The sequence below is a fragment of the Mercenaria mercenaria genome, chromosome 3 (genome assembly GCF_021730395.1).
Source record: "Mercenaria mercenaria strain notata chromosome 3, MADL_Memer_1, whole genome shotgun sequence".
Classification (NCBI taxonomy): Eukaryota; Metazoa; Mollusca; class Bivalvia; order Venerida; family Veneridae; genus Mercenaria; species Mercenaria mercenaria.
This window is the reverse complement of record NC_069363.1, coordinates 96,975,410-97,112,807: the sequence shown is the minus strand read 5'-3', so window position 1 is coordinate 97,112,807 and position 137,398 is coordinate 96,975,410. Positions and strand designations below refer to the sequence as shown.

Here is a 137,398-nt window from a genome sequence, read left to right as displayed (position 1 = left end):
AAACAGACGTTAAGCAATGGCATGCAACCGATATTTATTTGCAGAAAATTACTCATTTGACCCCTTACCCTTAACGTAAACTGACCACTGTTGACATATTAAAAAACCCACAGGTTTTAACAAAGTTCAGTGAACACCTCGGTTTAACCAATCCGGCGAAAAAGCGCTATTTCCCTAACTACTCTCATTTTGACCCCAAGCCCTAGGCCTAAACTGACCTCTGCTGACAAATTTTATTTTTCGATCAATGATAACAAATCAACACCCATTACAATATTTACAAATTTATTTACAGAAAATGATTATTTACAATGAATAAATAAAAAGTGAAAAAAAATCTTATTATAAAGAAGAAAGGAAAAAAATCTGAGCTCAGTATCTCAGTAGTAGATAGAACTTTTGGGTCGTGACATCATCACCAGGTAAAAGTCGTCTGGTGGAAGAAGCTAAACTATATAACATGTGGTAAGCACCATAGCAAGCAAATAAGTAAGGGCATAAAACTGCTCCTTTGGGTACACCATACCTCTGTAGGCTCCCATAAATAATACGTGCTATTTATACAAAATATGAGTGCTACTAAGTTCAAACGTCACTTGATTAAAATACGTCACTTATTACTTCCATTATTTCTAAAATTAATTACTTACAGGTTTCAGGTTAAAGTATGAAAAAGATATGAAAAGTTTATGATGAAAAGTTATAAGATACGGAAATAATAAACTGCAGCTATTATTTATAACTACAAATTAACACAGTGCAATGCGAAATAAACGATATAAAAGCTAGCATGAATATAATACCAATTTCCATTCAACAAAACGGACACTGTTTAGATATGCTATAGACTGGCACACAATGATTTCAAATTACAATAACATATTACATACACGGTACTATACTTGCCACATAGATTTATACATTACAATGCAATGCAGTAATGGCGTTCCATAATTAACAACGAAATGTTTGACATATGTTTATGACAAAGAATACTTTACAATTATTATGTTAAACTAATACCAGTACGAATCTTACAGTTTATATAAACGAAACATTTTAGATTCCTCTTTCGAAATAATTTACAAAAGCCTGAAAAATTTAATAAATAATCCTGACATACCGAAACTGGCCAAAATCACATGCCCAAAAGTAAATGTTGCAAAATCCTGTAGAATAAACAAAAATTCACTAAATATAATTCGTAATTCAAAAATTGTACCAAAATCTAACAAATAAACTTCTTACCTCGATCGAGCATAAATTTCTACCAAGAAAAATCAATTTGACGTAAATTCGTTTAATGTCGAAAGTGGTGTGCACTAGGCATATATAATCCAGTCTATTTGTAGGGTAATGTCCCGCCAAATACCTAATTTCATGGGACTCACGACATATTCGTGTACTCTGACTATTTACATTTCCACGGGAACCACGATATAGCCAGGAAATCTTACTACTCTGGCGCGGATTTGAATTTGACAATTTAAGGCCCGTTTTAGTGGTTTGGGGATAAAAACATAAAATACTGAAGTTTATAAAATATCAGCTTTCTTATTACTGAACCGAATTTAATAAAATTTACATGGAAATTAAATATTAAAATTATGAAATACAGAAAAACATGAGAGGTATTTTATGCATAAAATCTGACATTTACCTCAATAACTCTGTAAATTTACAAAAAGATGATGCAAAACCTGTATTTAAACTACAGATACAATGAGGCCCGTATGTAGTTTGTGACAGTAACGTTTACAGTGTAAACGCTTATTTTTATAAATTCCGTGTACTATGTTTATGTTTATTTTAGCAACGTTTACAGTGTAAACGCGTATGTTTAGATCAGCAGTAATTGGTTTTAAATGATTAAAACGTATATATTATTTCGATGTGAAATAGGAAATTGTTTTTTCATTTTAAATTTTTTATTTTACATTGTAAATTTTTAAAAAAGTTTATACAATAAATCATAAATTGCTCTACCGTCTTGTAACATTTTAATGAAAAATAAACAATAGAAACCACATAATACACTTGTTTCGTCTTGATATTGTATGTTATTGTATTTTATATCCGGAATATAATTGATTACTTCTTTTGATAGTGGTAAACTGAATTGGTCAAAATATATTTCATTTCCATAACAAACCCAGTGTGTTCCGGGTCCAACAGAGTCATCCAATTTATAATTCCACACTCGTTTTTTATTGATGTTTTCGGTAGATTATTTCTACTAAACACACCCCTAAAATTTTTGATTTTCCATTGTATAACCCATTGTTTAATTTCAAAGTTAGAAATAGGTTTGTTCATAACTTTTACTTTTGTATAATAGGAATTCGTCTAGAAAGTCTTTGTTGAGAATTAATCTGTATACCCTTACCATTTTACAATGATTTAATCAAAGGTATTCCGGGACTAGCAGCCAGCATACTTAAGAACACGACGTCTTGTTGTTTGGTTTTGAGTTACTTTTATTACACCAGTTCCCTTAATTATTTTCTTTGATTGGGTGTAAGACATGGTGTTATCATGTTTCTCTGATGATTATTAGCCATCGAAATCATACCCTTTCCAAATAATTTATGACACCAGTACCGGCAAGCCTGGACAAAGCTCCGAAATCTAATGGCGCTAATACTTTTGGAGCTATCTTTTCAGCTACCGGAAGTAATTTGGCCTAGCAAACCAGCCAGAGCTCCCAAAAATCCTCCATTTTGACCTTGACTGGCCATTTTTTTTTTTGAAATTCTAATTTCTAATCCCTTCTTATTGCTAATAGACTTTTCAATTTCATTAATCGGTGTTTTTGTATAAAGTAAGCAATTGTTCATATTTCATTATAAAATTATATGGGGTTTTATTATTGTAAGATTTTGCTTAGTTTTTCTTTTGTCAATCTGTTAAGGTAGTTCTGCACGTTTGATAAACCGAAGTGATGGCGTAACGTCATTTATCCGGAAAACGTGGAATAAAGGCTTGATTCGGCGTACGGAAATGAAAATCATTTTATAGATTAATAGCAACATATGATAAAATTTATTACAATGGCACTGTTACTGTCTTTCTAAAGTTAAAATATGATATTAAAACATCTGAAACATTAAAACTTCAAAATAATGTCATAAAATTAGCATGAAAAGTGCGGTTTACTTTAATCATGGTCAAATATCTCAAAATTAAGCACACGGACCTATACATTTTATTTCACCACATTATAGGCCATATGCTTATTTAAAACTGTGGGAAGTTTCATTAAATTCTACATTGTAGAAAAATTTCTATTTGCGAAAATGTTATGAAAATTATGATTTTCCCATAGACTTCCATTATGAAAAATTGTGTGAGGTCTAATTTTTTCAAATCAGTCTAGCAAAAAATCAAGCACACGACCCTATCTTTTTTATTTGCTGAATTTTCTAGGTATATTCTAAAGTTTTTAAAAATTAGAGTTTAATCAAATTCTACATTGTAGAAAATAATTCAAACCAAATGTGCAGAACTACCTTAAATTGACTTTTTATTCAATATAATTTTTGTCATTATATATTTTATATATATATTATTTAAACAATAACAAGCACCTTTCCAATAGTATTTATTTCAACTGTTTCTTCATACATTACAATTGCGTAAACACGGATGTCAGCTGCTGGCGGAATATTTAATTTAGCTGTTAATGTAATATCTTTATGATCTTCTGCAATTCCTTCCTTTTTTAAATTCTAAGTTAAAATGAACAAATCTAAACAAACTTATAAAATTTGATAAATTTAAAAGACTTCCAGTAGTTTTATTAATTTGTTTATGAAAATAATTAAGAACATCATCATAAATTCTTGATATACTTGTATATTCCAATTCAGGATATAAACGCGCTAACCAACTTCAAGGCGACAAGATTACAACCTGCATTTATTATTTTGCTGCATTAACTTTAAATGTATCTAATAAATGTGGGTTATGTTCTTGAAAATTATTTTTATAAGGGCGTTGTAAATAAACAAACTCATGTTCATGTTTTGGTACACCGGATGTTATTCTAAAAGTTATATTACTCTGTTGGGTATCTGCTGACTGTGTTATCATTTCTCGGAGGTATTTCCACCTTGCTTTCGTATATCTTTCAGAAATTAAATCAATTCCATAATCATTAAAAATTAAACGCGAAACCCACAAAATTAATTTTGTTACAGTTACCCTACCTGCATCGGCAGCATTAACTCTGTAAATTAATCCATCATCATTAGTTAATTGGAGTGTTAACTGAATTTGCCTTGGAGGTAACATAATCTGTTCCAAACCCTTAATAATTATTTAAGCATTATCTCATAACCACCTTGGATTAATCCCTTCCTAATAGCAAAAGCTTTGATATATCCAGCTTGGTCATCCCTGCTTTTACTATCTAAATAAATAAATTCATTTGTTCCAGTTGGTTCTGCATAATCCTTAGATAATTCAACTAATGTTTTACATTTATTACCTTATATAAATTACTACAACCATAAACAGTTTTTCCATTTTGTTTAGCTATTAGCTGATCAATTATTGAAGCTGCATTATTAATTAAAGCAATTTGGTCTCCATCAGCATAATTATTACCATGAGCAAATTTGTTAACTTTAAAACTTACTTCAAAATTAGCATTAAACCAATCAAAATATGAACTTCTATCATTAATTGTAAAGTGATACCCACTATTTTGTTGTTTAACATTATTTCCCAGGACGGAAATTAAAGCTGTGTAATAGGAGGAATAGGAGTTAGTTCGTACCTTTCACAATACTGTTTTGATCTAAACATATATATTATATTCCTTTTTTTAACCTATTTATACGTTTACGCGTTCCAGAACCTGACACTAATTTATCTATTCTTATATCAATATCTTCACTAGTTGAATCTTCATTTTATTTTTTCTTTTTGTGTGTTTTTGTTTTTTTTTTTGTTTTGTTTTTTGTAATTCCTTAGCAATTAAACTAAAACAGCTTTTCCTTTTGATACAACAGTTTTTTTGGCGGAAGGTTTTTAAATACATTAATTATTTCATCAGCAGCTAAATTCCAAATTTCCGTTCCAATCCTTTTAGTTCCACTTTCAAGGGCGGTTTGTCCTGCAGATTCCAAGGGATCCCGTCTGAGCGATTTGCTCATAGGGAGCTAAAGCTCCTGTCCAAGAATCAACATAAATAAATATTCCTTTATTTTGTCATACATTTTCTTGTACATTATATATTTGTATTTCTTTTAAAATTGGTGTAAAACTTGTTTCCACTCCATTAAAATTAATAATTCTACCAAAACCAAATACACCTGTATTATATATTCTTATTGAATTTATAATAATTTTATTAATTTCAAAATATTCAACTCTGTTTGGCGTTTTTGTAAATGGATAAGCTCTTGTTAAATCTGCAGTACTTAAAGCATACAAAACATTACCAAAAACTACCATCAACAAGTGAATTATCAATAAGATCAGAATTGATTTAAATTGTATCCACATAGTTAGTTATATTTGGTGTCATATTTCCCCATATTTTCGCTTTTGTTTAAAGCTTTTTTCTCAAATCCGAGCAATGTATGAAGATTTGATATTCTCAAATACAAAATAAAATTATCATGAATTGAAATTAGGAATTTAAAGCTACTTTATAAATCAAATTCCAAACCTATTGGGGCAATATCTGATTTATCAAATTCAAAATCAATTTTGCTTATTTATGTTTCTTTGATATAATTATTAATGTCTGTATAACAGAAAGAACCATTTGTTAATATGATATCTTTCCATTCTTTACCATTATTGTAACGAATTCTTTAATTGTCGTATTAGTCACAAATATTATGCCAAGAGTAAGTCATACTATTTATACTATGCAAACCAACAGCATAAGTTTTATTTTTATCTAGAAATAAAGGACGACTGAATATGACTGTAAAATCACTTGGAGTATTTTTATTATCGTTTTAAACTGCAGGGAGGTTAGTCCCCGAGAGCTCATGGGAGCTCGCCTCAGAACTTAACACTATTTTTTGTTTCATTTATATTCAAGAAAAATATTTTTATATAACATTTCATGTTGTTTTGGTAACAATTTGTTTCATTTTTAATAGTTCATCAATTATGCTAATACCTTCATTTTTAGTTCTCCATTATTATTTCCAGCATCAATAGAGCCACAAATAAGTTCTAAGTCATTAACCAATTCTTTTGGATCGCACGTACAAACGTTATAACCTTGTCCCCTTACTACTTTTATTGGTAGGCAATCCTGATTTTTCTGTTAATTATTTAAATATCTCCCTAGAAAGTATTGAATGTTTTCTTTTTTATTATTGTTATATCTTTTATTATTCAGATCAATCAAATCATCATCTACCTTAATGTTTATTACTTCTTTTCCAGTTCTTTGATCCTTTGCAATCAATTTGTTTTCTTCTTCTGAAATCCAATTCTATCTATTATTTCATCAAAGGCTTGACGTAAGGTGCTTTTTTTATTTTGTTCATATTGATAATAAATAAAGCCTTTGATTGAGAATAAGCTGATTTATATATTGTATCTGTTTTACTAATATTCGCAAGTTATTTTTAAAACAACATTTATTTTTATACCTTTTAAAGTTTTAAGTTCATATTTAAGAAAATCAAATGAGTCTATTATAGTTAAATATAGTTGATTTTTGGATCTTGTCTATATGTAATTTCAATTTCAAATTTCTTAATGTATTGATTAAAAGACCTCTATATATTATATTTAGAAAAAAATCTTTAAGCAAAAAAAACAAAACAAAACAAAAACAAACAAAAAAATAAAGACTAAGAGGAGGTTAAATATTTAAATTTATACTTTCTCCCTTTTATTTGTGATTTTCCGCTTTTTACTCTGTTTTTTCTTCACAGCACATTTTATCAACCCGGAATTAATATCAAGGTCTTGAGATGCTGCGTAAATACTTTCATATGTTCTTTCATCATTAGTGTCAAACTCGGTTGCAATTACCCTTTTAGGATTGTTTCGACGATTACTTGGTCTGGGGCAATCACATAATCTTTCATTATTTTCCTTTTCGGGTAATAAAAAGTCACAATCCCATTCAAATAAATCTATATAGTTTACAAAAAGACCAAGTCCAATAACATTTTTTCAATTTATAAATCACAAGTCTTTTATATTCATCGCTAACTATTTGATTAAGTTTTGATTTAATAACGTTTCTTCTTTTTACTACTTTTTATATGAATTTTTATCTTCATTTGTTATTTTTCCTTAAGTGATAGATAATTTTGGTATAATCGTTCCATCTACTTTTCTATTAACCATTTATATAATATACTTATAGAAAAAATCTTTAAAGAAATAAAATTTATATATTCAATGCAACTCTTCATTTTTATTTCTGTATCCGTTAAGTTTAAATTTCTTCATATACATTTCAAGAGGTATTGAATAGTTTTTTTTCTATCTGCATTTCTAACAGTATTGTAAAAGTATCTTCAATAACTTTTTTCTTATCTATTTTATTTACTTTTCCAATCCGTGCTTTTGTTATTAGTTGTGTTATTTTGTAATGATGTAATCTTAAAAATAGTTTTATTTACAAGATCGTTTTTAGTTTATTGATTAATATAGTAATTACTGATGAAAAAGCGCCAGCAACTGCTACAAATATAGGAATGACAGGAACAAGTGCTAATACAGCCGAGCAACCAAAAATACCTGCTATAACTTATAATCTTGTATTTACTCTTCCGCAAAACTTTCTGTAAGCAGCAGCATGTTTAGTTAAGTGAATAATTAAATATATCTACTGTTTCTATTCCATTAGAAATTAGAATTTCACTCATTTATATAATATATCTTTAAAATTTAATTATATTTGTTCCAGTTCACTAAAAGAAACCAAACTATTAAATTTTTCACTATACCTTTCCACTTTACCTAAGCTTGTTTTTTTTTCTTATAGGCTCGTCTAATAACTTTTTCTATTCTAAAAATCTCTTGTGTAGTAGGTAAACGATCTTGCTCATAAAAGGAATTCTAAATTATTTGATTATTCAAATCTTTAATAGTGTATGTTCTGGGATTGGTATTACAAAGTATTTTTTACGGTAAAATATTTCCACATTATTCTTTTTAAACTTCTATTAAATCTTTCAGTTACTACAGCCTGCCCTTCATTTAAAGTTTGATACATATTAATCTTATTTTTATTTAAAAATGATTCAAACTTTTAATTATAAAATTATTTTCCTTCATCTACCCATAAAATTGTAGGTGTTCTACCTTCAGAAACTATTTCATTAAAAGCTACAGTAACAAATTCTCTAGTTTTATTCTTGAATGGAACAACTCAAGCATATTTGCTAAAAACACATCAATAACAGTTAACAAGTACTTCACACCATTATTATATTTTGAAAAAGCTAGCATATCGACTAAATCAGCAGACCAAGTATCATCAATATCATTTACACTCCGTTTCGGAAATTTTCGTTTAATTGGATTATGTAATTCTTCTGCTAATTCGTCACTCAAGTTTATTTCGGGGGACATTTTAAGCAAATGATCTACCCCCTTTTCCCGTTTTTGCCATAGTTTGTATTTCGTTTTAATTGCTGGTTTTTAAAACTAAATGTTTTGCAATGTTCTCTCCAAATGTTTTTGATTGAGTGATGTAAGTTGGAAAGCATTTGCTTGTCACATATACTATTTTTACACCACTGTCGTAGCAAAAGTCATGGTCCATACATACATACTGCGTCTAGTTTAGGAGGTCCGTTATCCAAAGGATTTCCTGGTCCTCAATAGTTACATCCTGGAAGTGTTAAACATTTCTTAGGTAATAAAGGTAACATTGATTTATGAATGTCAATTACACCTCCACCTACGTTTCACAAACTTCGTTTTATATTACCGCAGGATGCACACTGAGCTCTTTACATAAGTCTACCATTCTTTATCGTAACATATTGAGGATTTATACAATCAGTGAATATCCTTTCTTTTACACAATATATTTGTTTTTGACTCATTGGAATGCCTTGCCCTCAGATGTTGTCAACACGTCTGGGCCAGTGTTCAGTCAGGCTGTAAGCCAGATTGAGCACATCTCACATTAAATACACCTGCCCTGTTTTTAACCTGTTTTTAATTATTTTCCTTCTTGCTTTTTACTACTACTTTTTTACTCGTTTTGACATTCTTGCTAGTTGACGCACAAAGTCTAGGTCCCAAGCAGGGGTTTGACTATAAGGAAGAGAGATAGATAGATTTCTATAATACGTATTCAAATTTTTTTTTTTCACCAGGTTGGTTAAACCAAAGGTTTTCACTGAACTTTGTTAAAACCTGTCGATTTTTTTTGTATTTGTCAACAGTGGTCAGTTTAGGTCAAGCGTATGAGGCCAAATATGGCTGAAAAGCGCTATTTATATTACTATTCCGGCCGGTCCGGCCATGGCAGGACCACTTTCATGGCTGAGCATGATATCGGCCGTAATCGTCCAGACCAGGTTTTTGGCATTAAATTTCATCTTTTGCTTTGATTAAAAGTGTCGAAATATTGCCTTGCTAATGTAATTATCCACCAAGAAAGCTAATTTCTTCTGATTATTTGGTTATTATTTTCAGGTATGATTATTTATCTTAAATAATGCGGACATACATATCAACACTATAACAAATGCATCAACATCTATAGCGATATGCTAAAATTGGCAAATGTTGGATGGCTATCCTTGAAAAATATGAAATTGACTGAAAATCTCAACAGAACCTGCTTTCGAGATGCAAGAAAAACGTACTTACTGGCATCCTTAATCTTAAAATTTTCTCAGGGGAGAACCCCCGATTCCCCTTTAAGAGAGACAGGGTGGGTGCAAGTGGGGATCCGTCTCTTGTCCTCTTCACCCTCTCCTGCCTTCAGCACTCGCGGGACGCCTTTTGGTTGTTTTTTAAAGACATGATTAATTATCTTAAATAATTGCTTTTAATTAAACAAAAAAAATCGTCTCAGCTAAAACCATACATCAACGTTTATAGCGATATGCTAAAATTGGCCAATGTTGCAAAGTTATTCTTGAAAAATATCATGAAAATCGTAACAGAAAATCCTTTCAGTATGAAAGAAAACGCACATACTGGCATCCCAAAATCTTAAAATTTTCTCGGCGGAGAGCCCCCGAACACCTGTCCCCCCCCCCCCCCAAAGACAAAGAGAGGATAAGGGAGGGGAAATTCCTCTCTCGTGTTCTCCCACCTCTTCTTCCTTCAGCTCTTGTGCGACGCCAAAGGCCGGTCCACTTTTTCAAAGCCGGCGACGGCCCTGCATTTTACAGCAAATAATTAGTTGTTACGAATTAGTTGTGAAACAGTCTATTCCTGATTAAATTATTATACAATGACATGTTTATGGTAAACATAGAATAGATATGCAATTCGGATCTTTCAATATAACCCGAAGAACTTCACTGAAACGCTTGTAGATTGTTAGATCAAACAGTAGTTCCAAGGAGTTTTCGATCTGTTTTATTATGAACCGATAGTTTTCTACAAATACCTGAAAAAGTATTCACACCTGCCATAGCTTTCACAGAAGCGGTGGTTCCAACGCTGCGGGGGTGGAGGATTCGTCGCAGAAGCGGTTGAGAAATGTGGCCGGCTGACGACATTTATGCTGTCATCGTAAAGCTTTCTTATGAGGTCTTCACGTTTGACTGAAAACAACCAGTGAAACAGGAGACCACGTGTACTCTTCCAGCCACAAACACCTGTTCATTGCAATTGTTTCTCATTGATATAAACACTTCTGTACAATTTGACGAGGGACTGCCGTTATTGTAGAAATTCCATCAAAAATGGTAACATTTGTACAAAGCGACCCCTGATCACGTTTGAACCGAATCTTAAGTACGGCACTGTCAAGCAACAATTATTTCTTCGTAATCGGTGAATTTTCATTACATGCATATGAAATAATCGACCAAAAATGATTCAAACGCAGTGTGAGGTGGCTACAATTGCAATGCATTACGGTGTATCTTGCTTCTTAAATGTTCGTTATGGAATTTAAATTTAAGCAAATAGCATTTTCCCGGGATTTTGATTGGAGTAGGTCCATGAAATTACTTTGACATTAGACAGCAGTTGAATACATATACGAAAAGTAAGCTTTATTTTGAACCATAATTATGTTGCTAAATCTACTGTCAAATAAAACGCCATGTTTTTTCACAAAAGTGCTGTATAGTTAAGTTAAAAGTCCTTAACGAACTTTAAAGAAACAAGATTCATCGTAATTCGTTGCAGTTGTACCCACCGCACATCATGGAATCATTTTTGGTCGATTATTTTGTATGCCTGCAATGAATATTCACCGATTACGGAGAAATAGTTTTTTGACGGTGTCATACTTACCTTTTGATGCAACCTGCTCAGGGGTCGTTTTGTACAAGATTTTACCTTTTTTGATGGAAATTCTATAAAAACGACAGTCCCTCGTCAAACTGTACAGAAGTGTTTACATTAATTACAAAGAATTGCACTGAACAAGTGTGTGTGGCTTGAAGAGTACACATGTGCGCTCCTGTCTCACTGGCTGTTTTCAGTCAAACTTGAAAAACTCATTAGTAAAAGTACCGATGACAGCGTGAATGTAGTCAGCCGACCATATTCCTCCACCGCTTCTGCGAAGAATCCTGCACCGCCGCAGCGTTGGAACCACCGCTTCTGCGAAAGCTATGGCCAGTGTGGTAATGTCCATTCCTGAAAGATCGCTTAATGAGAGAAATGTATCTGTCACTGGTATGTCAAAACTTCAACAGCTTAAGTTATAAAGCTTCCGCTTGTAGATATTGTATTTACAACCAAGATTAAACTAAGTCTTGTTCTTATTGTTTATTAAATGTAGTGCCATCATTTTCCCCACAAACAAAGCAGTGTGGATCTTTTGTTTCAGATAACTGTGACTTTCCGAATAGCATGGACAATGAGTAGTGCCCCTTGTAGCGATGAAACAGTCACATCCGGCTCACTCATCGGCTCAGGAAGTATAACATGTTCTGGTTGTAAAGGTTCAGTAGGAACACTTGACTTTCGTTGCAAAGACTACATGAAAAACGAATGGAGTTCTGGCGGAAACACTATCCTTTACAATACAATGAACTCAGAACAACAATTTACATTCGGGTAAGGTACTATTTTGATTTATTATTAACGAATATGATCAAACAAAGACATGCAATATGTCAGTGATTGCCTGTTGCTGGAATTGCCCCGTATTATTGTGTCCGATCATTCATTGATCTGTATTTACCATATCAAAGTATTTACATTTTTTCTCTGTGTGTAAAATATTCAATTACACTGGACAGGATTTGGCTGACTGTGATGACTAGACGATACGGCTAAGACCCATATCACGTTCTTCCGGCAGATATCACATGATATCTCATGACTCGAGATTTTATAAAAGAACATTTTCAGACTAAACAATAGCAACCAACATCTTAAAAGTATATTATACTGTATTTGAGCCGTGCCATGGGAAAACCAACATAGTGGGTTTGCGACCAGCATGGATCCAGACCAGCCTGCGCATCCGCGCAGTCTGGTCAGGATCCTTGCTGTTCGCTTTCAAAGCCTATTGGAATTGGAGAAACTGTTAGCGAACAGCATGGATCCTGACCAGACTGCGCGGATGCGCAGGCTGGTCTGGATCCATGCTGGTCGCAAACCCACTATGTTGGTTTTCTCATGGCACGGCTCATTTATTTATTAGAGTTAACTGCCTTATTATCGACACCTTAAGCACCAATGAACATAGTGGGCGGCAGGGCAATCTATTTTGCAATTAATAAAACCGGATTTCATTGGTAAAAAATGATTTGCAACTTCAGTATCTTGGCAAATTGACCAATGAAAACTAATTTAACAATACAAATGTAGTCAAGTTCTTTAAAAAAAATTCAGTTTGCCTTAATATCGACACCCCCTTTCTTTTTACAGGCACCATTAAGTGCAAATTAAGCTTTTACTAGCAAGTTTACTGATTAGTTGCATTAGTTGATTTTTTTAATATATTAGCAAATGTGTCTTGCAACTATTACTAAAGTTGATATGTTCTGCTTGTAAACAGAAAAATATTAGATAAAACACACCATAGGCAGTTTTCCTATATATTCATTAATATAACAAATACACTTGTTTTATTTTTTCATTTTTTATGTTTTTTTTTTTTTTGTTGTTGTTATTGTGGTTTCTAGATACACAAATAAGGCATAATTTGTACTCTTTCTTGTCAAAACTTTCATATTACATTGATGATGCTACAATTGACTCAAGCAAATCTTCTTTTGTAAGCACATCAGTATATTTCATTATCGTAATGTAAGCTCGAAAGAAGCAGATTTTCCTGTAACATTATTACTGAGCTGAAAAGATACATATAGTATTTGTTGTTGTTTTTTTTATTAAAAACTAAGGTTTCGTTCGTAAATGTACTCTGTCTTAGGGTAGAATTTAAACATATTTTATCGGGCCATTAAAGGATGAATAAAGAAATTGATTTTTTTTCCGGGAAAACTGAAAAAGCTTTGTAGATTTCAGGAAAGGCATTTATTTTAGAGACAGTTAAAATACAAAAGAATTGAAAGAAAATGCAACCCATTTTTGAAGTGAATTGGCACAGAAATTAAGTAATAAAGGAAAAAAGCAAAGGATTTACTCAATCTTACACTAAACGAGTTGAACAAAATGTGAAGGTACGAAGCTCTGTCGATAAATTTGTCTGAAAATGCTTTATTTCAGTATCGTGACATTTATCACCATTATACCTCAAATAAATGCCCGATGCAAATTTCCCATTTCCCGTAACTTGAATAATATATTATATTCCCCAGTGATTTAATATCTCCTACGGAAAAGCATAATTTTCATTTCTGTGCATTTGATATAATCCTTCACTTAATGTCACATGCGCAATGTTCAGCGCTTTTTTTTTATAATCTTAACGCATGTTCTTTTTATTTATTTGACAACTAGCTCGCCGTTCTAAAAGTTTTAAAAACAACTTTTTATCGAATTTTGAATCGAAACTATGATCATAACATAGGAATTGTTCAAACTCAGAAAACAAATGTTCAAACTAATATTTTTCGTTTAGAAATATAAAAAAGTAAACGACGCTTTTCGAATGTTCGACATTTAAGAGAAACTTAAATCAACGCATCAACATTCGGATTTCGGAGAACGATTCGGCTTTACGGCTTGAAAAAAAATTAAAGCAAATTTGCCATAATTTCTGAGTGCTCTGTTGAGCCGTATATTGTATATGTCATAGATAAAATACATAGCACTGTCACGTGTACCGAGCGTAACTTATAAAATGTTTATAAATAATATTTTTAAAACTATCTGCTTTTGATTGGTATAAAACTTGTATAATGAATTTTCCTTAAGCTGCCTTGCTTCTGATTGGTTTGACAATTGATTTGTAAATGATTATTTGAAACATAAATCAACTAAAAAATCAAGCAGATAATCAATTTACTATACGGTCCTTATTGTACACAAGCTGGTATCAAACAACTTTAATTTATGACCTTTAACCAGCTGTTTCAAACCGTACGTTCAATACCTTGTCATGAACCTATCGACCTAGAATGAGTATATGGATTGGAAACCCCACATGTATGAGCATACGCTCCAAGGATGAGGGACTGACCTTTCCACAACCCACCTAGGTCCAAACCTTAACACTATTTCAAACCAAATGTCTCAAACACCGAACAATTTTCGCTTAAATCTATGTTTTAACCCTTGTCTCAAACTATGTTTTAAACCTTGTCTCAGACCTACCAAGGTTCAGCACCATAACCTTAAACCATCAGCTTATACTGCGACCCGGACCAATAAAATAATATAGCTATCAAAAGGACCCAGCAATGATGAGCCTAAGCTGCAAATATGAGGGTGCCTCACCTAAATTATTTATACCAAAGTCCCAGTTATAATTATGGCTTATTTCTTATAAATTATTTCTCCAGTTTCTCTTCCGTGTGCACTCTTCGAGCTCCCAGGACGATCTGCCCAAACTGGATGCGCAGTGTGTATTTATATGGCCATATGACGTCACTTGCATACGGACATACCTCCGACTTTTACATAGACCACTGTATACTAATACAATTTATCGAAATGCACTTAAAGCGCGAAAGGACCAATTTCGCGACAGCACGTGTAGTGCTCTCTTGTGAAGTTTCCTGTTGTCTTATTGGATGTTAATAATGTACCTTTTAGGGATTATTTCAATAAATCTAACACATCATCTTGATCTTCCAATAAATGTTTTGGCTTTTATGTATTTTTGACAAAATGAAATAAATAGATATATATATTGCATTCCTGAAAGGGTAATATGAACAATGATCACCCCTCGAAATATGTTGACGCCTTGATCGATATTCATATACCTCTAGGTGAGCATTTTTCATTTTACCCTTTCAGGAGTCCAATATTCATATACTATGTCAATGTAAGACGTGAATGTAACGTCATGTTTATGACATCATTTAACTTGACGTTTGACAAAATATGATTGTAATTGAATACGCGTTGTGTATCGATCAAATAATCACGATCTGTGTGTTTTTTGTCATCTGATTTACCACGGTTAAGAATTAAGATGTGCAGGAACTGAATCCCGAGGGCGTTAGCCAGGATGTCTAAATATGCAAGCATCTGAACAACGAACCGTGGAAAATCAGACTGTAAAAAGCAAAAAGACGCTGCATATTTCAATTTTAACATGCTGATAAACACAAGTTAATAATACCTGCGTTTAGTACAGTCGGACGTCATGCGGCTAATTGATGTCGCAATAGACGTCAAAACGTCATGGCTTTCTTCTTTCAGCCCGCGGGTCAACTGAACCCTTGTTCATCGCAGTATCTATCAGACTTAACTTCCTTCTTTAGTTACAATTTTGAGCCATTTCGGAATGATAAAAAAATAAATAAAAAAAAAAGAAAAAAAAAAAACCTAGGCTTTCATATCACTTATTGTTGCATTTACCACGATTCAGAGTTCCAGTGCGTAGGAACTGAACCATGAGCACATTAGCCGGCATATCATATTCTTTATGGGAGTAAGGGACAGTTAATTTGAAAATTCCACAAATCTGCGCTGATACCAGTGCGAAAACAATCATCAAAATCCAATTTTGATAAATTCAAGGCAAGTGTTGAGCGAATGTATTGCAGAGACTTAGCACTTCATTGTGTGACATTTTCAGCCTGCCGATTCTGTTACTTCTGTGATAAAAACGAGTAAAACGCAGGTTTCAGGACACTAAATTTTGAGGCAAAAATGGCCCAAAATGCACACCTTGCGCGACCTGTACCGTATTATCTGCAAATGACTGCCCTAAAACACATGCATATATTTAAAGCATGTGGTCAGACGAAAACAATGGTGGGAAGAAAAGTGTCTCATAACCGTTTACTTTTTCCGCTATTTTGAGCTGAATCTGGATGGATGAATGACCGTTTCCATTTCGTCTGAATTCCGTTACCTCAGGTAAGACTTTAGACCCGGCCGTCTACACGGAGCTAGGAAAATCGATTTAAGTACACATTTACTTTACACAATAATTACTCGTACGCAGGAATCCTCAGTTCTATAAACATCATAAATAACCAGTTGACTATAAATGCCTTTAAAGTGCATCTGTCTATTTTATTTAAAAAAAAAACGTACCCGGGCCAAATGCGAAACTGGCCCCTGCCACTTTAAGAGTTTTCAATTTATGACCAAAAGCGGATTTTACTGTTTCTGAACTTTAATACATCTTTTGCAAATAAAACCAGACAAAAATAATTCTAGTAGCTTGAAAAGATATCTGTATGTGAGCGTCTAAACTAGCCCAACCCCTCCCGCGCAAAATGAGCCAAAATCTACAATTGTCGCTACGAGACAAAGAATGTAAAATACGTCCGTTTTTATCATTTTCTGGCGTAATTTAACGTATTCCGTCATTAAGAATGATATAAAGTCATTTTCGCATCATTTTGCGAAAATAATATGCCCCCACCCCCTATTTGCCTATATCATGTGGTCCCCACCCTCCAAGCATCACCCTGATTGACGAAATGCAGAGCTGATTGGCTAAATATGCGCTACGTGGGTTAAGAATAACGAAAATGATGTTTTTGAGGTACTAAAACACTGTTAATGGTGGTAAATTTTTTTAAAAAAAAGCCGTATCTGTACATATTGACTTTCATACCTAGATGTGTCCTCACCGTAACATTTTCGAGCTGCTGTGCCGTCAATTAGGGTTTTAAGTCCCCAGAAAGTTTAAAATATCAATCTTGAGGTTCTAAACTATGTAATACCGCGCAAAATCAAGAGATTTTTCGAAATTTAGTAATTGGCCGAATCCACTTATGCGGGCAAGGGACAGTTAATTTGAAAATTCCACAAATCTGCGCTGATACCAGTGCGAAAAAAAATCATGAAAAATCCAATTTTGATAAATTCAAGGCAAGTGTTGAGCGAATGTATTGCAGAGACTTAGCACTTTTTTGTGTGACATTTTCAGCCTGCCGGTTCTGTTACTTCTGTGATAAAAACGAGTAAAACGCAGGTTTCAGGACATTAAATTTTGAGGCTAAAATGGCCCAAAATGCACACCTTGCGCGACCTGTACCGTATTATCTGCAAATGATTGACCTAATACACATGCATATATTTAAAGCATGTGGCCAGACGAAAACAATGGTGGGAAGAAAAGTGTCTCATAACCGTTTACTTTTTCCGCTATTTTGAGCTGAATCTGGATGGATGAATGACCGTTTCCATTTCGTCTGAATTCCGTTACCTCAGGTAAGACTTTAGACCCGGCCGTCTACACGGAGCTAGGAAAATCGATTCAAGTACACATTTACTTTACACAATAACTACTCGTACGCAGGAATCCTCAGTTCTATAAACATCATAAATTATCAATTGAATATAAATGCCTTTAAAGTGCATCTGTCTATTTTATTTTAAAAAAACGTACCCGGGCCAAATGCGAAACTGGCCCCTGCCACTTAAGATAACCTGTCTACCGATGTTTATCATAGGATAAGAAGACGCTTGGACGCTTTCTTTGTTTAAGTGACAAACGAATCGGGACATTATAGAATTTTCTTTTTATTCATAAAAATGTTAAATCTGATGTAGACTTACTTATTAAAGCCGCCGTGTGAATCGGAGTTTATCTTCTTTTTGAAATGAGAACCATGTACCTTTCCTAAATTTAGACTGTGTTTAATACATGGAAAAAATGCCTTATATATACCTAAAGAAAACACCAAAAGGACTGACCAGGATACAATGTATATAATTTTGCACTGCGAATATCTGTTCGTATAGTAGATAATATACTTAATACATCTATTAATAAATATCAGTAGGGAATAGTAAAATCTTTTGACGGATGCTGTCTGATAATATAAATTAAAGATTTTATGCGAAAGTATTTTCAGCAATTTACAATTTCTTCGCGGATCTGCTTTATACCAATAGGTATAGCGATACAGCATGGGTTTCGTTACTATATACCATGTCAGGCGGGGATAACTGGGCATTACAAGCTACAGTAGACCTCGTTGTACGATCAGATATAGGCAGAATCAATTCATCACCAACAGTAGATATGCCATCCATTCTCTACTGGCAGACAGGATGCTCCTATATCTACGCCTTACCAGGTCAGTACTTTTACAAAACTATATCATATAGAATTCATGTGAAGTATATTGATCCGAAAGACGGAATATTCCAGAGGTCATAACGATTGACTGATCCAGATTGCTCATATAAATATAAGAAAGCATTTTTTATAACATGCTGACATGCATTTCGTACCGGTGGCAGTATCAATAATTGGTCACCCCCTTCCCATCTTGGAGTTGGCAGTATCTGCCTTGTAACACGCGATCTGACTGGACGAGCGTTTCAGTTTCAAGATGGCTTCAAACATTTCAATATACCGTGAAAGAGAAATATTTTGCTAGAAAAAAACTGTGGATTTGCAGACCTTATGACAAGTGTAGCGATATGCCGTTAGAATGCGTCTGAGTTGCCGAAACGACGATATCGTATGTTCCACATTGATCTGTGGGCCAGTTTCGGTAAGTCCTCTAGTTTTTCGATTTCTTAACCAAGAAATTAGGCAAAGGTTCATCCTTTTTTGACATTTATACATTTATTCCGGGATTGTTTAAGACAGGATGTCGCTTTCCTTTCTTCCGTATGTGACGGTATGTCAAACAAAAATTATTCTCATTTGAGTAAACCTTGTGTATGAAAAATGCGGAATTCTCTCACTTTGAAAGTATTTGGCTCCACACACATTCTTGATAAATTGTTCCAATACTGAGTTTCAGATATAAGCGTTTTGCGTATGGAACTGTTCTAAATCAATTAAAAGCTGATTGTAATAATTTTTCATTATTTTGACAATTTATACCAAACTTTGGGGGTTAAAATACCTCATCCATCCGAGGTATATTTTCGCCACTTTTAATAACTCATTAAATTATCAAAATTACTGTATTTTTTAATAAGACATTATCAAATAATTGTGTTAAGATTCACAATTTTATATATTTTCATGAGAAAATATAAAATATTGCAATCAGTTTAGAATATAGACAACGTGCATACAAATGTAATATATATGAATCACATGTTGTTTCTCAATTGATCGAGCCTATTTGTGTTTCATTCAGAAAGCTTTGGGGTGCCAATAGATTCCCTCGATTTTACATGTCAAAGTAAGCTTATTTGTATAATTTTGACTTTTAGTCTACAAAGATACTTTTAAATGTAACATACATAACAGTCGCCGCTCAAATTTTCCAGCTTGAAGAATTAGCAGCATTGGAAACACTCCAACAATTGCATTTGTATGATTTTGATTTGAATAAACTATGTTTACTGAACATGCACGCATGACCGCTATAATTGTGTTGAACTTGTAACTATCCTCAGTTATAGGATGTCGACAAACTACAGTAAAACTATGATGCCTCTTTCAGCATCATTGTAAAGATAGCATAGATTAGCAATTTTTATGGCTTCTGCTTCCAACATAGATTGCATATTGATAATTAACAATAGACTTTATTACAGTATGTTCGCAGTCTGAATATTATTGACTTTCATTCAAAAGAAATACAGAACATTAGCATGATTAGGGTATCTAAGAATCAAATAATCCGTCAGTTTTTACAACAGTACAAGATGAAATGAAACATACATTATGAAACATACTTTACCAGGATTACACAGAATATTAAGTAACATTAAAACTAGGACAGTTTTTGAGTTTCAAGACAGAGATTTTTTTTAATGCGCTGTTTTGATATTTATGGAATGTAAGATTGTATTCATTACTGAAATTATCGGTTTATATGCATCATGTGTTCAAAGCTGCTGATGTAATTCCTGATGTAAATAAACATGGCACAATTGAACATATAGAACATCATCATACATATAAAGTACAACATAGGTAGTTAAACAAATGTCACTTTTGGTAAAATATGTTTCTTCAAATAGTTCTGTTTCTTTGACCATAGTGATTTTCAAATATAACTTATACTGTAGGACGGAATTACTGAACTTCATAATTGATTTGTTTTAAAATATTTACTATTTAAACAGTAGCAGCTTATTAATATTTGTACGTGTAACCGATTTCAGTTGGTCATTTTGTGAGCGGTAAATTCCTCTGTAACATGTTTAAATCAATATAAATTGATTCTTGTTACAGCGATGAACTTTGAAGAGCTAAACCTCTTTCTTATGTTCATGTTTGGCCGAATTTAAGGCTGTTATTTGGAAATATTTGGAAAATGGCGACCATCTTAATTTCAATAGTCTGTGTAACTAAATAGCCTATTTTGTTAGAAGTTTATCAAACTTAAATTTTGGGTGATTTAATTGCTATGTACATAATGACTACTAAAAATATTAAAGCCTTCAAAATATGAAAACGTTGGTGGCATTAACTCATATGTATAATAATGTCGGATTAATTTGAAATAGCTGTCATCTTAAAAAAAGACTTATATTGCAGGATCTGCTTCCATTTTAATGGTCCCCATAGGAACTTCCTTGAAAATTTTGCAATACTTTTATCATTTCTTCTGCACTAGCAAACATAGGTCAGTCAGTATGCAAATTGCCCAGAAATGAAACACAAATCATAGGTTTAGCCAACTGACATTAAGGCGCAAACGTATCTGCTTTTTTAATTAATCACTCATTCATTTTGTTTTCTTTATTGTCAACATGAGTGTTCTGTTCCTTTATAAAGGATTAGAAGCTCTAACTAATGTGGCGGGTGGGGTACATCAACCGCTACTCTTTACATTTTATTCATTATGCAATACATTGCGTAGCATTATTTGATATTGATTATTTCAGGCATTAAAAGACGAGGTTTATTATAAAGAATGTCACATAAATTTCGTTTTCGCCAACCAAATAACCGTTATCCCTATGCAGTTCTAAATGGTTTCCATTAGACACCAGTAGTATAGTAATTGATTGTTTTAAGTCAATCTGACCCCACTTGACCTATAACCCTTGGTCAGGACTGGTCAATGCCGGACAATTAAAAACCCACAGGTTTAAACCCAGTAAAAAGTTTTAAACACATATAATATAATGAGTTTACAGAATAAAATATATTGTTTGAAAGAAAGAAAATTTACTGATAATATAAATCCTCATTATGCTACAACAAAAAACGGGAGAAAAATGATAATGGCTACCTGTTCGTCTTGTGGAAAAATGAAATCAAAGTTTGTTAAAAGTACAGGGGGTAATCTAGATATCCATAAAGCAATGTTACCTTTATTACCTAAAAAAGGTTTAACACTTCCAGGATATAACTATTGTGGGCCAGGAAATCCTTAAGATAATGGACCTCCTGTCAACGAACTGGATGCAGTATGTATGGACCATGACTTTTGCTATGACAGTGGTGTTAAAAAAGGTACATGCGACAAAAAAAAATGCTTTCCAACTTAAATAAAACTAAATGAAAAACATTTGGAGAAAAGATTGCAAAACATTTAGTTGTAAAACCCGCAATTAAAACGAAATACAAACTTGGTCTTGGACAGGAACAACAGTTCCCGATGGGCTTAACGCCCAGACAAAAACGAAAGTCAAGAAACGGGAAAAGTGGGTAGAGTATACCCCCGAAATAACTGTACCAAGCTACCGCTGGAGCGATGAATTAGCAGAAGAATTACACAAACCAATTAAAAGAAAATTTAGGAAAAGAAGAGTGATAGTTAATGACATTGATGATACTTGGTCAGCTGATTTAGTTGACATGCAAGCTTTTTCAAAATATAATAAAGGAGTAAAGTACTTGTTAACCGTTATTGATATATTCAGTAAATATGCTTGGGTTATTCCATTAAAGAATAAAACTGGAGAATCTGTTACTGAAGCATTTAATAAAATAGTTTCAGAAGATAGAATTCAGGGACGAAAGTCCCCGAAGACTGCAAGGATTCCACAAAATTTATGGGTAGATGAAGGAAAAGAATTTTATAATAAAAAGTTTGAATCATTTTTGAATAAAAATAAAATTAACATGTACCATACATTTAATGAAGGAAAGGCTGTAGTTATTGAAAGATTTAATAGAAGTTTAAAAAGAATAATGTGGAAATATTTTACAGCAAATAATACTTATACTTATTTAGATAATTTGCAGGATATGGTTGATAAATATAACAAAACAAAACACTCTAGTATAAAAATGACACCAACCGAAGCTAGTAAAAACTTAAATAAAGGTACAGTTTACTTTAACTTATATGGTAATTTAAAGATATCAAAGAGTAAAGCAAAATTTAAAATTGGTGATCGAGTTCGCTTAAGCAAACTGAAAAGACATTTTGAAAAAGGATATACACCAAACTGGACAGAGGAAATATTTATAATTTATAAAATTAATAATACAAATCCCAGAACATACACAATTAAAGATTTAAATGATGAAATAATTCAAGGTTCATTTTATGAACAAGAACTTTTACCTACTACACAAGAAGTTTTTAAAATAGAAAGAGTTATCAGACGAGACTATAAGAAAAAACAAGCTTTAGTAAAATGGAAAGGTTACAATGAAAAATTTAATAGTTGGGTTCCGTTTAGTGAATTGGAAGAAATTTAAATTGAAAAATACTAATATTAATTATATAAATGAGTAATAAAAATCTAATTTCTAATAATAATGGAATAGAAACAATAGATCAATTAATTATTCACTTAACTAAACTAGCTGCTGCTTACAGAAAAAGTTATAAATTTTGTGGGAGAGTAAGTACTGGGTTATATATTACAACAGGTATTTTTGGTTGCTCAGCTGCATTAGCACTTGTTCCAGCTATTCCTATATTTGTAGCAGTTGCTGGCGCTGTTCCAACAATAATTACCATATTTACTAATAGACTAAAACTTGACGACAAGAAATTTATTTTAAAAACACATCATCACAAAATAAAACAACTTATAACAAAAGCACGGATCGGAAAAGTAAATAAAGAAGATCCAAATAAAGTTATTCAGGATATTTTTACAATACTATTAGAAATGCAGAAAGAAAAAATTATTCAACACCTCTTGAAATGCACATGAAGGAATTTAAACATAACGGATATTAAAGTAAAAAAGAAGAAGAGTTGTATTAAAGGTTATTAAAGATTATTAAAGATTATTAAAGATTTTTTCTATAAGTATTTTATATAAATGAGAAAAATTATATCAGTTGAAGGTAACATTGCATCAGGAAAAAGTACGTTTTTAGATATTATTAAACAATATAATCCTAATTTTAATATAATTCCAGAACCAATTCACGAATGGCAAAATGTTATGGATCCACGTGCAACCGAAGGTTCCAGCTTCGCAAGCGGAAATTCATATAACCTTTTTGAACTTGCTGCTCAAGAACCATCCAAATATTTATTTCCTTTTCAGCTAACAACTTTAAACAGTCATATAAAAATGCTATCTTCTGCTAAACAGTTTGATGGTGTTTCTGTCCTTGAACGTTGTTATTTAACTAACAGTAACGTTTTTACAAAACAACATCACGACAACGGTGTTATAAATGACCCCGAGTGGGCAGTATACAATCTTTTCTTAACTGATCATATTATAAAACCATACGGAAAAAAACCAATTGATGGATTTGTTTATGTTAAAACCGACCCAGACATATGTCTTAAAAGACTTCAAAAAAGAAACAGAACGGAAGAAAATAGAGTTGGTTTAGATTATTTAGAAAAACTACACAAATTACACGAAGAATGGTTAAACAGAATGTCTCAAGAAAGTATTGCAATTTTAACAGTTGATAACAATTTAGAAAAAATGACTTTAAAATCTTATTCAAAAGATATAGATAATATAAACAAATTTCTCAAATCAATATAATTTCTTAAGGTGCGTTTTTAAAGATTTTTTTCTATAAGTATATTATATATAGATGGTTAATAGAAAGGTAGATAGAATGATTATGCCAAAATTATCTAGCACTTTAGGAGAAATAATGAATCCAGACAAAAATTCATATAAAAAAGTTCTTAAAAAGAAGAAATGTTATTAAATATTGGTTAAATCAAATAGTTAGCGATGAATATAAAAATCACGTCATTGATAAATTACAAAATGTTATAGATCCTTATCTTTTGAAAAATAATTTATTTGAATGGGACTGTGGTTGTCTATTAACTGAAGAAGAAATGCTGAAAGATTATGTGATTGTCCCAGACCAAATAATATTCGAAACAATCCTAAAAAAGTTATTGCAACCAATTATGATACTAATGAAGAAAAAACATATAAAAGCACTTATGCAGCATCCAAAGACCTTAGTATTAATTCAGGGTTAATAACAATGTGCTGCAAAGGAAAAAAAAAACAAGTTAAAAGTGGAATATCAAAAACCAGTGGAAAAAGATATAAATTTAAATATTTTAATTCTTCTTAAACTTTATTTATTTTATTATTTTTTAATCCTTTTTTCCTTAGTGATTTTTTTTCTAAATATAAATACAGATGGAAATTGAGAGATCTACAAAACAATATTATAAGAAATTTGAAATTAAAATTAAATATAGACAAGATCCAAAGAATCAATTATATTTAACTATAAACGACTCTTATGAAATACTTAAATCTGAACTTAAAACTTTAAAAGGTATAAAAATAAACGTTGTTTTAAAAATAACTTTTGCAAAATGGATAAAACTGATACAATATATAAATCAGCTTATTTTCAATCAAAGGCTTTAGAAATTATTAATACAAATGAAATAAAAAAAACTTTACGTCAAGCTTTTGATGAAATAATAAATAGAATTGGTAATTGGATTTCTGAAGGAAGTGGCTGGAGAATAGAGTCAGTTGATGCTCATTATATAAATAGATATAAGTATAGTCCACTGGCTGCTTCAAGTTATTTAGAGCTACCAAAGAAATTACAACATCCTATGAAAGGATTAATAAATATAAAGAATGATGATAACGAATGTTTTAGATGGTGTCATTTAGCTTATAAATTTCCTGTAACAAAACATTCTGAAAATGTTTCAAATTATAAAAAACATATAAACGATCTTGATTATACTGGAATTAAATTTCCTGTTACATTAAATCAAATACCTAAAATAGAAGTTTTAAATGAAATATTATTTAATATATTTGGTTATGAAGAACCTACGGGAATTTATCCATTGTACATATCAAAATATCAATACGAAGAACACTGTGATATGTTACTAATTAATAATAACGAAATATCACATTATGTTTTGATAAAAGACTTTAATAGATTAATGAATAACAAAACAAAAAATACAAACAAGAAACATTTTTGTAGATCTTGCCTGCAACACTTTACCCAAGAAAGAATATTAAATGAACATATTCCAAATTGTTTAGCTATTAATGGTACCCAAGGCGTAAAAATGCCAAAAGAAGGAAGTAAAGTACAATTTAAAAATTATCATAAGGTTTAGCAGTACCTTTTGTAATTTATGCTGATTTTGAATCAATAACTAAAAAAGGTTTTAACTGCTTTAACCATCAACTGAATCTTCATTTACTGAACCATATCAAAATCATATAGATTGTGGTTACGGCTATAAAGTTTGTTTGTTGTTATGACGATAAATATACTAAACCAACCCAGATTTATAGAGGCCCTAATGCAGTTTATAAGTTTATTGAAAAAATGCTTGAGGAAGAGGAATATTGTAAAGAAATATTTAACGAACATTTTAACAAAGATTTGAGAATGTCTAAAAAAGATGAAAGTGAATTTAAAAAGCAGAAATCTTGTCACATTTGTGAAAAAGAATATAAAGAAAATAAAAATCCTGTTCGAGACCATTGTCATATAACAGGAAAATTCAGAGGAAGTGCTCACTCAGAATGTAATATTATTTTAGACTAACACACAAAAATCCTGTTATTTATCATAATTTAAGAGGTTATGACGGTCATTTTATTATGCAGCAAATAGGAAAATTCAAAAAAGAAATTAATGTTATTCCTAACAATATGGAAAGATATATGGCATTTATGATTTCCGACTTGGTCTTTATTGATTCATTCCAATTTATGTCTCAATCATTGGATAACTTTGTAAAATATATTCCAGAATTTAAATACACATCAACTCAATTTGATAAAAATATTGAATTATTAAAAACAAAAGGTGTTTATCCATATGATTACATGGATTCATTTAAAAAATTCAAAGAAACAAAATTACCTGCTAAAGAAGATTTTTATTCAATTTTAAATGAAACACTCATATCTGACAACGAATATGAACATGCTAAAAATGTTTGGAATAATTTAAAATTAAAACAATGGGAGAATATCATGATCTATATTTAAAAACTGACGTATTACTTTTCGCTGATGTATTCGAAAATTTAGAAAATTATGTTTGGAGTACTACAAATTAGATCCTTGTCATTATTTTAGTAGCCCTGGTTTAGCTTGGGATGCAATGTTAAAAATGACTGGAATTAAATTAGATTTAATAACTGATATTGATATGTATCTTTTTATTGAAAAGGGACTGAGAGGAGGAATAAGTTATATTTCAAACTGATACAGTAAAGCAAACAATAAATATATGAAAGATTATGATCCTAAACTTGACAGCAAATACATTATGTACCTCGACGCCAATAACCTTTACGATTGGGCCATGTGTCAACCTTTGCCCTCTGGAAACTTCAAATTTATATCCGAAAAATAATTCAAGAAATTGATTGCAAAAGGTAAAACTAACTTTATAGTTGAATGTGATCTTGAATATCCAAAAGAATTACATACTGTACATAATGATTATCCTTTGGCTCCTGAAAAAAATTATTATACCAGATCAATGGCTTTCTGACTATAGTAAAACTATTAAAGAAGAATTTGAAATAGGAAAAAGTAATGTAAAAAAATTAGTTCCAACTTTAATGAAAAAACAAAATTATGTAGTTCATTATAAAAATCTTGAACTATATACACAATTAGGGTTAAAAGTAACAAAAATACACAAAATATTAACTTTTGATTAAAGTCCTTGGTTAAAAAAATATATTGATTTTAATACTCAAAAAAGATCTAAAGCAAAAAATTCATTTGAAAAGGACTTTTTTAAGTTAATGAACAACTCTGTATTCGGTAAGACGATGGAGAATTTACGGAAGAGGGTTAATATTAAATTAACTCATGATGAAAACCTTTTATTAAAATATATAGCAAAACCTTCATTTTGTTAGTTTCAACGATGTTTAACAAGAATTTGTTTGGTATTCATAGAATAAAAGAAAGTTTGTTATTAAACAGACCTGTTATGTTGGAATGTGCATTTCTAGATTTATCAAAATATTAATGTATGATTTTCATTATAACTACATTATGGAAAAGTACGAGGGTAATTGTAAATTACTATTCACTGACACTGATTCATTAGTTTATGAAATAAAAACCAAAGATGCATATGAGGATTTTTATAAGGACAAAGATTTATTTGATAATAGTGATTACGATAGTAATTCAAAATTTTATTTCGACAATAATAAAAAAGTAATTGGAAAATTTAAAGATGAAGCTGCCGGCATTCCCATTGTTGAATTTGTCGGATTAAGAAGTAAAATGTATTCATTTTTATTAGAAAACGAAGTAAATGTTAAAAAATGTAAAGGAATTAAAAACTTGTTGTTAAGAAAACAATAGTTTCATAAAAATTACAAGATACTTTGTTTAATTCAACCCAAAGTAATCAACACCTTTAAAGTATTCGTTCTGATAAACACAATCTTTCCAGTTATGTTATAAATAAAACACTTTTATCATGTTATGACGATAAAAGATATATTCTTGATAATGGTATTGATACATTAGCTTATTCTTAAATTAATTCTTAAATTAACTCTTAAATTAATTCTTAAATTAACTCTTAAATTAACTCTTAAATTATAGAACCATAAATTGTTAACTGAATATTCATAACGTTTAAAGAATTAATATAAATAACATCATTAATTTTAAATTTATTAGCATAATTAATAGAAATAGATTCATTTTTTTCTGTATTTTTTACATTGTAACTTTGAAGAAGATTACATTTTCTTATTTTTTAGTTGTAATTTAGCTTCTCCTTTATCTAATCTAATTGCATCAACAAGAATAATTAATATGCAATTAAAATTAATTCTTACATTATTACCATTTTGAACTAAACCAGGACTAGCATTTACAGTTTTAATCCACTTCCGGTATCTTGAGTATAACATGTTAGAAACAATGGAGGTTTTCTGATTAATTGTCTTTCTATTTGTCTTTCTTTTTTATTTACTTTTTCATTTATATTATTAAATATACCCATTATATTAATTATTCCAGTTAAATAAAAACACAGTAATTAAATAAAGTTTTAATTAAAGTTGTAATTCAAAAATTTGCTTTCTTTATAATTTATATATTCCTCCAAAAGTTTGCTTTCTTTATAATTTATATATTCCTCCAATATGTAGAATTTGACATAACTATCCGACATAAGAACAAATGGTATTTCTGTAGATGATGAATCGTCATAAGGATGAATGTCAAACATTGTCCTTTCTTGTTAAATAAATTTTAATTTTTTTCTGATACATACATTACACTGCCCGCTTCGGGCCCACTATCATCGATCTTGGATGTTATATTTACACTCCCACAGGAAATGTACCTGTAAAACCCTTGCACCACCTAAGAAGAAAATGTGATATTTTGCATTTTGTCGACTGGTGGGACGCCACTATAAAAAAACCTGATATCTATTATATGAATTCCGGCTTTTTTTACTGACAACACATTTTTTAATAGTACATCCGGTACAGCTAGTTTATATTCTTGGTTTGTGTTTATAAAATCTGTATAATCTACGATATTTCCAGATACCAAATTAAATGCACTAAAATAGCCCGCACCACTATTAATTACATTATCATATAATGAATATATCCAGACACCGTGGCGATCAAAATACTTTTTCAATTTTATGTATGAATATGCTACAAGGGATTTTGGTTCTTCTCCTTCATCATGACCGCTGTTATATTCAAAAAGAAACACTTCACGTCTTACTTTCTCTAGTTCTTTTTCCAATTCTTCTCTATCTTTTCTATCTTTCCTTTTAAGTTTAAGAGTTTTTTCAGCTAAATCATCAAATCGTTTTGTTGTAGCAACTTCAGAAGCAGATAAATTGTCAACAACACCCTTTGTTCTAGCTAATTGTGTTTCTTGTTTTAGAAAAGCATTTTTTACTTTTGTAATTTCTTGTGTATTAGTAGAAATTTCTTGAGTATTAGCAGTAATTGATTCTCCTTGTTTAGTTGATATTTCAACTACAGAGTCCAGATCATTTATTATTTTTTTATTTTTATTATTAAATTCGCTGATATCTTTTTCTAACATTTCTGTAAGTGTACTTAATTACGCGTACTTTAAATTGTGGCGTGTGTCAACAGTACTAATCATGTTCCGAAGTTGTTTCTTAAAATTTTCTAGCTGATCATTAATTGTGTTAATTGCTTTAGCATTAGCAGTAATTGATTCTCCTTGTTTAACTGATTTTTCAACTACAAAGTCCAGTTCATTTTTATGTTTTTCAACTTTAGCATTAAATTCATTGATATCTTCTTGTAATTTTTTTGTAATATTACTTAAGTCTGCATACTTTAAATTATGACGGTTGTCAACAGTACTAATCCAAATTCGAATTTGTTTTTTAAAGTCATCTATTTTAGAATTGAGCTCTTCTTTAAGGTTATCTAATGCTGTGTCATGATCATCACCTCTTTGTGAAGCTGCCTTTTCCAGTTCAGATTTATATTCTGCAAGTTTATTTGAAAATGTATCGAGTAAATCTTGATTACCTTTTACCATTTCAGTATTTAGTTTATTTACTTCTGTTTTGATTTCTAACTGATACATATTTTGTAACTTTTTCTCAGCTTCAATAATCTTGTCTTTTAATTCTTCGTGTTTAATCATACTATCTTTTAATTCCTTGTGTTGATTGTGTAAAATTTCTAAATTAACCCGGAATACTTCTTTCAACTGACTATCTGTCAAATCAGATTTCTCTTCAAGTTCTTTAATAGAATCAACTATAGCTTTCATTTCTTCTCCGAGTTTACCTTGAAATTGAACTATTAATAATGAATTGTTTTTTAAGTCTTTTGTTAAATCTTCAATATTCTTTACTTCTTCTTCTAATGTCTGTTTTATAGATTTGATGTCTTCAAGATTATAGTCATCTATTACACTTTGAACTTTTTTATACATAAACCGTCTTGAAACTGCATCGTTGGGTTTATCCGGATCTCCTAGGTTGATTATTTCATTACCTCCCATATCTAATGCTCTGTTCATTGTGTTATCAAGTTCCTTATTTCTGTGAAGATATGATTCCGTTTCCTTTTTAAGTTTTTTGAATTGTTTTTTAGTAGCATAATCACTTAAATCAATATCAAATTTAACTTTACTTATACTGTCAGGTTCACTTATTTGTTCTATATTATTAAAAACTCCCATTATATATTACCAGTAAAGTTTTTTCTAAAAACTTCCTTGGTTTGTCAATATATAAGAAATCATATTTTTGATTTGTTGCATTAGCAAAAGATTTAGGGTTAATATTTTGTTCATTACAAATCATATCATTTTCCTCGTTTACCTGGACTTTCAAATAAATATAATGTGAACAGTTAATACGGATATCTTTTGGTGTTTTATAGTAAGACTGACTTAAATAAATAACACAACAGTTTTTGTGACGTCCTTGAATAAAGTATTTTGTTATTTCATTTTGAACGTTTTTATCTTCACATAACAAATCATCAAATATTACTACTTTTTGTTTTCTGATTCAAGATTCTCACAAGGTTCAATTTGGTTATAATCGGCCGAATATTCAAGTATTTCATTTGGATCTACTTTAATTTTTTTTTGCAATTTGGTTTAAGTTGTTAATTAAATCTTGATATTTAGATTGTTCTAAGTTTTTAGCATATGGGAATAATTTATCATAATATATAAGAGGTTTTCGAAGTATATGCATTAATGTATTTGTTTTTCCAGATCCAGAAGATCCACATATTAACATTCTAAAACATGAATCTGGCATAAAGGGATATTGCTTAAATTGTTTAAAGTTATTAGATTTGTCACTTTTTATATCATAATTTGGAATTTCCATTTATATATAATAATACATTATCTTACAATATCTTACATTATTTTACATTATTTTACATTATCTTACATTATCTTACATAATTATATAAATGCAATCAAAACTTAATGAAATAAGAATAAGAAAAAACTTAGTCGGGCAAAAGATGAGAGCTCTTAGAGAAGAAATAATGAGAGAAAAAATTAAGAAAGCTACAAATCGGGATATGTACACTGAAATTTATAAGCCAATTACTGAAGGAATAGAAAGTCAAAAAGAACAATTATCAAGTCAGTTAAAAGCATTACCTGGAATAAAACAACAATTAGCGTTACTAGGTGATGAAATAAAAGATATACAAACATATCAAGGTTTACCACAGATATTCCAAGAACCAATACGATTATTACCGCCGAAAGATCATATGGGTTTGGATGATGAAGATGATGAGTTTGAAGACACTAAAGAATTTCCTGAAGAATCAGAAGAATGAATTGGGAGCAAGACCAAAAGAAAAGAAAATACCTACAGTAGATTTAGATGCTTTTCTGGATGGTAATGTTATAGAAAAATATCAATATTACAAACCGTCTAAAATGTTTGACCTTTTAAATGCAAATGTACTTGATCCTAATAAAATAGATAAAGACGATCTTAAAGGTATAATAAATGGTGTTACTGAAGAAAAAAATTAAATGGTCCAATAGCTAGCAAATCAAAATCAAAAGATTCAAATAAGCAAAAAGAAGCAAAAGAATTAAAACATGAACAAGGCGAACTGTTAAAATACAAAGACCGGTTAAATCATATTCTTGGTATGTCTTCTACATATGGACAAGGAATAAAACATTATAACCCATATAAAGTTTCACCAAAGGGACAATATTGTAATTAAATTATTAACTTAAATAAACTTTACGGACAAAACAAATTGGTTGCTAAGGATCAAAGAACTGGAAAAGAAGTAATTAATACTGAAGTAGATAATGATTTGATTGATTTGATTAATAAAAGATATAACAATAATAAAAAACATTCAATTCATTCTAGAAAAATATTTAAAGAATTAACAGAAAAATCAGGATTACCTATCAATAAAAGATCTATGAAATTTAAAAAAGTAATTAGAGGACAAGGTTATGACGTTTGTCCATGTAATCCGGAAGAATTGGTTAATGACTTGGAGTTAATTTGTGGTTCAATTAATGCTGGAAATAATAATGAAGAACTAAAAAATGAAGGTATTAGCATAATTGATAAACTATTAAAATGAATTCACTCTTACCAAAAGAACATGAAATGTTATATAAAAATTATTTTTCTTGAATTTAAATTTTAATTACATAAAATGGAACAAAAATAGTAATTAAGTTCTGAAACAGTTAAAGATAATAACAAAAATACTCCGAGTGATTTTACAATCAGATTTAGTCGTTCTTTAATTTTAGATAAAAATAAAACTTATGTTGTTGGTTTGGACAGTATTAACACTATGACTTACTCTTGGCATAATATTAGTGATGAATATGATAATAAAAAAATTCGTTATAATAATGGTAAGGGTAAGGATTGGAAAGATATCATATTTACAAATGGTTCTTACAGTTACACAGATATTAATAATTATATTAGGGAAACATTAATAAGTAATGGTGATTATGAATTTGATAAATCAGACATTGCTCCAATAAGTTTGGAATTTGATTTAAGTAGTTTTAAGATTTTGATTTCAATTAAAGATAATTTTATGTTGGATTTAGAAAAATCAAATTTTCATACATTGCTTGGATTTGAGAAAAAAGCTTTAAATAAAACTGAATGGGGAACTACAACACCAAATGTAACTAACTCTGTGGATACAATTTACATTCATTGTGATCTTATTGATAATTCACTTGCTGATGGTAATTTCAGTGATATTATCTATGCTTTAAGTACTGCAGATTCAACAAGAGCTTATCCATTTACAAAAGAACCACAAAGAGTTGGATATTCTGAAATTAGTAAATATATTATAATTCAATTAGAATATATATTACAGATGTATTTGGTAGAATAATTAATTTTAATGAGGTTGAAACAAGTTTTACACTAATTTTAAAAAGAAATATAAATTTTAGTTTTTATATAATGTACAAAAAAGTTTATGACAAAAATAAAGGAATATTTATTTATGTTGATGCTCACACGGGAAAAGAAATCATACACGGAACAGGTATCTTTGACACTTTAACAAAATTGTTTTCAAGTGGAGTTGCATCTTCAATTAGCACAGCTGGAAAAAAAAGCTCTGGAAACAGCAGGAAAAGCAGCACTTGAAAGTGGAACAAAAAAGGTTGGAACAGAAGTTGGAAATTTAGCTGCTAATAAAATTGTTGAAAAATTTAAAAAGAAACCTGCTCCGGCATTTGGTAATTTAATTGCCAAGGAATTACAAGAAAAGAATAACAGTAAAAATAATGATAAAGAGGAGGATATTCATATGAGAATAAATAGAATATTGTCAGGATCTGGGACACGTAAACGTATTAACAGATTAATTTATAAAAAATAAAATAATATATAATATATAAATGTTTAGAACAAAACAATATTCTGAAAGATATGAATTAACTCCTATTCAATTAGATACAGCCTTAATATCTGTCTTGGGAAATAATGTTAAGCAACAAAAAAAACGGATATCACTTTACAATTAATGATAGAAGCTCATATTTTGATTGGTTTAATGCTTATTTTGAAGTAAGTTTTAAAGTAAATAAGCTTGCTAATGGTAATAATTATGGTGGTGGAGATCAAATTGCTCTAATTAATAATGCAGCTTCATTAATTGATCAATTAGTGGCTAAACAAAATGGAAAAATTGTATATGATTGTAATAATTTATACAAGGTAATAAATGTAAAGAGTTTGGTTGAATTGTCTGAATATTATGCAAAAACATCTGGAACAAACGAATATATTTATTTAGATATAAATGATAGTGCTGAAAGCAGAAAAAACCGAAGATGAATATAATTCGGGGTTTGCTAATAGAAAGGTATTAATCCAGGGTGGTAAAGAGGTAAATGTTAAAATTCCATTAAATAATTATTCATTTTTTCAGGGTTTAGAAACTAATATTATACCTCCAAGTCAAATTCAAATAAAACTGCAGCTGACAGATGATGATGAATTAATTTTTAGAGCTAATGCTGCTGATGCTGGTAGAGTAATTGTAACAAAATTAACTCTATGGGTTCCACGTTTGGTTTTTAATGAATTTGGACTTAATTTAATTTCTGAAAGATTTACAAAAGCAAGATGGTCATACCTACGGGAAATGGTGACGCAATCAACTGATACACAACAAACTAATATAACCTTTAGAATAACGGCTGGTGTAACAAAACCACAACATGTATTTGTTTATTTACAACGACCTGATAAAAGTAATTCACAAGAACATAATCCACATTTATTAGATACATTTAGAGTTAATGCAGCAAATAAAAATTGCACTTTGAGCTCTTGTGGTCTTGAAGTAGGTGATGGTGTTTTTATCCAGAAACAGAATATACAAGTATATCAAGAATATATGATGATGTAATTAATTATTATTATAAACAAAATAACAAAACTACTGGAAGTCTTTTAAATAGATCAAACTTTTTTAGTTTATTTGGATTTGTTCATTTTAACTTGGAATATAAAAAGGAAGTAACTACAGAATTCCTAAGCATATTACATTAACAGCTAAATTAAATATTCCACCGACAGCTAATATTCGTGTTTACGCAATTGTATTATATGAGGAAACAGTTGAAATAAATACTATTGGAAATGAACTTGTTATTGTTTAAATAAAATAAATATAAATTATATATAATGACATTAAATTATATTGAATATAAAGTTAATCTTACAGATGGACAAAAGAAAAATTTAGCACAAGCTTATAATAATAAAATTCCACATACTTTTAGATTAAAACATGAACATTTACGTGGAAACTTTCCTTTACTTTTAACAAAAACACAAATTAATCAAATTGAAAAGTCTATTAGAAATAAGAAGGGATTAGAAATTACAATTTCAGAAAAACAAATGTCCAGTCAAGGTCAAAATGGCGGATTTTTAGGAGCTTTGGCTGGTTTGTTAGGAAAAACAATTCTTCCAATGGCAGCGAAAATAGTTCCAAAAATATTAGCCCCTCTAGGCATTGGTGCTTTGTCTGGGCTGGCCAGTACTGGTGTTAGTAAAATACTTGGAAATGGTATGATTTCAGTAGCTAATGATAAGAGAAATATAATATCGCCATATCTTACACCTAATCAAAGAAAGCAACTAGTAGGATCTGGAGTGATTAAATTAACACAAAAACAAAAACAAGACGGCGGGTTTCCTGGGGTATGCTGCTGCTAGTCTAGGGATACCTTGATTACATCTTTGTTAAGTGGTAAGGACATGGCCAGGTATACAGATTGATTCTCAGAGAAGACCTTACAGACGAATTCCTATAGTAAAAAAAGAATAAAATTTATAAACAAACCAATTTCTAACTTTGAAATTGAACAATGGGTAAAACAATTAAAAATTAAAAACTTTAGGGGTGTATTTAGTAGAAATAATTTACCAAGAGTGAAACTCTCGGAGACCACAGGTTTACCAAAAACGAAAGAAAAGGTTGAATGTGGAATAATCAATTTAGATGACTTTGCTGGACCTGGAACACATTGGGTTTGTTACTTAAATAATATGTACTTCGATCCATTTGCAATTCCTCCACCAAAGGAAGTATTTAGATATATACCTGGAATCAAGTATAACAACATACAATATCAAGACTAAACAAGTGCACTCTGTGGTTATTATTGTTTATTTTTCATTGAAATGTTACAAGATGGTATAAACATTTATGATTTATTGTATAAAACACTGAGAGTAAACAATCAAAGAGTAAATGAACAAACAATTATAAATTATTTTAATAAAATGAGTGAAAATGTATCAAGAACATAATATTCTTTACTACTAACAAAAATGTATCATACACGTTATATTCTATACTACTTCCAAAGGCGTATATTCAGTCATGCGTGTGATTGTAGAACAATCATACGGTTGAGTGATTTCACTAACATAAACGTTATGTAATGTTAAGATCATACGGTTGGGTGATTTCAGTAACACGAAAGTTTAATGTTCAGTCATGCGTGTTATTGTTCTACAATCCTACGGTTGGGTGATTTCAGTAACACGAAAGTTTAATGTTCAGTCATGCGTGTGATTGTTCTACAATCCTACGGTTGAATGATTTCAATAACACAAACGTTTAGTAATGTTCAATCATGCGTGTGATTGTTAAACAATCCTATGGTTGAGTGATTCTTACAACATGGAAGTATTATAATGTTCAGTCATGCGTGTGATTGTTCTACAATCCTACGGTTGAATAACTACTGTGAAATAAAGTTTCATTCCTTCAATTCTACCGTTGTATGGTTTTTATACTAGCAAAGAAAGTCCTAGTTTGCCGTCTGGTACAATATGACAAAATGTTCTGGGTGTGTATGGTCCTAAATCCTTTCTTTTCATTATTCAATAATATTTTTACATATTCCTTGTTATTAGAGTCTAAAATCATATCCTTTTTATTCGATTTTATTAATTGATCAATTGTTTTTTCAATAAGTCCGTTCTTATCCAAATTCCAGAATATTTGTCACAGTATAGCAAATTCTATTCTTACATCGTGCTGTTGTATCCATCCTCTGATATATAGTATCTTTGTAAAAGTCTCAAATAATCATATATCTGTATAAGTCCTTTCTTTAATTATTTAATTTTATAAGACATATCCTTTGTTATAACTGTTCAAAATGGCGTACCTAAGTTCATAAATCTGATGCAATAACACAGTCACGATTATGATAGAACGTTCTAGCAATGCGGAAGTTCTCTCGAGTGGATAAATATGTGTCTTTACTTCCTGATTTAAACGTAGTAACTGATGTGTTTACATTGTATTAAGAGGTTATGAAAAAGGCTACTTGTTTTTTCAGTATGGGTTTTAAAGTTTCTTATGACTTTTTAATGAAATATATTTTATATAAAATTTATATAAAATATATGGTTGTTTTGGTTTGTTGATACCTTTGCAAGTTAAATCAGAGGTATTTACAAAGTTTAGTAAAACCTGTGGTTTTTTAATTGTCCAGCATTGGATTTTTTAAAAGAGGGGCAAGGGGTCAAGTGAGGTCAGATTGACTCAAAAAAAACAATTATTATACTACCGACACCTAAAATCCATATTAATTTTTACTGTCATGTTGCTCAGACCGACATCCACCCTTAAAAGTTTCCTAAATGATAACATATGGCATAGCTCAACCTTTGCCTAATTTCTGGGATACGACTTTTAATTTTTTTGGCCTTGGGCCATGGACCACATGGATATATTAATATATAAAGCAGACTTTAAGTACTGTGTTGGTAGTTGGAATATTTTTGGGTGTGTGGGGTGGGGGGCGGGGGGGGGGGTTGTATCAGGGGTCTTGTAGGGTAGGGATATTAAGGAACGCCTGAGAATGTCAGATCTTATAGGGTTGAACCAGGTGTCTTAGGGGTTGGGAATGGAGAGGGGGTGGTCAATCAATGATACTGCCACCTGTGTTTCATATGGTTTTAATAGGTTATATAAATCTAGTATAAAATATCAAACTTTCTGTAATAAACTGTCGTGTATCACTATTCTCTCAGGCGATCAGTTTTAACGTTATCCGAAAAGACCGCATAATAAATATCATTTTAGACCATCTAAAATCAGCATGAAACTTTGGCATCATATTTGTTTCCTTTTTATCAGTCTATGACGTTGATGGTGATGTCATTAAATGTCGATGGGCTTCTGGATCCGATGAATGTGCAGACGTTTGCCAGTCTTTTCCAGGTTCTTCATTAGATATGGTATGTGAATCTTAACATGATAGTCTCATTATTCATTATACAGCTATTACAAACAGGTGGCCTTGTTACTGTCGATGTCACTTTACTATATTTTACAGCTTATTATATTTTCCGTCTTAAGTTCTGTATTTTGATTCATGTCTAATTCAACATTTAGTATCAATAACATATCTGTCTAAGTTTGTGGAGATTTTTTTAAATATAAAACTTGAGCAAGTCTGATAGTATTCGTTTAATCTGTTATATTTGCTGATAGTATGTCGAAAATATCTTTACTGATTGTTTTGCATAACGATATTCCTATATTCGTTTCATAAAATAAAATAAATAAAAACAATTAAAAAACTAAAGATAAAAGAAGAAACAAAAAATATGGGTATATTTTCGATAAGAAAAATGTAGATCTGGCATGATCTTAGAAACAAATCCAAATGCAAATGAACTGTGCTATTACAGTTACCTATTTTTTTCCTTATCAGTGTTTTGCTATATATGTATGATGTAAATAAAAAGTTTATTAATTTGTTTCATAAAGGTGATAATATATATCTTTTTATCTTTTTTTTTTCAACGGGTTTAATAAATTCAAAGCTGAGAGTCTCAAATGTAATATTCTTTTTGTCCCATATTAGCTTTTCCTGCCGAAGCATCAAAATTCTACTTTCCTTAACTATATAAACAAGTCAATTTGACCAACGTCTCCTTTACTTCAAACTACAAAGACGTCAGGCTTTATGGCATTAGTGTATTATCATGTAATTGCTTTATTGCACTCCCGCGACGTCAAACATGCGAATTATTTCAGTGCCAAACAGTTGAAAACAACATTTTAAAAAATATATTAGTCATGTGTAGATCCTTAAAACACGTTTTGATCTCTACGAGCGAATTTAATTAGCTCAATTAAGATTAAGTGTGACGTCATAAATGTATGACATACAGTTTTACATCATAATGATATAACGTCATATTAAATTTAAGCTCGTAACCGGTAACGCAGGGTCAGCTAAACTAGTTCTGGGGCTGCTAGATTAGAATTACTTCCCAAACTTCTGATAAAAAGGAATAAATATGTATACGTTCCATTGGCTATGCAACATTTTCTTACCATGGGGGTAATTTGTAACAGCATATGACCCGAATGACGTATTACGCAATAGTGATTTAATCGGTACGTATCATAACTCCTGCCCATATTTTATTTAACTTATAAAATATAGGAACAGATTCATTCTTTCCAAATTTTGCATGAACCGCAAAACGAAAGACGCTTAAGTTTTAAGAGACTGATAACGTGTCACCGTTTAGAAGAGGCACACATGATGGCAGGCAGAACGTTCATTATATGGAGTCACAGTTGTTCTGTTCGGTGAATAGAATGACTTGAAAGTAGATTCTAACAAAATCTGTGTAGTGTAAAAAATGTTAACAAATGGAAATGAAATATACAGAGGATAATACATGACTGTCTATAATATTAAATGATTCATTAAATTGAAATATTAATATAATTAAATGCAAAGCTCTGCTAAGAATTTTATTAGTTTTATTCAACAAGTTTAATAAATTCAGTGTACGAAGACACACATGTAATATCCTTTTTATCACATGTTAGCTTTTTCAGTTGAGACATCAACTTTAACGTTTTCTTTACCTATTATAGTTAGCTTTACCAATGTCACGACGCCGACGTCAAAGTGCAATACAAGCTGTGTAGATCTAATGGTTTAATCACTCTAACGGCGTCAAACATGCGAAAATATATAAACATAAGAAACGGGATGATTTTTTTTTCAGTTCATATGAAATAAACCACAGAATGTGATCTACATATTAAAGATATAGTGCTAAGCGCAGTTCATGGATATGCCAATCATTTCTTATATATATTTTATGTATTTCATTTTTTTTGCAATTCTTGTCTTATTTTCTGATCATAATTTGTCGTTCATTTCGCATGACTCCAGAAAAAATCTTAAATCATACTTTTCTTTGTTTACAGTCGACATGTACAATTTCAAACACTGTTGGTCATACTACCGGATATTACGCAGTAGCAATACAAATAGAAGACTTTGTTAACGGAACATCTACAACACCACTAAGCAGTATACCTCTACAATTTCTGGTCTACGTATACTCTGGAAGTGGGTGTATAGATGCATCACAGTTCGTATCCCCTACACCAGCGGCATACGAACAGTTTTATATTGACATTAGCAGTCCATTTAGCTTGACAGTCAAAGTGCAGGGGCCCCACGCGTATGTTTAGCTTATTCAGATACTCGTATTTATAGATATTAAAGAAAAAAGAGGAATATGTGTAATAAGTAGTAACGTCTTGTGCATCAATCTTTTATCAAAAATTCTACTATTTAAAGTTAAGTTAACATAATGAGTTTCCGTTTCAAACAATATTGAACCTTATTGCCCTGTAACTGGTTTATGATCTCGGATTAAAACACTGCCCTTGGTCAATATTTCAAGAGAGAAATCATGTACTTAATTTTGTTTTTGAATGCTCTCACAATTCAGCTTTAAAACTTTTTATCAGAGTCATAGAAAAATAAACAGTGATGAGTAAGTCGTATTTTATACTTTCAGATTCCTGAGAATAGTAATATTGTCAGAGATAGGGCTGGTAGAATCATCGAAAAAAGCATCACAAAATTCATCAGAACATTACCTGACACTGATCGCTTCATGGACTCCCTCCACTGCTGATATTGATATCAACCACAGAGTTTGCTTCTATGCAAGAGACAGCATCGGGTAGTTAAATTCTCAGACTTAAAGGTGGTCAATCACATTTAAACAACATTTAATGACATTTTTTACTTTTTGTATATTCTGGTAGAGAATTATTTAAGGAACAAAAAGACCGATTACATAGAGTTAGATTCCTATTTGGATATTTTATCATTTTTATAAAATTTTGTAATTACTCCCCTTTAATATGAAAATATATAAAAAGCTGGGTATTTCATTTTATTTCGATACAATGTCTAGTTTTACATTTGCATTTGATAGACATATCAACTATTGAACAATCTGAACCAAAATGCAAGTTTAAAAGCTGTGTGTAGCTTCTGAATTCATTTATTTCCAATCTATCTCGGTTGCGCAACCAAGATAGGCAAAGGGAGGTAATAATAATTTTTCAAACTTGCGTTTCTAATGAATTCCATCTAAATATATAATTTTTAATGCAAATATTTTACAAATATATTACAATATGTCTAATATTAATACATTTCCTTAGGCAAAGTATGTTTATCAAATTTATACTTATGATAAAATAACTCTATCTTGGTTGGGCAACCAGGATAGGAAAATGAAATTTTAAAAATACCTCCAGTGAAAATCTAATTTGTATTAAGTGTTAAGTGAACATAAATGAGTGTAAATGATCAGATGCTAAAGTTTCGAACAAATCCGTTACATGGCCAAAATCTGATTATCTACCTTTAAGATAACGTACTTACCCTATCCATCTTCTTTTATAAATCATTACTCAATGTTACAGAAATGATAATGTCACGAAACAAAGACTTTAAATGGGCACTTACTGTTTCGAAAATTCACATTTGGGTATTAGTTACTCACAACTGTTAAAACAAATCATTTTATTCTATTGCAGAGTCACAAGTGACACGAGATGTATCCACATACTTGTTTCAGGTAAATTCACAATAACATCGATATTGATTTGATATTTCATTTAAGTGGTTCATGAATTTTTTTCGTTTCATTTAATGAAATCTTTCGAATTATTTAATGTGATCATTTATTTGGTTGTTTTTGGGTCAATTGAGCAAAGGTCAAGGTCACAGGGATCTGGACATGGAATACCCTTTCCAATCAGTTACTTGAGAACCAGTTACTTGACCAAGAATGTTGAAACTTCATAGGAAGATTGGACACGCAAAAAAGATGACACCTATTGATTTTGATTGTCAAAGGTCAAAGTCACAGGGGCCAGAACATGGAAAGCCATTTCCAATCCATAACATATGAACCACTAGGCTCAGAATGTTGAAACTTCGTGGGATAATTGGACATACCGAATAGATGATACTATTGCAACTAACCATCAAATTCTGTTTTACTTTTGCTCCTGTCCCCTATTAACTTCATGCCTATTACTACTATGCATTGAGTGAGACACACGCTTCTTGTAGTTAACACAGGTAAAGGATGAAAATAGTCAAAATCGCCAATTATATCTTCAATTTCAAGTCATTATATAGAAACTTACAATGAACCGTATAGTGTATTATTCGCTTTAATTTGGACACAAGAATGTGGATCTGAACAAACATTCTCGAACAGCATTCAAAACTGTTTGGTTCTGTAGCTCTATAGTGTGCCAGGTGTAAGTAGACATAAAATAGAAGGCATTTAACCGGTAGAATTTTGGTGAACAAGGGATCAAACTTGCTACCTATATTTAAGTTTACTGCCACTGGACGACGGCAACGAATCTTATTTCCTAGGAAGGATATCAATTCTATTTAAAGTGATCAGAATTTCAAATCATAAATGTAATAGCATATTATGATATAGAGTTACAGTAGTTGAACTACTTAATGCAAACCATTTGATCGTTTATATTAATTAGGTTAATTGTAAAGGACACAAAACCCTTATAAATGAAGTTTTGCTTAATTGTTTTATATTTGCGCATCCCTAGTCGCTGAAGTTTTATTTATCTCACATAGAAAAGCAAACACAGTGTGTATGTTTACTATATCTGACAGAGAGACAGAGAAAGAGGGAGAGAGAGAGAGAAAATATATGTTTAAACAGTGTCAAAAGTTTAATTATAAACCCGAGCGCTTTCGGCTTTTTAAAAAGCCTTTTTCAAGGGCAGCATATATCAAAACAATACAATAACGGCGTAAATTCCGCCTGTATAGTTCGATATGTAAATGCTATATGAACATATCGATCAACATAATTACATACGATCAGGTTAATTGAAAACATTTGTCAGGCATCTGTTCCGGTCATAGGAAAGAATTATCAAAAATAGAACTAAAGTCTGTTCCACCTATTACGTTTACCTCGTTTCTGAATTATCAGTATCGGTAAAATCGTCCAAAAAAACATATTTATATCCCATACATCAGTATCTCTAGATTTTTTTCCATTTTTTTAATAAAGAATATATTAAAGAAATTATCTTGGATTTTTCTTTTTTCCCCATAGACCGTAATGCTTTATGACGTTACGTCGACTTTCCAATATGGCGGCGCCCGTAGCGCAATAAACTAGGGGTTAACTCAAAATTAAAATGCCCGAGTTAATATTTGAAAAGACTGTGTTTGTTATTGTATTATGTTAATTCTTGGGGGAATTCGTGACAGGCCACCTCAAAATGAAAAATAAATAAATAAATAAAATAAATAAATAAGAAAATAGAAAGAAACAAACACAAAAAACAAGGTGATTTCTAAATAAAAAAAACATATGTGCGTGCGAACGTCTCGTTATTTTGAGAACACATGGGCATTATTCTTATATTAATTTTTCTGTCACTGAAACTCGAATGAAAAATATCAGTATTTAGTTCTATTTTTCAATTGTTAAATTGTGGTTTATTAGATCAAAGGCCTTGGTAAGATACAGACAGATTGTTCTAATAAGATTTCCTTCATCCATTGCCTTTATCCAGCTGTCAAAGATTGCAGTGAGAACAGTTTCACATTAATATTTTGTCTCTAGGTCAAATCAAAGAAAAACCTTGTGTATGCGATAGAGGCTGTATTTTTCAACTGATCTTGATGAATATTTGTCAGAATGATAACTTTGATGAACTCTAGATCAAGTTCGAAAATGGATCATCTGGGTCAAAAACTAGGCCACAGGGTCAAATCAGGGGAAAACATTATGTATGCGATAGAGGCTGTATTTTTCAACTGATCTTTATGAATTTTTGTCATAATGATAACTGTGATGAAATCTTAGTCAAAATCGAAAATGGGTCATCTGGGGTCAAAAACTATATAACTAGGACAAATCAAAGAAAAACATTGTGTATGCGATAGAAGTTGCATTTTTTCAATAGATCTTCATGACCAGAATGATTGCCGCAATGAAATCTAGGTTAAGTTGGAATATGGGTTATCTTAGGTAAAAAACTAGGTCACCAGGTAATATTAAAGAAAAAGCTTGTGTATGCAATAAGGACTGCATTTTACAGTCACCAAAACTTAATGAAATTTTGTCAGAATGTTTGTCTGGATGAAATCTAGGTCAAAGCTGAATGTGGATTATATGGGGTAAAAAGCTAGGTCACTAGGTTAAATCAATGAAAAACCTTGTGTATGCCATAGAAGCTGTATTTGTCAATTGATCTTCATGAATTTTTGTCACAATGATAACCTTGATGAAATCTAGGTCAGGTTTGAAAATGCATTATCTGGGATCATAAACTAGGTCAGTAGGTCAAATAAAAAACAAACCTGTGCATGCGATTGAGGCTGTATTTTTCAACTGATCTTCATGAACTTTGTCGTAATAATAACCTTGATGAAATCTAGGCCAAATTTGAAAATGGGTCACCTGGGGTCAAAAACTAGGTCACTAGGTCTTATCAAAGAAAAACATTTTGTATGCGATAGAAGCTGATTTTTTCAATTGATCTTCACGAATTTTGGTCAAAATGATTGCCTTGATGAAATCTAGGCCAAGTTGAAATATGGGTCATCTGGGAAACATGTTTACACTGTTATGATGTGTTTCTCAGGTGAGCGACCTAGGGCCATCTTGGCCCTCTTGTTAAGCTTTAAGGAATGCCATTTTGGTATACTAAGCTTAATTTTTTCCAGAGGTTTGAATGTTGTTTTAACGAATATTTTCAGACATTTTGGTCCAGTATCATTTAATCCAGTTCATTTACTCAAGTCGAGTTTGTATGACTCTTTTTCAATGATGTTGATAGTACTTTCTGCTATGGAAAATACAGTTTTATTATTTCAGTGAGTGTCAGTTAATTCTTGTAATTTTAATAGATGGTGTTAAAGATAAACAATTTGTTGGAGTAGATTTGAAAATGTCAATAAAATAATTGTTATATACTTCTGCTATTTCAAGTGGGTCTAAAATTAACATTTTCACCATGAATGTAGTTAGTTTTGTAATTTGTGGCGCCAAAATCTAAATTTGATTCTTTTCTTTACCTTGAATTTTGATTTCAAACCTGTTCAACTTTTACAATTAAATTAACAAACGGAATATATCCATTTATGGGAGGGGGCGGTGCAGGTAGTGAGGAGAGAGAGGAAAAAACGCTAACAATAAACAAAACATACAAAACCACGAAGTACGAGACGGACAGAAAACAAGTGGGAAGTAGGGGCACCGCTTTTGCACGGTCAGTTACATATATGAAGGTAACTTAAGATTTAAACGCAGTTAGGGCATGTCAATCTCACACTTATCCTAAATTCGAAAGGTTAAACAGTGTAAATAAAATCACTCCCCTCTAAGAAAAAGCTCTAACATAAGTCACCAGATGAAATAAAGTAAAGCATAACAATAGTGGCAATTAAAAGTATTACTAGTAATATGTTCTCAACAACCTGTGTGAATTCAGAGCACCAAGAGTCTGACTCTTAAGGGCACAACTAAACAAGCTGCAAAACAACTGTGACATAGGTCATATTTTTATTTCGAAACAGATATCGGTGTTGTATTTGATTTCTTTTTGAAACGTTTCTCATTAGCCTTTTCAAAATTAAAATAAAAGATCTTTTGCTACTGGCCAGTTAGTTACGAAAATAAGAATTTTACTGCACAGTATTTCTCGATATCTGTTTACATGTTGTAAGCTATATGTAAATCCATACAGAAAAGAGGTTTAAATGTATATCAGTTCAGTAGACATCTTAACAAATTATATATATGTATACTTGTGTGTGTGTTGGGAGGGGGGATGGTTACTGCTATCTTTAAGCACAAAAATGTATTGAATATGAAACTGTATTTTTCCTACTGTTCGACAACTTTACATACACAATTTTTTTCAGATGTTGACGAGTGTTTATCGTCTCCTTGTGGTATTGGTGGTACTTGTACTGATATGGTAAATGGTTTCAAGTGTGAATGCAAGGATGGATTTACCGGAACGCTTTGCCGACCAGGTCACACTTTAACTTTGACCATTTATAGTTTCGTTACTTTTCGATGAAATAATAAACAAACTATTAATATATTCGAGCTTGCTTTGTTTTGTCGAGCCAGCTGACGTTGAGCTTGTCACAGCTGTCACAATGGCGATTCAGTGTATGTGCGTGCGTCCGTCCGTGGATTTGTTTGTCCGGACCATAACTTTGACATGCATAGAGCAATCTATTTTAAATTTAGCATAATTATAAATCTTAAGTTGTGAGACAGAGTGTCATGCACAAACCGAAAGTCAAGGTCACAGTTGGAGTTTTAAGGTCATGTCAGATCTTATCCGGCCCATATCTAACATGCGTTGAGAATTCTTGTATATATATGGTATGTCTGTTTAACTGAATGAGACGTCATGTGCAAACCCCAAGTTCCTATCTTAAATGTCAATGTCACAGTTAGGGATCAAAGTCGGGTTCGACATGTTGCCCGTAAGGAGAAAGACGGACTAGTCAGCATTTTTGCCCAGGGAAGAAAATGACTGGCTAGTTCGTTCCCCTTTTGTCAATTATTTCCACTGTTAGTGAATTGGAACTGGTTATTCCTGGTCATTCTTTACTAGCCTGATTTTATTTCCCTCAGTCGGTTTTCATTTAAATTTAAACAAAATAGGAAATATGTTTTATACTTTCTGTAAATGGAATGTATTTAAATGAACATATTTCAACTTCTGTTACATTTTCTTCATTGATGGCCTTTTTCCTGTTTCAATTTCTTGACTCTTTACATAGTTTTTCTTCTCTAACATTCAATTGTAAGGACACTACTGCTGGTTAGTTCTTTTCCCAATAAGCCAGTACTTGACCTGTCAGTTGGGGAAATGAAATGACCGGTCAGTTCTTCCCCTAGCCAGTACTTGACCTGTCAGGTGGGAGAAATAATTGACTTGTCAGTTCTTTCCTCTCTAGCCAGTACTTGCTCTTTTAGGTGGAGGAAGAAATTGACCAGTCAGTTCTTTCCCCCTAGCCAGTGCTTGACCTGTCACGTGGGGGAAGAATTTGACCAGTCAGTTCTTTCCCCCAAAAGCCTATAAATGACCTGTCAGAGGGGAATTGACTTTTCAGATCTTTCCCCTCTAGCCCTTATGTGATCTTTCCGGTTGGGAAGAAACTTGCAGCTCAGTCCTTTACCCATAACCAGTACTTGACTTTGGGAAGAAATTCACAAGTCAGTTTTCCTAGCTAGTAATTGACGTATCAGGTTGGGGGAAGAAATTGACCAATAAGTTCTTTCCCGCTAATCAGTACTTGACCTGTCAGTTGAGGGAAGGAAATGACCAGTCAGTTCTTTCCCCCTAGCCGGTACTTGACCTGTCAGGTGGAGGAAGTAATTGACTTGTCAGTTCTTTCCTCCCTATCAAGTACTTGCTCTTTTAGGTAGAGTAAGAAATTGACCAGTCAGTTCTTTCCCCCTTGCCAGTGCTTGACCTGTCACGCGAGGGAAGAAATGGACCAACCAGTTCTTTCCGCCAAAAGCCAGTACTTGACATGTCAGAGGGTAATTGACTGGTCAAATCTCCCCCATCCCCCTCCTAGCCAATACGTGACCTGTCAAGTTGGGAAGAAACCTGCAGGTCAGTTCGTTATCCCTAACCAGTACATGACCTTTCAGGTGGGGAGAAGAAATTGACATGTCAGTTCTTTTTCCCCTAGCCTATTCTTGCTCCGTTTGGTGGGGGAAAAATTGCCCAGTCAGTTCTTTCCCCCACCGAGTACTTGCCCTGTCAGGTTGGGAATACATTGATCAGTCTTTTTATCAGCCAGTACTTTACTTATCAGGTTGGGAAAGAAATTGACCAATCAGTTCTTTCCCCCTAGCCAGTACTTGTCCTTTTGGGTGGGGGAAGTAATTGACCAGTTCCTTCCCCTAAGCCAGTACTTGACCTGTCAGGTGGGGGAAGAAGAGATCAACTAGTCAGTTTTTCTCCCTAGCCAGAATTTGACCTATCAAATGTGGGAAAAAACTGGCAGGTCAGTTCTTTCGCCCCTATCTAGTACTTGACGTGACAGGTGGGGTAGAAATTCGCCTGCCAGGTCTCCACCCCCTCCCCAATCCACCACCCAGCCAGTGCTTGACCTGTTTCTTCCCCCACAAAAAGGAGAAAGTCAGATCCGGCGTTAACGTTGCCTGGTTAAGTTTTATGTTTAGGTCCTCCTAAACTAACAAAGCTATTGTTTTGGAACTTGCAACACTTGTTCACCCACTGTACTCTATACAGCAAGACACATAACTCCGTCCTGCTATTTGCAAGAAAAGAAGGCCCCTTTTAGTCTTAGAAAATATCAGGTATCTTGGTTAATTTTAAGTTTAGGTCAACTTTTTTACCTTTATTGTCAAAGCTATTGCCCAGAAACTTGAAACTGTTATTTGAAACAGAAAGAAACAGAAAGAAACTGTTTCATTTGATTAAACGCCTATTTTACGCAAAACATATTCAATGACGTTTTACAAATACATAAAAATACGACAAAAATTAAGATATTTAATGACATATAACATAAATGAGCATAAATACCATTGTGAATAAACTATTTAGTAAACATTAAAAAAAAAAAAAGATCAGACATCAGATAAGATTAATAAAATATTAGAATATTAAGATACAGTAAGACAGCTGTTTGTTATTAAGTAAGAATAAGTGGGTTATTGCGACATGTCCAGAAGTTATTACAAACAACTGTATTATAACATTTCGAATGTATTTACACAATAAAATCATCCAGTTCACGTTACTCCAGTTTCTTAAAAATTACAGTCACAGTCTCTAAAAGAGTGCAAAGTAATCTCCAAAATAATGAGTTTTCAACTTCTTTTTGAAAACATCTATTGAGTCCGAGTTCCTTATTTCGAGAGGCAATTCATTCCAGAGTTTAGGTCCAACAGTACCAAAACTTCTGTCGCTGAACGTTTTGCGCTTGTTGAAAGGAACAACGAAACACCCAGTAACGGAGTTTGAAGAACTCAAGTTTCTTGTCTGTGTTTGTTTTATGAGAAGTTCAGAAAGATATTCTGGAGAGTTTCCAACTGAACAATTATACATGTAGGTGAGCATTTTGAATGTGATTCTGGCTTTGATTGGTAGCCAGTGAAGGTCATACAGCGCTTGCTTGGAACTGTCATATTTTCTTCGATTTAGGACAAGTTTTGCACACATGTTCTGAATTCGTTGCATTTTGTTTACTTCGCTTTGAGCAATACCATACAGAATGACATTACAATAATCTAAATGGGATATCACCAATGACAGGACAAGGGTTTCGGTAGCCTCTTTGGTAAGATATTTCCGGATACATTTTATTCTGAAGTAGTTAAGCATTGCTGTTCTACACTTTCGTTTTACATGCTCTTTTAGATTCAAGTTTTCATCCAGGAATGCACCTAGATATCGAATAAAGCTCACTGATTTCACTTCATCACCTACAATGCATACTTTGTCAGTTGAACACTTAGAGAGCTGTTGCCTACTACCAAACATGATGAACTCGGTTTTGGAAGTGTTCATTTTAAGCTTATTTTCATTCATCCAGTTGTTGATTGTTTTAGCACATTGTTCAAGTTCTCGTACTGCCTGGGATTCTACTGTTGGAGATGATGGTTTAAAGCGTTTATTAGCAGTGTGGTCATCCGCAAAGCCGTTAAAAGCCATTAAAAGCTGACTCTGCACAGCAAGTACTCTAACTCTACATTGCTTTTTGCAAGAATTACTGCCCCTTTTGGACTAAGCTTATTATGTGTAGGACAAAAATTCTATTATACAGAGACAAAAAAAATCAGATGACCGTCTGCACCCGCAAGGCGGTGTTCTTGTTTAAATTCAATTACCATGAATATGCAAAACAAATATCAAAATTGATGTAGTAAAAGTAAGATAACCCTTGCTCACATTTTCAATTTTTGTTTATTTTTCCATTTTCTGTATTGTTTCAAAAATCGGACAATACTGTTACAATTAAAAGTGAAAGCAACCCCTCAATCATATCTTATTTTATAAACAACTTTGAAACATTTTTTCTTTATAGCTCTTTCAGAAGTTATTATTATTATTATTATTATTTTACAAGATTTATATAGCGCCCTTTTCATGACCAATTTCACGTTCAAAGGCGCTTTACATAGTTCAAATGGCGCATAATTCATCCTCTACTAGTACAGACACAGAGCGATCTGACCAGAGGGACAGAGTGAGACAACACCCCCACGACAGAGAGATCAGAAATCAGATACAGGCTTGTCCGGCAAACTTAGCCTAGCTCGTTGCGAATAGGATTGCCTGGGTTCCTGACCAGTACACCTCTAGTTGGGTGGGAAACACTGAAAAGCGTTTCTGAAAATTCCCGAGTAGCTGCCGGGGATCGAACCCCCGACCTCAGGATTGGAAGGCCAGTGTGCAAACCACTGAGCTATCCGTCCACCGTGCTTAGATCATAACGCAATCACTTTTTTTTTGTTGATGGCATTTTCCTCTTGTTGAAACAGATCATCAAACGAAAGTTAAACAAAAATGAAATATGAAGGAGGGGGAGTTCATTACACGTGTAACAAAAATGTTTGGTTTTTTTTTCATTAAAAATTAAGAAATGCTGATATCAACACCATTAAAGGTCGGTAGTCTAATAAGTTAAATGTCTAAGTTCTTCATAAAAACATAATTTTAGTAATTAAAATTTCTTCCTCCCACCTATCAGGTCAACTACCGGCTAGAGGAGAAAGAAATGACTGGCTTAGGGGAAGGAACTGACTGGTCAATTTGTTCCCTACCTGACAAATCAAGTACTAGGTAGGGGGAAAAGGAAAATGTTTTCTCCCAACCGACAAGTTAGTAATGGCTAAGTGGGAAAGAACTGACCGATTATTTTTCCCCAACCCGATAGCTCAAGTACTGGCTAGGAAGGAAGCAACTGACTGGTCAATCTCTTCTACCACCTGGCAGGGCAAGTACCGGATAGGGTGGAAAAAACTGACCGGTCAGTTTCTTCCCCTACCTAACAGAGCAAGTACAGGCTAGAAAGGAAAGAACATCTGACAGGTCAAGTACTGGCTAGGGGGGAAGAACTGACCAACCTGTTTCATCCTCCACCTGTCAGGTAAAGTATATGCTGGGTGGGGGGATGAGAACTAACTGATCAATTTTTTCCCCAGCCTGACAGGTCAAGTACTGCCTATGGAGGAAAGATCTGACTGGTCAATTTCTTCCCCCACCTGATAGTCAAGTATGTACTATGTGGAAAGAACTGACCGGTCAATTACTTTTACTCATCCGATATGTCAGCTACTGGCTAGGGGGAAAGAACTGACCGGTCAATTTCTTCCCCACCTAACAGAGCAGTTACCGGTTAGTAATGGCACTGAAAAAGAAATTACAATATTTCATTTGACAATAACATTAATGAAAGTTACAAAAAAGAACCATTTTGGTTTATTCGAATAAAAACAAAAACCGTTTCGCCTAAAATTTAAATGGAAAATGAATAGACAGTTGTATCCCTAATAAGATTACTGAGAGAAACCAGTACTTGAAGGGAAAACTTGACTAGGGGGAAAGACATAACTAGTCACTTTTCTCCGTGGAAAAATCTGGCTTACTAGTCAGTTTATTTCCCTACCAGAAAAACTTATTCGAAGAGGAGGTGGAACTGACTAGAGGGTGGGGAGAAACGGACTTGTCAGGGTGTTTTTCCCCGGGGAAATATCATCCGGAATTCAGATCCCCCGTAAGCATCGAGAACAATGCAAGCAGCAAAAACTGCAGACCCAGCCAGACCGAGCCCGCCCATGAGCAGCAACGGAAAGCGCAACACCGCCCACGCCCCCAGCACCTGCCAAGCAACATCCAACCCTCAAACCCACACGAGTTGAAATCAATGATCCCGAAGGACCAGAAAACACAACAACAATGACATGAAGACATGCAATAGAAACATTGCTAGCACAATAAGATAATTGCTCTACTGATAACAATAATTAAAAGTTAAATTGTGGGTCTCTTATAACATTACCTACTTGTAGAAAAGTTGAAAGGTAATAAATTTGAAAATTGTTCAAATGTCCCGTACATTACTACGTGAATGATTGTTTGGCCAACCTCAGTCTGTAACGAATGGTAATGTTACGACAGTCGGCCAAAAGGGCTATTTCTTTTTTTCAGAAATAGCTTTATTACATTTTTTAGAAATAGCTTTGATGAATTTATGTACAATGGATATATTTTTGACACTTTTTATTTTAAAAATGTATTTACCAAGTAATACATGTAAGTACATTTAAATCATAATCATAACGATAAAGCAAAGCGATTTATTGGTTGAAAATAAATGTAACAAATAATTTGTAGATTGCAAAGCAGTTGCTGCACCAGAAAATGGGAATAGAAATGGAAATTATACAAAGTTCGGTTCAGTCGTCACATTTGATTGTTTAGACGGATACCTGTTACAAGGTGATCTCGCAATTGTATGTAATAGTTCAGGCAAATGGAATGGTACAGTTCCGTCTTGCATTGAAAAGGGTAAATATTCTTTTAAGTTTTCTATTCAGAAAATAGTGTTAATTTCTACTCTAATTTCAAAATACATGTACTAAGAACCAGTGATTTTATCTTGTTTACCGTTTAACTCATTTAAGTTAGCAGTAGGTTGGTTCAACCTTGAATGATATGCATCATTTATCCGAGCAAATAATTCATTACGTCCAAATTACTCTGATGAGTACTGTTTTTTTTTCACGTAATTCTTGTTCAGATATGAATGAATTGCATGTGTGAATAAGCACAAGGCTGAAATGATGAGGCTCAAAAATCGAAACAAACGGCCTTATACTCTCCTCCAATTTCTACATTTTAGTGTCGTTATATCCTCATGGTATATCAGAAGGCGACGATATAATTCCAGACAATACTGACTCATGTAGCGACGCAATTCTGTTAGACCCGGGCATTCCAATATTTGAAGAAACACATAAGAAAATTTATGTGAGTAATAATCATTGTTTAGTAAACAAGATCAAAATATATTAAACATATAAATTTTCAGTCGTACAGCTCGGAATATAATGTGCCATGAGGAATTTCACGTATGTTTATACAGCTCAATACCTCTATCCAATATCTATATAATTGTAATTAATATTATTATAATGTATCCTAATAGTAAACGAGAACATAAATCCGTTGTATGTCTTGGCTATAAGAAAACAAATTGCGTATACATCTAATGGTAGGGCATAATATTCAATATTTTAATTACAACATTTCTTTTCATTTTAAAGAAATCTTTGATATTAGGAAAAATGTTCTATTGCCCGAGGATAAAAACGGTGCCATAGGACTAATAACATGACAAAGAGCGTTATGGCAAGTTTTAGAACCTAGGCACACTATTTTAAACCGATGTATAGGTTACCAAATAAGGCTGAAGGGCAATTATTGCAAAACAAGCACTGGCTTATATACATATCAGTAGAAAGTGAAGGTACTACCAAGATATTGTATTGAAAATATAAAAGACTGTGAGAAACGTCACCCAATAGCGTGTTTCGAACATGTTTGGCTGTTGAACGACAAAGCCACATTTCAAGACACCTTAAACTGATACAGCCGCCTGAATTGTATACATACGTAACACATATTGAGTACACATGTACACATACACGAATGGAACAAATAAGCACATATATGCAGCACATCTGACGCCCTATGATACCATTTGAATTGGAATTCTGCTACAGTAATATCACGTTCTGAAAGAATCCAAAAGACCAGCATAATTATGTAAAAACAGAGTCGTGTACAGGGAGACGTCTTCAAGCAGTCACACGACACTTGAACTGGAAGACCCTTGTTGTGAAAGTTATATACGTTTAATGAATTGTTTAGATACATAGAAAGCAACCAAGAAACAGAATAGCAGACAAGGTTAGATAGAATTTGTTTATGAGAGGTATGAAATGTACAACTCGCTTCACCCCCCCCCCCCCCACACACACACACACAACTCACACCTCTAGTTTCGCGCAGCGGCTTAAGTGGAATTTTCTTGTGGTGAAATGAAGATCCCAAGTACCAGAAAATAGAACAGAACTGAGAGGAAGTAAGGGGATACTTTTACAGCCGCTACATAGTACTTAAACATAACAAAGCAAAATTACAATACAATTCTAAAATCGCATACCGTATGTTACTTATGTATTACTGTGAGCATAGAACTGTCTGATTTAAAACTGCGCGCACTTTCTTCATTAACTTGTACATATATTTAAAAAAACATAATCTTAAATCAGCGAACAGACTGAAACTAGGTACTATCGTTATTGGAATGTGTATTAATGTATACAATTGTTCAACTCTTTATATCGGAGAATGACCCGAAGTGCTACGCCGGGCATTATACCACAGGAGAGCACCTTGGAAAAGCCATTAACCTTCTATAAGCCAGAATTCGGCACATAAAACCCATATCGGTGAGAGGCAAATGGTTCAAAGTCAGCAACCTTACCCACTCAGTCACGCACTCTAATGGATACTGCATCAGATAGATTTGTGTATCCGTTTCTAGAAAGCATCATTTTTTTTCAAGGAAGACAACATGATTACAAAACGTTACATATTTTTATGTAGCAAAACCGCTCATATGCTCTTCCAGATATGTAGAAACGGTCTCGTTAGTTTTGACAAACCACACACAAGCCCGGTACCGGCAAGCGATGTCGCTCAATACTCTAACAAAACAATTGTTGCGCCATTCTTCGCAGATACAGGATCGGGAGCTGTGTATTACAGACACTTCGATATTTTGAATTCCGTTAAAGAATTTGAACGAGATGACGTGAAAAATGTGGAATCAATGGTACAAAAAATAGGTGGAGTTACAGGATTCAAAGCTAAATTCATACTGTTTGCCACTTGGGAGAAAGTTAGTCCTTTTCAACAAGCGTTTGACAGATCCACAGTAAGTGATTCTTTGAACCAAATTATTTGGTATTTCTTACTCATTTTAAAGTAGTTAAAACGTGTGCTACTTGTCAATAACAATCAATTTATAGCACAAATACCTTTGATTAACATATTTTACCAAGATACCAATTTCATGCAGTTGAAATGTTACAAGTAGGCTTAAAAGTGTAGTTTTCCCGTTATGTAAAACAGACTTGAGGCACAACTCGTAACAGAGGTTGATACAGCATCAGAAACAAATATTTTTAATGCACTAAAAGAAATCAGTACAGCAAAAGGAACGGTGTGAAATGAAAGTAGCATGACATTACATTTTCAGACGGCGACGTTTCAGGCGGTTATAGTTACTGACGGCACTGATACATTTACACTGTTTGTGTATGGATACGAAATGATGCTTTGGACAATGGCAGCAGACACGCATGTTAAACCAGATATATGGATTGGCTACACTGCAGCTGGAAAACATAAAAATACAAATATAAACTCGTTCAAAACTACAGCATTGCAGATAGATAGAAACGCTGCAACAAACGGTATGCTTCATCGCTTAATATCTGATCATATTTTCATATTTAAATATTATCTTGAAATTGTTGGTTAACTAAATTTGAGGGCCTAATAGCTAAAGAAAATGCATTTATTTCTTACAATGAACAATGCACATTTCAAGTTGATGTATTATTTTGCGTCATAAAGGTTCGAAGAAAGGGTGCAACTACATTTGATCTATCATATATATAAATGATGTTTCAGAACCGAACTAATAGGACAAAATAGTATCATATTTAATTCACTCACACTGTATAGGTAATTAGTCGCGAAAAGAACACATTAGACGTATTTACACTCATAAGTTATTCCGTGAGATGAAATGTGCTGCTCTATTTCATCTACTTGTTTACATAGAAGTCTTATTTAATAATAGAATTGAAATGATATAAAGCTGAACCATGTTTTAAACATCTCAACAATACGAATGGGTTATAAGCCACATGTTTAATTATTCAGCAAATGTATAACCTCATCGTATAGTTTCAATGTGTTGAAACATGGTTCTACATTACTTCTTTATTATATCCTGATGAGCTCGGGCACAAACCAAACCCTCGGGATTCTGCTGTTGTTGTTATAAGAACATGTGCTAATGCTTCTAGCGTAAAACGTATAAAGCTGTCGGCGCACGGGAACGTTGACATTATTTTATCACGCTGACATCCTTTCCTTTTAGATTATCCGTGATTGGGTCTTAATACGTTTCAGTTACGCCACGGAACAGGTATATGTAAAAAGAGTGTAAACAGCACATGTTTGCTCTCCTGTTAAAACAACCCCTGAAAATAACAAAAACAGCAGTTTTATGCAGGAATATACTTTCTAAGAAAAGACTTGATGAAATGTCTAACTGGAGTGTATAATGACAAAACGTGCAGGTAATCACCTGAAACAATTGTCTATATTTCATTCTTACATATGATAAAATGACGGCAGATTGTAAATTATTAAAAGATATTCTCAGCTGGTAGCGCTACTGTTAAGAAAACTGTTTTTGTTTTAAAGGTATCTTCCTATCCGCCCGCAATCATAGTCAGAGGTAACGCATTTACCTTTTTACTTGTGTTAAAGCATGGGGCCCCTGTGACTAGATGGTTTCGGTTCAAGCCCTTCGGTCAGTGAGTTGTTCTTGTGGGAAAGCTATCCAGTTGGCTTGCAGAAATTCAATGGTTCCACTAAAATGCCCATATATGCCTAAACTATTTTCCGGATGGTCACCTTGACCGTCCTTCCACAATTAAGATTGAAAGTCAGCGTGTGTTGTGTCTGAATGACTATCAAAACAGACAAACCATTATAGACATATGCCTTTTATGTACTTGTTTCTTACACTAGGAATTGCGGGATTGTTATTCCAAAGACTTACTTCAGTGGGAACAAAGGAAACAAATTATGCTATACAGTGTATAGACTGGTACAACCAGAATAAACACATGATATCAGACATTAAAGAAATGTCTGAGAAAATGCCAGGGTGTCCTTGCAGTCTAGATAGTCTAATTTACGATCCATGGTACCGGCCAGCTGATGACGAAAACGAAACAAGTTACAATGTAGAGATATTGCCTTCAAGGTTATTCGAATCTCACGGAAAGGTTAAGTACCACGTCTATTTTCTGCTATTGTAATGTGAGTTATGATATGAATTCAACCAGACATTTGACTGTATATATCTGCATTAACATTATTATTGCTATAGTTTTATTGTTTTTGTTTTACAAACATTCGTTGTGTAATATATATATTTTCATTCTTTGAAGTTTACATATATCCATTTTTTTCCATTTATTAGTATAACATTCACTGTCACTTTACGACGAAAAGATATACTAGTATCAGTTTGCTAAAGTCAGTGATAAAAATCAGAAGCCATGCATCGCAAAGAAAGGTCAGTTTTACACACAAATAAGTAAACATTTCTTTTTTCAAATTGAAGTCGTGTTCCTACAGCACAGTAACGGGGTTATGGATAAATGAAGTTCCGCAAGCTGGTGGCGTGTATATCTATCACCCTGACTTATATGCTCGGGAACATATAGAAAATGACATCAATGCAAAACAGTTCTGCTGCAGCAAATCCAACTACTGTCATCTTTATTATAACCTTCACCCGGTGGGAACCTGTTACAGCGAAACATGGTTTGAGATAGGTATACATTTTACTTTGAATTGCACCCACTTAGAACTTGGTACAATTAAACCTGGTTTTAGATAGGTAAGTATTTAAGTTTGAAGTACTATACACCTGGCTGTTATCCGTTACAATACAACCCTGGTTTAAGATAAGTATTTTACAATGCACTTACAACCAGCTGGAACCTGTTGTAACAAAACAGGTTTAGAATAGGTAAATATATTTCAGAGACTTGCATTAAGGCCCTTCAAATAAAACTGATAAAAGTTGTTTATATGATTTTTTTCCATATGTTGTTTTTGTATGACGTAAATTTCTTCTTTTTTTTGTATTAATCTAGTTAACTGATAATTAATTGATATCCATTATTTATGCTATCCGTCCACATTTTGGATGATTTATTTTTCAACATTCATTTCCACAGAGTTTGGTGAATGTAAATCATGAAATGAAATGGATGAAAATAAAAGTTAGATATTGGTAAAAATGCAAGAAAAATTTATTTTCGGTAATTCATAAGAATTCATAGCAAAAAATGTTTTTTCCACCAAATGTCTGGGTTATTCCGATTAAATATTGATAGTGATATAGTAGCTCTTATGCGACATCTATTTCTAACAGATATTAGCAAGAAACAGTTTGTAGACTTTTAGTTTAGCTCAATTTTTTACTCGTTATAGATAAAAGACAAAGGTAAAACCCTACTTCAAATTGTTTGATCTAAAGTCATGTGTATGTAACGAACACTCGCAAGTTACTCCTATAATATTTTTCTCGACATTTCATACAGTATGTATACAAATATTCTAGGCACAACATGGGGTGATCCCCATTTTCAAACACTTGATGGAAACAACTATACTTTCAACGGTTTTGGTGAATACACGCTACTGGAGACAGAAGAATCTGACTTCATGTTGCAAGCGCGAACACGGCGGGCGATTAAAGAAGATGGAACACAGTCATATGCCACAATTTTCACAGCGTTTGCAGCAAAGGATTATACGAATGCTTCTCTCCATGTAGAACTCAACGACGCTGAAAACGGTAATTTTGAATATCTGATTTTTGTGAATTTTGTAATTGTATATTTGAAATTTTCAATTAAATTATTGCAGTGTCATTATACACCCACTAACGAAGTATGGGGGAGGGGGCTATATAAGAGTGAGCTTGCCGGTCGATCTGTTGGTCTGTCGGTCCGTTGGTTTTCATGGTTTCCGGACGATAACTCATGGAAGGCTTGACAGGTTTTAAAACATTTTGTTATACAGGTGTAACATCTTAAATTACAGGCCAAGTTTGAAGTTTCGGTCAGTAGGTCAAAGGTCTAGATCACAATACTGTTTAAAGGCAAAGAAAATCTCCTATATAAGTGCCCCCCCCCCCCCCCACGCAAATACCAGACTTTTTAATCCCCAATATACAAGATCCTGTCTGGTCCCGTCTGATAAGGGTCCATAAAACCCCTGTAGACTTGACATGTAGCCTAATTATTGTCAGAGAATCATAAATTTTATTGCCTACAGATAAATTGGTTATTTCCTGTGTTTTGCATTTTATTGATTGAAATGCTGTTGTTTTTTTTGTATTTTTTAGAATGTACACAAAATCATTTTAATTTATGTTGAGTAATGACCCAGCCAATTAAATAATAACTCTTCTAGCAAAGCAATTCTCACTCCTTTACCATTAAAGAATTACTTAAAACTTAATAAAAGAAATTAAAAGTTTGTTTATTCAATGATTATGATCTTAAAAATCAAAAGTAACAAAATAAAACCAGAAAAAAATGATAAAAATGATAATTGCTGAATTTTATTAGAAATTAAAGAAGCGTTCTGTTGCATTTTTTAGTAGATAAAATGGAATATGGACAGAACGATTTTATATATTAAAATGCATAATTTCCCTTGTGTTGTCTAAATAACGATTCTTTTATGTATAATAAAATCCAGCAATAAAGAGATATCATTGTTCAAAATACACATAATTTATTATTTCTAAAAGCTTTGTGCCTGAATGCATTTTTGATTAAAAAAAAAAAAAAAAAAAAAGAAAAAAAAAACAAGGATGAAATTTGTTAAAAAACTTAATTATTGAAAATATGAAAAAAAAAAAAAACACTGTTGCATCTTATCACTTTGTTTATTTAGCCCTAATTCAATCAAGGTTTCTAAAGTCTTATAGGTGAGAACTGATTTGCTATGAAGGTGAGAAATATCACCTGTAAATTATGTACTGCACAGTAGCTATACAGTAGCTTATTGTGATAAACAGAAGCAAGTCTATCAATGGTCCAGCCTTGTGTATTGGCCCTTACCGCCAATACGCAGACCTTATCATTCCCATAGGCCACATACCTGGCATACCAGAATCAGTGTCTTTAAGCCTAGAATCATGCAACTTTAAAGGAAAGTTTGTCGTGACCAGAAGATAATTCCTAATGGTTTTGAGGTCAGTAGGTCAAAGGTCAAGGTCACAGTGATCAGGAACAGTTAATCCGTTTTTGGACGATAACTTCAGAACGCTTGAGCCTATGATCATGTTAGTTATTAGAAAGGTTGTTCATGACCAACAGATGACCCTAATAACTGTGAGGCCAATAGACCAAATGTCAAGGCCACAGTGACCCTGAACAGTTTGACTTTGACATTGGCTTACTTCTATGACAATGCCATATTGTGGGGGATTAATTCGTCTTTCCTGCGGCTGCTCTAGTTTAACATAAACTGCATTGTTGAATTAATCAAATATTCAAATACGTTTCAGGACTAACTTTATATGGAAACAATATCGACTTGTCTTTGTTGTTTAAAGACAATAGTGGGAAACCGTTCATGTACATAACCAAAGAAAACAATCTGGCTTTGACTCGCAAAGACGACACTTTGACTGTGATGTTCCCTTCAGTTGGTAAACTGATTTTGTTTTTTGCTAGAAAACGGTGTAAATTGTTAGCGAGAAGCAGAAAGCAGTATCTTTTAGTTTCCGGACGTATGTATTGATTCAAAATATCTAAATGATAGCATTATTTGATGTCTTTGAACACATACCGGCACTAATAAAAGATGTATGTAACATACATAAAAAAGGAATTAAGCAGGGCAGCGCCTTGAAACAATCGAGAACAAAACCGACAATGGGCTGAATAAAAAGATTTCTGGTGCTTGCTCTCATTATTTTCCAGTTTGTTTAAGATTACAAGTGCATTGTTGTTTATTTATTACTTATTTCAGGAATTGCGCTAAATATTACTGTCGGTGTAAAAATGTTATCCTTGAATATTATCGTCCCAAAGGATTATAGAAACATGACTAGAGGGCTTTTAGGCAATTACGACGGATTGCCAGAAAACGATTTTACCGCCCCGAATGGAACGGTTCTAGATTCAAATATGAATGACAGTGAAATACATGAGTACGGGCAGTTGTGTAAGTAACATCGTTTACCTCCCTCTGTAAAAATGATACCTTTCATTCAGGTAATGTGCGTCAAACTTGTGACTATCTGCAAAAACTAACTTTTCCAAATAGTTATTCTTACTTGACATACGTTCATTTGAACCAATTAAGACCTTGCACTGAAGTTCATAATCTTCTTAAAGCATATTAATTATCATACCGGCACATTTATGTATAAATTCTTTTTATGCCCGTCCACGCTCCTCCTTTCGAAGAAGAGTGTTGTATTGCTTTCCCATTGTCTTTCGGTCTCACTTTAGTCAAACTCAAAATAGGTATGTCACCAGTGGTCAGCAGATAACCCCTACTGTTTTTAAGTTTAGTAGGTCAAAGGATAAGATCACATAGAAACAGAATTTGAAAGAAGTTCCTTCTTACATGTATTTCGCAAAGGCCAGTTTGACTCATGTGATTAGGGGATGACCCCTGAGTTTTCGCCATTCAATTGTCCAATGCTCAAGGTCACCGTTACTTTGAGACTGCAAAAGATTTCCGCTCAATAAGAAAAGGATTCTTTGGCGTACAACGTCAAGCTTTATAGGATAATTTCCATTGAACAGTTAATTATCTGTATAGTATCAGGGGTCAGTAAGCTAAAAGTGAAGGTCATTATAACTGTAAGTCGGTTTCCGCTGGGTAAGAATGTTTTGATCTATTGGTCTCGAATTTCATAGGATGATTGTTTATGTTGGGTAAGGTAGATGGCCCCTATTATTTTAGGTTAGGCATAGGTAAGTCAAAATTCGTTAGGCATAGGTAAGTCAAAAGTCAAGATCACAATGATCTCAAAACTGGGAACGGTTTATGCTCCATATGTTAAAATGCTTTTGACCTGTAGTCGTCAACCTTTTCAGGATGATAGCCTGTTATCAATTAAAAGTACTCAACTCTTTCTGTTATCAATAGGTCAAACGTAAATGTCACCGTAACTTATCAACCATTTCGTTTCCTTCGAACTTCATAGGATGTTTGCCTACCTCTGCAATTGTGTGTGGGAGGGGGTGTCATTTAGAAATTGTCAAGCTGATAGTGACCATGAGACTGAAAACTGTTTCCACTCTATAACTAAAGGACGCTTATGCCATAAGAATCATTTGTGATCCCTATTTTGTGGGGGTTAGTAGGCTGAAAGTCAATCTCATAGTCAACTAGGGACCAAAAATGGGACAGTCATTTGGGGCATAAGTAGTTAACAAAACTTTACTTATTCTAAATATAGCGTCTTCTTAGTATTATTTTCGTAATACATTCATACTGAAACAAAAGTTAAATCATAGGTGCAAAAGATCTGAATGTAGCCACTGAGGTAATCACAACGAGTATATACCTTGTTCATTGATATGTTTAAATCGTAAGTAACTTATTATTCACTAAATGCAGTCTGGTAACACATGTAACAAATGAATATGTATATTTTGAAGTCTACGGAATTTAAACTACCCCCGAGAGTATATCTATTACGCAAGTAACGCAAATGCTATGTATCGTAAGAATAAATAGTACATCTACCCTTTTTTTCACAGGGTTAATCGATGACAAAACAAGTGTATTTAAATATTTTGAGGAGACAACTGCAGTTGATTATCGCAATAAAAGTTACGTCCCAAAATTTCTGGATAGTGCTGATCCAGCAAAGTTTGACGAGGCTGCAAGGATATGTGGCGGAGAGCAGAATAACCAGTGTATCTTCGACTATGTTTTTACGAATGATGAGAAGGTTGCAGAAGACACAAAGAAAAGAAAAGAAATGACAGACAATACAACGATAGAAATTCGTAACTCAATATGTATTATTTAAAATTATGTACAGAATATTTTTCACTACGCCAAGATTTATTGATAAATTTCGACTCTATAGGTGTACATTGTTACAAGTAAATATTAAAATCGCCGAAGGCTTATGTTACTCTAACTCTTGCAATGTAATTGGTATAAAGGGTAAATTCTACAACAAGATTCTAATGCCAATGTATAGTTGTCTGTTTAACACTTAAAATATCATTGGAAACGAACAATCTAATGATGTGATCACAGCTTAAAAACACTATTTCATTTCTTTTCAGAGAAGACTACACCTTCGATTGTAGGCTGTGATGAACTTTATGTACGAGATACATCAGAGGTAGTCTGTCCTATTAGCATCGCAAATGATGATACTTTTGATGACCTTACATTTGAATTTATTGATAATATAGGAAATGCTACGTTCAACAAAGCATCAAGGGAACTTGTGTTTATACAGTCAACGGTTGATCCTGTGAAAATAAGGTTACTGTTTTAATGATAGTACTTATGTTAATTATTAAGCTAATTATACTTACGGCAGGGGAAAATCTAAAATTTAGAACCTGCTTATCTCGAGTGTAAATAATTTTGTTTGACGAAAGAACAAACATTCCAGCCTTTCATTTTATTCACCTATCATTGAAATTTGAGGAGTTTTTATTCTTAAATCTGAACGTACGTCCGGGCGTTCGTTCGCGAGTCCTTGTGTGTATAAATGTTGTCCGGTCGATAATAATTGTAAGTTATTGAATATAATGAATAACAACCGTAAAAGACGACATATCACATTTAATTCCAGTCCCCTAGCGTAAAGGTCAAGGTCACAATTAGATTTCAAGATTTAAGGTCATTTGTCATGACTGTTCTATAACTATTTTTATGCACACATGGATATTAAACTATCATGATACAACCATTCACCATAACAAGATAAAATGACACTTAGAAGACAAATACTACTGTCTAAAAGTCATGTTCACATCTAGAAATAAAACAAGTCCGGTAAATAACATTTGTATGAATGGATTAATATCCATACATTTGGCATAAATATCACTGTCAGTAGAGGATAAGTTTGGTCTAAGATTTAGACCCAGGACAATGTCACAGAGGTCATTGGTTATAGTTATTCTTGTTCTGTCTATTTTTGTATACATAGATGGACATTCAACTAACCTAGTATAAACTTACAACATGTAGTATTTAATCAATTATTGAAAGATGAAACAAATATGTACAGTCATATTTCTTGTCGAATCCATGACTTGAGTTTGGGAATTCGTGTCCCATGAACACATTTCTACTTCAAAAAATGTATAAAAGACAAGAATTTAGCAAAAACATTGAACATTGTCACGTATTTTCATTACTGTTATATTGTTTGTCACAGCATTACAGCTGATAAGGATGGCAGAAAAGCTATACCGTTTACAGTCAATGTGAGGCTCTGTACGGGATGTAATGGGAGAGGAAATTGTACTAATAAAACCAGAAGTGACCATCGAGAGACAGAGTATTTCAAATATTTAGAATGTGAATGTGAACCTCAGTACGAAGGTACACACTACTTGATTTTTTGCTGCTTTAAAATTTCTAATAGCTACTGTGAAATCGTTTAATTTCCTGTGCATGAAGTTTCTTGGATTTGGCAGAAACGGTTATTAAGTGGGGATATGAATTTCCAGTTTATTTTGTTTTCTTTGGCATTAAATTTCATAAAATGCCGCATTTACGAAATCCAGGAGAATAAGACCTCCCAGAGTATTAAAGATTTCTTAGAACGTATTTATTATCAACGAAATAAATTCAGTGACAAAGATCTCATAGGAACATCATGCTCAAAGTCTCAAATCAAATGTTTTGTTTGCATTGTATTCTGGTATAGTTTGTATGGGATGAATATACTCACAATAATGTATAAAAAAAGAAACAATACTTGTTGAAACAAAGGAGCACAATAGGTTGAGGTGTGTATGTATGAACGTGTTCATATTGAAAATCTACACACACAAATGTAGACAAAGTAAAACAAACAGTAGCTGACATAACAAAATAATTGTCAATTGTAAAACCATTGCTGGACTATTAAAACCAGATAATTATGCCCAAACCCGAACTTTTAATCTTCACCATGTTAACTTACAGTGTAACTAAAAATTATCTCCACCACATGATGCATAAAGATACTTTGTAAAGAAATGCAGTTCAATATCGCAGCTATTTTATTTCTCTGTGATCTCGAGAAGTGTTATAAGTTTTGCGATGAAAGTATTTTAGCGAGTAAATATATCAATTGCTAGGTGACGATTGTGAAAATGAGTTTGATGGTTGTGTGGCCAGTCCTTGCTCTGCCAACAGAAATTGTACTACATTGACTTCAGAGAAACAAAAAGAACTTGGTAAAACTCATATCTGCAGCGGTTGTCCTGATGGTTTCGAAGAAGACGGAGATAAATGTACAGGTATAATAAAATAAAAAGATATTTTCTCGCCTACATAAGAAAAACACAATCATACAGTTTGAAAAACGTTTCGTTTGGCATAACATCTAGTAGTACGTAGTATTTTGAATAGTAGAGAGTTTGAGATTTCGAACTTCGCCTTCCCCTTCAACGTCTCTCATATATATTTTGGGTAAAACGTCACCGATATGCGTGTAGTTTATTTATATCACACGTTGCTACTAAAGTTTTCCATGTAATATCACGTAAGCCTAAGACTTCTCTTTATTACTATGCGAAACAAAAAGGTTAGTTTCAGGATTTCTGCTTATTAAGTTATTTGATTATCCATATATATAATTAGACTAAATTTGATGCGAACCACTATCAATAGGCATAAGAATAATGAAGTTTTGTATGGCTAATGATTTTAACTAAATACATTGAATTGAACTTGGAAGTATGAAGTTATCAACTGATTTTGAGAAACTTTGAGATTTTGTTCAAACTTTAACTTCTACGGCATATTTGTGTCCCCAGGCGGTATCGATTATACCAGATGGGCATTTTTGTCGTACGAAGTGAAGTTTTGAACGTCCGAATATGTGATATCACGAAAGTCGAAACTTCATGCTTTTTACATCTACTCTGTCCACATACTCGGTATCAAAGACTGAAATCTTGATGGAGGCACATGGCATGATAGTCATTTTACTTGAGAAATAAATAATTACGCGCGATTATCATTTGGTGGAATATTTTATTTTCACATCCAAATAAAATCAATCTGTTTTTGTCGGACACTGAATACGACAATTGCGTTTTAATTATAAACATAAAATGGTACTAGTAATACGGAAAATTCCTTTGAAGCATCAGACAATTTCAGATCTGTGATATCATGATGAGAGACGTTTCCTGTTAGCCGTATGGAATAACTCCATTCTTGAAATGCACGGAACCAAAGCCTGGCAGAAGAAAATTGTGGGTTAATTCCCCCTTTGATGCTTACATTTTACAAAGAAAGTCGGTCTTGAAACTCGGTGTGACCCTACCCCTACCCCCCACGCCCCCTGAAATGGGCGAACCCCTCTTTAATGTTGGTGTCCCTCTAACCAAAATTCCTGGATCCGCAGATGCTTTACTTATAAAATAGTATATTAAAATCATATTGTGCTGTCTGAGAGTTTGGCATTATACAGAGTCATACATAGTGTCATTATCGCGTCGATATGATCATTATAGGTTATTAACTTTGTATGTGGATATATGCACGAGTTCTGCAGAGGTAATATTGCGCGACTTTAGGAGAGCAATATTGTCCGCGAAAGAATGACGATAACGTTTTTATTACATATCCACTATCAAATGATTAATTTATATCTAAATTATCGTTCTGTCACGAAAGACAGGAAAAAATACGGAAAACAGTTCTCCGAAAACGCAATAAACAAATCAAACTGACGCGCATTAATATTTTCCGCGAAAATGACGTCAACTTGTTGTCGCAACGTGCGCTCGGACGCCACGGACGTCACGCGATTCTTTCCATTACAACGTTAAGAAAACACTCCACGTCCTATATTAGTCCAACTCATTTCAGTCTGATAAATTACTACGTGCCAGTATCTAATAGGTCCGATTAATCAAAGTGTAAAAGTAAACAAAATATTGCATAAATTACAAATTAAACAAACACACAATAGCAACAAAAATCTAAAGAACGAGATCCGCAATGGACGGACCGTCAGGGGAGGTAAATAGAGTCACGGATTGGGACTAGTCCGATATGAAAGCGTTCAACGTCATGACATGGAAAAATATTGCACGATCGCGGTCCATTGAAACCCAATGGAAAATAATTTTAGGTATGTAATAATCGTTTTTATTTCCTCTCATGCATGATTTACAATCGTGCATTGTATACTGACTATACTGACATAATTTTATATAAAACCTAAATGTTCGGAGCAACACTAACGAGTTTTTACATTGTTCACATTGTTTTATCGTTTTATTTATTTATTTATTTATTTATTTATTTTGTTTGTTTGTTTGTTTTGTTGTTGTTTTTTTTTTGGTAATCGCTCTATATTAATTAAAATGTTTTTAATTTTTTCATTTTTAAAACCACTTGTAAAATTCCTGCCATTTCGGACAATTTGTATCAAAATGCACGAAAAACACGATAATAATTACAGATAAATTGAATGGGCGGATTAAAAGAAGTAAGGTTCATTCTAATGTTTGAAATCTCAAGGAATTTTAATCGAACTTCAACTTCATACTTTAACTTCGCAAGAGACGTTGAAGGGGAAGGCGAAGGTTGAAATCTCAAACTCTCTAATTATTGATAAAGACCATAACGGATTGATTCGAAATATACGTAATATGCAGAGTAAAATTGATTGGAGTGCATTTCTCGTGCTTATTAGTTCAGTAGTCAATATAACCATATATAATGTTTCATTATTTAAGACATTAATGAATGCGATGATCATCAAAATCTCTGCGAGCATCAATGCCTGAATACGGATGGATTATACGAATGTACATGTAACAACGGATACAGGATAAGTTCTAGAAACAGTAGTCTGTGTAATGGTACGTATATTTTGGTCGTTCTGTGAAGAATAAGACATAATTTTTCCCAAATTCATCAAGGGTTTGGAAGTGGTTGTAGATATAAACAAAATATGAATTTCTAACATAGATTGTGTTATCTGGTATAAAGTTAACTTCAGTAAAACATAATTACCAGTTTATCAATCGTAAGTACAATTGACTTAGTACTTTAATTATTCGGAAACATTTTTTTTCTATTCTTAAGTACTATTCTTGAAATTCTTGATGAAATACTTCTAAGCAAGAGTCGCATTAAGAATATCAATCTTTGAACAGATATCAATGAATGCGACGATGCGATCCACAACTGTAGTCAGATGTGTGTAAATGAAGACGGCGGTTTTAAATGCGAATGCTACAAAGGCTATAGCTTTAACTTGACCACATGGAAGTGTGAACAGGGTATATCTTTCAGTGTCTGTTTAAATAATTTTCATTATTTCTAATAAGCCATTATGAACTCAATGATTTTTTTTTATTCAGAATTGATAGACATATGCTGTAATAATGATTGTCCTTATTTTAATTCCTTTACACTAATAGTCCAAGGGACAAACTCGTCTGGGTTCTTTTGTTGAACAAGGACAAAAGCAAAGCAGAAAAAATAGCATACTCGGTAATCGCAAATCCGCATACAGACTTACTCTTCGTATCTCGGTGTGTTGCCATTTGCTTGTTTGGGAAGAATATATCTATCTTTTCGACTAAATTTATAGTTTTATCACCGGTCAGATACCTAAGATCACAAGACACGCTGTCACTGGTAATGCCAAAAACTAAAACCATGATGTATGGCAATCGCAGCTTTTCGTGAAGATCAGGGAAGCTCACACGCAAGCTGTTTTCTAAAGTCTGTTAAAAGCCACTTCTTTGTAAAACATTTTGATAATTGGCCGATACATTTTTTGTTTTTTTCATAAAATAGCTATAACATTATTTTATCCTAGGATCACTTAAATACTTTTGGATATGTATGTATATTTGTCTTGTTTTATCTATATGTTCTACATTCATGATTTTTGTTAATGTGGAGTGATTTGTGTTGAATGTGTATTTGTTTGTATTGTTTGCAATTTATCCTGTAAAGCACTTTTGAACGTTTACATTTGCATGAAAAGAGTGCTATATAAATGTGGTATAATAATAATGTAATGATAATAATAATGATAATAAAAATCACAGTTACAGTAGCGTTTTTGCTCTCAGTCGATGTTTTGTGAACAAAACCTTGAATCTTGATACCAAATCCAGAATAATGGTTCTGATTGCAGAAGACTTATCTATCTGCGATGAAACAAACATTGATTGTAGTTATACGGCGGGGTGTACACTTGATAAAGATTCAACAGCAACATGTTTTTGTGAAAATGGGTTTGAACTCTCAGCAAACAGGACTGCGTGTGTTGGTAAGTGTACTCTGTTACCTGGAATAATCTCTCCTATTGTAAGCCATTCTTTGATTGTTGCGATAAACAATACATTCCTTTGCCATTCCTCAGTGAAATCCATCTGTGACATTTGAGATATTTTGACTTATGTGACTTTTAGTGTAATTAAATTTTCTTCCGTTTGTTTTCTTTGGGTTCGGTGTGTTTTCAACAGTATTTCAGATTAGTTTAGAGGGCGGTGATGTTGAGGTCCCTATTCCGGAGATCTGGCAGCTGTCCAGAGTTATCAAGGTCATAACGTTGAGAATGAATATTTCTGGTCACGATTCGTGCATTACCGGAAATGGTTATCAAGGAACGCGTGGGATAAATTCAGACGAACATATCGAGAGCAGTCAATAAACTCCAAATACGACGAACAGAATGACCATCATAATATGGATCCAAGTAACTCCTACAACCTTGATTAATGTTTAACATCCATTCTAATATCCATAGTAAAACATTAAAACAAACTGAACTGCGTCTTGCAAAATGGAACGTAAAAGGAATTATGTCCTCAGCGGCAAGTTTATCTAAACTTCTAGATATTGAAAGCATAGACATCGTCTTCATTACGGAACATAAACTATTTGACTACTCAAAATGTTTCATGAATACAATTGCTAGAAACTATGATAATATAACATGCTTTGATAGAAACTATGATTATTTTGGACAACTTAAATGTGGTAAAAGCGGTGTATCTATAGTGTATACATGTAAATCCTCGCTAAAATTTTCACTTAGAAAAATGGATGAGATTGCCGACAAGCGGTTTATAGGTGTAGAAATATACTGTCACAATAATGATAGGATAATTGTATTTTGCGTATATATGCCTTCTTTAATTATCCAAATGATCACTATATTGACTGTCTCAATACATTGCAAGCCTTATGCAACTCCTACTCAGAAACTGGTACAATTGTCATCCTCGGAGACATGAATGGAGAAGTGTCCACGTATTCTTCTACTGACTAGCCATCAAACAGAGATCTTTCACTAACTAATTTTTTTTTAATGAAAATGAAATGTCATCTCTCGTCCGTTTACCTTCGTGCAAGAGACCGATTTATACTTTTGTCACTATGGAAAAATCTCTGGATCATATCATTATGTATAAATACGATATAGATCTAGTTAGCTATGTTGAAGTATCGTATAATAATATTATCTTGTTTCTGATCATCTACCGGTAATGACAACTATAAAGAAATCTGAAACACAAATACATATTTCCAACTCATTCGCGAATTTCGCTCGGTATAGAATTACCGAAGATGACATTACGCAATATCAGTTAAACTTAAGCTGGTTGTTACAAGATGTTTACAAGGAAGATGTAAATTCCATGTATAACAATATGATAACAGCAATATGTTGCGCAGCAAACAACACCCTGCCCAAATCGAAATATAATAGTAATGCAAAACCTGATTGGTTTACTGGAAGTAAACGAATCCCATGATGCACAAAGACTTGCGCGCCGGAAATGGTTAGTAGACGGTCACCCGAAAGGCTCGATTCACGAATCGTATGCCACATATACATTATTGAAACGGGAATTTGCCAAAACTAAAAAACACGCTATTTAGCAGGTAGGAAATAATTTTGTTTCACAATTGAATAGAGCAGCAGAATGCGATAGTCGGCTATTCTTGGGACTTATTTATCTGAAAACTAAAAATCCCATTTAACATGTACACAGCTCCAGACTGAAAACGTTCTGACGCGCGATCCAGAAGGCATTACTAATGAATTTTTTAAATGTTTTCAGAACTTCTATTCACCTTTAGACGACCAAAATTGTGACGCTGAATTCAAATCTATAATTGAACAAAAAAATTTGAAGTGAAAACATCTGGCGCGTACCTTGCACGTATACCAGATATAGAACCAAACATTACCACAGATTATGTTGGTAAATGTATCAGCTCACTTAAGAAAAACATGGCAGCCTTCTTTGATACAATTGTAAATGAGCACCTTAAATATCGCAGTCAGGGCTTAGTTATTATAATAACCGAGCTTTATAATAAGATAATAACAGACGGTGTCCTACCAAACATTCCAATTTATAAAGACGATGGCAAATCACGATCCGACCCAAGCAATTACAGGCCGATATTAAACATTACTCCCTGTAATCTACAAATTGTTTGAGGTTTTACATGATAAGTTAAATGATTGGATTTCGATTACCAACATATTTTTTTCCAAATAAACAGCAATATGCCTACCAGTTATAGGACTATAATAGCTTCCTTTAACTTGAAAGAAACAATTTATTACAATATAGAACTTAACAGTAGAGTTTATTTTGAAAGCTTGACACAAGCCTGGCGTTTGACACAGTTTGGGTAGACACTATTTTCTAAAGGTTACATCTTTTAAGCGTTCGCGATAAAATGTGGTCAATACTCGCCGACATCCGTTCTGATACGGCAAGCTGTTATTTTGTAAATAACACTCAATTCTGCTATTTCCCGGTAAAACAAGGAATTCGTCAAGGAGGATCTATCTCCACTTGGATGTATAACCTATTTATATAAGAGCTTTTAAATACTTTAGAACAAAGTGGTTTTGGTACAACCGTCCTTGGTCATCAAACAGGTAACACAACTCTTGCCGGTGATATAGCACTCTCGGCAACTAGACCAGGTAATCCCAGAAAATGTTAGACATAACTTACCGCTACACATGTAGATTTAAATATATAATGAATGCCATCAAACTTTTCGTTATCAAATTTGGTAGACATTCACGTACTTTGAACTCAGTTATCCTAAATCTTTAAGAAAAGAAATCAAGCAAAGTTGACAATGCATGCCAAAAAGCGAAGTCTTCATTATTCTCCCTCTTATCGATCAATCTTGATCCGGCCAAGAAGTGAGATATGAACTTGCAAACGATTTAAATGAGACTAAGTTGCAGAAACTAATCGGTAGAAGATTGGATTCAGTTACACGTAAAAAGCATAAATATACTTTCTGCGAATAGCTATATGCTTTGTTGCAAATGTTTAAATACCAGTACACACCGGTTCTTAGTAAGCTTTCGTTTTAGAGTACTCACTGCATTATCATGAATACATACGATGGGAGCTCAAAAAGGTTCGTAGAACTCGGCGTTTATAATGGAGGTAGGCTGATGGTTTCAATATAATTTTTCAATATAATCCCCCTTTACCTCAATGCACTTGCCCCACTGTTCTTTTAAGCAGTCTATGCCTTTAAAATAAAAGTCATCTGTTTGGTCCTCAAACCAAGCCTCTGTGGCAGCCTTGAGTTCATCATTATCTTGAAATCTAGTTCCACGAAGGTGCGACTTTAAATTTCGAAGCAGATAATAATCACCTGGTGCCAGGTCTGGAAAGTAAGGAGGGTGATTTAATTGTTCGAACTTGCACTCACGAATAGCCGCTTGTGCAAGTCTTGACTTGTGCACAGGGGCATTGTCATGCAGAAGCAGTACACCAGCGGCTAGCTTCCCCCTTTTTTTTCTTTAATAGCAGCTCTTAACTGTTTGATAAGATTTGCATAATAGGCCCCAGAGATTGCAATACCAGCAGGTTTATAATCTATTAATAGCACCCCTTTTGAGTCCCAAAATACAGTGGCCATTTCTTTGCCAGCTGATGGTTGAGTCCGAAATTTCTTAGGTGCAGGTGAGCCAGGGCGCTTCCATTTCATTGATTCTTGTTTAGTGTCTGGATCCCTATGACGAATCCATGTTTCAACTCCTGTTATGAGACGAGTGTGAAAGTCTTCTGGATTGGCATTTCAAATTTTAAGAAGCTCTCGACATGATTTCAACCTTTGCTGACGACCCTGCATGTTCAGGTTTCGGGAGACCCATCTTGCAGAAATCATTGACATCCCCAGATGGTCATGAATTATAGTGCAAACACTCTCTAGCAAGTTCATCGACTTTGATTCGCCGATCATTCATGATTACAAGACCCTCAACACGATCAATCATCTCCTTATTGATGGCATCAGCAGGCCGACCTGACCGTAGGTCATCCTCCAAAGGGCTTCGTCCACGTTTAAATTATGCTGACCACTTTGCCACTGTGGAACACTGCGGGCTACTATCACCATACACATCAGCCATGCGGCGATGGATTTCTCTGGCATTTGATCCCTCTTTAGTGAGGAACTTAATTACAGCTCTAAACTCCAAATTCTGATTTTCCATCTTTGCCTATGGGTCAGGTTATTCAACTGCCAAGCAAGAGTGAAAATTGTCGGTGTTGACTGAAAGACTGTTGTCACTCAACTAGCAGTTGTGTATACTGCGCAAAGATGAAAAAATGAATTTTGATTTGTATCAATATATACTTAGTTCTATGAACTTATTGACCTTCTCTCGTATTATCTTAAGAGACAAAGTTTACACTTTTATAATGCTGACCATTTCCTTGTACTTCTTGTTTAGACATTGATGAATGCGAAAGAAATGTGTGTCCTCAACTTTGTATCAACACTGCTGGGAGATTTAAATGCGAATGTTATTCCGGTTATCAGCTACAGGACGACTTGACTTGTAAAGGTAAATGAATATCAAAATTACGTTGGCTTCTCTCATACATGACCAGTGATTTCAATGAGAGGGTGTGTATATATAATCAAGTTACATTTAAGAATAAATTTATTATCATAACACTGATGATAATGCTCTGATATGATAAAAAGTATATCAGTATTCTAGATCATAGAAAAATATTTATATTTTTAAATGTCTAAAATTCTTATGCCTCAACGATGTTATATATGTGCTTTTATATTGCCCTGTACATCTGGATCATGGAGAGCATTCAGTTTTACTGTTATAGAATGACGCTGGTGCTAGGTAACATTATAGATGTTCAATTGACATAAAGAAGAGTGTGTCCTATAATGTCTATGGTGCAATCTTTTCACAGATTGTACTAACAATTTCAAAAGCAGTCTAGAAGTGCGGTGTGGTGGCTTTGAAAAGTCCCCAGTGTTTCTATAATTTGTAGTGTTTTGGGATAACAAAGGACATTATTTGTGTACCCCCAATCGTTTAGGGGGCGGGGAGGATCATAGAGTTGGCCTTGTCCATTTGTCCGTCCGAATTTGTGTCGTACATATCTCAAAAAGTCCTTGACCTAGAGAAGGGCACATGTGTCCTTTTTACACACATCTAGCTTTCAAATCCAATTTTTACAACTGAGCTCCGCTTTAGCCAGTACTAGGGAATGTGGGGGGTTGTTGCATATATTTATATAAAGACTGAATTGAACCGATGTTGCTAGTTCTGTTCTATTATTCGAAAGAATCTTTTTTTAGATTTCATCTATATTTCATTGATAAATTGTTCACGTATGTCAACTGATAATACCGACATTTATTTCAATAGCTGATATATATCCACCAATATACACAGAATTTTAAATTAATGAAAATTAACGAAATAGGTATAGAAACGTCTTTATTTTAACGGGGAAAGGGAAGCGCCACGGTAAATAGAGCGAAATCTAAAACGGTGACCCCCATTATTCTTGTACGGAATCGAGAGCGATTGAAATATTGCACGCTTGTTCAAATTTATTCAAAATACTATCTGGCAGTTTCTTAAATACGGGCTTCTTTACACAAAGTTTTGGGTGAAGCTCGACGTCAATTTTGCGTGTTTTGCGTTCATAAATCTTTTGCCTCCGATGTGACGTTGAAATAAATCATATATCATTGGAGAGATGTTTTTTAATACAAACTTGAAAATAAAGAGTTTTTGCCGTATTTTTGTTGTAAATAAAAACGCTACTTAAAGAACCAGTCAAATCCGTTATTTTGCGCTCTGCTGAAAAACTGACGTTAGTGTTCATGTTTGAAGATTTACAGCTGCAAAGTGGAGAATAAAAGAAAACTGAAAAAATACCAGCCAGTCGCAAATATCGTCAACTTTAATCTAACAAAATTTCATTACAGTCATTTGAAAAATGTTAGGTGGTGCATATTAACTTAAATTAATCTTTCAACAAAACCGGTTGGCATTGGTTGAAATAACGTGTAGCTTCATTATATTAAATTTTGCATATTGACCAATGAGAACTATTTTAAGTTCTTTAGACTTTTAACTTTGTCTCAATATCGACACCCCCTCTTCTGATACCGACACATTTAAGATATTGTTAATTAAGTTTATACATTTAGCTGCTTTAATTAGTATTTTTATTAAATATGATATTAAAATTGTCTTGCAACTATTAAGTATATGAGAAGTATGTGTTCTGGTAAATAGTCAGGTAATGAATATACGTAAATTAAACCATACGCAGTTTTTCTAAATGTCCCGTAATAAAGCAAAAATTCTTAATTTTGTGTCTAGGTTCATAAACAAGACAGTCTGACACTGCACTATATCAACACTTTCATTCTACATTGCTTTTGCTATAATTAACTCACATAAAGTGCTATAAAAGCCAGGTACAAAAAGGCTCTAATGTAACTGACAGTTACAATGCAAAAGAATCTAATGAAAAAGCAAGCCATGATCAAAGAGAATCGGCTCAGAAAATAATTAAAAAAGGAAAATTGCAAAGATGTTGGAAGGCTACCGTATTGGATATAGGAAATCGTACTCTAGATCCTCATATTATTTAATAACATGTACCCTAAACTTGTTATAGAATGTGACTTTCCATTCTGGGGAAGAAATTGTGAAAATGAGTGCAAATGCACAGGACGGGGAAATCTGGACTGTAACCCAATTCGCGGCTGTATATGTGAAGAAGGTTGGCAAGGTGACACGTGTGATGACGACATAGATGAATGTGATATCCTCACTGACCCTTGTTATAACGTAAGACAGGAATGCGTGAATGTTCCTGGTTCTTACGTTTGCAGATGTAAAGACGGATTTTACGAGAATCAAGGCCGATGTGAAGGTTATTTTCAAAACTGTATTCAAAATGAATTTGTTATACATGAAACTGTATTATGTATTATGTATGCATACAAAAATATGCATAACATTGCAAAGACGATTGTTAAAGACAAGCCTACAAATGAGAAAATATAATAATAATTGGAATTTATTCTAAATAAACCTCAGTCACACAGAAATATCGGACTAAACTTTTAAAGCAATCATAGTATCTATATCAAATACCACATTCGGCTCTTTTTCTGTATATTTATTAAAGAAGGGCATTAATCATACAACTTCGCATTGCATTTTCAGACATTGATGAATGTTCCGATCTAATTTGGAATGACTGTGAAGAAACATGTTTCAATACTATTGGAGGCTATACGTGCGGCTGTTCCGAAGGTTTAACCTTATACAACAACACTCGTTGTAAAGGCAAGTGAAGATTTAAGTATTGGTGTTTGGAATGAAAGAAGAAAAGAATTCCGTTTGAAATGTAATGTATATAAACACATATACATCATGTGTAAATATGTTTGATAAGTTTGTTGCTTTCAAGAAATAACTTTATAGGTCTAGCTTTATCAAATTAACATAAGTCTTTTGGACGTTTTTGTTCATTTAATTTTTGTTAGCTCACTTGAGTGCCATGTGCTCATGATGAGATATTTTTCCCACAAATCCCGTCGTAAATATAGACGTATGTAAAATATTTCTTTAAAACCTCCCCTGTTAAACATTTGGCAGAGACAGGTCTCAGAGAGCCGTCTACATAATTTGAAAATATGTATCTATTCTATGCAGAACTCTGGTTGACCAGAGAAAGGGAAAACTAAACTGTTTACAAATTTTATAAGAATGTATGGGCCATTCTACGCAAATATTTATTTTGGTACACACTGTCAAATGTGTTCAAATTATTTTGATTTTTCATATAACAAGCTTCTTCATATTTTCCTATATGTTAATTGTGGGAACAGTGACAAGCACCCCTTGTCAGAAACTGCACAAATGTTTCTTGCATTACCTTCTTCAACGTGAATGTTCAAAATATTTTTATTCTTTAAAAAGCATGGCTGCTAAATTACGTGATCACTTTTCCTGTTTTTATTAGAAACAGCTGGCTCGAATTTAAAACAATTTAGTACAACCGTTTCTTTGGTGACACTGTACCAATATTTTTCAATATTTTCATTTTGATCATAAAGCATGGCCGCCTGAGGACGTGGTCACTTTATCCTATATAGTAGCAGCTTCAATAGTCGTGCTGTCAGAAAGTGCTTACCCAAATTAAAATAATTCCTCCCTCTATCAAGCCTAATTGTAAATAAGCATCACCGTCAGAGATAAAAAATAAAAGAAAAAATTCAAAAGATACCCTCGTCTTATCCGCTGGTCAGATTTGAAATCATTTCACAGAAAAACTACAGGGTGACCTTTACTTTAGTAGCTTAAACCGTTTAAGTTTGTCAATAAATCATTGCTGCCTGGTGTGAGTGCAAGTTTATCCTATATGGATCGATTGAATACTTAAAAAATATCATCCATTGACCACTACAATGCAAGCCAGTTTTCAAAGTAATATGGCTGAAATGCTTCCTGTATGACACTTCCACAATTGCTTTCGAGCTGTGAAACTCAGCTGAGCGAACTAGGGCCTATTAATCATGACCTTCTTTTTTGAATTAGATATATTACGGTTCATCTATGTCTGCCCTCAAAAAGTGTGAACTTATGTTGAAGCTGATAATTTCAATGACTGTATCTAATTACTGGAATGTTTGTGATTCAAAAATGGAAATATGCACTTAATAAATAATTGGGTGAGTGCTAAATGCGCCTCCGTTGTTTAACTTTACCTTAAACAGTATGTCGTATTCTTGTCGAAAACTTACGAATGATACTTTAGAATAATAATCCATAAACACAGAAGAAAACTAACTTTTTATGGTATATTTCGGCAGTATCTCTCACTGCCTTCCTCAGCGATGGCGTACTAATTTGCATCACGTGACGATGGAAGGTCAGAAGAGATCAACATGCATAGTTGTACAAATGATTCATCTTTAACAAGGCAAAATAGTGTAAAATGAAGTTGCAACAGTATGTTTTTCGTTTGAACTGATTAAAACATATCGTCATTAAATACCAAGCTTACCTATAATTTTACACTTGATAATTTATGTTGCAGATATAAATGAGTGCGAACTGGACCTGGACGATTGTGAACACAGATGTGTTAACCATCACAAATTGTATAACTGTTTCTGTCATTTTGGTTATCATCTAAATGATGATAGAAAAACCTGCACAGAAGGTAAAGAAGTTTCGGTATTCGTCATGTAATTATACCAATACTGATATTACTATTACAAAGTTATATTACAGTAGTGGTAAGGACACTCAAATAATAGGTTGCGGATATAACATTAACCATCTACAATTCACATGAAATCGGTACTATTTATTTCTGGAAACTGACAGATAACGATGTTATACGCTTTCAGCTGTTTTCATTATCAAGTTAAATATGAAATAAAATCAACGTAATCTCCGCCTGGTATATTTCTTAGTTATTTAAATCAGCACATGCGACCAATTTTAAAGACCACAAGTATTAATTATGTAAAGTCTAGTGTATCTATATTTTTTTATGATAAGCATTCTTGCACAATTTCAATCATTTATCTTAAAATAGATTACATTGAACAACACCTTGATCACAAATTAATTTTCATGCAAATGTAATCATATCTTGTCAACGCTTGTGTTTTGATATACAACAAGTTGTCGATAATCGTCTATATCGATGCTCTGAATAAAATTTAATAATAACTTACAGTTGAAAACCCATGCAAAGAGGAATTAAACCTGCATTGTATGCATTTTTGTGTTAAATCCAAAGATTCCGCACACTGTGAGTGTCGGAAAGGTTATAAAATCGGAACTGACAATCAAACTTGTCTTGGTAAGTGATATTCAATCATGTTATCAAAATACTTTATTAACATAATAAATAAGTGTTATATTATTATTTTTCCATTGTTTAGCATCCGTACACACGTAAATAGCTTAAACGATGTCGTTGAAAAGGTATATAAATAAAATATAATCTCCGAGCTTATATTTCCCTCACGGGCCGTCGACTCCCGCAAATTACGGATAAAAGCATGTAAAAGGCATTGCAATAGTATTCCGCTACTTGGCTGCCACTGATGAGGACAGGACAATTATCAGAAGAATTTATTGCGATTGTTTTGTAAAAATGTTAAATATTGCTTAAAGGTAAATGATTACTAGAAAGCTGTTTAGGCGGGATAATTTCTATTTGAAATTGCGAAAACATATCTTGAAGATTTTATAGTCATTGTCAAGCAAACACTGTCAATTGATTTTCTTAAAACTACAACTTGGTTTAGTTCTAAATCTGTAAAACTGCTTACCGAACAGATTACTTACGATGTTAACTTGTAAATAGAAAGAAAACATCGGATTTCCAGTCACATACAATGAAATCGACCTTCCCACGCAGAACAACAGACCGAAAAGATAACTCACAAGGAACATACAAAATAATATATTGTAATAGAATACTAGCATAGAAAAATCAAAACTCGTAAATGTAATCTGTCTAACGAGCTATTTATTTTATTTGCTTTTTCCAAAGATATCGACGAATGTTCTGCTCCACAATCTCATGACTGTAGTGGAGGCGCTGAATGTATAAACACGGCTGGTTCATACCAGTGTAAATGTCCTAGAGGATCTAAGCTGGAAAATGACGGGAGAACATGCTCTGGTTAGTGAATAATTACGCAACTTGATCGTTTTACGTTGAATATTTAGGTGGAACACTGTAGCTGAAATTTAAGGATGACTGATGTCTGTTTTTTTTTCTGTTTGGAAAATTAATGAGAACGACTTTTTGATGGAAGAAATTCAGTTTTACTTTTTCTTATATATATTATGATTTGTGCGAAATAAATCCTTCTGTAAATACAATTTAGTTCACGATAACTGTAAAATTTAGTTGAGATGCATGCCAGTCTGAATGACTGTCGCCTGCGGAAGCAATATGTTCAAGAGTTTTGTTGATTATTAGAATGTGACGAGTATCACTTTGGTGAAGACTGTTTACAAAACTGTCTCTGCATCAATGGCTACTGTGATAATAAATCAGGTGAGATTAAAATTTGAAATCTGCCACTCTCTTGGAATACGTTTATGATACTTTTTCACTTCAATATCCTTTCACAGATCGTTTGCTGAAATACATGATATTAAGTAATTGCTATCGCTACCTTTTAAAAGGATAACTAGAAAAAAAGTAAATAAATTCAACAGCTGAAAATAAATAAACAAAGGAATATCCTTTCAAGATATATCTAAAGCATATAAACTAAATTGTTATGTTTACGAGCATAGATCTATAACATTATTAATAATTTTATATAAAATATGTGAAGGATGTATATGTGATGCCGGATGGTTTGGGAACGATTGCGATAAAGACAAAGATGAATGTGCCAGTTCAGTGTGCGACGATGGTGACGCCAATACACGCTGTGTGAACACACTGGGCAGCTTTGAATGTAGATGCAAGTCAGGGTTTAAGAATGAAAGTGGAATATGTAAAGGTTCGTTTGTCTTTACATATGTCGGTCAAGAGCGTAATTGTGAAACAGATATAAAGCCTATATTTAGTAATATTATGGCAAGAGCAATGCAAAACACCTCTCATAAACAGACTTGGTCAAAACAACAAATGTCCTATATGAAGAGCCACGTTCGATGAACGCAGTCTCTCCGAACCGAAACTAAAGCAGTGTATGCATGAATGTGTACATGATTCACATTTTAACACAGAATTATTTACAAACTAAAACCAGTAGACAGCAATGAAAAAAAGAAATAAATGATGGAACACTGTAGGACACATTTTTGAAATAGTTTATGGCGAACAAATTACGGGGAGATTAATCTTTTTAAACCGCTTTATGATGCGTACCAAATGTCAGTTGTATGTCTGTATTATCTTGCATGGTTGTATTCAGTTTTTGCAAATGATCTTTATGTAGATTTGATGGATCTTCATAGCAACAGTCTTTACGTTACATGGGGCAGTCGTCAAATCACATCCTTTATTTGGATTAGGATTGTTGTTACTTCTGTTATTTTCCATTTAATGATATTTTGTATTAGAAATCCGTTTAATACGATCTGAGAAAAGCAGCATAATAGCAGGCTCGGTTTGACTGAGTCTATTCATGAGACTGTGTGAAACAACTTCTCCTTTCATTATTTCCCAAGTGATCGTTTAACATATTTGATTTTCTATCATGATTACCGTTTTCTTGAATAATCCTTTTAATGTATAGAGTGCAACCAAGCAAAATAGTAACAAGCTTGATTTTATTTGGTATGTTTAAGAGAGGTAATCAAATGTGCAATTGCTCTGAATTTTATTTGTGCACACATATATACATATATAATATATAATTACTTGCAAAATGCTATATATTTGTGGAAAGTTTACAACCCGGAAGGAAGACATACATGCATGTTTTATAGGGGTAGACATAAATGTATTGTGTTGTGTAAATTTACCAGATACTGCAACGGATAAAGAGATATTGTCGAGGCATTATCACCTGCTTTACAAACAATTTCCTCAAGAGGATTATGGAAGGGAAGAGAACGAAATACTGCAACTGTTGTAGTAGAAATAGAATGGTATACGTATCGCTGTCCCAGAAATATACTGTCATAACTGTTACTCAAGACCTTTTATGAACTCTACATTTTTGGAAGCTGCTTTAAAAGGACCATAATCTGAACATAAAATCTTAATTTTACTTTGTTTATTGGGCGAAACTTACGACTTTTTAAGATGGCATATTATGTGATTTTGGAAACAATAATTATATAGTAAATAGGTCGTAAGTAGCGGATACAATAGTTCATTATTACAGACTGTAAACAAATATCATCAGCTTGAAAAAATGTATGGCAAACGGTACCGCCAATATTTAAAAGCTTTGGTTATGATGTTACAATATAGATATGAACAGATTTTTTTGTGAGAAAGCCAAAGAAAAATTTTTTCTCAAAAGTACTGTTTTTCACTTACTACCTTTTATTTCCAGGACGTCGATATCAAAGTTAAAATAGTTATATTATTCCTTATATGTAAAAAGTATGCATCTTGGATTCTGACTTATTTTTTCTTTGCAGACATTGACGAATGTTTAGATGTGAAACTGCATACCTGTGATCAAAATTGTACCAACACTGCCGGCTCCTATGTTTGTAATTGCCAAGCAGGATTTGCATTTGTTAATGGCAAATGTACCGGTTAGTGCTATTTGACCATTTGATAACTGTGATAGCCATACATGTAACTATTAATAGCGCGCATAAATCAATCATTTTCTTTTTCCGCCTCGCCATCTTGATTGTATTTCTTTTTTATCATTTAGCTGTATCAATAAATCTATAACATTTCGTATGAAAATGCGGTACGCAGAATTATATGTGTTACAAACATGTTGTTAACATGTACGTTTGTACCTATAATAAGAGCTTTATTACATTGTAGACATAGACGAATGTCTGGGAGTATCAGGATGTGACCAAAGTTGTGATAATACAATAGGAAGCTACAAATGTTCATGTAGAGAGGGATTCAACTTGGAGCTAACTGACAGACAAACTTGTAAACGTAAGAAGTTAAGAGATTTGCATTTTTTTTTTGAAGAGCATATTCAATCACTGTAAAAATAAACTGCTAAATATTTCACATTATGTGTGGGATTAACAAGGTTTGATAAACAATCATACCGCGTTTTTGCGTTAAAGACTCGTTTCTAAGGAACCAGTTATGATTGATTGCGATACTATGAGGTACTACTACATCATAGAAGTTATTGGTAAATAATAAATGTATTGTAAACTAGATCTTGAAGTTAAAAAGTTCAGTTATTACCACTAGGTTTACTTTTCACAACAGGCGATGGGAAAAACTATTTTTTATGATATATTTATCTTTTGGTACTTGCTTTAATATATATTGAAATATATAAAACAATTCATTACTGAGACGTGAAGTTGTCTTAATATCGTCTGTGGTGCCTTTTGATATGTATGCACATCGCTGTTTGTTTGCTATCTGGCCCATAGTACGAACAATAATGAATATGTCCCGGGCTGTGAGGTGAAGCGCAAAATGTGATATAAACACTTCATTGTGCGTTACTAACTCGAGATAACGCATTCTGTATAATTGCATCATTGCCAACTTTTATAAATGCAAGAAAAATACCCAGTTGGCATGCTAAAATCTGGTAGGGGGACACCATTAAAACACGTCTGTTTCTTTCATAGCCGCAAATGCATGCAATGAAACCGGTAGTAGCCAGTGCTCAGAGAAAAACGCGGAATGTAAAGTGTCTAATGGAGAAATAGAATGCTACTGTTTGAAGGGCTACTCATTTAACAATAGTGACATCTGTGAAGGTTTGTGTTGTTTCTGCATTCTTTAAAAGAACAGTTATGTATTATTTACTTGTTATAACTTTCAAAATAATTAGAGTAAAATTGGCGGAAGGTTATATGCTATTAAACAACATATTCGTCGAATTAAAAAAATATTTTAAAGAAGATAAGCATTAGTTCTTCAATTCTAATACGAACTTTCAAATCTCTTTATACTACTTAAAGTAACATAGAATTGGTAAATTCATGTTTAAAAGCACACGTTTTTGGTAAATTGCATCTGGGATTGTCGGACAGACACGGGATGGAACAAAAGCTTTGAGAGCGCGTTTACATGATGCTATCTTGCACATTAAATTAATATTAAATGAAAGATTTTTATGAATTTGACAGATCTTAAAGAGTGTTCAGAAAACACTACACCTTGTAAAAATGGGGTTTGTCGGGAGAAGGAAGGTGGATTTAACTGTGAATGTGAAACTGGATCTTATCTTTTACAAGACGGAATAACTTGTCAAGGTGAATAACTAGTCTTAACAGTTTCATATTGTGTGGGTATTGTGTGGTCTAGAAATCAAGTCGTTACCAATTAGAAACTTTTATAACACTTTCATCAGAATGAGTGTATTGGTGGTGTTTGACTTTATTAGTAACAGTGATTGAAAATGGCGGTTGTTTGTTATTTTCTTTATTTTATTAATATCTATGTTTTAACCCTCATTTTCTTTCATTTTCTTAAATGATTTTAGTTTGTGAAAAGACAAGGTTTGGACCAAACTGTACCTCTACGTGCAAGTGCAAGTCTGAAAATACGAAAGTATGCGACCCAAAAAGTGGAGCATGTGATTGCTTGACTGGATGGCAAGGTGATACATGTGAAGTTGATGTGAATGAGTGTGATAGTCATACATTACATGAATGCACATACAACTCCAAGTGTTTAAACACGAATGGGTCATACATCTGTGAGTGTGTCACCGGATACGTCATGACAAGTGATGATTTGTGCGAAGGTAAGACGGGACATATAAAATATATGTAATTGGTATTACGGAAGTACCTGACAGGTTATTCTTCAATTTGTTTTCTTGCTGTTTGAACTTTAGAGTATATTTATTTGTGTTAATCAGAGCTTTGAAAATTTTCTTTTGTACATAGCATTATTACAGAGTTAATAAATACAACGCATACTTCTAACATGACAACAGACGTACAACACCACGTAAAAGTGTTAGGAGCATGATAAGCAACTCTTGTATTGTCTGTTCGACATTACATCGTTTCAGTGAACATAAACATAAGATAGTAATGGTTGACCTGACATTTTTGTATTTTGCTTTTTTTGCACGTTATCCTTATCTAACCGTTATCAAACAGATTTCGGCCATTGACAATCTATTTTATCCAGAAGCTTTAGAACACAAGGGTTCAATTTAAAAGAAAAATCAGTTTTTATACTTTAGCTTTTTAAGACTTGAATATTGCAGGTTGTGACAGACAACACTACGGAAAAAACTGTTTGCTTGAATGCAGCTGCGTACAAGATAATACTGATTTCTGTAATAACACGGTCGGAACTTGTACATGCTTTGAGGTATACAATTTATCAAATCACATCTGTATTATATTTGCATGAAACATCATATTATCAAAGATCATTAAGTCTGAAGTTTGCTTGACATTCAAAACGTTACTTCGCCCGTCCGCTTAGCTCAGTATAGAGATCGCAAATCTACGGATTGCAAGGTCGTGAGTTCGATCTCCGAGCGAGGCGTATGTTCTCCATGACGATTTGATAATATACATTGTGTTTGAAGTAATTCGTGATTGTGATTCATGTGGGTAAGTTGTGGTCACTTCTGAAGAACAGGTTTGTATTGGTACAGAATCCTGGAATACAGATTAACTGCCATCCATTGCATAATTGAAATACTGTTAAACCCAAAACAGTCTAACAAAACGTTACTTCGAGGAAGAAGTTTTGACCGAAACATAATGCTGAGATATTTACAGTTGCGTAACTACTTATCAAAGAATTTATGAAAATATAATTGTTATTTTTTAAGGGATGGACTGGTGAAACATGTGCTCAAGATGTGGATGAGTGTTTAGAAATAACAGACGTCTGTTCTAATAAAATACACTCTGAATGTCGAAACACAAATGGTTCATACAAATGTGGCTGTAAAAGAGGATACTTTCCTCAAAATAACACGTGTATAGGTATCATCTTTATATCATATCAATTATACTGAAACAATAAATGTTTACTTTTAAAAGTGTTTTGGTTAAAATATATAGACTTTTCTGAATAGAAAACGAAATAAATCACATTTGAATTCATAAAAAGTGTAGTTATTCCTATAGACTCCCACGTTGTAATAGCAAGTGTATTACACTGAAATTGAATATCGCATTTTATTTCATGATAATCAAAAACTAAGCAACTATGTCACAAAGAAATCACCATGTCAGTGTCAGATTAAAATTCAATACAACACATTTTTTTCTTATCACATAAGCGAAAGCGATTTATAAACGTTTATTCTCGTACAAAATGTCTTTCTGTGTAAATTGCAGACATTGACGAATGTCAGGATGGATCCGGAAACTGCACACAAGAATGTGAAAATACTGAAGGTGGTCATCTATGCAAATGCTATCTTGGATATAAAGGTTCCTGGAATAATTGTTCCGGTAAAATTCTTTTATCAGGATTGATACTTTTTTAATTGAAAATTAATCAAATCACATATAATTATACAGTTCACTTTATTGAAAACGAAAGGTGGCAGTAAATATACATTTAATTTTTTTACCTGATGCAGAAAGGCACAATAAAACCAATCATTTTGAACATGTTTAGACTTCATCTCAGTGTTGTTATATGTTCTGGTCTTTCGGGATCATTTTTGTCACCTCGTTTAGATTTGAAGATTGAATACTGCTTAAGCCGGTGCTAGGGGGCGTGGGCAGTGTTGCATTTTCCATTACTGCTCATGAACAGACTCGATCAAACCGAGTCTGCAATTTTCACTGTTTGCCTTGTCCTCGATGATTCTGAGGAATCTACTTTTCAGATTATATTGTATTTTCCCAGACAATGCATTATTTCCTGTATATAAGATACAATGTCTCTCATGTTGTTCAGATAAAAACATACCGAAAAAATGTGTTGTCATCACAAAACGTAGTTAGCTTGGTGCCCTAGTATCATTTTAGGAAAATACAATGTAGGTTCAGATTTAAAACAAAATGTCCTTTAATGTCGTGAATCAGAGCTCTATGCCAGGCTGACTGTGCTTGTAAGGAGGTCACTTAACTTGCTTCTGTGGGGAGCGCTTTGGGCAGGTTGCGTGTTTTGAACGTGGCTTTACCTGTTGGATATTCATCCTTGTTGTTTTAGAAGATTAGTGGGTCTACCTTGCCTAACTTTTTAACAGGAGGGGCACATAGTATGGTGTTTCACCATTAAGTTTGAAAGTTGCCGTATAATCATAAGGACTGCGCGGCTTACCTCAAAACACTTTAATAATAATATAATTTTTCTTTAACAGCATGTTTTGGTAATACATTCGGACTAAACTGTACCCAACTCTGCAGTTGTAATGCGTCGAATGCGAAAAATGCGGAGCAGTTATGTGATACCAGAACTGGCGAATGTCTGTGTAAACCCAATTGGCAAGGCATCACATGCGATGATGACGTTAATGAATGTAATGACGTCACAATTTGTAGTGGAAAGGAGAACACCGGATGTAACAACTTGATAGGGTCACATAGCTGTGACTGTCTTAGAGGATTCAAGCAAGAAGGCGGAAATTGCATCAGAGGTAAAATCAAGTGAAATGCAAATAAAATATAATTCAGTTATATCACATTTGTACTGCATAATATAAAGTGTTATAAATATTAATCTTTCAGTTAATACGTCTAGTTTGTTTTTTGTTGTGGTTGTTGACTTTTTTGTGGGGGGGGGGGGGGCGCGGGGATGGGGGGAGGGGTTACCGTTTATGGTAATAAATTTGATAAGAATGTTAAATTGCAGTATTCTATTACAGCCTTTATATTTTTAAAACGTTTATTTCCAGTTACCACGACCCCTATAAACATTCCTGGTAAGTGTTTCATTATAATTTTTTGCTTAAATATCCTATTAAAAGAGAGCCAATACATCATATTCTGGCCTGGCTGATGAAGCTCAACTTTTTGAAAGATAAACATTACTTTTATTTGTAATGCTACCTAGGAATGTAGCATTTAATAAATGTAAAATGTTTCCTAGGATCTTAGCATAGTTGGTATGTTTATTGCTTCTTTGAGACATAGTATTGCGTAGTTTCAATTTTTCATAAAAGCAAAGACAAATATCAAACAGGACATGCCACGTACCAAAATCGCAGCCTCCCCAAAACGAAACCTACTGCACGCAGACGTGCACACCACAAACACACACACACATACACGTGCACACACACACAAAGCCAACACACGAGGACAAAACGAACAAACAAAGAAACACACACACATACACGCGCAGACACACAAAGCCTACACAAGAGGACAAAACGAACAAACAAAGGTACACAGTGGGGCACCGCCTTGGAACGGTCAGTGGCAAAAACACCACTGGTGAGCTTAAAACAAATTAAGTAGCTATGTCTAGAAACGTTATGTTTAATAACAAGGTAAAATATCAAACAGTGAAAGCCACGTTCTAAAAACGCAGCCTCCCAAAACGCGCACAAAGGAACACAATGGGGCACCGCCTTGGAACGGTCAGTAGCAAAACAACTGGAGAGTTTAAACCGGTCAATGGTGCACCTAGCCTCACTCTTAACCCATCCATGTTCCAAAGTCACAGGACAGTGTAAATAAAAGTTATCCCCGCTAGGTGAAACCCTAAAATACGCAAAGGCAACAGAAGACATGTAATGTAAAACATTAAGGGCCCGACGAAACAGGCCAGAAGACGGAAATCAAAATAACTCAGTCCTGGTGGGATTTAAGAACTACTGATCATAGAGGCCTCCACCTGTTACGTCAGACACAATCAAAGAGGAAAGCGTAACGTCCAACTGTAAAAGGGCCGAACAGCAAACAAGCGGTGTGTCTCAAAACAATTGGATCTTAACCTCATTTAATAAAACGTTTAATGACTTTACTAAATAAGATTCTCTTATGAACATATATGTTTAATAGTATTCAAGGAAAATGGTATTTCTTTTATGATAAATGATTTATAGGAATATAGCATCACCTGTACATTACATCGTTCTAAGCAAAATAAATGCGCCTTTATGCTTAATATATCATACAAATATAGCATAATTTACCTATATGATTAATTCTTACTAGGAATATATGAATATATAGCCGGTCTTTTTTGTAGAAAAAATAGTTTTACTTCTTTTACTTGTATTTTTAATGTTCAATGAATAACTAATACTAAGGCTGAAAGTAATTAGCAACATAGTACTAAACGTGTCCGTTTTCCTTATTCGTGGTCAGCTACGGTTAAAACACATCGCCTGCTTTTCAACATGTTTTTCTGTGCCTGTAGAAGAATATGAATATATTCTAGTCATGTAGATGTTATTGCTTTCCTCTTACTTGTAACAAAAGAAAATAATTTTCTTTCTTTTCTAACATTATTCATGTATTGAATATTATCTTTGAATACGCGTAATAGAATCCTATTTGTTCATTGAAGAGTGGGACACAAAGTGTAGTATCAGATTGTTTTGTCATTTTTTGTCAGACTTATATACGAAATGAATGAATATGAGCGTAATACATATTGTAGCCAATTTACAGGAAGAACACAGGACAAATATATCTTGCTTATTGCAATAACTGGTTTATTGAAAACTTCGTCAACATGGAATTATTTACATTTTCAGAAAATTATAGTTTTGTAAATTTTGTGACACGGTTGCAAGTTACTTTGACAGAAGGCACAAATTTGGACACGTCGGAAGCATATGAAGCTGTCAAGAACAAGGCCGAATATGGGGTTAGTTAATCTGTTCTACAAGTTTTATGTTTTAGACTTATACTTGAAAGTATTTATGTTCTGCTTTGATTCAATGTCATTTAGATTATGCTAGTACTTCCTAAGTGTCTTAGAGATAAGTTACAAATGTGTCAAAACAGGATTGTTAGATTCATAAATGGAACGGGACCGAGGGAAAGCGTAAATCAGCTTAGCCTGGCTAAAATGTCATTGTTTACTGTCGAGAAAAGAGATGAGCAAGTACGTTTGAACCATGTATTTAAAATAGTCAATGAAAAATGCCCTTCATACATGAGAGAAAACTTTGTACCTGTCAGAACTGTTCACTCGTATTCTACTAGGGCAAATATGTACAACTTTATTCTACCTAAATTATTTGAAAAAAGAAAATGTATCTTAAAGTTTTAGTGGAATAAAAGATTGGAATTCACTTCCAGATGATCTGAAGAAATTAACTAGATTTAATCAGTTTAAACTTCCTGTGAGAAAACATCTTTTAGATTCAGCAGTGAAAAACAGTGTACATTGTTGACAGGGTCCAATACATAGTTTTGAGTTTTAATCACATTGGCTAGTTGGATGTGTTTATGATCTACAAATATATTACAGAAACAGTTTTAGTTTCATAGCTTCCAAATCACTGGATCTTAGTAAACTAGATATAATGTGTTTTACTTATGTGAAACAACAACATTTTAGTTACCCAACTACTGGATATTTTAGCTTTGAGATTTTTGTAAATTGTTTTAATGTGTGATAAATGTCATTTGTAACTTGTATATGTATATGTGTTTGTTTTTGATCTATCTATCTATCTATCTATCTATCTGAGCATCTATAAAAGTACATGGATAACTTAGAGCACTGTGAAGTATCAAGGCTACTTGACTGAGTGTGGCAAAAAATGGCATGCTTAAAATGTTTTGACATAACATCATTTATATAAACAATTGAAGCACATTAATAGCTTACAATACTATGAATGATCTCAGTAAGAGTTTATTAAGAAAATATAAATTTGTAAAACCATTATTTTCGTTCTCTATTGTTGCCATGATATTAGCGGGTGGATTTGTGCATTCATCTGTACCATTTTTATTTTCAGATTCTGCGTTTCCATGAACAGTATACGTCTAACAACATCACAGTTCTAGTGCTGGATATAAGGTAGCAGTTAAAGTCCTTATTTTAAAACCAGTAAAACGCACAAAACAGATTACCGGTCATTTTTCCAATATCTTGAAAATTACTTTAACTGCTTTTTTTCGAACTTTAGCTCACGCTCAGAACAACATGCCGTTGATGACATTTCAAAATTTCAACAAAATCAAACTATGCATATAAATCTTTTAACTTCAACCCATTTCAAAAATCGAAAAATATACTATAGAATGCGGGTTTGAACATTTGAACATTGCCATTTGCCATTTGCCTTTAACCGTTTGCAACTTGCGAGCTCAGAGAATCCATGTTGGTAAATGCTGTTTGCCAATTGCTGTTTGCCATTTGCCAAAGGCTAACTTGCTGATTTCTATTTACCGGTTGCTCATTTGTTAAATTATGTCGGCCAGTTGCTCATTTTCTAAACGCTACGTGCCAACTGCTCATAAATTGCCAATTGCTATTTGCCGAATGCTACTTTGCTATGCGCTACATGCCAGTTGCTCATTTGCCAATTGCTACTTTACTAAACGCAATATACAAATTGCTCATTTGCCAGTTGCTATTTGCCGATTGCGTTTTTGCTAAACGCTACATGCCAATTGCTTGTTTGCCAATCGCTGTTTGCCGATTACTACATTACTATACGCTACTTACCAATTGCTCATTTGCTAGTTGCCTATTGCCATTTACTCGTTTTCTAAATATCATTTGACATTGCTTATTTGCTAATTGCTATTTATCAATTGCAATTTGCTTGCCAATTACTGTCATTTCTTAAAAATCCTTTCAATGAGATTTATTCAGTTAAAGAAGTTTCAATGTTCATTTCAACGCAAATCTCTGTGGTATGCAGCTAACTTTGTGTATTGAAAGCAAGGGTTAATTGATGAGGTGAAAGCTGTTTAATGTATTATGTCAACTACCTACTTGGATTTGTGCCTGGCATTAAGCATTAAATTTGAAACGTAATGATATTATTGGTTGAATTCATCTCTTATTACTCGCATAGCTGGTTCTGTTGAGCTTAAACTGAAATAACGGAAGTTTGAATCAAACTAATGTACCAAACAACGCCTTTGTCCTTAACGTCAAATGAGCTATTTGCTGATGAGCATCTGGCATAAAGTATTTAACAAATGACCAATTGCCAATTACCAAGCTAATTAAGCAATTGAAAACCTGTGTCAAATAAGGATTGTCAAGTATCGTGAGCAAATGGCATGTCCGAGCTCACAATAAGCAGTTATATGTATTTAGCAAATGACAATTAGCGAATGGCCAAACGCATCTGCCAAATAATACCTGAAAAATGTAATGCCTCAACTCGCGTTCCGTAAAATCTTTACTAAAAGAATAAGGCAAAAGTGTTGTAAAAACAGCATATACATGTATTGTTTAGAATAAATCGAGTATAGACAACCAGGCGAAGTGTCATGGTTGACTGGGTGTGTCGAACATCAAGCGGAACTTTCTGATGAGAATATCAAAGCGAGTGAAAATTTACTGCAGTTCCAAAATCCCAGTACAAAATGATGAATAGTCAAAGCGCTTTTGAAAATACTCTCAACAATTGCTTAAACTGTTCATTCTGCTGTAAAATATAACTTTCAAATTTAGAACTGGAAGTCTCATCGTTAACTACTCTGTCATTTACGACTCCAAGCATTCTGATACTGGCGAAAGTCTTGTTTACTCGGCTATTGATTTGGCAACAGGAAGTACTGTTGAATATGACGGACAACCCGTGCGCGCTTATAGTGGTTTGTAACATAATTATCCCTTTTTATTTGCATGTCCATTACACTGAAATAATTGGTATCTTTACAAAATAATTCTTTTTTGTTTGTTTTGTTTTGGGTTTAACGCCGTTTTTCAACAGTATTTCAGTCATGTAACGGCGGGCAGTTAACCTAACCAGTGTTCCTGGATTCTGTACCAGTACAAACCTGTTCTCCGCAAGTAACTGCCAACTTCCCCACATGAATTATCAGAGGTGGAGGACTAATGATTTCAGACACAATGTCGTTTATCAAATAGTCACGGAGAACATACGCCCCGCCCGAGGATCGAACTCGCGACCCCGCGGTCCGTAGACCAACGCTCTTACCTACTGAGCTAAGCGGGCGGGCTACAAAATAATTCTGGTATACGGCTTAACAAGCGCTGGTAAAAGACTTATCATGGAATATATAGCATCTTAAAAGCAGACAGAAACCTACGCCCCATGTCCGTATGAATAATGTTCCTATTAGTAATTGTAAAGGGGTTAAAATACTATACTGTGCATAAAACTTTGACCGCTTGAAATTCAACAACTTTTGATGATTATATGTACATGTACTGAAATTAACTTGTTCACGGGCTTTATTTTGATAAACATTTACTATGGCAAGAGTTCGATTCATACGTTTGATTTTAGTTAATAGATACATGACTTAACATTTACATACTGAAAAGTACGATCTTTTTTTTAGAAATATTCAGGAATGATACAGACGTTTGTGAAATATATACCCAGCTACTGGGAGCCTGTCGTGAGGGATATGAATGTATAAAAGAAAATGAACTCCCAGAATGCAGGTAAAATGATTAAAACATATTTTATCCGTTTATTTTATATCACTGTCATTTAAAATGTGGCGAATGTTACTGATTTGAAACTATTTGCTCACAAAGAGTACTTTTGCCTCCGTCTACTATATTCTATTCGGAGAGAGAGAGAGAGAGAGAGAGAGAGAGAGAGGTCTAAGCACATATGTATCATAGACGTAGGCTGATAAACAGTCACTTACGGCTAATGTATACCATTAATTCTAGTCAGTGCTCAAAACCAAAGAAATAACAAAGGAGTGACGAACTGATAAAACAACAAATGGTATAAAATTCTATGAAATTTTAGAATAATTCTGTTAGAATCTCATTTCAAAGTATCTTGGAACAAGATTTATAATAAAAATGCCTGTTAAAGCAGGAGTATATTTATGCTCTGTCTAAAGGCTGTTTTCGTTGTTTCAGGGAAATACCCATCAAAGGTATGTGTTCTGTTTATGTTAAGTTAATTCACTTGTAACAACCTGTATTTCTTCATCTTGTTTGAAAACGAAAAAACACAGCATCATATTAGAATGTTCTGTAAAGCATTTCATGTAGACCACGGCAGGTCTAAATTCTAAAATGTGTACGGTTGTTATACAAGGCATGAGGTAAACTTGAAAAATTGACATATTATTTTACTTTGTCTTTTAAGCTGTTACGAATTTCAATGAGTAATTGGTATTTATCTAATGATTGTACAATTTATGAATTTACATTTACTTCAGACATACCCTTATACTTGATTGTTGGTACCAGTGTTGGTTTTCTTCTCGTATGTATCTTGATATTCATATTTTGCACTTGGAAACTGTGGAAATGGCGGCAGATGTCAAAGGTCAAGGAGAACGTGAAGCATATGAATAGGTAAACGCGTGACTGGAATAGGTTTTGTTAGAATCCAGACAATCGGAAAACGAGATGTAGTACAAATGTGAAAATAAATATCCAGGACGAAACAAAGTATCATGATTTTTAAGGAAATAACCACTAAAAATCGAACTAGAGTTGACGTCAACAAAATGTTTGATTGTAAACAAACACGTGATTTACGGTAAACCTGTTTGAATGCATGTTGCTTGTTTCATGTGATGATAAAAACGGTTGATTTAAACCTTGTACGAATTCTGGAACTTACCAGTGGTCATACATTCTGTATGAGAGCTTTCTTAGTTTTTTGCAAAGTAATAGGCTTCTTCCAAACTTTAAGAAGAGATTAATGACAAATGACTCTGAACATAAATTATTCCTTTCTACCAAGTCGGTGTGATGGGCTAGAGGGTGCGGACGGTAGCATGTTTTTCCTCTACCGCCTATGCACAGGCTCAATCAAACCGAGTCTGCAACATTTTCATTTTTGTCGTGTAGTTTCCACTTTTTCTATTAATCGCTGCCTATGTATTCAGCGTAATGAATGGTGAGTAGTTCATTTATTCTATACCTTCTCAGATAACCGTATTGGATGTTGTGAAAAATGAAAATGACGCCTTGGTAATATTAAGTATTCAAACACATAATTTAATATTTCAGAATTTATGGTAGTGTACATCGTGATAGCATCGAGCATCCTTATTTGAGTGTACATCGTGATAGCACCGAGCATACTAGAAATGAAGATGTAGATATGAATTATGACCAAATCAAAGATAACTACAAGACCACAACTTTCTGAATGGAATACAAATGGTACATGTCAAGGTTATTGCGAGCAAAGAATGTTAAATAATTGAAAATGTATTTCGTTTTTAAGCATTAAATAAACAAATGATCCTCTCTAAAATTCCTTAAATATACTTGCTATTATTAGGTCTTCTATCATGCAGTTTCTTGCAAGGAAACGGGTTAATCTTTTACAGCCTTCATTTTTATTTTACAACATATTTGTCCTCTCCTAAAACTATCTCATCTGCATTTACTGTTTTCATGGTTACAAATGAAATCATCCTAAGCACAACAACTTTTAATAAGTTTTAAGATGTAAGACTAAATGTTTCTTCTTGCAAAACAAAATCGTGTGAAACAAGTCTCGTTCGGCTAAACGGTTGACGGCAACATTTGTTTTGTCTTAATGGCTCTCATTTCATATGATTATAAACAGGTGCAAAATTTAATAAACGATAGAGAATGTGAGTAAAACTGTTTTACAGTAGTTTCAAGTATCCCGATTACATTTTTGCAAATTTACAATCTCTCATAAAGGAACTACATTTATTAATAGAAATATGCAATGGATATTAATGCTTACACCTGAAGTGACACGCATTTGTATTTGAAAGCTTGACTTTTTAAAATTTTAACAAGGTGTGAAGAAGACTTCAGTACAATACTGCAAAAGTATGGAAAGGACACGTATTTATTTTGCAAATCAATAAATAAGGTTTTTGTTTATAAAGAGTTCAGCTAATCTGCTTACTATATAAATGTAATATGGCCAAAGAGATTAGATTAATAATTTTAAAAAATGAGACTCTTTCCAAATGCTTTGTATTCAATGGAACTTTACTTAAATTTAAATTGTGTATCAAATTGCCTAGTGATATAAGAGACAGTAAAGGTTAGAATTGGGAATCTAAAATGGAATATCATTTCACAATGTATCAGGTCATGTAGTAGAGATGTAAGGATCCTTCTCTCATTACTTCAGGACACAGGACACACAATGTTCCAACATCTAAACCATTTTGAAGAGATTTGTCCTGTTTTATTTTTCACTATATCATATACATCCTATTTTTATAATTCAACTGGGCACAAGTGCACAAGGTGAGCTATTGTGGTCACTCACCATCCGCCAGGCACATCCGTCTGTCGTACGTTCGTCATCCAGGCTTTTCTTCTAACAGCATTTCTTGTTAATGATACTTAACCTAGATGTTTCTTGGATGGTTCTCGTTCGCAGTTGTTCATACAGTTCCGCTTGGATACACATCGGGGGTGCCACAAAAAAAATCTGGAATGACCTTTTCTTAAATTGTTGGTCCAAGTTTGAGACATTTTCAAATAAATATTTCTTCGATGTGTCACTTCAATAATTGTTTAAATTTATTCGATCCCTGCAAAAATATTACCGCAAGAGGACAGTCACTGTTCACTGTATGTATATAGTGTTAACTTTAAACATCATGTCAGAAACTGCCAATCCAACCTTAAATTAATTCTACATAAATGAGCCTTTGGAGACCCTCTGCCAAGATTGGTTTTATTGAATTATTCTAATTCTCCAAAAACATGGCCACCAGAGACAGTTGCCAATTTTCCAAACGTGTATAAAGTGCCCTTTGATTGTATTTGATGAAGATTTTTCGAAGTATTCCTATTAGCCAAAAACAGTGACCCCAGAGCTAAAAATATAAAATTCCCTCCTAAACTGCTAGTACGATTTCATAATAATTTCACATAAACGGTCCTTTCGTGACCTTTTCCCACGATTATTCAGATTAATTGGATTTATCGAAAGCATGATAACCAGGGAGACTTGTCACTTATGATTTCCAAATATGTATCTATTGTAAAGTTTCCTCTTTGTTATAAGATTAATATCATGTGTTCAGTGATATACTTACCAACAACATGAATGTGAATTTTGTTTGTTTTCTACATGTGTGCAGAGCAAATGCTGTAGCCTTATATTTCATATCTATTCTTATTTCAGGAAAATTATCAAGAACATCCTGATGACATGATGTATTGATGTTTAATTTCTGAGACGTCAGATGTGGCTTTAATTCTAGATCATGTCCTCTTGATAAGCAATTTCTTAAGTCGGTTTGGCGCAAGAACACCAGAAATCAAAAAGAAAGAACATCTACCACAACTAAAGTTTATTTAGAACTAAACAATTGTGTGAAGATTAATAATACTTATTCAAGAATATACGGATGTATCTAAAGAGAGCTATAATGAAAAATATGTGCAAGTGTTTTAGTTCCACCTCCTGAAGAAATCGTTTCTTTTCAAAAAATAAAACAACTTTTAAACACTGTACATATATCATTTGATCATCATAATATGTTTATATTGTTCTTACATTTTCTGAATCATTTTAGCAAGGCGTTCTAAGTCTTGAATGACTGAGCTCTCAACATTGTGCAGATATCATTATCAATGTTCGAAGATCCCTATAATTTGTAACACTTATTGTTCTTCCCTTCAATGCAAGGGGCTCATCCAACGTGGACTTGTTGACTAAACATAAAAGCTCTTAAAACTTCTGTTCAATCAGATGTTGACATTCATTGCTTGATTGCTTTTTTTGTTTGTTTGTTGTTGTTGTTTTTTTTTTTTGTTTTTTTTTTGCTCTTTTTTTACTATTATTATACTGATTATTTATCCTCATTAAAGTAGATAGTGTCTTGCAAAATGTTGCAAAAATTATAGATACAGCCTTTACACCTTTGTCCATATTGATATCACAATGTATTTAAATCGTATTATATTGTTAAAGATCGCTTCCACTTTCCATCATTTCGATCATTTTAATTAAAATTTCATGGAAACTACAATATGCTCATTAAACGTAAGAGGTCTTGTTAACACACAGAAAAGGAAACAAGTATTCCAATGGCTGAAAAAAAAAACAAACACAATATTGACTGCTACAGGAGACACACCTAATTAATAATAACATTGACAGATGGATATCTGAGTCGGGCGGAAAAGCCTTTTTTAGTGGTAATAAGTCAAATAAAGAGGCTGTTGCCATACTTTCTTTATTGACATTAAAAGCTTTGATCTATCAAACTATACTGAAATATTAAAAAAGCCGTTTAATAGCCATTAATATAAACTAACTATGATAGAGAGTTTACACTTTTAAATGTATATGGTCCAAATACTGATGATGTTGCTTTTTTCATACAAATCAAAAAATATTTATTCGAAAAAGATGATAAGAATTTTATTATAGCTGGTGACTTTAAATACAGTAATGAACATAGAAAAAAAGGAATGGTAGATTATATACTCCTACTAAATCTAGGCATAAACTCAGCAGTATAAAACAGCAACTGAATCTAACAGATATATGGAGGCATACGCATGAAAACAAAATAAGAATATTCATAGCATTTCAGTACAATCTCACCTATATCCAGCCGACTTTTAAAAATAATATGTTAAAACTTGTGAGATAACACCAGGTTTTAAAACAAACCATGCATTAGTAAATTTATACATTAATTTTTCAAATACGGAACGTGGCCCAGGATACTTTAAAGTAAATAATAGAATTTTACTAGAAGATAACCACCAAAGCGTTATGAAAAAAGGAGTATTTCAGACACAATCAGATATAATGTTGAAGCTAATCCTAACACACTATGGGAATTGATAAAGGGAAACATAAGAAATGTAACAATCTTTGCCAACATTGAAAAAAGACAGTCATAAAATAGATAATAGTAAAAATGTAAACAGGTCTGTCATAAAAAAGATAATAGTAAAAATGTAAACGGTTCTGAAATTTGATTTTGAAAAAAAAGAAGTAATGAAGTAGAATGCTATACAAAACTCGACATTATAAAATTCAGATTCCTAGAAATACTGCTTTCTTTAATCGACAGGAAATAAATTATCAAACGAAGAATCCCATAAATGTGAAAGCCAACTTCCTGAACATGAATATTCACAGGCGCTGCTTTCGATGAAAAATAATAAAAGTCATGGATCTGACGGGGGTTGACCACGGAATTCCATAAAGTTTTTTAGGATGATCTAAAAGTATTTTTATTTTAACTCTATAAACTACTCCTTTCTGAACGGCGAGTTAACAGATCTTCAAAAACAAGGTATTATCACATTATTACCAAAACAGGGTAAGGGGTAAGGACACAACAAGACTATCAAATTGGCAGCCAATAAGCTTATTAATTAAATGTAGATTAAAAAAGTAGCCATTAAGGCCATCGCCAATCGTATAAATAAGGTATTGCCTTAAATAATAAGCATTGAACAGACCGGTTTTATGAGAGGCCGCTATATACGAGAAAATGTACGTAATTTCTTTCAAATTCTGGAATACCTTGAAAAAAAAATAACCGGAATTATATTCTCAGATTATGAAAAAACATTCGACAGCCTTAACCACGACTTTATGATGTATCAATGTTTACATTATTTTAACTTCGGAGAATCGCTTATTAATTGGATTAAACATTTTACAACAAAATAAACACCTTGATAATAAACAATGGCTATTTATCAGATTTCCCAAATCAGCATGGAGTACGACAAGGATCTCCGCTATCCTCCACTATATTCATTATATGTATGGAGGTACTGTCAAGAAAAATTGCGCAAGACGAGAACATAAAAGGAATCACAATTAACAACACTGAATTAAAACAAACATTGTTTTCGGATGACGGTACATATATAAATAATGGTGAAAAGAAATCTTTTGAAATCCTCATTAAAATCATCACTGGATTTGGTTGGGTATTCGGCCTCCAACGGATCTCATCAAAATTCATAATTTTATGAGCAGGATCATTAGAAAACTTAAACACAGTGTTTTCTGAATACAACAATTTTATTTGAACATCAAAATGTGCAAAATCCCTAGGAATGACGTTCTAGATAAATATTGAACTAAATAATAGATTCAACATTGAGCCTAAACTTTTGGAATTTAAAAATTGCCTAAAACAATGGCAGCATCGTTAACTTACACTTCTAGGTTAAGTAACAGTTGTCAAAACATTTGCATTGCCAAAACTTGTATACGCTTTTACAATTTTACCAAATCCAACTATAACTACAATTGAAGAAATAAATGCACATATATACGGGGGGCAACAAGCCAGAGAAAATAAAACGTAATATACTAGTAGGAGGTTTACAATTAACAGACATCCAGGGTTTCATAGCTTCTATTAAGGCATGCTGGATCAAATGACTTATTTCAGATGAAAACAAAGGGATATGGAAATGTTTTTATGAACAAATATTAGATAAAATGGGAAATGAACGTATTTTTGAATGCAACATGACGTAGAAAGACATTGAAAATAAAACAGAAGGCAGCATTCCCCTAAGATGTATTCTAACTTCATGGTTCAAAATAAAGACGGAATATAGTCATTCAGAAAAACAAACCATCAATATTGTCTGGAATAACTCTTAAATAAAGGTAAAAGGAAAACTATTTTCTAGAAATGCTGGTAAGGAAAAAGGCATACAATATTTTGAGCAATTGTTCAATTTTAGAGCAAATACATATTACAGATTCACAAAAATGAAGACTCTGTATCGATTACAAGAACAAGACTTTCTTGACTACTGTAAACTGATAACAAGCATCCCTAAATGCTATAAAAACAAAGTCAACCAAGAATTGTTTGACACAGCTCAGAGAAGAAACATTTTACAAAGGAAAAAAATGTAAAAACCAAATCAGTTTTTAAATAACATACAGATAAAGAATAAAAAGATAGGATGTAGTAAATCTGAAAACAAATGGAACAAAACTTTTATAAATGACAGTTGAGATTGGAATATAATATTCCATATTCAACAACAATCGATACACTGTTGAGAAGTTTCGAATACAGATTCTTAAGGGGTTTAGTACCAACAAATTAATATCTCTTTACATGTAAATTAGTACCATCATCCCTCTGTGACTTTTGCAACATGTATATAGAAACTGATGAACACTTTTTTTTGGAATGTACACATGTACGAATTGTATGGTCCCGAGTTGCTGTTTTTTTGGGTTTTTTTTTTTTTGTCTAAAGGCTTAAACTACTGTTTAAGTTACAAAGATATTTGTTTTTGCATCTTCGATAACAGACGAAATAATGAAGTTGTCAACTTTATTATAATTCTTTGCAATTTTTTATATTAAGAATGAAATATAGGAAAACAATTCCAACATTTGAACTGTATAAATTTTTTCTCAATAATAGAATAACAGTAATGAAATAAATTGCACTAACAAAAAACAAGCTAGAAATACTCAGTCTGAAATGATCATGTCAGTTTTCAGTTACTAGCATATCGTAGTTTACCATAAGAACTTTTATAATAAGTATTAACATAGATGAAAGAGATAAATTTGTTTTGCCTTTCTCTCCTTTCTACTTTAAATTTAAAAGAATAGCTTTTTTCAACCTGACCAAAACTTAGCAATATCATTTCCTCAGTATGCTGCTGCTGTTTCCCTTTTATTTGTGGTTAAGACAAAAAGTATGCAATTTTACTAAAAGGTGCACACTACATTTAGCTTTATCTAATTTGCATAATCATATTTTTGTGAAATACAAGAATACAATGTGTTTTTAAATGAAAATGTAGACAATGTACATGTCAATATTATGACACTTTATATTCAGGTGTAAATGTGTACCTGTATGTATCTACAATTGATATAGAAAAATAAACGAGGTTACCCGAAAGGGGCCTCAAAAAAGAATATATATTTATATACTGGCGATGATCTCACCATCAGTGATTCTTCAGTTTGAAGCAGACGATCAAGCGCATGTGGCCGGTGAAACGTATATATATTATTTTGTACCTTTACATGTTTTATTTAATAAATTTATTTTCAATTTGACATACATTGTTGTTTAGCGTTATCCGTTGTGCGACAGCCCGATGAATTGTTTATAATGATTGTAATTTACGGCAACCCGGCACTGAGCCGTGAACAAACCTTTACAAAATAAAAAGCTATATACCTTATGTTAGAATTTTATCTGTTATATTGACACCTGAATTATGAATAAAGTGCCTGTCTGTAAACTACAGCGTGTTTTGATTGGTTTTGTTGCTTTTAATGATTTTTCTAACACCTTATCCAATATCAAAATTGCAAATCAAGATACAGTAAGATTTATCAGAAAAATGGGTATATACGTACATCTCGACCAGTGATACTCCTGTGTCAGTCATATTGTGACTTTTCTCTGCGTATTTTTCCTCCTCAACACCAAATTACAGACCATGTCAACAGCAAGCATCAAAATGCCTGTAAGATGTATTTACGGGAATTTTATTTTATTTCAGATCTCTTTTAGATACTATTTCTTTTCTTATCAAAGTAATTCAGACTTAATTTAACGCATCGCTATTTCTTTTGATAACGGTGTATTTTTGGAAACCCCATTATATAGTCTCAAAAGTATGGTCATATTAAAGAGAAAGGTAGAGAAAAAACATATCAAATTCAAACCCATATCGAAAGAGTTGAATTTAAGTGTATTTTATTTGTTCGGTCATATGGCGACTTTTCAGCTTTGATGGTGAATGAAGACCCCATGTGCTCCTCCGTGCATTTTTTCATCATGAGCGAGCACCTTTGTAGAACCACCGACCTTCCGTTAGCCGGCTAGATGGCTCTGTCACATGAAGAATTCAGCGCCTTGAGTGAGACTCGAACCCACATCGATGAGGGGCAAGTAATTTGAAGTCAGCGACCTTACCCACTCGGCCACGAAAGTCCCTTAAGGAGGTAGGTTACCTTAATATTTGTATGTGCGCATGTCCAACCGGAAGCTAACGTGACGATATATGACGACGTTTACGACAAACTAAATGTGTTTGCATATCCATTCTTCTGAAAAAATCATGAACCTTCCTCCGATTTGATGCTTAACGGTTTAATAATGCAGAAATAATGAATAAATTGCCGCAGAAACGCTTCAAAATATTGTTGCCTTAAAATGACGTCATTAACGTCATGACGTTACGTGTCAGTTACCGCGCAAAATTACTAGCTTTTATTTTGAAAGAACGCAATTCAGTGCATTTTCTTTATTTGAACTATTTTTAAACAGCCCTTATTTGCTGAAATAGTTTTATGAGTCTTTCGCTCTGAAAAATGATCAGTATTTTGCTTCTTTTATGTAGTTATATTGAAATGTAAGAATGTAAGAAAATGGATGATGGTAACTGATGTTACTGGGAATATAGTTGGGTGAAAGGTTACTTATTACGGCCATTTTCAAATAAAAATTAAGCAGTTTGATTTGTAATACCTATTTTTCAGTTTCCGTTGATATTTTGTTACTTATGTATTAAGATTAAGCTCTAAAATTGTTCGAATTTCAGTAGAAAATTGTTGTTTCTTGAATTAAATTGATGTTACCATGGAAACGAAGCCCGTGACCTATATATCTAAATGTAAAATTCAAAAGCATTGACACTGGTCTATTTAAGGAACACAGAATCGGTTTTGTATTTACATTTCAACAATATCCATGAGCATGATAGCAGCATGCAGAACGATTTTTTCCATAAAAAATGTTAGACGAAGGTACTGCTCTAAGAATTTTAAGCTGTGAAATATAATTTTTATAAGAAATTACGATAAAAAGCAAGATATAAGCTATCCTAAACATCTCTGTTGCCATGGTTACTTTGAACTTAAAGAAAAAAGGGTACCATGTAAAGTGCTTGGTATTTTTCTAATTATATTACCCAAATATTCCATGTTGGTCATTAACAGAATGGCACTGAAGCCGTCGGAAAACCCCGTTTTCATACGTAGTTGTTTACAAATGATAGAAAATGTGTTACCATGGAAACACGAGCCCCGCGACATATACGTATTAAGCTTATATTAGAAAGCTAACGCGCATGCTAGTAAAATTATCAATTATGCAGACTTCTACGGATAACATTGAAACCAAAATACACTAAAAAGTGTTAAATATTCGTATTTTCCTTCTTCTGTCAATATAAAATACCTTCGGAGGGTCATGCACTTCAAACCTGGATAAAAATTGTACTTGAAGAGACAGAGATAAACAGAATTGAGATTGTAGCAGTTAAAGCATTAAATTACACGAAATACAGAAAATTTCTGTGGTTCAACTAATACGAATTTACCCTGGTAACAAGGTAACCTACCTCCTAAAAGTTAAGTAACATTAGGGACAGGCATGTCGGGGACCACTACGCTACGGGGGCTTTTGCTTATTTTTAATGATATTATAATACAATTGTTATTTGATAAAACAATTTACCCATATTGTTTAATAACCACTACTGCCACATGATGTCATTGTCAGGGAGTTTTATTTATGAACATCCTATAAATGGTCATAAAATAGACATTACGGTTGAAAACACAGTAACAACAAGATACCAACAAATGTAGTGGAACAATACAAAAGGCAGACTTCTTTAAATATCTATCAGCAAGGTATATTTTAATCATATTTATAGGTTATTAGCTTTGTATCGGGAAATATGGACGAGTTCTCAGCGGAAATATTGCGCGACTTTAGGAGTGCAATATTCCTCCGCTGAAGAACGAGTGCATATTTCCCGATGCAAAGATAATAACCTTTTTATTACATACACATCTACACGTATAAATATAATGCAAATATCATAAATTTGTTCAACAGCCTGAATAGAATTGACAATACTGAAATAAATAGAAAAAAGTGCAAGAACAAACACTGAATTACGTCACGCACCCGATATGGCGTCAGTGTATGGAAAAATATTGACGTTTCCGGTACCAGTGTAACTTAACGGGGAATAGAAACGTGTATGTAATAAATAAAGGATACAGAGCTGCGGGAAATGAGGTAGGGTTGAGGTTAAAGAAAAAGACAAGGGAGGTTTGGTGACACATTGGTAAAGCAAATTTAATGTCCGTAATACTATACATCTTTTATTCGACTCTGTTGAAATTATGTACCTGCTGTGGTATATGTGAGCACTTTGCAGGCTTCCCACTGACAAACATTCAAAAGCATGCAGTTTGAACTGATGTCTTTAAACCAGTGAATGACTATCAAGCATGCCTTTATGTCTAGTAATTCATTTCAAAATTGAAGCTTTCAATATATAATCCGTATACTTCCGATCATTTTAGGAAGGTAGAACCGACCTCCGAAATTGCTGTTGAATTGTTTCCTAACATAAAAAATTGTACAACATAACCGGGGTCGAACCCAGAGTGGTTCGAAGTCCTTTATCACTCGGCCATGGAGGACCTTCTGAAGATACATAGTCAAGTTATAGCAAATACAAGTTTGTTTAACAGAATGTCCAGAATGAGGACCACTAGCATTTACTTTAACTGGATCATGGAAATTATTTTCAAACACCAGTAGTTCAATACACAAGGCATATACATATTTGTGCATTTTCTATCTTGAATATTACAGGGCACTTGATACATAACACAAGAAATTACTGTTTGAGACTTTTTTCACTTAAAATGATTACAGTAAAACTGCCTACTGCTCATATTTTTATTCAGTTTTTGATATCTGTATCGAATTCGATATTGCTTAGTTAGGATCGCATGTTTGTCTAAGTGCGAAACGCCGATTTTGACAGTGATTTTGTTTACAAAGCCGGTACAAGAGACTGAAGAATACCATGCCAATAATCAAGTTTGCTTTAAAACAGGAGAAAATGAGATGTGCATCACAATGTCGCGTAATATATATATATATATAACGTTTTGTAGTTGAACAAGCTAATGCATTCAATAATTCAAGCAAATGCTTTAAGATTGCTAATGGTAACTTACAGTTTTACTTGTTCAATTACAAATTAATTATAAACACTTACACTAAAATTTTCATTTTTTTACTAACATCATAATTCAATTCCCATCGAACTACAAATAATATTGCCCGCCCGCTTAGATGAATAGGAAGAGCACTGATCTACTGATCTCGGCTTTGGAAGTTCGATCCCCGGGCGGAGCAATGTTTTCCGTGATGATTTGATAAATGACAGTGTATCTGATATCATTCGTCCTCCACCTCTGATTCATTTTGGGGAAGTTGGCAGTTACTCGCGAAGAACAGGTATGTACTGCTACAGAATCCAAGAACATTGGTATGGTTAATTGCCCGCCTTTACATAACTGAAATACTGTTGAAAAATAGCGTTAAACCCAAAATAAACAAAATTATAAATATGTTTCAAAAGAGTGAGAAATACTCACAAAATATATCAGGGAGAAGAATATATTTCTTTTGGATTTCCATGCCAGTTATCTTAAGTCATAGATTTTTAAGAAGTTAGCATCTCCAGATAGCATGAAATCACAAATGTACATTTCATTTTGTTCTTCACAAATACAATTTGTACGTGGTTTTGACATATTCTGGACAAAAAGAGGCTGAATTTTCCATGTAACTGGTGTTATTATGTTCCCCCTGTCACTATTACTTTGACTACAAGCAACAACAGTTCCATTGCCGGTCACTACCAGATCTCTTGGAGATTTGAGGCTTCCGTGCGTTATCTTTGCCTTTAGAACCTCAGTTAGATCTAGCTCATAAAATGCATTGTTATCACAATCCGACACAACAATATTTTTATCATCTCTGAAAGCTATGTAGTCTGGATAATTAAATATGCTCTTATCTTTGACTTCATATAAAATGTCACCTTTCAAATCTAGCAATTTAACACATGGTTCCTATGGATTGCTTAAGATTACTGCAATGATGCCATTTCGATGATCAATACCTCAACACAATTTTCTGACTTTCAGACTGTGAATTTTAGATAAAATGTCGATAGTTTTCACAAATATAATCTTGCCTATCTCTGGTGACGTTGTTGCAATTGTTTCAGAATTAATCACAGTTTTATCTCACGTCGAAGAAGACGGTTTATACGATGATGTCATCGCATTGTCACGTGCATTAAATAGCTTCAGAGATCTGTTCATATGATCTGCAAGTAGAAGTTCATTACAAGATACGAGTGCTAATACTGTTATCAGTTAGTTAAATCATTTGACGTTTTTACATTGAGTTTTTTGTTCACGTAATATACCTTCTTTTCAGCTAAATATTTTTGCTTTGCGGAACAAATTCCTGTTTGTCTGTCTCTTTTAGTCTACTCTTTATTTCATGTTTTAAAGCTAAACTTTTGTTCCTAAGATATATTCATCATCTTTGACATAGTCACCGGATTATACATCAAAATCCAACTCTTGGCAAGATTTATTCTCAAGCTTCACACAGTCACAGCTCTGTCGTGGGCAGTCAAATTTCACTATTTCTGATTTGTGGACCGAACGTGGGTCTTCTTGGATTTTTTGATATATTGTCTTTAGCCTTGATCACATGATCCTTAATACACGAAGCACAAAAATATTCATCGCATGCTACACAATATCCCTCAGCTTTTACACGATTGCCATTACAGTGACACGTCTGACATGAAATAGATCGTTTCTCACGGACCTGATTTGATTTTGTACGCTCCGAGACATCTATTTTATTCGTAACTTAATACATCGTAATCATTTTTCAGGTTCTGTCGTTTCAGTTTTATTCTAGAGAACACATTCCATTTCCGCATTGAATAATATATTCATACTACAGCATGCACGTCAAAAATCCATAAGATACCCTTACTTTAAGGCTAATACGGGGAGATAACACGCCCAGTTTTCTTGTTATAAACTACAGTTAAGTAATGTTCCTTGAATTTTTTTATAAAAGGGTGATTATGCCAATATACAACAGTAAAAATCATTGTAATATCAAACAATTTATAAGAAACGAGTGTTCATCTACATCACTTAGCATCTGAGAGAGCATAGGCACTGTAGATAGATTGCTTTCATTGAAAAATGATAATACATTTAACAGTAGTAATTCTATTTGTGTAGGGGTCATGTAGCGCCTTTCCAACTTTGGTGGTGGAAGAAGGCTCCAGGTGTCCCTCCGTGCATTATCTAAAGAATTTATCGCCCGTGTGAGACTCGAACCCACATCGGTGAGGGGCAAGTGATTCCAAGTCAGAACCCTTAACCACGGAGATCGCTGATAATAATAATAATAATGATGATGATGATGATGATGATGATGATGATATCTCTGGAAAACTATAGAAGAAAATTAAACATGACTTTTAATGAACCAAACTTTTCGACATTCGTTGCTCAAATGTCATTTTTCAAATTTAACTAGAACTGAATTAACGAGAGAGAACCGGTATGCTGAGAAGTTTTCTGTTACATTGTTGTCTAAATGGGTGTTCGTTTGTGTTTTATAGGTCATTTATGAACAAAAAACTAAAAAAAAAAGCTATTATTTCTTTTTAACATTGTTCTGGCTCTGTGTGACAGCTCTCAGAAGTTTATTGATTTTATATAGAACATATAGCAAATTTATTTACTACAGTATTACATGTACCTTGAGAAATACATCTTTGGCATGTCTTGTGACTTTTTCAGGGACGGTCACTTAACAACTTTCGAGAAAGTTCGAAGAAGCAACGTTCCATGTCGGCTACCAAAGACACACTATAAGTCTTTAAATGTTACAAATGTTGTTCTTTATGAATTCTAGGTCTAGTTAAAAATTAAGTAATCTGATTTGACCCAGTGAATCCATAAAATTTAATTTTACTTCTGACCTGACATTACCAAGTTTCAAAATATAACCTCTACAGCGTAAACAACATTTTCTATGGGTTGACATTAAGACCTAGATTTTGACCTAGTCTCTAACTTGATCTAGATTTTGTAAAGGCAAATAATTTGACAAGGTGTTTTATAGATCAGGTACAAAATATAACCCCTAATGTTAACAAGGTTTTTTTATGCTTTGACATGGTGACCTAATGGTCTAAGCCAGGATATTCAAGTATCAAGCACATTCGATATTTCCCGAGACCAAATTTCTAAAACAGCGTCGGTATGATTGGTTTGAAATTGTGATCTATAGAGCCTAAACAGTGAAATTGTTGACAACGAACGGCAACAGACGACGGTTACAAGGCAATCACAGCAGCTCACCTTGACCATTTTGTGTGTAGGTGGCCTAAAACCCAAACCTCATGCAAACAACACGCTGAAGAATGTTCTTTACAGATTTAGTTTTTTTTTAAAAGAAGAAATTTCTTGTTTATTATATTATGATATTGTATATTTATGATTTTATCAAAGTTAAGTTGTTCTAGTTGTTTTTGTACTATCATATTACAGTCTTTACAATTATAATCAATAAATCCTTGACAGGTAGGATTGAGGACTTAAACTTAACCCACAGTATATATTTTGATCAATGAAATAGATACTTATAAAAGGTTTGTGTAGAGAATTGTGTGCATAGAAACCGCAAACAAGCCCATGTTATTTGTTACTGGTTATTTGTTATTCTTTACAAAATGTAAAATCGGAAGGACTTTAGTAGGTATGTCTCATAAACGTTTCATTTTAATCACTGTTACAATTGGTAGTGTGATATAATAGTCTTAAGAAACCATTATACCAAACTGTTTTAAGCTTTATTCTTGCATTACGTTTCCGGTCAGTGATGAGTTATGTTATTAAAAAGTTCGCATTCCTTTTACATTTAGCTCCACAACTGAGTCACATGCAAAACTGACAGGTTACACATTCCGCCGTGGAGTCATCCTTCGGCTACGTATGTTCGCTTTGTTGTTCAGTTACTGATTGGTTTGTTATAAACACCCTGTTATGTGATCAGGCGGCGTGTTTCATGTTTACTTATGTATTTGAACGTTTTCCTTGGATACTGCTAATTTTGATTTAGATCTTGAGTACCATTCTTGCAAATCATGTTAAAGAAAAGAGACTATGTTGAGTAACAGAGACAATGCTAGAGAATTGTAGACATATTATAATATATATATCTTGATAGAATTTAGTAAATTATTACATAGTTATAGTCTATGTTGCTATGCCAAAGTGCCCAGTCCCTTGTAAATAGTGACATTCTAAAACCATTAATGAACTGACAATGACTTCCAATGCCAAATGTTAAAGCTCACAATGTTGCTTAATGATCATACATTCGCTTCAGAACGATAAGACTTACAGTAATTTGACATGACATTGGCAAAAACGTGGATAGTAAATAACCTAAAATACCATAAGATATGTATAAATGTAAGGCGCCGCTAATAATGTTCCACAAGCCAGCTGAATGGCTACCTCAAATAAAAGAATTCCACTTCTCACGTGAGTTTTCGTACCCATAGCGGGGAAGCACGTGCAAATGATGCGAAGTCGACGACATTAGATCAGTCTAGTAACAATGCGCAGTAAACTCCGATTAAAGTGAACTCATCGCAACCACTAAAAATTGTTTCTGATGGCCCATGTTTATTACAAACATAAAGTGAGCGTTATTTATATATATCGCAAACTGATTTACGTAATACGGATTAAATTTCATCAGTTGTTGTTGTTTTTTTTTATTATATTTTTTTTTTTTTTTGGGTAGGGGTTGGGGGGGGGGGGGGGGGGTTTACAGGTAAACTGTTTTGCAGTTTATCATTATTGTACTCATTGTTTATTTTGTAATAATCATACACATGTGAAATATTAAAATCATAAGCTATCCTTGCTGACTAATTTTAAAAGGGCAAACTATAACAAAAGAATGATAACATGTTCGGCAAACTTGCATTTTCACGCATGAAACTCTTGAACATATGATGTTTGATCTGTACCATTTCGTTATTGCGTTCTGCCGCAGCGACACAATGACAAACATCGCTATGGTGCCTCGCCGAACGCCGCCAGGCCGATATCATAATGGCGCCCAGACTAATGTCACCCCGCGGAACGTCTCCCCGAATAAAAATTTCTGCTTTTATAGTATCATGTCATTCCGAAAGGCGAAAAGACGATGTTTGGCAGGCGACATTAGGCGAGGCGGCGTTTTGCGGGACGACATTTGACGGGGCGACGTTCGGCGGGACGCCATATCGACGTTTGCATTTTCGTTGCAACGACAGAATGAAATAACGAAATGGCACACATCAACAACCATAAGAGTATGACATTTTACATTGCAATCGTAATTTGTCTCGTATAGTAATTATTTTGCCATAGATATAGTTTATGATTGTAACTTAAGTGTATAGAATTATAGATTATTCCATTGTTACAAGGTTGTAGCAAATATAATAAAAAGGACTAGTACTAGAAATAAAATAATTGCAACAGATCCTTATACCCTACAATGACACCGGTACAAACACATACAATATGCAAGTACACAGTAAGATAGATTAAGTGTTCTTTCTTTATAATTGGTGCATGGTTAAATATTTTCAATTGCCTAATAGGTAGGGCTATTTGAAAGCGGAACAATTACACGTATTATATTTCAGATCTTAAACAATTTCCATTGTTATACTTGGTTTTAAATGTCATTGAGATCTATCAACAATCATTTTATTGTTTAGAGTTTGTTTTATTATTCAAAATTGTTAGACTAAGTACAATGTTTGCGAATGTCTAGATTGTAGAAAAAAAGTTTTATATTGACTTTTTGCGATATGATGTTAACTATGTTATTTCAATATATTTTTACTTTAGGGCCTGCAGATGTGTTCATTTTATAACATTGAACAAAGAAGGGTTAAAATCAGAACATTCTTAATTGTTCCGTATAACCTAAATTCGTTTAACCGTGTTTGTTATAGGTGAAGTTTATTGCAATACAAGTCTATTTACAAACATATTACTTATATCCTAGAACGATGCCAGGGGGACACCACCAGCTTGAGAACCCCCGGTACAGAGACTGGGTGAGGGCGGCGTTAGGACTGAAGTATCTTAAACAAGGTCTTGAAGGGTTTGTGACAATATGTATACAAGACCAACACACGACCTTCATTTCCGGTAAAGAATTAGGTTCATCGGGCGTCCAGTGTACACAATGTACACGTGACAATCTGCTACCAGATCATCCCAGAAACAACTGTATTCAACGATTCAGAAATAGATGTTTCTGCAACAACCCGACAGGGAGAAGGAAATGTCCGAATAATGTCTGCAGTAGATTCTATGACCTTATTGTTCTTGACCATGACGAGAGATCCCCGTTCTGGCCTAATACAGATCCGAGTAAATGGTACTGCGACATATGGGAACTTGCAAAGTGTTTCCTTGGAACCCACTGTCAGGATGATGTGAAATCTGCCGCCGAAACAGACTTAACAGGCCTTCTTACAATCATTATCAATAATGTTCCTATAAGAGGGAAAATAGATTGCATTGATAATTTTTGCAAGGTAATAATCATTCAAATAGTATATGATTGCTAGTATTTACGTACCAGATAGACAATTGAAACTCGGAATATCACAATTCCAGGAATCGAACATTTCACTTCGAGATAAAAAAAATCGACTTAAAATGATATTTTGTGCACGTGTTTTTAGAACGAGACTTGCAAATGCCTTCGAGGTAGACAAAATTTGACATCAGATATCGAATTTCAAATGTGTATTATATATAACGTTATTCCCAACTTTGAACTTCTTACACATTGCATCACTATATCATTATTATAGGCGTGTTATGCTTTACGTATTATGTTAATTAAACTATTTCAGGTCCGCGTTATACGGAATGAAATCATGCATTCAGCGTCTTATGAAATTCAAAACGAAAACCTCACGTCGTATTTAGACCAGATGATAACAGTCTTGAGTGACAAAAAGATACTTACGGGAGACAGTGATGCTCAAATTGCCATTTCAAAACTTGAATCAGTAAGTCATTTTTATTTATTCCCTTCTTTATATATTTTATCAAAATATACTTGTAACCATATTTATAATTGTTATATAAGAAGCAAAATATAAAATGGCTTGACTGAATAGAATTTGTTCCGTTGTACACCCCTCATCAAAGCCCCTAACCACCGGCTTATAATTATCCCTATGCTTGGTTTACATTAATTAAAAGTATGCACAGCTGATTGATAATAAATGAAACACAGCACTTACCATTTTTTTTATCCTTTTCAAGTTGAAAACAGACAAGATCTCAATAAGCGTTGAAGATGCAAACGAGATGCGTGACACAGCCCTGTCGGCCATTAAAGAGAAAGGACAAAATGTTGTAACAGAAATTGAAACTGTGGGATCACAAGTTATAGATGATATTGAATCAAAAGAAAAAGAGTTGCTATATAAAATAGATGAGCGTGAGAAAAAGATAGACGAGAAAACAAACGATGCCTGTAAAGCAATAGAACAAAAGACCATTAAAGCTGAAATTATATATGATAGAAAAATGAAAGAAAAAGGGCAAGAAATAACGAAGGAAGTTATTCATGTCGGGTCACAAGTAATGAGTAATATTGAATCAAAGAGAGGGGACATTTTGCATAATGTAGATATACACGAGATAGAGACGCACAGGAAAATAGATGAGACAAAGGAAGAAGCATGTAAAACATTGGAACAAAGGAAAGAAGAAATACTTGACGTATCCGCCAGAAATCTAAAGGCACTGGAAGATAAAGGATGTAAAATAGAGAGCGAAATTGATGTAAAGGTAGGTAAACCTTGTTGAAACCATATTCACAGTACCATGTCACTATTCCTGAAAACGCATTATTCGAATGCCGGACATTATTTTTGTTTTAAAGTAATTGTAGAAATCTTCGTTATAAAAATGCACGAAATCTGTCAAAATCGTTTAACAGAATTTTATCACAACTTTAATGACTTTATGTCTCAGACTTCTAATCTAATCTAAATAGTGTAAATGGGAGACTAGCCAAAAACATACGGAGTAGGTACACGGTAACTTTTCGTTTTTGAAAGTGTGCTACTTTTTTGAATTCAGACTTTTGTTCTCATTTAGATGAAGCAACTCGTTTTGGGGTGTGAGATGGACAAGTCTCCTTATGAATCTGAGAAACAAGGTAAATATTTAAGAGATGCTTTAGTAACGACTAGTTTATTTCAGTTTTAATAAACAAACATTAAAGTAAAACAGTAGGAGCTTACATTTTCCTCTCCCGAGTGTGAAACTTCAATTGTCATAATAAATGGCCCCCGCAACACTCACTTCGAATCATTTGACCCTCACAGGTTCGGGCTCAAAACCTCGCACCGTCAAAAGATGGAAAAGCCGCATGGATGAATGAGAGTTACATGATTTCTTAATTAATTGCATTTATATAAGTGAATGGAGATGCCAAGAAGGTTTTGGAATGTGGAGAATGGCTTTTTTCTATCTTCAACTGGCTGACTTTATTATACAAATATTTTTCCAATTTGCAATTAAGCACTATTTTCTGTTCTTTCCAGCACTCCAAAAACATTTACTAGACTTGTACACACAGTACTACCTTAAAACAGAAGTTTCTCCATTCCTACCGAATGAAGATCAACCGCTAGATGACATCTTTGCACAGCCTGACATTGAGCGGACAATTACCGAAGGAAATATGACAGAAATGGTTCATACTTATAGAGACTTTTTAACCGACAAAAGTGACATTCGTTTTAAGAATATTTTCCTTACTGGTAGACCTGGTATGGGCAAATCAACAATTTGCAAACGAATGCTTTCTGTCTGGTGTGAAGCACACTTAGTTGAGAGTGGCGTAAATCTAGTGAAATACTATGAAACCAAGCAGATTGATATTGAAGCCATGAAGAAGGTACGTTTCCTGTTCTATGTTTCATTACCTCATGCAGAACCTGACCAATCCATCGAAGAAATGATAAGACAACAGTTGTTAGATACGCAGCATTTCGATCTTTTAAAGACGGTCCTTGAAAAGGAGCATGAGAGTTGCCTTGTAATTTTGGACGGTTTAGACGAATGGACTATACCTAATCGCAGGCCAGCTTCTCCACGAATTACACCTGGACTTCCGGACAGAGAGATTAAAAGTCAGTATACCACTTTTTTCGCAACTAGACCATGGAAACTCTCAAAAGTTAGACCATCTTCGGGCGAAGTCGACGTCAAGTTGAAAATGCAAGGACTTAACAATCAAGGAGTGATTGAACTGATCAAGTCTGTCTTTGCAAAGCTTAACAATAATGACGATAACCAAAAACAAACAACTAAGCATTTCTGTGAAGAAGTAATAGAGAAAAATATTAGTGCTATTTTAAGCGTACCGCTTTTGTTGAAAATGGTAGTTTGCCTGTGGAACGAAGGTAGAAAATTAGACGGATCTGTTTGCAGTATATATACTTCTATTGTTGAAACGATACTTTCCAGAGCAATAGAAAGGAACAGATTTAACGCAGATTTCGAACGAGATTTCGAAAAATGTCGAAATGATCAAAAGAAACAGAATCTCCCCGAATGTTTTGATCAACATAAAAATTGTAAAGAAATGTCATCTCTGCTAATATCACTATCTAAATTTGCGTTTGACATGCAATTTGTTAAAGAGAAAAGGGGCGTGTTTGATATGAAGTCTTGGAACAAAGAACAGTTGTCAGAAAATGACCTACAGCTTTGTCTGAAAATTGGTCTATTATCGTTGACTCCATTGCATGGAATATCTGCTGTACATCAGTGTTCGACAGTCTCGTTTATTCATGAAACATTTCAAGAGTTTTTTAGCGCCTTATACTCATCGGTACACAATATAGATGAAATTATTAACACTATATTTAAAAACTGTAAAGCTTTAGGAAATGTAACAGAGTTACAACAGTTTTTTATTTTTATAAGTGGAATGAGCCCATCAACCCTGAAGTGCATTTGTGAACATATAGCGGACATTGCTTCCAGAGATGAATGTGTTCAGAATTTTAGACTTAGATTCTGCGCGTTGAAAGATTTCAACTGTAAATGTAAAGTTATTGAAACTGTTCAGTCGAATATTGCTGAGTGTATAAACGAAGTAATCAGAAAGGGAAAGAGTCAAATGAAGATAGAACTTAAGGATGTTTTCTTAGATTATTTTGATAACAGACAACTAGATTACATTGATCTCGAGTCTGTTACAAACGTCAACATCTTTACGGGACATTGTAAAATTTCTGTTCAAGATTTGCAAATGTTTAAAAATCTGATATGCATGCGATTTAGATACTTTTTCCCAAGACTTACACTAGTAGGCATTTTTAAAAGTTTTGTTCATTTGAATACGTTTTGCCTTAGCAGAGTAGAAATTTCTCACACAGATATTACAGCACTCTTGTCATATCCCTCTATTACAAGTGTTTACCTCGATGATGTACACTGTGCTGCAGATGGTGCGTGTTCTTGTAAAACGGCTGCAACTACGAAACAAAGAAAACGAAAAGGACAAAAACCTACAAAAATGCAATCTACAAAAGTGCTAACATTGTGTATATCCAACTCGAGCGGTGTGTTGACTCACATACGCAGTGCTCCTGACCTACAAACGTTACATTTGAACGAAATATATACTTGTTTTGGTGGTCACTTAGATATTAGCGAATTTAAATGGCACATATTTGGTAGAAATCAATCAGAAATGGAGCTTGATGATATGATAAGAATTTTATGTTCTAGTCACAATATTCAGAATTTATCAATAGAAAATTTACTCACTTCAAAATATCTCAGAAATGATGTAAAGCAAATTTTCAATCTTATCGCACGTCTGTCTCATTTGCACACTCTACATCTTACCAACTGTGAACTTACATTAACTCAACTGGCATACATTTGGGTGATTCCAAGTATTGTAGATGTTCAACTAGAGGAAGCTGGATGCCTAGACGACAACATTGCAATAAATACAGCGATAGAGCAGTCAAATGTACAATCGGTAGTTTTGCGAAACACATTGCTGGATCTGAGATCCGTACGAACTCTTCCAAGGTTACAAACATTTGTATGCGAACATACTGGTGTGACTTTTCTCCTGTATATAAAAATATATATAGAAACCAAGGGTGAGAATGTCCGTCAGAACCTAGACGGCATACGAAGAAGTTTATCTGCATGTCTAAGTCTTCGTGAAGTAACCCTCACGGGGATAAACTTTTTCGATACTGAAATAACGTTTACACCGAAATTAAAAACACTTAAAAACGTTACATTGTCAACGTCCAGTCCGAAAAAGTTATGGATGACAGCTGAAGCTCTGAAGAATATGTTACAAAGCATAAGAAATCTGTCTTGCAGTGTTGAAATTATAGTTGATCATCTGTATTTCTGTGAAGGCTGTTTTGGAGACATTGAACATTTCTTAAAAACACGAAAGAATATTCGCATACATACGCTTGTGCAAGAGGAGGATGGTGATGGTATTTCGTGTAAGCTAAGAACGAACTGACTGGATTGGTATAATAAATTCTCCAGATCAAATGAATAGATTCACTGAATGGCTGTATCATTGTTTTGAAAGATTAATGGGTTGTCTCCCTTCTTGATATACATTCCACCTCCTCGAACCTAGGTTCTGTTGTGACATTTTTCAGTTGTTTTATACTACTACTATAACATCAAATCAATTTCTCTTGAATGTGTCAGAATACAAAATTAAACTTGTGATTTCATAATCAATTATGATCAAAGTATAAAATGGACAAGGTAAACTGAGTAATAATATATTTATCCCTAAATAATAAAGCATACCTGGATAAACTGAGTAGTTGTTGTTACAATCATTCTGTGCGTTTACTATTACATATTGATACGTACTTTTCTTGATAGGATGCGCTTTCCATTTTCTACTGTTTTGATAAGCTGATAAGACTTTAGTGAGTAACTTTAATATAAATTATGTTACTTAGAATGATAATCTACCCTTATGATCGATGAATCATATAAAGTATGTATAAAAAAATGGGTAATATAAAAAATATCTGTTCATAGAAAATAATTCTCTAAGATGTCTTTGAATTGAAATTATAAAATGACATATTTAGGTTTTCATCCAACTTTTTAGCCTTTAAATTTATGGAGGCGGCATTTACTTTCCCTCAATTTACATAACAAGAGACGCGGAAAATCCATGAAAACCAGGTTTTTTTACCGTAATCTGTTTTAAAGAAATAAGGGTGCGACTTTATCAAAAAATGTCCGCCATCCGGTATTAACTTCTAGCTAATCAGAAAGGTACCATAGACCAACCACTTGGAGTATATATCGCGAAATTAACCCTTATCTTGCTGGACACGACTGATTTTGCCTTTGCCACCAGTGTAAATCATGATTAGACTGTACATCTATGCAATCTGATCAAGATCTGCACTGTTTGCCATTCAGTCAGTATCTTTGGGGTGAGCACACCTTTAAACAGTTAATGGTACTGTCCATACTGAAAGCTGGACAAGTTCATTATAGAAATTTAGCAGAGTACGGGTAATGGTAACACTGACTCACTTTGTCCTATTTCCTCTAAACTCTAGGCCAAGTGTCACTCACATATATCAATAAAATCTAAGTGGATTGAACATATATGTTATTTCTATTAATTCTAGTAACAATGAACTTGACACTAAAAGTAAATATCACCCACATCTTCTCTAAACGGTGATCGCGTGTATGAAGTTTCATTTGAATCCGTTTAAAATTATGGTAGCAGTTTCGCCACAAACCTCCATGCACCAGTTATGCAATTAACATATTTTCCTACCATTCAAACAATCTGCCTAAGTCCTATCGCTGCTGTTTTGACCGATATTGAACATGAATGTCTTCACCACTAAACTTCATGCTTATGATTTGTATAAAGTCTCAGTGAAATCCCTTGTAATATGTAAGTATGCTATAAGTTTTTGCAACGGACAAACAAACTGACATAGCACGTAACTTGTAACTTGTTTACGGGGGTATAAGTTATTCAAAGACCTCTTTTAAACAAATGAGCCGGTAGGTAAATATTGAGCGCACGTGCTATGATTTACGCCATCCACACACCCAACGACATCACCAGTCTAATAACTTGTTGATAGATCGGATAAAGAAGGGGATGTCTACTAAGCCTTTAAAGGAGTAAGGGATATTAACGTTTAGCCTGTCGGCGGCATGTGATTCTGCCTTTGCGGCCAGTGCCTGCACGCCGGTCAGTCAGTATATCTTCAGTGAAAACCCCTTCGAATAATAAATCGTATTGTCCAGATTGAATGATGGACATGCGCGGATCCAGAAGGGGGACCCCCTCTGAAAAAATAAGCTGGATCCGCGCATGATGGACCAGTCCATTGTAGCAATTTAGCAGGGTAAAGGTTTACTCAATAGCAACTTCAAGAAAACTATTTTAGTACAACCAGGTAAGTCAGTTTAAGGAGAACGGCAGAAAATCAGAAAATATAGTTTTCGAGATAGACGGTCCCATAACAGTTGTGATAATTTGTGCAAATTTATTCAAATATTTTGTTATGCTCTACCTCCAAATTATCAGTTAGCGTTACACTTAGTACAAATGTACAAAAGAATAATTATATATTCTTTCAGCACCTTACAAAAGTCATGCTTAGACAGTTTATAATAAAGTAAATGAGGAAATATGCTCTATTAAACATTACCATACCACGTCGGAAAATATCTTCATCACAAAAGACTTATTTTTATAATTTAATGAACACCATTTCTGCAAAATGTAAAATTGTTAAATAACGGAAACAAACTAAGAAATACCATGCGCTTTACATATAGTGTAGATGATCTCCCTTTTGTTATGTAGAATGGTATACCCAAAGAAGAGATGGGGCCAGCCTAGCTATACATCGATTATTAGGTGCAGCATGAAGTTTATGGATTTTCCTATTAGACTAACACATCATGAGACTATGTGTAACTTTGGTTGAGAATGACTATCCGTTTGTTTTTAAATACAAAAAGATGAAAGTCGTAAAAACAAACAAAACAAGATTACTAAAGATCAGACTACATAAGCCAAAAAAGTGTAAACAAATAAAACATAGCCGCAATTCATGACCTGCATCCCTGTATCACTGGATGACTATTTAAGCCAATCTAGTTGAAAAGGGTAAAATAATTGAAAAGGGAATGTGACCTTGTTCTAGATAATGATTATGCAAAATTATTTGCAATTCCACCCTTGTACAAAGAAGTTACTGACTTTAGAAATGCCAAAAATACTGACACCAAAGTGTAATACACCCGAAATACAAGAATATCTCTAAGTCTGACCTTTACGTTAAATTGGAGCTTGGGGTCCGTGTCTTGCATGTGGACTTCTGCTCATTTGCCCGCGGGCTTTGCCTTTGAGTTCGGAGCCTGAGACTTACACGTAGCAAATCGGCTCATTATACTGAATACTTTTGACAAGGTATTTGAATATTCCTTCAAAGTAAAAGTAAGGCAAAAAAGGATTTACAACCTATCATTTAAGTAAAGTTTGAAATTTTAGCTGAAGGTCTGGATTTTCTGGTAAAAAATACAAATCGCCGTTTAATTTGCACAACGATTTATGTCATTTAAATATATATCCGCGAAATGGTGTTAAATCTTTGACTTCTAAGAGTAGTCTTGGATATTTAGCAGAGGACATTACTATTGCATACGTCATTTGTTACAGGGCATGTTTGTACCAAGTTCCATGCATAACTTATGAGCAGGCAGGCTCTCAATGGCTTGAGGTTTTGAAGTTGTGAAGGTTTTCCTATGCAAACTTATATAAAACAAGTGTTGACAAAGAAACGTTTGTATAATCCATCAGTGCATATAAGTTATGGAGCGGAAACAACTTTTATTTGATCTTCATACAAGCATAAGTCATGTAATTTCAGGATCCAGATTTGTGGAGATACAGATGAACGGACGGATAGAGGGATGACGGGTATTTCTATAGTCCCCTCCAATGTTCTATCGGTAGGAGACTATTAACTGAATCTCTGAGGATTAATTTTGAGCTTCAGACCTCTGCACATCGTCTCATTGCCACTTATCTACATGCCAAGTTTGAAGTCAGTGCCTTAAATGGTTGATAAGTTATGCTCCGGACTGGAAATATGATGGACTTTTGATCTTTTAGCTGAATTTGTGACCTTGACCCTTGACCTACAGAACCAGTGTAAATTGTATCATCGCAATATATCTATATGCCAAGTTTAAAATCAATGTCTTTAGAGGTTATAGACTTACGCTCCGGACACGAATTATGACGGAAGGATCGACAGATAGACAAATAGACAGACGCACACGCCAACATATAAAAACTTCTTTTTTTCAAACGGGCGTATAAAAAGTGCATGTTCCCAATACTGCTTCATAGAAGTGGTGGCTGATATGTGATATCTGGGTAAATGTTAAATCATTTTCTCACCTATTACCGTTGGGTACTAGACAGGGAAAATCCTATTGACCTTTGACCTCAGTGTGACCTTGATATCTGAATAGGGGCCTGATTTGTCCGATTCTTGAAAACATTTGTGCCAAAATATATTGATGAATGTCAGAGTAATGGACTAAACATTGACATTTGGCCTGTAAGCGTAGTGTTGAAAGGTCTTGGCATTACGCACTTAACATCATCTCATTATGGAGAACATTTATTTCATTTTTGGTGGGTCACAGTTATGGGCCTGAGTGAAAAAAAATCTGTTGACCTTTGACCTCAAGTGTGGTCTTGGCACATGGTCTCATTATGGGAAATATTTGTTTTAAGTAATATTAAAATCTCTCGAGGGATGACAGAGTTATATATAGTCTAGACACAACTCGTTTGTTTTGCACTGACGCAATCATTTCGACACAAACTGGGATAAACTATAAAAAGGAATTGGCAGACAGACACTGCAATGTCTATCGCACCAGCCCAAGTGGGCAGAACTTACTGAGAATCTTGGAACAATGTGTTTACATATCGACACGGCGCCACCATAGCTAATGCCAGAGCACTGGTGGCTTTCATTTTCAGGCTAGCTACAAACGACTTCAACAGGAACTATTCCGACGTCTTGTTTCTGGAAAGGTGTCAGATCTCTTAAATGTTATATATTATCTCCCTTCAAATGTTTATACTCCATAGACAGATCACTGAACTTACATACATACCACATTGTTCAGAACAAGAGTGACATTAATTTTCTACCTAGGTTAATGTGCTCGAAATAGTTATTTTGCCACGTAAGCAACTAAATGCATGACCCTTGTTCTATGAATGCATCAAACTATTTTTAGAAATTTTCTTATCCCCTGTTTCTCATACTACATCGTAATCAGGATAAGTTTGTTAGCACAGAATACATAATTGGGGGTGGGGGAAACTTTGAGAAGAAGTTTGATTGTCCTCTGGCAAAATTTGCAATGGATGTAGTCAAAAGTAACTTTCGTAACCTACTTAGCAGACAGTCATGTAAAATAACTGCTTAAGAGACAGGTCACCCACTTAATGCAGGTGTGGACGTTTTCTTTTTCCAGAACCCCAGCAAATTCTGTTCACATGTAAGTGAGATTCTTATTTCTTTTTTCTTTTTTTTTTTCCTTTTTGTTAAGATGTGATTTTACATCTAATGACCTTTTTTTTTCTGACCAATTTTTTTTATCCAATAAAAAAAAATTGCGTATGTTAAAAGAGGGTCATGATTACGCCTGAATCGCTCACCTGAGTAATTGACTCCACATGTTTCAAATGCAAAGTGATCTAAAATGAGTAAAAGAGGTCATAGGTCAAATCAGGGTCCACTGCAGTCACACATTTTAAGACTGGTGTGAAAACTGTACCTGCTCCAAATTTCAAGGCTGTACTTAAAAACAAAAAGGTAGTCGGTAGGTCAGTCACATTCAAGTAATCCTAATCACTTTGGGGTCATCACGTAATTATAAGTAAACAGTCTAGGAATATTGATCTGATAATGTTTGAAGTTTGATTCCTATCTAACTAATAACAAGTGACTCCCAGGGCGGGCCATCTTTCACCCCAGGGCATATTGACAATCTTTTTAGAGATCCCAGGCATGCAACATACCAATATCAATGACCTTAAACTTCAGAAATTTTTTTATCTTTTTTCCCCATGATAAGTCTATGTTAATTTTGACCCCCAGGACGGCCCTCTTTCACCTCAGGGGCATCCCTTTGAACAATTTTTGGTCAATACCCCAAGGCAATAAACAAACTAAATATCAAAAGTCTAGGCTTCGCAGTTTCAAAGCATTTTTAAGTTTTTTCCTATGTAAGCGTCTTATACAACTTTAAGACACCGACAAAACCCCCGCCCCTGAAGCAGGCCTCTATTCACCCAGGGGTATATGGGAACATCTTCGTAGGGGACCACAAGGCATGCTTCATACCAGAATATCAAAGGCTTTGGTCTTGTGTTTCAGAAGACGATTTTCGAAAGTGTTTTTCCTATACAAAATTCTATGTAAACTTGGAACCTCCGGGGTGGGACCTCTTTCACCCTAGGGGCACATTGACAATCTTCATATAGGATCATTAGATATTTCAATGCCAAATATCAATGCTATACCCCTGTGCGGTATTGGACAAGATGATTTTTAAAGTTTTCCTTTTGGTTGCCATGGCAAAAAAAACAAAAACCAGAAGGTTTCTAGCATGAATTCATTCTTTGAATAACAATTGTGAAAGGGACACCCAACGATATTCTGTGACGCTTGTGTAGTTGCCCGTTTGGTTTTCAAGATTTTTTTCTAGAACATTTGACGGTCTCTCGTGGCACGACACAGGCTCCCTTGCTAATTCGGACTGACTACCTTGTGCGGCCGCATCAGGGTGTCTCTTCGTTTAGCCAAAGCTCTTGCCCACCTTAGTGTGCCCTCCTGGCGCAGGTGTGGAGCTACTATCCCAAACTCACAGGCAGGGCATTCAAGTACACTCTCGACGTGTTGCGGGGCAGGCAGCATAGCGAAGTAAGCGTCCGTTGCCGAACTTGGTTCTCAATAATCCACCGGCACGATTAGGTCATAGTCTTTACATCCCCTTAAAGGGAGTTTATTTAACAAACTAAACTGAGTTGAGAAAAAGCGCGTGTTTCCAACTCCTCACCTCTCCTGTGTCTCTCCTTTAAGTTCATTGCTGAGTCTGATTTCCTGTGATTCTCTTTTCTCTTCGATTGCTTTGTGGCCTCGGAGTGGTCTTCCTAAATAGCAAATTCAAACTTGGGTTGGGGGAGTGTTCGATCAGTTAATTTAGTTGATTCAAATTGTTCAGGTGAGATTCCTATGTAATTGTCTCTAAGCTAGTTTGGGCCAGTCAGTTGTTCCAATAGTAATTCTTTTTGATGCAAACTGGTTCTGGGGGAGTGGTTCTGATCAGTAAATTTAGTGATTCAAAGTGGTTCAGGTGAGTGGTTCCTATAGTAATTCAAAGTAGTTTGGGCGAGTGGTTCCAATAGTAATTCAAACTGGTTTGGGGGAGTGGTTCTGATCAGTAAATTTAGTGATTCAAAGTGGTTTCAAGTTAAGTGGTTCCTATAGTAATTCAAAAGTAGTTGGGGCTCCTCGTTCGGTGTCCTCCGCCTCTCAGCTGTCTAATTCCGGGCCATAATTCCAAAGTTCCTGGGACTATTTTGGCTAGTTTTCACGTGGCCATACGGACTTATTGGCCACTACCATCATTTTTGTTCAAGTTCGGTGAAGATCAATGAGAAAGTTCGATTTCAGAAGGGCGGTACCCAAGTATTTTTGCTCTTTCTGATCAAGATCCCGCCACCCTACGCATGCGGAATTAAAATCAACTATGTGCTCCCCCCGCTGTGTGTGGGAAACATAATTACGGAACCTTTATGTCAAGTACATTTTATCCATTCCTGTTAATATGCGTTTGTCCCTTAACTTAAAACTTTAACAACGGGCACATATAAAACAAGCCATGTGTGTGGTTTAACAACAATTTTATTTGTGTTGATTCAAAAGACCAAAAACATAAATTTTTTGTTTAGAATCACATTTCAGTCTCCAAATTTAAATGTTACTAATACCTGTATATATTTATACTTTTAAATAGTATATTTCAGTATTGCTTCACTTAATATTTTACAAAATCATTTTAAAATTTCTTTCCAGGAGGAAATCTGGTTACATTATGTAGATAATTTACCAAAGTTCTTTTTTTTTTTTTTGTTGGGTTTAACGTCGCACCGACACAATTATAGGTCATATTAAAAATAACCACCAAATTTCTGTAAAACAACTTAAGGAATTATTTCATATTTTTAAATATATCTGTTAAGTTTTTTTCATACATTAAACACAGTGACAGAATTATACATTGAAGAGCAATTTTTTCCAAAACATCAGATACCTGAACATCTGTTTATTATGTTATACAGGAATAAATACTGACTATGTGAAGTCAGCACATTTAACACCTTAGAAGTAAAAAGTGAAAATTGAAATACTGTAATTTGAACATTCTTTGAATGAACCCTTGATAAAGTATTTGTAAAACATTCTAATTTCTGAAGTTTAAAATCTTATATAATTACAGCAACAGAAAGTGAATTTAATTTTACAAAACAGAGTCAATTTCAAAGTGAAAAATAAATACTGAACAACAAATACTAATTGATCTTGTTTCTAGAACAGTTGATGGCCCCTAACCTGTTTGTTTGAGCCCAGCACGGGTACCATTCGAACTTGAAGAGGCTTTGTGCTACCAGGTGCCTACTTTGCCTCAGATTATGCCCCGAAGGGTCCCTCCGGTTCTTCCTACATCTTAAAACTGAAGCTGACTGTGTTTGGCACATGTATGATTTAAGCATAACAAAACAAAAAAAAAAAACAAGACAAAAAGGTAACAAATGGTGGAGAAGTGAATACAATGCCTCAAAATTTTCACACTATATCTAACTCTAATTTCTACCAATTAATCAGCATTATGGCATACACCATCCTTAAATGGCTTTCATTACTCAACTTGATTTTTTTAAACAGGATAAAAAACATTTCTTGATATGGTGAATGGTACTATTACTTATTGCCGCAAATACTATTATCATATAAATATGTACAAATTTACCCTAAGAGCATACAAAGTTACATTTTGGGACTTTCTGTTTTCAGTCAAACATTTCTACTGAAACAAAATGTAGAAACAGCTTTCTCAACCTTTCAAAATGAGACACACATCAAATGAGATACATTCTCAAACTGTCTTTGTAAGAAGCAAGACTGGATTTAAACAAGAGGGCCGTGAGGCATTTAGTCCCTCTTTGACGATGGACTTTCAAATTTGAAAATATTGTTACATGAAAGGCAACAATGTACTTAGTATGTTAAACATTTGTAATGAAATAGGATACATATGAACTGAAGTCTGACTCAAACCATTCAAAGATACTTGATGATCTATGCAATAAGCAAATTAAGACGCCAGGTTGGGTACAACCTCAAGACAAAGTGGTTTTATTAGTGTCATTTTAAGACTTTCTGCATTTTCCGCTGCAAAAGCCTTTCCAGTGCCACCATAACCATTTGGTATTGGGGGTGAAATTACGGAATGTATCCAATCAGTTTTGTGATCATCAACTAAATGGTTCAAGAGAAAGTTTTCTTTAGCTTTCATGGCCCCTAAATGCACTCACACAGAACCATTTTAACAAATCTGAGAGATTTCCATGCCAGGAAGCTGCACATCATATGTGGTGTAGTTCTGACCAGTAGTCTCTAGATGAAGATGATAACATTACTAACAATCTTGAGGAGAGACATTATTTGATGCACCAAGCTGTAAGACCACCACCTCTTATCAGCTCATTCGACCCAAAATGGTGCAGGGAGCTAAAGATAAACATGCTTTCTGTAAGGCTGGATTAAGTCTTAAGAATAGTTGATCCGTGCCATGAAAAAAACCAACATAGTGGGTTTGCGACCAGCATGAGCCAGAACCAGCCTGCCCATCCTTGCAGGTCTGGTCAGGCTCCATGCTGTTCGCTTTAAAGCCATTGGAATTGGAGAAACTTTAGCGAACAGTCATTAGCCTGACCCAGACCTGGCGCGATGCGCAGGCGGTCTGGATCCATGCGGTGCAAACCACTATGTTTTTTATCCCAGGCACGCTCATTATTTTTAATGCCATAACAGTATATCTCTTGTAGGCAAAATGAGGAACCACTGTAACCAGGAGATGAATAGCATGGGACATAATTACATTGTATACGCCTTCCTTCAGTGGCAACACACCACTAAGTAACAAATGTGTAAAATTCCTTCAACCAACACCAGCAACTAACCTCTTAAGTTCAAATTAAACAAACACGTGACTAACACTGACACTAACCTATCATAGAGAAGTGTCAATCTGATAACCAAATAACTACTGGTACTATTAGTACCTAATTTCAACTTTAATCTTGTTGGGTTATATATTACAAATTTCTGATTAATTTGCACACACAAACTTCTTATACTTGAAAAAAGAGGAATGGCCTTCAGTGTTTCTAATATAAAACTCAATATCTTGAATTCCAATGAATCAAGCATTTTACTTTGAGATGACCAAAATTTTACTTAAACTGTTATATTTTTTGTGCAAGTGTTTTATGGACATTTAAAAATGTCTTTGAGATAGCCAGAATTTTGAGATATAGGACAGTTTGAGATATCAAGTATAAACTGTATATGATAGAGCCCCAGCTTTACAAAACTACAGCAATCTCAGAGAATTAATGTTATAACTTTTACATCCATACTTTGAGAATGGTCCTTTACTCGTGCATTTTCAAACAATTGAATTCTAGGCTGATAATTTCACAGAAATTATTTTGTTTCCAAAACCCTCCTTTAACAGTTGAAATCAATGACTAAAGAGATATATCTGCCTTCTAAACTGAACATAACATAATTTGAATCCCAATATTTCTAATCTGAACATGTAGATATTTTGACCATTTTGATAATTTCAACTCATATTCAAACATCTGACACTTTAAAACTAATCTACTAATCAAAAAAAACATATAAAAGGGGGAAAAAAACCCATAATTTTTATCCCAACAAACAAAACACTTGCAACATAATGTGATAAAATCAAACATGCAATATAATACCCAGATAACTAAATAATTTCAGCAACACATCTAACAAGAAACTTGCATCCAGTTTAAACACAATCTAAACTTCAAAAATTAACCTCCAATTCCCGTTTTAAATTAATACTGACAAGTTCATAATATACACAGAGAGTTATCAAAAAAAACAAGCTTATCTAGAGCTCACTATTCAATCCTCTATGTTGGTACCAAATGATATAATACTATTAAACTCTAACAATAAACCCATTTTCTGAGAGATGCAAACAAATATCTGCAATGTTCTACCTGCTCCTATATAAGCAATAATATTTACAGACTTACTTATTACTTTCAATCAAATATTGAAATGAATCTTAGCTTTGTTGTAACCCAATCTAGTAACTATAACTAGATAAAGACAGATTTGTTTCTGTATCAAATGTTGAGAACTGTTTGTCCCGAGGCCAGGAATGTCAGAAATCACCTACATATCTTCATAGAACCGTCCACACATCATACAAACTTAAGAAATGTAAATCTCTTTATATTCTATGAAAGTTTAATCATTTTTTCCGTAACATAAATTAAAAACAAATAGGAGCCATGATGGTGTGCGGCGAAATCGCTCAAAAACCCTCTCCCAACGATGACAAATTTTTGATAAACATTCAGACCCAACTTTCATACGCTCCATCGCCCCTAGAAAAATATGAGTTCTACATAGAGAGGTCACGTTTTTCATTATTTGACTACTGACCTCTACTTTTTGATGGCATGTGACGCACTTTCGAACTTGACGCTAGATATCATCAAGATGACATTTCTGCCAATTTTCATGAAGTCCATTCACAATAATGGGGGGCCTCTAGAGATGTCACGCCGAAGGTTTTTCTATTTTTAGACTACTGAACCTAGTTTTTGACCGCCACATACCCTGTTTCAAACTTGACCTAGATTCATCAAGATGACATTCAGACCAACTTTCTACAGCTCCCATGAAAAATTGGCTTTAGAGAGGTCACAAGTTTTTTTCTATATTTGAGACTACTGACCTAGTTTTTTTGATGGCACGTGACCCACTTTCAAACTTGCCTAGATATTCATCAAATGAACATTCATGACCAACTTTCATACAGATCCCATGAAAAATATAGCCTCTGAAGAGGTCACAAGGTTTTTCGATTATTGACCTACTGACCTAGTTTGTGATGGCACGTGACCCCAGTTTCGTCGCAACTTGACCTAGATATCATCAGATGAACATTTCTGTACCAATTTTGCTGAAGACCCTCTTGAAAATTATGGCCTCTCGAGAGGTCACAAACTTTTTTTCTATTTTTAGACCTACTGACCCTAGTTTTGTGACCGCACATGAATGACCCATTTCATCAAACTTGAACCTAGATATCATCAAGAGTAACATTCATACCAACTTTCATACATATCCCATGAAAATATGGCCTTAGAGAGGTCACAAGTTTTTCTATTATTTTGACTCTGACCTAGTTTTGATGCACGTGACCCAGTTTCATCAACTTGACCTAGATATCATCAAGGTACATTCTGACCAATTTTCATGAAGAATCTTGTGAATAGTGGCCTCTAAGAGGTCCAAGGTTTTTCCTATTTTTTAGACTACGGACACTAGTTTTTGCAGGCCGTGACCCAGTTTCGAATCGACTATGTAATCATCAAGGTGAACATTCTGACCAATTTTCATGAAGATCTCTTGTTAATATATGGCCTCAGCAGTCACAAGGTTTTTCCTATGTTTAAAACCTACTGACCCTATGTTTTTTGATCCGCATCGTGACCCAGTTCCGAACTTGACCTAGATATCATCAAGATGAACATTCTGGACCAATTTTTTGATGAAGATCCAACCTCTTGAAATATATGGCCCTCTAGAGAGGTCCACAAAGGTTTTTCTTTTTCTATTTTTTAGACCTACTGACTCTAGTTTTTGAGGCAAGTGACCCCGTTTTCGAATTTGACTTGATAGCATCAAGGTGGAACATCTGTACAATTTTCATGAAGATCTTGTGAATGGTATGGCCTCTAGAGAGGTCATCCAGGTTTTTCCTACTTTTAGACCTACTGACCTATTTTTCGACCGCACGGACCCAGTTTCGAACTTGACCTAGATATCATCACAGATAACATTCTGACCAACCTTTCATAAAGATCCTCCACAAATATGTGGACCTCTAGAGTGGTCACAAGCAAAAGTTTAAGGACGGGACGACGGACTGACGACGGACGCTGCGTGATCACAAAAGCTCACCTTGTCACTATGTGACAAGGTGAGCTAAAAATGGGCAGAACTATCAAAATTGGACTCAACCTTCCAAACAAAATGGACATGTTTACTTTATGTATAAAGAGTTTCATTTCATCACTGAATGGAAACTGTATGGTGATCATAAATGTAGAATCAGAGGGCGTATGGTTTTTAAATTCGTTCCATTTTTACACCAGCAGTAATCTAGGACATAGTTGCAGTTATTTCAACTTCCAGAGTCTCCAGTGACAGATTTGGTGTGACACACAGTTGCCAGAAGACCACCTCGTGCACAGGGTTAACAACTATTGCTCAACATTTTTACGGCAGCGGCATAATGGTAAAAGACTGGCATAAAAGGGCCTTATTTTTTTAAAAACAAGAGGACCATGATGGTCCTGCTCGCTCAACCTCTCCTCTTCCACATGACCCAGTTTTGAGTATGACGTCGTTTTTTTCTATATTGGACATAGTGACTAGTTTTTGAGCTCAATGTGACCCAGTTTTGAACTTGACCTAATATTACAAGATAAAAAATTCTGACCAATTTGCATGAAGATCCATTAAACATATGGTCCTCTAGAGGTCACATGGTTTTTCTATTCTTGTGACCTATTGACGCTAGTTTTTTTTTAAGGCACGTGAACCCAGTTTTCAACTGACCTAGATATCTCCGAGTGGAACATTCTGACCAATTTCATGAAGATCCATTCAAGGGTATGGCCTCTAGAGAGGTCACAACGTTTTTCGATTTCAAGACCTACTGACCTAGTTTTTGATCGCAGTTACCCCAGTTTCAAACTTGACCTAGATATCATCAAGATAACATTCAGACCAACTTTCATACAGATCCCATGAAAAATATAGCCTCCTAAGGAGGTCCAACACACAACAAATACAGTTTTTCAATTAAATTTGACCTACTGATGAAACCTACTTTTGATGGCACGTGGACCATTTCGAACTTACCTAGATATCTCAAGATGAACTTCAGACCAACTCATACAGATCCATGAAAACTATGCTCTAGAGAGGTCACAAGGTTTTTTCCTATTACTGAACCTCCTGAACTAGTTTTTTGATGGCACGTGACCCAGTTTCAAACTTGACCGAGATATCATCAAGGTGAACGTCTGACCATTTTCATGAAGGGTCTAATGAAACTATATGCTCTAGCGAGGGACAGCAGGTTTTCTCTATTTTTAGAACTACTGACCTAGTTTTTTGATCGCACGTGACCCAGTTTCGAACCTGACCATAGATTCATCAATACGAACTTCAACCAACTTTCATCCAGATCCCATGAAAAATAACGGCCTTTAACGAGGTCACCAAGTTTTTCTATTATGTGACCTACTGACCTAGTTTTGGAAGCCGTGCCAGTTTCAAACTGACCTAGATATCATCAGGTGAACGTTCGACATTTTCATGAAGATCTTGTGAAATTATGGCCGCTTAGAGAGGTCCCAAGATTTTTCTATTTTTAGACTACTGACCTAGTTTTTGACGGCACGTCCCGTTTCGACTTACCTAGATATCATCAAGGTGAAATTCTGACCAATTTTTCAGAAGATCTTGTGACTATATGCCTCTAAGAGGTCACAAGGTTTTTCTATTTAGAAACCTACTGACCTAGTTTTTGATGGTCACCCTGACCCGTTTCGAACTTGACCGATATCATCAAGATGAACATTCTACCACCTTTCATAACGATCCCCATGACAAAGGTGACCTCTAGAGTGGCACAAGCAAAGTTTACGGACGGACGCCAGGACGGACGCACGGACACTGACCCGCACATCACAAAGCTCACCTTGTCACTTCTCTTTGTGACAGGTGAGCTAATACTTGGATGACATATCCATTACCCTGCAGCATTCTACAGAATTTAAAGGGTAGTATCACAAACTCGGAATTATTTTTCCTCCAAGCACATAAAAGTTCATTTTCAATTGTAAATATCTGAACATGCAAGTTACTCAAACTACAACGTGTGAAAAGATATCAAGGTTTTTTGTGTGTTTTTTTTCAAAATTAATGTCAAATTTAAAAAACATTTTTTTTTAATCACAACTTAAGGTACATATTTTGCTTTCCCACTCACCTAAAACATAAAATGCAAAAAGAATGAGTGCCTGACTTCACTAGATAATTTAACAGTGTCAGCAGAACAAGTGAATCAAACAATAATGTTATTACTATATTTATATATATATATATGTACATATAATGTATGATAGCATAAATAACATTATTCGCTGTCAGGAAGACATGATTTAAAGCTGGTCATTCCAGCTACAGTTACCTAACTATCTACAAAAAAGCTGGATAAAACTGATTAGTATAAACGAAGAATATCATAAAATCAGACATTTTCACTAATCTAGAAGTTCGCAATTTTTAAAATTTGAATCAGTTTACAAGGTCAAATACTCACAATGTATGATCAGCTTGTGACATAAATGTAATATTGATAGGACTAACAACACTATAATGTATACCACTGGGTAACAGAACCTTGCTCTGCACTGTTGTATTCGGCTCAGGTGGATTTTGCCAGGACTTGATTCCGCAAGGTGCTTGTGTTGAGTATGATCCAGCCTGGTAAAACCCGTAAAATCCGAATTCGCAATTGCAAATTAAGGTACTGCTTTCATGAACCTTTTATTATATACATGTACCTATTCCTAGTATAATATTAGTCAAAAAGTTGACTATATGTTTAGTTTACGTAAATAAGACTGAAAACTCACTTGCAATAGTGAACTTTTTGAAGCATCAAATGTTAAAATGGCATCATTACGTCTTCTGACGTCACATTTGACATCATTATTAAAACAAGTAGTCACACCACCATGTAAATATTTTATAGTTCGATTCAAAATAAACACAAGACTTTATATTTGTTAGTGAAATACATGTTGTATTGCAGAAAAAATATTTGTAGGTATATTAAGAGTCAGTTAGCAAATACATTCTTTGCAAAAATTTCTGATTTTACGATGTTCATCAATGAAATTTATCTTGGATTTCATACTCTGTATATGCAACCTTCTACAATATAACCATAAATTTAGTTTAATAAAATTGTATTTACAACAGAGACAATCCTTACACATGAAACTAACTTGCTTCCTTCTGCTACCGTAATGCCCACATATTTTTTAAATACAGTCGATTCCACTTATTTGAATACTGGTTATTGGAATATATCCAAAATCCACTGTACTTATATCTCAAGAAATAAGTTTTTAGAAGCTTTTATCTCAAGAAATAAGTTTTTAGATACTTTTATCTGAAGACATTAATTTTTAATACTTAGTATCTCAAGATATTAATTTTCAAATACCTCAAGACATTAATTTTTCAACACTTGTACCCAGACATCCCAACTTTTCTGAATAACCAGTGGGGGGGGAGTTTTTGCTTTCCAATTGGGAGTATTGAGGTGTTTTTAGTGGGAGATTTTATATAAACCGCGTAATAAGTTCATGATAACGAAGCGTTTAATAACCAAGCTAATGATAATATAAACTCATTGCCCTTCTAAACTCACTAGTCTTAAAACAATTCACTTTGTCTATATCTTATTATTCATGCATTTTTAATGTTTGGACAATAACATATGAAGCCTTCGTGCACAATTAAATAGTTATGGCACTTTAAGCACTATGTCTAATTCAAACATCCACTGAGAATTAAACCTGCACTTTTATTTTCTTTTGTTTGGAAGAAGACTACCCAGGTGAATTTTACATGACAAACATACAGGCGTTAGAATTCTTTAAAACAAAATGTATATAGCTAAAAGAATGAAAATTCAAGCACATGAAATTTTCTGTTTGATTCTCATCCTGTGAACGAGTATTTAAAACCCTGGCACCCATACTTTTTATTGATCACAATCTGTTATCCAAAAGTGAATGTCCGGGTATTGTTACACTTCGTAGACTTTGCTAAATCTCCATTAAAAGATGTTTTTGACAAATTTTATGATGCAAAGACAGTTTAAATAACCAGCATTTGATAGTAGTTATATTAAAATTTATCATGACTTCCTCTTATCAAAATGATTTTTAGAGAACTGTTTTTAAACCTAGAGGTTTACTCGGCGACCATCTACTTTCGACGCTTCAAAAAGTTACAGAAAAAGTAAGCCAGTAAAATTTCTAATCTAAATTTGATTGAATTTATTAGATATCTAATGTCTGGATTTTAATTTCAAACTTGACACATAATCAACACCTGGCTTTTGTTTAAAGCGTGTCAATACAATAATCAGAACTTGTAGAAAAGGTGCTAAAATATCCGCAAGCTGTTGTTTACAGACTCGCGTAGTGATACAGTATCAGATAAGGCGAAAAGAGCCGCGGATTTTTTTCGTAATTTTTGGTGTGTTATGTGTTTTGTTGTTTTTTTTTTTAATCAGGGAGATTGTAGACTTTCTGATCGGGGTGATCGGGTTTTTACAAAACCAGAACGGGAGAAACCCGATCGGATCGTGAGAGTTGGGATGTCTGTTTTACCTGAAGACATTAAATTTTAAACACTTTATCTCAGGAAATAATCTTAAACACTTTATCTTAAGACTTAATTTTTAATAAATACTTGCATCTCAGACATTATCCTAAGAACATTAATATTTACAATACTTCTTAAGAAATTATTTTTTTAAAACACTTGTATCTCAGGAATTAATTTTTTTCTATAAAAATAATATGTTGCCCCGGCACATTTATTGGCGTCAAACCTGAAATCTCATGCATACTAGCTTCTAGCTCCGAACCTGACAAAAACCTTGTATTGTCATAACACAGGACTTTCGAAGGATTTGTAAAAATATCTTGAAGCTGGCCACAATACTCCCTACATTTGTTACATTACCTAAATAGCACTAGTTTCATCAGAGATTTATGACTTTTCTAGGCTGGGACTATTTCATTCAAAATTTTGAACCGGTTAATCATTTGTATGAATCGAATCGACCCGGTGAATCGGCCGCCATATTGAAATGCTGTTTTCTTTCCTGACGATCGTATAAAGATACTTGTCAGCCGCTGACTTCATTAAAGCTTGGACCTTTATTGTTTTGAAAGCAATGTGTAATTAATAAGTCATATTTTGTATTTTTTATTTTAAGTTTATTCACGACAAGCAAATCGAGACATGATTAGGTTACAGTTTAATGTGTTATAGAGGAATATACTGCGGGTTATGTGCTGGTCAAAGGGAATGTATAAAGATAAGTACGATTCGTGATGTTTATTTTTGGAAAGCGATTAGCGTTTTGCAAATTGAAACCGATTTCACCTAGTAATCGAATCGACTCGGATTCCGATTAACCGGTAATCGCCCAGTCCTACAATTACAGTATTTATAATAACCAACACATGACTCTTAATTTCCATCCACTTTTTGCATTCAAAACTTGGTGTAAACAATATATAATGCCACCATTATATCATTTTTGACAATGATAATGTAGGGCATTTGCCCCCCAGGCCATTTGCCCCCCAATTGAAAAATGTTTTTTATTCAGACATTGCCCTTGCCCCCCCAGTTGAAATGGCAGATAGGACATTTGCCCCCCACTTCTATTTTTAGAATGGACATTTGCCCCCCCCCCCAATTTTTTTTGTCCTATGTGCCAGTAGATATACTGTGTTTTAATGTTGTTTTATATAAATTACTCTCAAAGGCAATTTCAGTAAAAAAACCTATTTTATTGATAAATTGATGATATGTTTAATTAATTCATGTGTTAAGGTAAATAAAGCCTATTATTGAGTTTATAAAGTGCTCAAAACATGTTCTAATTTTTTAATTTGTGCAATGTTTTTGAACACTCCGACTTGTTAATTTGGCATTATGCTACTAGACAATATGTAAGCAACCAAAACAAAGACAATGTTAATCTACAATTGATAATTATCTTCTAACTAAGTCCTCAAAAATCACTAGGGTACAAAAATATTGGGGTCAATGTCCCGTTTTTCAGAATAG

The 137,398-nt window shown here is 33.6% G+C and overlaps 3 protein-coding genes across 3 annotated transcripts; all 3 read left to right on the top strand.

The window, feature by feature from the left end:
- Positions 1-18,591: 18,591 nt before the first annotated feature.
- On the top strand, positions 18,592-77,699 carry LOC123523944 (mucin-like protein). The gene is made up of 25 exons (XM_053539395.1): positions 18,592-18,767; positions 38,679-38,779; positions 40,782-41,041; positions 41,384-41,551; positions 42,420-42,460; positions 46,813-46,926; positions 53,292-53,465; positions 53,800-53,927; positions 55,597-55,902; positions 56,227-56,443; positions 57,798-58,057; positions 58,399-58,612; positions 59,407-59,643; positions 61,369-61,512; positions 61,836-62,030; positions 63,584-63,835; positions 64,124-64,328; positions 65,236-65,402; positions 66,146-66,307; positions 68,765-68,890; positions 69,188-69,313; positions 70,183-70,317; positions 74,782-74,895; positions 77,000-77,257; positions 77,554-77,699. Exons 1-25 carry the CDS (start codon positions 18,620-18,622, stop codon positions 77,682-77,684), a joined length of 4,383 nt encoding a protein of 1,460 aa, XP_053395370.1. The 5' UTR covers positions 18,592-18,619; the 3' UTR covers positions 77,685-77,699.
- A 1,558-nt stretch (positions 77,700-79,257) lies between these two features.
- On the top strand, positions 79,258-103,064 carry LOC123523942 (fibrillin-2-like). The gene is made up of 24 exons (XM_053539864.1): positions 79,258-79,264; positions 79,433-79,558; positions 80,084-80,209; positions 80,909-81,040; positions 81,344-81,421; positions 81,708-81,878; positions 83,476-83,595; positions 83,840-83,962; positions 84,625-84,756; positions 85,129-85,254; positions 85,485-85,748; positions 86,223-86,329; positions 86,802-86,958; positions 87,316-87,432; positions 88,293-88,568; positions 88,827-88,853; positions 90,639-90,751; positions 91,857-91,918; positions 93,533-93,675; positions 94,390-94,495; positions 94,931-94,947; positions 95,236-95,374; positions 96,038-96,193; positions 98,160-103,064. Exons 1-23 carry the CDS (start codon positions 79,258-79,260, stop codon positions 96,177-96,179), a joined length of 2,811 nt encoding a protein of 936 aa, XP_053395839.1. The 3' UTR covers positions 96,180-96,193; positions 98,160-103,064.
- A 7,435-nt stretch (positions 103,065-110,499) lies between these two features.
- On the top strand, positions 110,500-118,761 carry LOC123523947 (uncharacterized). Its single transcript, XM_053539380.1, has 6 exons — positions 110,500-110,643; positions 112,963-113,500; positions 113,825-113,983; positions 114,243-114,773; positions 115,086-115,146; positions 115,535-118,761. The coding sequence occupies exons 2-6, from the start codon at positions 112,967-112,969 to the stop codon at positions 118,501-118,503; spliced, it is 4,254 nt and encodes a 1,417-aa protein (XP_053395355.1). The 5' UTR covers positions 110,500-110,643; positions 112,963-112,966; the 3' UTR covers positions 118,504-118,761.
- Positions 118,762-137,398: the final 18,637 nt, after the last annotated feature.

Bases quoted from the DNA above. Each gene is read 5' to 3' on its own strand.
- LOC123523944 (XM_053539395.1), top strand. From the start codon at position 18,620: ATGTCAGGCGGGGATAACTGGGCATTACAAGCTACAGTAGACCTCGTT. The intron at 18,768-38,678 runs GTCAGTACTTTT...CCTTTTTATCAG, and splicing joins CTATATCTACGCCTTACCAG to TCTATGACGTTGATGGTGAT. The intron at 42,461-46,812 runs GTAAATTCACAA...AATTTTTTTCAG, and splicing joins TATCCACATACTTGTTTCAG to ATGTTGACGAGTGTTTATCG.
- LOC123523947 (XM_053539380.1), top strand. From the start codon at position 112,967: ATGCCAGGGGGACACCACCAGCTTGAGAACCCCCGGTACAGAGACTGG. The intron at 113,984-114,242 runs GTAAGTCATTTT...ATCCTTTTCAAG, and splicing joins CCATTTCAAAACTTGAATCA to TTGAAAACAGACAAGATCTC. The intron at 115,147-115,534 runs GTAAATATTTAA...TGTTCTTTCCAG, and splicing joins TTATGAATCTGAGAAACAAG to CACTCCAAAAACATTTACTA.
- LOC123523942 (XM_053539864.1), top strand. The intron at 84,757-85,128 runs GTTTGTGTTGTT...TGAATTTGACAG, and splicing joins CAATAGTGACATCTGTGAAG to ATCTTAAAGAGTGTTCAGAA. The intron at 85,749-86,222 runs GTAAGACGGGAC...TGAATATTGCAG, and splicing joins AAGTGATGATTTGTGCGAAG to GTTGTGACAGACAACACTAC.